General features: G+C 39.2%; 10 protein-coding genes and 1 long non-coding RNA gene across 29 annotated transcripts; 6 read left to right on the plus strand and 5 right to left on the minus strand.

Moving 5' to 3' along the window:
• The first annotated feature begins 33,276 nt into the window (after positions 1 to 33,276).
• LOC121810241 (WRKY transcription factor 23-like) lies at positions 33,277 to 34,583 on the plus strand. Its single transcript, XM_042211007.1, has 3 exons — positions 33,277 to 33,688; positions 33,789 to 33,932; positions 34,031 to 34,583. The coding sequence occupies exons 1-3, from the start codon at positions 33,366 to 33,368 to the stop codon at positions 34,392 to 34,394; spliced, it is 831 nt and encodes a 276-aa protein (XP_042066941.1). The 5' UTR covers positions 33,277 to 33,365; the 3' UTR covers positions 34,395 to 34,583.
• Positions 34,584 to 35,450: 867 nt separating this feature from the next.
• Positions 35,451 to 39,232, minus strand: LOC121740944. Of its 9 annotated transcripts, none has more exons than XR_006037719.1 (6): positions 38,025 to 39,229; positions 37,653 to 37,717; positions 37,485 to 37,566; positions 36,339 to 36,508; positions 36,052 to 36,241; positions 35,451 to 35,824 (listed from the first exon to the last, which is right to left on the minus strand). It is a non-coding gene; the product is annotated as an uncharacterized LOC121740944 (long non-coding RNA). The 9 variants fall into 9 exon arrangements; XR_006037714.1 differs by having other exon boundaries at positions 37,485 to 37,582; XR_006037716.1 differs by having other exon boundaries at positions 37,485 to 38,325; positions 38,505 to 39,231.
• Positions 39,233 to 40,453: 1,221 nt separating this feature from the next.
• Positions 40,454 to 42,724, plus strand: LOC121740943. Of its 2 annotated transcripts, XM_042133606.1 has the most exons (4): positions 40,457 to 40,754; positions 40,836 to 41,631; positions 42,194 to 42,341; positions 42,449 to 42,724. In XM_042133606.1, exons 2-4 carry the CDS (start codon positions 41,031 to 41,033, stop codon positions 42,456 to 42,458), a joined length of 759 nt encoding a protein of 252 aa, XP_041989540.1. In that variant the 5' UTR covers positions 40,457 to 40,754; positions 40,836 to 41,030; the 3' UTR covers positions 42,459 to 42,724. The 2 variants fall into 2 exon arrangements, with proteins under 2 accessions (XP_041989539.1, XP_041989540.1); XM_042133605.1 differs by having other exon boundaries at positions 40,454 to 40,754; positions 42,194 to 42,724.
• Positions 42,725 to 46,936: 4,212 nt separating this feature from the next.
• Positions 46,937 to 48,179, minus strand: LOC121810323. The gene is made up of 3 exons (XM_042211119.1): positions 47,860 to 48,179; positions 47,564 to 47,741; positions 46,937 to 47,506 (listed from the first exon to the last, which is right to left on the minus strand). The coding sequence occupies exons 1-3, from the start codon at positions 48,177 to 48,179 to the stop codon at positions 46,937 to 46,939; spliced, it is 1,068 nt and encodes a 355-aa protein (XP_042067053.1).
• Positions 48,180 to 49,263: 1,084 nt separating this feature from the next.
• Positions 49,264 to 53,508, plus strand: LOC121740940 (probable pre-mRNA-splicing factor ATP-dependent RNA helicase DEAH2). Its single transcript, XM_042133600.1, has 7 exons — positions 49,264 to 49,657; positions 49,940 to 50,142; positions 50,232 to 51,316; positions 51,720 to 51,845; positions 51,935 to 52,173; positions 52,258 to 52,376; positions 53,170 to 53,508. The coding sequence occupies exons 1-7, from the start codon at positions 49,370 to 49,372 to the stop codon at positions 53,294 to 53,296; spliced, it is 2,187 nt and encodes a 728-aa protein (XP_041989534.1). The 5' UTR covers positions 49,264 to 49,369; the 3' UTR covers positions 53,297 to 53,508.
• Positions 53,509 to 55,183: 1,675 nt separating this feature from the next.
• On the plus strand, positions 55,184 to 58,681 carry LOC121740941 (argininosuccinate synthase, chloroplastic-like). Of its 3 annotated transcripts, none has more exons than XM_042133601.1 (11): positions 55,184 to 55,240; positions 55,546 to 55,652; positions 55,742 to 55,800; positions 55,881 to 55,962; positions 56,064 to 56,202; positions 56,351 to 56,399; positions 56,538 to 56,720; positions 57,035 to 57,109; positions 57,223 to 57,408; positions 57,795 to 57,883; positions 57,985 to 58,681. In XM_042133601.1, exons 2-11 carry the CDS (start codon positions 55,589 to 55,591, stop codon positions 58,535 to 58,537), a joined length of 1,479 nt encoding a protein of 492 aa, XP_041989535.1. In that variant the 5' UTR covers positions 55,184 to 55,240; positions 55,546 to 55,588; the 3' UTR covers positions 58,538 to 58,681. The 3 variants fall into 3 exon arrangements, with proteins under 3 accessions (XP_041989535.1, XP_041989537.1, XP_041989538.1); XM_042133603.1 differs by having other exon boundaries at positions 55,219 to 55,240; positions 55,457 to 55,652; XM_042133604.1 differs by lacking the exon at positions 55,184 to 55,240 and adding an exon at positions 55,305 to 55,334.
• Positions 58,682 to 58,877: 196 nt separating this feature from the next.
• On the minus strand, positions 58,878 to 60,835 carry LOC121811305 (pentatricopeptide repeat-containing protein At1g09410, mitochondrial-like). Its single transcript, XM_042212136.1, has one exon. The coding sequence runs from the start codon at positions 60,623 to 60,625 to the stop codon at positions 59,015 to 59,017; it is 1,611 nt and encodes a 536-aa protein (XP_042068070.1). The 5' UTR covers positions 60,626 to 60,835; the 3' UTR covers positions 58,878 to 59,014.
• A 761-nt stretch (positions 60,836 to 61,596) lies between these two features.
• On the minus strand, positions 61,597 to 65,852 carry LOC121742041 (long chain acyl-CoA synthetase 1). 2 transcript variants are annotated; one of them, XM_042135061.1, is made up of 20 exons: positions 65,524 to 65,852; positions 65,289 to 65,402; positions 65,040 to 65,194; positions 64,878 to 64,941; positions 64,715 to 64,804; positions 64,587 to 64,643; positions 64,451 to 64,499; positions 64,299 to 64,375; positions 64,170 to 64,209; positions 64,003 to 64,097; positions 63,743 to 63,910; positions 63,563 to 63,673; positions 63,406 to 63,493; positions 63,260 to 63,326; positions 62,990 to 63,183; positions 62,684 to 62,929; positions 62,462 to 62,601; positions 62,155 to 62,337; positions 61,881 to 62,003; positions 61,597 to 61,790 (listed from the first exon to the last, which is right to left on the minus strand). In XM_042135061.1, exons 2-20 carry the CDS (start codon positions 65,295 to 65,297, stop codon positions 61,743 to 61,745), a joined length of 2,004 nt encoding a protein of 667 aa, XP_041990995.1. In that variant the 5' UTR covers positions 65,298 to 65,402; positions 65,524 to 65,852; the 3' UTR covers positions 61,597 to 61,742. The 2 variants fall into 2 exon arrangements, with proteins under 2 accessions (XP_041990995.1, XP_041990996.1); XM_042135062.1 differs by lacking the exon at positions 65,289 to 65,402 and having other exon boundaries at positions 65,524 to 65,851.
• A 15,759-nt stretch (positions 65,853 to 81,611) lies between these two features.
• On the minus strand, positions 81,612 to 88,954 carry LOC121741428 (DUF724 domain-containing protein 3-like). 5 transcript variants are annotated; one of them, XM_042134164.1, is made up of 9 exons: positions 88,295 to 88,954; positions 87,183 to 87,596; positions 85,991 to 86,365; positions 85,086 to 85,209; positions 84,775 to 85,001; positions 83,822 to 83,918; positions 83,381 to 83,701; positions 83,046 to 83,201; positions 81,612 to 82,975 (listed from the first exon to the last, which is right to left on the minus strand). In XM_042134164.1, the coding sequence occupies exons 1-9, from the start codon at positions 88,814 to 88,816 to the stop codon at positions 81,846 to 81,848; spliced, it is 3,366 nt and encodes a 1,121-aa protein (XP_041990098.1). In that variant the 5' UTR covers positions 88,817 to 88,954; the 3' UTR covers positions 81,612 to 81,845. The 5 variants fall into 5 exon arrangements, with proteins under 5 accessions (XP_041990098.1, XP_041990097.1, XP_041990101.1 ...); XM_042134163.1 differs by having other exon boundaries at positions 85,086 to 85,212; XM_042134167.1 differs by having other exon boundaries at positions 85,086 to 85,212; positions 87,183 to 87,586; positions 88,295 to 88,426.
• A 13,892-nt stretch (positions 88,955 to 102,846) lies between these two features.
• Positions 102,847 to 105,734, plus strand: LOC121742325 (nitrogen regulatory protein P-II homolog). 2 transcript variants are annotated; one of them, XM_042135436.1, is made up of 8 exons: positions 102,847 to 103,148; positions 103,282 to 103,327; positions 103,438 to 103,465; positions 104,273 to 104,360; positions 104,616 to 104,683; positions 104,777 to 104,846; positions 105,360 to 105,395; positions 105,475 to 105,734. In XM_042135436.1, exons 1-8 carry the CDS (start codon positions 102,950 to 102,952, stop codon positions 105,549 to 105,551), a joined length of 612 nt encoding a protein of 203 aa, XP_041991370.1. In that variant the 5' UTR covers positions 102,847 to 102,949; the 3' UTR covers positions 105,552 to 105,734. The 2 variants fall into 2 exon arrangements, with proteins under 2 accessions (XP_041991370.1, XP_041991369.1); XM_042135435.1 differs by having other exon boundaries at positions 102,851 to 103,148; positions 103,276 to 103,327.
• An 8,039-nt stretch (positions 105,735 to 113,773) lies between these two features.
• LOC121811020 (ADP-ribosylation factor 1) lies at positions 113,774 to 116,417 on the plus strand. 2 transcript variants are annotated; one of them, XM_042211769.1, is made up of 7 exons: positions 113,774 to 113,864; positions 114,506 to 114,660; positions 114,954 to 115,024; positions 115,512 to 115,631; positions 115,730 to 115,848; positions 115,946 to 116,027; positions 116,123 to 116,417. In XM_042211769.1, the coding sequence occupies exons 2-7, from the start codon at positions 114,513 to 114,515 to the stop codon at positions 116,126 to 116,128; spliced, it is 546 nt and encodes a 181-aa protein (XP_042067703.1). In that variant the 5' UTR covers positions 113,774 to 113,864; positions 114,506 to 114,512; the 3' UTR covers positions 116,129 to 116,417. The 2 variants fall into 2 exon arrangements, with proteins under 2 accessions (XP_042067703.1, XP_042067704.1); XM_042211770.1 differs by having other exon boundaries at positions 113,780 to 113,864; positions 114,499 to 114,660.
• The last annotated feature ends 5,050 nt before the right edge of the window (positions 116,418 to 121,467 follow it).

Here is a 121,467-nt window from a genome sequence, read left to right on the forward strand (position 1 = left end):
AAAAAATATCAAATATTTCACAGTTCTCTAACAAAATAGTTTCAGTAGTAATTCAGTAGCAACATTTCAAGATCCAGAAACTAATTCAGATGTGCACAAAACCTCCCAAAGAAAGATAAGACAACCTCATAATGAAAGTACACATGAAAGCAAACATAAGGAAACTCGTATGGTGAACATTCGCGCGGATTAGAGATTCTATTTAGGGAATTTAGATTTTCTGTTAAACCAATAGGATAAGTCAGATTTTTTTTGAGATTCTCGGATTTCTTATTCGTACGAACTGAACATAAGGGTTTTGTACATAGCGAACCTAACATTAATGCCCTAGTCCAACTCAAGGAAATCATTCACGAAGTAGAAACTGTATATGTAGCAAAATCCACAGAAACAAAGAGAGTATATAATTCACTTAACCGCGTTCTAACTTCTATCTAAACAAGGATATTGAATATCTGATTCAATCGATTGCATTCTATCTAAACAACAACATTGAATATGTGATTCAATCAACTGCATTCTATCCAAACATGAACATTAATATCCGATTCAATCAATTGCAGTCTATCTAAACAAGAAAATCGAATACCGGATGCTGTCAACTTGGGTTGCAATGAACATGACATTCAGCAGCAATAAAACAGAGCAGCAGCAGCTTTGTGTACAATAAATATACCATTCAAAACCTCATTCCAAAGGTTCAAATTTCAGAACAGATGAAGCTGTTTTCTACTTAGCTACCTAATCTAACATCAAAATTCTTCATTTTTAGCATTAAAATGATAGTGAATCAACAGATCTAACAACATATAATCAAAAGCAGACCATATTCATGAATCATACCCCAAACAGAAATTAACCAATCGAAAAATTCCTTGCGCAAACGAAAGAGCGATTCAAGTTAACAAATCAGATCAACAAATAAGATCACAGTTATTTTAAAAACAAATCCAATAACCAAACATAAAATAACAGATCCATTGGCCTGCAATTGAATCTGATAACGATTCACTCCATAAGATGAATCTCCTAATGAATCGGAGGATAGATCAATTAAAACTGAAAAGACATATCACGAGTTTGTGCGTGAATCTAACGTTGATCGAGGCCATTGAAATTCCAAATCTGGAGGGAATTCGACAACATTGAAATCGAAATCACTCCATAGATGGTGTGTGCCGTGAACGTTAGACTCACGAACAAACATGAAATATGCCTTCTCTCTCTCGAGGGCTACGCGAGCTGCCGGCTGCAATTTTTTGTGCAAACAAGAAACCTAATTTGGATATATTCCTGTTTATACCAAATGGGGAAGTTCTCAATTTATATTTTTGTCCTCGGAGTAATCAGTATTTGCAAACTTGTCACCATTTGTAATATCATAATTAGTTTGCTTCCTCATTATTTTTCGTTTAATGGGGTTCAAAATTTCATCCATATGCTATGAGAGTTGATAACCTTTCTGTGTAATTGTTTTAATAAGAAAATTGTAAGTACATCTCGTATTAATATAACTCTCCGTCAATCATTATAACATACAATTCCTTTACAAAAACTCCACATTATTTTGTTAAGATCAATCCACATTATTTTGTTAAGATAATTGATCTGTTGAGCGCTCTTAATGAGCGACAATTCCACATCAGACGCACTGAGGGAAGAGAAATTCATAGAAGTTAAATAAAAAGATCAAGTGTGGTGATGTGGAATTGTCGTTCTTTTAAGGATAATTTACATATCGAGCCCTGGTGGCGCTGAGCTTGGCGTTTAACAACTTGGTAAGGTGGTGATTGCTACTAGGCGGGCGGAGGGGTAGGGTTCTACGCGTGGGATTTTCCCGTCGGACATATTTGGATAATTAGGGTTTGTAGAACACGATACATTGGTAGGAAACTTCTCATTAATTAATTGATTGGGAATTAACAATAAGTGTCCTATCTATAATATCTAGGACCCTAGGGTTGGTTCAACTTCCTAGTCATCTCGGAAAAGAATCAACAAAAAAATTACGAAACAGAATTATAATTACGGTCAACTCATTAATTATTGTTTTTGCAAAATAAAATTACTAAAAGGAAATAAACAAGTTAAATAATAAAAACTAAACTAAACGAGTAGGAACTCGCGGCCGCGCCACATAGTTCTGGGTGACCTGCCTGCGAGGACGTGAGTTTCCCTCAGTCCGCCCGACGTCCGGTGCTTGCACCTCCTACTCCTCTTCGATCGCTGACTGCACCTCTTCGTCGATCGTTGGCTGCTCCTACACCTCCAGCTCGTGGCGCGAGCCCGCGATCTCTCTTCCAGGTTTGGCGATGATATCGTATTACGCTCGTTAAAAACGCTTGGCATATCAATTCTCATTTTGTTAAATTGTTAACCAAGTCAATTACGGCAGAGAGAATTGATTGCTGAAATTATGTTTCATTTGTTTCCCGAAAATAATAGTGGAGTATACACTTTCTCGTTTTGGAGTATTTCCTAAATGCGTGCACATTAATTTTAGTACACTCCATATGACCATTTCTCCATTCGTAATATGCTCAATTTATTGAAGTATTTTGACTTCCACACCACCAAATTCATCCATCAAGTATCAACATATAAACATTCTATTCTAAATACCATCAAAACACTTCTAGAGTTACAATTAAAATTCAAATACTCCCTCCATCTCTTCCCATGCTACTTATACTTTTAAATATAAGTAATAAAATTAAGCATAACAAACTAGTGTAATAAAATTGAAGTATAATAAGAGAACTAAATAAAGGAACACATAACTAACTCTAATATCTTAATATAATATCTTAATTTTAGTGCAAATAGTTTGGAAAGGTCCGAAAATGAAAAGTGCAACTAGCATGGAACGGAGGGAATATATGTTTTTGAAAGAGAAAAAAATCAAGAAATATCTAATAGTGGCGAAAAATATTACTGCAATTTATTAGTGGTGAAAATATTACTGGTATTTCATCTTCACATTTTTTTGGTGAAATTTTTAACCGATCTGCCAGTAAAAATTAAATGCGCAAAATAATACTTGCGGGAAAAATTTGCCGCAATTTCATTCTGCCAGTAAGACATTTTATTGTTCGAATTTACTAGTGGAATATTTCATTGCAATTCAGCATTTTTTCTGTACCTGTGAATTTGGATCCTCAATCGGTGTCGAATTTTTTCCAGAACACTCTTAGATGGGGTCGAGATCGAGATCGGCGAGTGTCTCCTTACGGGTATGTTCTTCTCTTCATGACTCATGAGAATGTGCGAGACTAGGGTGTTTTCTTTATTTTGACTTTTTTGTCTCTGCTGCCGTTTGGGTGTTTTGTTTCTGTTCCTCCTCTCCCTCTATGCTTTTGGTTTGTCGGGGTGCCCTTGGGCTCAAAAGCTACTGGGAGATTGTGAGGTGTTTTATCTTTGGCTCATGTGCGTGTGTTTGTTTTCCTGCAGAGCTTTGTTTGTTGTTCTGTTGAACTTTTGCTCACTACCCTCGGTAGTTTGAGCATTTTATTTCTATATCAAAACTACTCCATTCGTCCCATAAAAGAGTCTCACTTTCCTTTTTATTTTGTCTCATTAAAGATGTCACATTTCCATTTTTAGAAAAGTTCGTTCTCACAATAATATAAATACGGAGTATTATATTTTCTCTTTTCACCTAACACACAAAATAAAACCTCTAAATTTCCGTGTCATCCCACAAGTGTGACATCTTTTGTGAAATGGAGGGATTACTATATATTATAGGGAATAATGTCATTTTATTGACATCAGTTAGATATAAAATATGGATTTAATCTCTAATCATAATGAACCATAATATTAGGAGTGACAATTTTTGACACATCGTGAAAGTCTAGACGAACTTAATGGGTTTGGGTCAAGCTTTTAAAGATTCATTTTATTAAGAGTGAACTGCACCAAAAGGCCCTAACTTTTCGTTGTGTAACAGCAGAGGCCCCTAACTTTTAAAAATCCCACCAGAGGGATCTAAAAAATATGTAATCACAAAACGTGTATATTTTGCCATTTTTTGGACGAAAATGTCCAAATGGGCTGAAGGGCGGTTTAGACCTTTTACGTACTACACATGTTCCCTATGCCTGCACATAGTCTGCATGTGCAGGGGATGTCTATTTTATTTAGTAATATTAAGTATGATCTTCTTCATTCTCACGATAATTTGAAGATAATAAGTTAAATATAGTAGAAATATATAATATAATATTGTAAAGTTCGCGTATATAAATAAATAGTAGTAGTACTCATTTTGGGGAGTTCTACGTCATTATTGAAATTAATGCATGACAATGTGATTTGTGAATATATGGTTACATTAGATTTTAATGAAAATGTAACCTTAAACGAATTAGGAAAAGTAAATTAACTTTAAATTGAGTGGCGTTCCTATCCGTTTGAAATAGAGTGGATAAAGATATTTATTAGTTGTATTGTGGAATGTGAATGTCTCCCATTTTCCACTTCCAATTATGCCACTTGACCTTATACCTGCCTCACCCTCCTTCATTGTCATGTTTATTTGATTACATTGCAAAAAACAATGCAAGTGAGTTTCTAATTTAAAAAACTTTTTAGTATTTTGAAAAATCAAGATAAATACTCCTATAAGCTTATTAGGAACTTTATTGTAAAAAAAATTATTTCCTAATAATCTTTATACAAACTAATTAACCTATTTAACTGATACATAGGAGTAATATTTTGCTAGTCTATACATAAGAAAAAGAAATTAACTAACAATCTTTTAGTATTAGCAAGTAAAAGGCTCGTCTAAGAATAGGGGACAAGAACCATGCTTTGCTGTCACATCAATTACTTTCGCAGGTCCCATCAACAGTGCATGCAGCAGTGTCGGTCATACAAAAGGGCGGTTTTGCCCTTCCAAGCCCTGAGGGTGTTATGGTCCGAAAAAACACTATTTGTGATTACATATTTTGTTAGATCCCTCTGGTGGGATTTTTAAAAGTTATGGGCCTCTGTTGTTATACAGCGAAAAGTTAGGGCATTTTGGTGCAGTTCACTCTTTTATTAATCGTGTTGACCGTTAGAAATCTGATAATTTCGAATTGGATTCAGTTGATTTAAGGTAATCTGCTATAAAATATTATTGTTATCAAATTCTTTTTATTAGTTTGATAATAATCTAGCCTATTTTATGGAGTATAGTTTTGGATATATATTTCCTCTTATAATATCTTTTTATAGGATGATGACACATTTCTATATGGAATAGATCGTTTTAAAGTTAACAGAGACTTATAGCGAAGATGGTTTTATAGTTACACAGACTTATGTATTCCTTATGTCCCATAAAAATAAAGACATTTTCATTTTCATTCGTCCAATAAAAATATCACATTTTTATTTATGAAAAGTTCTCCCAAACTCATTACCGACGTTATTACTCATATACATCAATTTATTTCCAACTTATATCACTGGAGTCCACCATTAAATACTAATAATAATGTGAGTCTCATTCTCTACTAACACTATTTTAACTATTCTTCTCCTTTTCTCTTTTACTCTACCAATTATGTGTTAATCCTCGTGCCGTTCCAAATGTCTTTTTTTTTGGACGGAGGGAATAAAATCGTAAAGCTAACTGTGATAATAGATGTACTTTGAGTATTTCAAGAGTATATGTAAATTGGAAAGATGGTTTTAGATAGATAATGATGAAAATTAATACTATGAAGTAGATATTATATAATGATTTAATATAATGTAGAGTATTTTATACTATTTGGCAAGAAATTTTATATAATATGGAGTATTATTTTATTTTATGACTCAAATGAAAATTGAATAAAATAGAAATAATGGAGTAATAAAATAGAAGAATGCTAGTAGTATATTTGTTCAAGGAATTGTATCGCTTTTAAATGGGATGTCCTAATAAGAAATGAGTCAATTTATTTATATCAAAATAAATTACTGCGTCTGTCCCCCAAATATTGTCCCACTTTGATCCGGCAGGGGTTTAAAGAAATGTAATGGAAAATGAGTTGAAAAAGTTAGTGGATTGTGGATCCTACTTTTATATATTAGTTTTATAATAAAATGTGAGTATGAATGAGTTAGTGGAATAAGGGGTCCACTAGCAAAAATGGTAAAAAGTGAAATGGGACAAACTTTGGGCGACAGACGGAAATGAAAAAATGGGACAAACTTTCAGAGAAAGAGCATCCGCAGTGGGCACCCTAAAGCCCGCCCGATGCATCGGGCGCGCCTTAGGGCGCCCACTGCAGCTCCACGCCCTATGCTATTTCCTTCCTCCGCCCCTATGCATAGTCCGCAGACGATGAACCATTTTTTGCATCCTCTGGCCATCCTCCGCCCCATTGCGGGGGGTAAGGAGGATAGTCCGGACGATGCACACATTTTCACTTTTTTTTATTTTTTTTATATTTTCTTCTATATATATCACCATTTTTTTTACTTCATTTCATACCTTTCACTCCACTCTCTTCCCCATCTCAATTTCTCTCTAAATTCAATAATGAATTCCGACGATTTTCCATATTTGCAAGCATAAAATATAAAAAATAAAAAGTAAATACTGACAATAGGATTTGCCTTTATTTGTGGTGTTTTTATATTTATTCTTGCTAAACATAAAAAATAAAAAACAAATACAAAATAATAGTTAAAACTATAAAGGGACTTTAGAGCGTCTCACTGCAGGTGAAATGATAGGAGGATAAAATAATGATATGGCGGAGTATAAGGCACCCTATAGGGTGGACTATAGGGTGCCCATCGTAGATGCTCTAATAAACTTTGAAGAGTGGTCGAATACAAAAAACAATACGCAACGAGACAGCTGTCAGGCAAAACATGAAACGAAACGTCTCACAAAATTGCAAGAATAATTCATATTATAATACTCCCCATGTATATACTATATACTCTACTAAGGAGAGTATATACGAAAAATAGAGAGTCGAAAATGTGCCACGACATCATATATAGGTAGCCATTCATTTGCACTTGGTAGAGCTACAGCTGACCACCACCTTTAACCTTCGTTTTTTGTGTTAGTAATTTATTGAGTGGTCTGCCTCATTGCATGCATGATTAAATTGCACGCTAATTCCACTACATGTGCTCGCATGTGGTTTTTTTCAATTCATCATTTTAATATTACCCATTTTACCTTTTTCACTTTTTTAAATTACTAGTATATTCTTGCATTATGTGTTTATTTTATTATATTGTGATACATGCATAGTCTGGAAAATAATGACTTAGCTAGGTGTCGAAAATCGGAAAGTTTCTAATTAATACTATTACGGAAGCATCCATAAAAATAATTATTTAATTAATTTATGGAGGTGGTACATGTATTTTGTATGTACGGTGATACATGCATATATATGTGATTTTCATGTGTGTGTCAGTGTATGGGTATTTATTGGCAACACGAATTTTAAGAAATGTTAAGAAAAGTGAGTGGAAAAAAGTTTGTGAAATAGGAATATCACTTGTATATATTAGTTTTAAATAAAATGTAAGTGGAATGAGTTAGTAGTACCCTATTACCATTTATGGTAAAAGGGAACCATAACTCCTATTTGCGGACGGACTAAAATGAAAAAACGGGACTCATATTCGCGAGGGATTAGTTATTAGTAGATCCTTAATTTCAATGCTAGTGTTAAGTAATGCTCATTAATTAATCATTACTAACGCCTGTGTTATTTTCTTTGTAGACTAGATTATCATTTTGAATAATTATTTTTTCTGATAAAACCAGTAAGAGAATGCCGAATGATATTATAAAGAATATGCGCGCGCGTTAAGATTCAGTAACAGGATAATAACCACGTAACCAATGATTAATCTTAAACAGAAATAAATGGGGATTTCTAAGAAGTTTCATGCTTCATAATTGGTCTAAATTCAGAGGTACTATCAATTAAGGAATCACCAAGTAAATAAAGAATTTGAATCTCATCAACATTTTTTAAAATTAAACTTATTAGAAGACTTACACTTTGTAATTAACGTGCTTTCTTATATGATTTGTGATTTATTAAAAACAGAAATCGCGTAATTAACGGACCGATAGTTAGCAAACAAACGGAATTGAAATTTAGAACAATGAGAAAAAAACAAAATCAATGATATCCCAACACGAAAATCTATTCACCCCTTTTTGTTGAGGCAAACACTGACATAAAAATCCATGGACGACATAAATTAATGAAAATGTAATGATAATATGGGATTCATGTTCCTAAACATGGGAGCCCTAACCACTGCCGCCCGCCGCCTTTAAATTAGGGTGACTCACCGTTGCTTTGCCACCCCTTTTGAGCTGGAAATTTCAAATAATCAACCACTTTATGTAACTTCATTCATAAATTGATTATCTAACTTCTATTAAAATGTAAAAGTATATGTGGAATTTATTTGATCTTGTGAAAATGGCAATCTAGACAAAAAAAAGGTTACTGTCACGATCATGTTCAATTTTATTCAAATTACCTTTTACTTACTGAGAAATTTCGGAATAAAGGTTTAAATTGGCTGACCTTTCGTAATTAGGGATTCAATTCGCTCACCTTTCATAATTTGGGATCGAGGCATGTGTATTCTTCGTAATAAGGGATTTATGATATTTTAACTTATTTATGTGCTTTTTTAATATTATTTCCGTCTAACTATTTATCAATTGTCTAAATTATCTCCTTTAAATTTTTACATAAAAATGAAGATTTTGAATCAGATTTGGAGGATGCTCTCGAAGCTGATGATGAAATTGAAGATCTATGCAGTGCCAGGGATTATGTGATGGAGAAAAGGTCGTCTGATCCATTTTTCAACATGACTGACCAGAAATGGAACGAGATGATTAAGGAGGCTACTAAGCGTGGTCATCTTCAGGATACGAAGGAATGTGAAGACTTACTAGAGGATATGCTTAATCTCTTTCTCATTAGTATAAAAAAATTTCTGCCAAGTAAATTGCAGCATAGAGGTATAGGAAAGCATAAACCTAGAAGAAATACAGTAAAAATATGTGCGAAAATTTAAGAAGCTGACTCCAAGAAAGCCAATTTAGTGATAATTGTTCACGTAAATATATGGAAAGAAGAAAAAAAGGTTGGACAAATCCTATTTAGAAACGGTTGGATCTATATTTTTTTATAGAATTTTGATAAAAAAAATTTGAATGAGGTAATTTAAACAATTGATAAATGGTTAGAGGGAAATGATATTTAAAAAGCACATAAATAAGCTAAAATATCAAAAATCCCTTATTACGAAGAATACGCATGCCTCGATCCCAAATTACGAAAGGTCAGTGAATTGAATCCCTAATTACGAAAGGTCGGCGAATTTAAACCCTTATTCCGAAATTTCTCTTACTTATATTTCTACATATTGTTTGTACAATGAAATGCAAACAAACTTTCAGTTATCAATATTCAAATCAAGTACTCCTATTAAATTAAATATTATTCTTTTAATAATTTCCAGCCTCAGAATCCGTTTCCAGCCACTCGTGGCTTCACGCCCACCAATTATGTGTAGAGAAATGAGTTTGAAGGTGTGCATTGAATTTGGAAAGTTGGAAAAGGAATAATCCAGGGTGTTTTAGAGAGAGGTGTGGAGGAGGTGTGATGAAAGCTAACAAGAAGATGGTGGTTTGATGAAGGCAGTGAAGAGAATCATGTGGTTGCATGTGTATTTTTGGGTTGGAGAACATGCCCACAACCCCATCAAATCATATCACCCCACTCCTTTGGAACCATCATCTCCATCCTATTATTCAGACCCATCCTCAAAAAAGCAATTTCAATGGAGTGTTCGATTCGCTAGACAAGATAATCGTAAGATACAATATGAGATAAGTCAAGATAGGGTTTGTATAGGGTTAAATTGTTCATCGGGGTAAAGGTGAGATTATTAATTAGTAGGAGTATAAGATACAATGTAATCTTGCCATTGGGGAGACGAGCGAAGATACAGTGCCACGTGTTGAACTTTTTTTAAAAAATGCAACCAAATAAGAGATAAAATTAGATATGACATTTGGTCACAAATAAACATGGCAACTGAACCATGAAACCATATATGCATGTACCTATAATAAGTGAAACTTTTAAATATTACTATTACATGACAAAATTATTAAATTGAAAAAGCCCTAAATGATGAGATTAGGGTTATCTAAATAGCAAGGATTTGGGAGGTGGGATAATACTATTGGTCAATAAATTTTCAACTAAAAATAATAGGTGTAAAAGGGGCCCACTCCAATTTGGTCACCCTTCAAAATTCTATGATATGTTATCCTCAATGTCTAGTATTAAAGGCTCACAATCTCGACACCTGAATAACAATTTGACAACTGAGTTTCCTGTGTTTACCTCTTTGCTGACATATCTCTCTCTCGCATTTTCACAAACTTTTTCCGCGCATTTTCGTTTGACCCCATGGCCACCGCGAACTCCCTCCTCTCGCTCCTCGACGACAGCGTACTCGCAGCCCCGTCGTGGCGGATCCGCTCCTCGCAGCGAAAGAGAGGCGGCAGCGCGGTGGTGGTGATGATGCGGAGGGCGGAACGGCGCCGTCGCGGATCGCAGCGAAGCGACGTGAGGAGGAAAGTGAGGACGCTGAAGAAACTGATTCCGAACTGCGAATCGATGGGAGTGGAGGGGCTGTTCAAGGAGACGGCGGAGTATATAGCGGCGCTGCAGAGGAGAGTGAAAGTGATGCAGACGGTGGTGGATGCGTTGGCGACGGGTTCAGATGATGAATAATTAATGAGGTTTTACAATTGTAAAAAAAAAAGAGGATGATTATAATACTACCAACTATTCTTTTTTATATTTACTTCTTTGTGTGTTAGTGTATGGATTTATATTCATTTTTCTTTTCGGGGTTAGGAGAGGTGTTTGATTAAAGACATGAGTTCATGTTGCCTGGATTGTTAAGTGGCAACTTAGGTTGTTGTCTATTTGGAAAAAAAAAAGATTTAAGGGTATCTGTGTGCTTCGCGACTGAGTTAAGTACGCCGTTGTAGCGCATTAAACAAAAATAGTCAATGATTTTTATTAAATTTTTTAGTTTATGTAATCTTTTACTTATACACACACACACATTTCCAATACTCCCTAACTCAAGTTGTGACGAGCTTACGCCGTTCATCGTGAGTTGACACGTGATAGAAGCCAACACGACAAACTCTAAAATGTTAATAGTTGAAGATATTTGAACACACTTAGTCCAGCTCGAGGATACGTAAAATTTTAATTGGATTATGCAATGTTTTTCATTTTATGTTATTTTATTTTAATTTAACTTATCTACTTTTAATTTTTTGAATGAAATTATTAATTTCAATTTACCTCACCAATGTTAACTGAATATAGTATAACCAAGGAAAACAATAAATGTGTAAGGGCTTGAGATTTAAGTGCTTTTTTATGTACGTACATGAGCGGGTAGTGAAAATAAGCATGTGAATAATGTAAGGACTTCAAGTTTAAATACTTGCCCCCATATCACCTATGATATTTTTACTATTAATTGCTCTTCCGATTTTGTGATAACCCTGATTGTATTGCATTTGTGGTTGCTCTCTTGGCATGCATGGATATGGAACTTAATCAAGATTTGAAACTGGCTAATCTCATCAATTTCTGGTTAATATAATAGAACTATATTAATATGCATATGAGGTGCACTAATTACAACACGTTTTAAATACGGACAGCAGATAATCAAGCAATAATCGAGAAAAGTGAAGAAGGTTAAAACCAAGTACACACCCTAAAAACACATCTTTGAAACTTTTCTAATGAAAAAATTCAATGAAACTAGAATATGAAAAAAAATAGTTGTCTAGTAACACATCCAAAATTACGCCATTGGAGTGTTTTTTGTTGTTGTTCTTAAAAATTCTCAGTACTTGATTTGTGGCATTTAAATTTACTTCAAAAATACTTCATGAATGCATTTGATAACACTGAAATTAGCCAATAACTCATTGTGTTTCATTTGCACAATTCCCTAAGAAAATTTATTATTGGCCCAGAATAGGCGCAGAATTTTTCAGAAAAAAATATTCATGTTAAAGTATGAAAATAAGGCCAGGCCCAAATAAGAATATTTTTCCCCAAATAAAGCCCAATACGGCAATAAGTTAGATGGAGAGATTCGGCAGATATCGACAGTAATGTAATAAAACCAGTCTTTGTTTGCTGAAAAAAAATGAAAAGTAATACTGTTATTAATTATTTCATTTGTTTTGTGATGATAGTGGAGTAAGAAGGTAGAAAATAATATTGGTATGGTTTCTTTTTCTAATATTGGGTTCGTTTCAGTTGTACACAAGACAATATAGTTTGTCTATAGTAATTGATGAGATCGTAGGTTCTACATTTAAATTTCCTAAATTTCATATTCGAAATGTTTAAAAGAAAATTATTCTATAATTTATTGTGAGGATAGGAGTTTTTGTACAATATTTTATGTAAAATATCAAATATTCGTTAGTACGACAATAATTCCATAAAAAAAATTATAGTTTGATAGAGGCTTTCCACTCGCGGACATCCTAGCTATTAGGAGTTATTAGGACCCGTGCCCTATAAAGCATAACTCATTTTCAAATTAGTGTAAATTGTAGCACTTCATCCGTCCCCAAAGAGTATGAACTTTCTAATTTTGAAAAATTCAAACAACATACTACCTCTACACATCATTTTATTTACGACTTACCATTATCATTAACACTTATACCATTATAATAATATGAACCACACTCTCCATTAATATTATTTCCACTACATTTTATCTCTCTTACTTTTCCCCTTATTTATTAAAACTGGTGCCGAATACAAAGTTCATATTATTTGGAAATGGAGGGAGTAGTATTTTACAGCAGCAAATAATGGTAGTTATAATACAGATTTACGTTTACCCCAAGATAATTTAATAATTATTAAAGCAAAAGTTAATGAGGTCATGAAGTTAGAATAAGCTAATAGGAGTACTATGGTAGTGAAAGATGCTAGTGTATCTCCTAGGTAAACAGTCAACAATAGCAGCCTCTTAGATTACACATATACTGATAGTCTGATACTATGAATCTGATGAATCGCCCACTTGTTAGATCTTCGTTTAGGATATTTTGCTACCAAAAAAAGGTGAAAGTTGAATAAGGATAGCTAATTGAATTCCTGAGTTTCAGCAAATAGTCTACTCCTTCCACGTGCATTGACACAAGAAAAATGAAAAGATTTTATCATGCGATTTTATATGTTATACTTTCTCCATCTAATTAAATACTATAAAATGTTTCATTTTCAAAACTAGAGTTTATGTAATGTTGTTTTTTGAGTTAAAGAAAGGGAAAAAAACAAGAGAGATTGAAAAAGTAAAGATGATGGTATTTCCATTTTATGATACATTTTTTAATTGGACAACCCAATAAAAAAAACGTTTCATATCTACCGATGGAGTATGTTAGAGCATTTACCGTGGAAAGGCCTATCTTCATTTCCTCCTACCACGTAGCATTTTACCTCAAGGTCTATCCCACAATACATCTCATTTCCACGTCAGCATTTCTATATTTCGAGAGAGATAAAAAGAGGTATAGAGTGAGAATGAAGGGTGAATGTAAATAATGGGGTATGGACGTATATATAAAGGGTATAATTTTTTTAAAAAAATATTTCGATATGGCCCATGATCGACCCATCGCCGTAATGATGGGTCAATCATGGCCCGTGGAGATCGGCTATGGCCGTTGGAATGACCCTTTGGGGTGAGGTGAAATGGGCTGATGATAGGCCCCTTTTCCACAATTGGGGCTGATCTCGGGGCTGATCATGGCATCGGGAGATCGGGATTCGGGCCCCATTGTCAATGCTCAGATTTTAGGAAAAACTTAATCTTGGGTCCTTATACTTTTATCATAATTTTTATTTGGTTTTTATACAATTTTTTTGTTTTAGTAGGTTTTTATATTTTTACTATAAATTTCATTATATCCTCGTTTAATATTTTTCATTTTATTAGTGCTTTTTACTTTTATTATATTTTTCATTAGATCCTCGTACAATTTTTTCGTTTCAACAAGTCCTTTTATGTTTATCTTCAATAGCATAAAATCTCTATTGAAACTGAATGAACTTTTTAATTTTTATTATTTAAATTAGCCTATGATTATAAATATTCTACAAAACTTATACATTCTTCAATATTAATTAATGCTATTTAAAATATAAATCTTTGATTGGAAATTCGCATAGTTTTTTAAAAAGCTTCGATTTTAATACCGAAAGCTTTAATATTTTCTCCAACTTAGAGATTATTGGGTGGCAAAGATTAGTTAAATAATAAAAAATTAAAAATTCCTTAAGTTTTAATTATAGGGATTATATGTTATCCAAGATAAAAGTAAAAGAACCAAGATAAAGACCTACTAAAATGGAAAAAAAATTGTACAGAGGACCTAACGAAAATTATGATAAAAGTATAAGGACCTAAAAATGTGTTTTGCCTCGATATAATTGGGTCCTACTATTAAATTAGTATCACCGCTATTTTAGCGGATAACAACTACCTAATATAGATGATTGGATTTAGAGAATGGACCACTAAGATTAAAACATACATTGTCAATCAGGCTTATATGAGACATTATGTTGATATTATCTATCTCACATTAGATTTGAAAATCTAATAAATTAAAAATAATATCAAAATATAATTATTATTTGATTACTATCTCAAATTTTATATACTCCGTATTTAGGCTATTTAAGTGTGCATAATATGAGTATTGATGATGCGAAGTCTTCGCAATACTCAATTAAATTACTCATCTTTATAACCAATTTCGTAAACACCGTTGAATAACAAACTACTACTACTCACTAGTATCATCCGAATTGCATATATGAACATTATCGGCCGCTATCAATTTAGTCACAATAGCATTATTCTTTATTTTATTCATTTAATTTGATTATAATATCTAAAAAATTTATTTATATTTTTGCATTTGTAAATTATATAAAAAAATAATATTCAGTCCATTTTATATTCATTTTAAATTTATAAAGAAAATAAATTAATTAAACTTTGATTTTAATATTTACAAATTAATAAATTCAATTATATTTTTTAATACTCCTATATTAGAATCAAATTAATGTTAATGATTTAACAAAGCATAACTCTATCTGATATATTCGTCGATTCAAATTGCATTATTCAAACGACATCTGATATACTTATATATGGATTGAATTGCCCTTTGATATGAATAGTCGATCCTTGTCATTATTGGTGTCCAACAAGAAATATGACAAACCAAAGTAGTATAAATGTATAATTCGTGAAGCTTTCTTGTAGGATGAGAATGCTTCAAACATTAATAAATATAAAGTGAGAAAAAAAAAACTTGAATGGTGTTGAACAAGATAAGCCTCAAAACCTTGGGGTTGGTGAAAGCAATTTAATAAGCAAAAGACTATTATAATTATTTTTAGGTGAGAATTAGATAGAGACGCATTTAATAATTGTCGCCAAGATTCTCAATCTTGCAATCCCCTTAATTGAAGGATTTGGCTGGCTTCATTCACGCTATAATTTAATCTTTAAATAAATCCAAATTTGTACGAGACACTTCCCTAAACCAAATTTCGATTTCCAACTGTATTATATAGAAATAGTTTATTGAGCAGTCTGTGGGCGTTTTAAAATTGGTAAATCTTTTTTGATCACAATATAAAATATTGTAATGATTATTTTGATCCTATAATTGATATCATAGCAAAAATTATTTTGTCACGATTCATTTAAATGTATAGTGATTTTGTGAGTAATAGTCATATTGTTGAGGCGTGAGTCATCATGAGGCTTGACTCAGATGGTGACTCGCCACAATAAGACAGACTCCATTTAATTTTCATGTGCATATTAATTATTTAATTTATTTAGGAACGTATCTCCCTCCAAAACGTATCCAAGAAGCAACATGTAATTTTAAAATATGAAATTCGGATTTATTAATATTCAAATTTGAGGTAACTAATTCGTAATTTGTACATGTACCCACCGAAGCTTCATGGCAGCAGCGTGGTTTAACCCTAAGCCGGTAGTTAAGAGATTTTATTTATAAAATTAAAATTTCAAATCCGCCTATCCATGTATACAGATATAGTAAAAAATATTTTATATATACGTACATAGCACAATAATTTGAATTTGATATAGCATACTAAATTAAAAGGTCTAAAACATATTTAAATTTTTGAATTTATATATAACTCATTAATTTTTCACAAAATATATATAAATCAATATTAAAAACCTTATGAGAATGCTAAGGAAATTCCAATTGTATATGTGTTTAAGTAAAGATTTTTGCATGGTTATAACGCAATATGCTACAACTATGTGCAAAATATGCTACTCCTTGTTTCACATGCATCGGAAGAACAATGTGTTTATATAGAGTTTGATTTCAAAGATTAAACTATGTAGTCCAAATTTTTGCGAAAGACTGGTGATTGGTAAATGTGAGTTCTTTCTGTTAAGAATGGCTTATCCGCACGTCCTCAAAAAAGGGCATCGAGAGAGAGAGTCGAGTGTCGTTGGAAGACTAGCCGTTAGGTTGTTGAGAGAATCGGTTATTCCTTTCATTGAGCTCAAGTGAGTTGTATAAGTTATACAGTCTGTAGCAGTTACAATTGATTATGTTTTTTCTCTCAATTCATCAAAAAAAAGGAAATACAATTTTGCATTTTCTCATTCCAGATCTCGAGTTCTTCGATTAATTGCTATTGTGTGTTCTTTGATTCTCAATCGATAGATTCTTCAATTGGCGCCGTATGTGGGAAGGGCATCCGTCGATTGAGATCGTTTCAGAAATCTTGAAGGCATGGCATCGAAGTTTGAGGCAGAGAAGTTCACTGGCACTTACGGGCTTTGGAAGATGAAGGTTCGCGCTGTCTTGATTCAACAAGGATTGGGCGCTGCTTTGAAGGCAGCGGATCCTTTGGAGAAGGGGAAGGAAGTTGTCCTCTATGAAAAGGCACATGCAAAGCTCGATTAGATTATTCAAAAGGCTCATAGCGTTGTGATTCTTTGCCTCGACGATAAAATCTTGAGAGAAGTACAGAAAGAGGAAACTGTTGTCGGTGTTCTTGCTAAGCTCGATGAGCTATATATGGCTAAATCCCTAGCCAATCGACTCTACATGAAGCAAAGGTTGTATTCGTATAGGTTTGTGGAAGAAAAACCTATAAGCGAGCAAATTGAAGAATTCAATAAGGCTTGCGATGATCTGGAGGGGATCGATGCTCCTCTTGCAGATGAGGACAAGGCGATTATGTTATTAAATGCATTGCCCAAGAGTTTCGACCACATGAGAGATGCGATTATGTTTAGTAGGGATAGGAAGATTACCTTGTCAGAGGTTCAAGCAGCCTTGAGGTCAAAAGAGTTGCAGCAAGGTAGTTCATAATTAAATGAAGGCCATCCTGAAAGTTTGAGTATCAAGAAATTCAAGAATAAGAAAATTCAAGAAGAAGTTCTCTGATATCAAATATGAGGGTAAAGAAGCAAAGGAATCACGTTCTTGCCATTGGTGCAAGAAGCCAGGGCACCTTAAAAGAGATTGCTATGCCTGGAAAAGAAAGCAACTAAGTGAGGCGTGCCATCAGCAATGAGGATGAAGAAATTCAGAAAGTTTGAATGTGATGGATAAAGATGGTCAGGATATGTGGATCATGGATTCTGGATGTTCTTTCCACGTGTGTCCCCATACAGAGTGGTTTGAGGAACTAAGGGAGACTACAGGATCAGTTTTGTTAGGCAATGATCAAACTTGCAAGATTGGAGGAATTGGGAGTGTGAGACTCAAGATGCATGATGGCACTCTGAAATTGCTTACTGATGTGAGATGGATTCCTGATGTGAAGAGGAATCTGGTATCCCTTGGTACTCTCTTAAGCTGAAGGGATTATCTTTTTCTTCGCAAGATGGGAGAATAGAGGTCCGTAAAGAAGGCCAAGTAAAAATGGTAGCTGAAAGAAGACATAGTCTCTATTATCTAAAGGCAAAGGTCTTGGTGGGGAAGGCTAATCTTGTAGCAGCACCGGGTCTCAATCTCTGGCATTTGAGGTTGGGACATCCAACAATGGGGAGCATCAAAGAATTGGTCAAAAATGGCAGGATTCAACGTGATGATGTTCAAAACATGCAACCTTGTGAAAATTGTCTGCTAGGAAAAGCTAAGAAGCTGCCATTCCCAACAGGTAAGCATAACTCTGAATCATCTTTAGATTATGCACACTCTGATCTCTGAGGGCCTGCTTCATTAAAAAGCCTAGGTGGAGGCAGGTATTTCATGTCCATTGTAGACGATTATTCTAGGAAGTCATTGATCTACATTTTGAAAGAAAAATCTGATGCATTAAAATGGTTCAAGATATGGTGTAGTGAAGTAGAACTTGAGAAAGGGTGTTCTCTCAAGGTTCTAAGAACTGATAATGGATTAGAGTTTGTTTCAAGGGAGTTTGATGAATTTTGTAGTTCAAAGGGGATAAAAAGACACAAGACTGTCCCAGCCAACCCCCAACAAATGGGGTGGCTGAGAGGTTAAATAGGACTCTGATGGAAAGAGTCAGATGTAAGTTGTTGCATTCTGGAGTTGGTAAGATTTTTTGGGGAGAAGCTGTGGCTACAACAGCTTATTTACTCAATAAATGTCCTTTTTCAGCCATCAAAGGAGATGTACCAGATGAGAGATGGTATGGGGGCAAGTCTGATTACACTAGGCTAGGTCTTTTGGTTGTAAAGCTTTTGCACACTTGAAGCAAGGAAAACTGAATCCAAGAGCAATGAAATGTATCATGATTGGGTGTCCAAGAGGTGTAAAGGACTATAGGCTTTGGTGTACAGAAGCTGAAAATATGAAGGTGATAATCAGTAGAGATGTTGTCTTCATGGAGAACTGATAGAGGGAAAAGATGAGACTATGACTCTGTGTGTGCGTGTCAACTGGCCAGGAGGGTACCTAGACCTAGCTGTGTCGTTGGGTCTGTGTCTATCTTCCCTATCAACAAAAAAATACCTCAACCCACTTCTACTAGCTAGTATAGTGGAGTAAGGGTCGAATCCCACAGAGATGGATGTAGGCGAGATACACTTGCGATGACATTCTGGGAGCGGTTGGTTAGCTACCACGCTTTTTTGGGGGTTGAGTTTTACCTAGTCGGAAAATGAAATGGAACCTATACCCCTCCTGACCAGTAGGTCAGGGTGGGCTCTAAATGCTGCATGCTAAAAGAAATTAAAATGCGTGTGTAAACTAGGGTGCGAGTGTGCATGTGAGAAGCTACTAGACGAAACTTACTAAAAATGGCTAGACAAAAGGTAAAGGGAATCAAAGGACATGCTAACAGACTGTCTGCTGGGTGTGAAGAAAAGCAGAAAAAGTGCAAGTACAAAAGCATAAAGCAACAAAAGCAATACAAGTGGTCCCATTCTTTGATTGTGACATTTTCTTCTTCACCAAGCTAAACTAACAAGATCTAACAAACTCCATTGATGAATGATCAAGCTTGAAAATTCGTAAATGCAATATTTAACTTGAAATCGAGAACGAAAGCTAAGAAAACTGAGATCTACGCAAACTGGTCAGCGGGACAAGGTAACAGAAGCAAGCAAAAACGATTCCCATGTATTTTTGAGAAACTTAACCTGATTAAAACTTGTAAACACTCCAAGAAAACCTAGATCTGACTAAGTAAAGCAGATTCAAGCACTTAAACAACAGAAATCAACTTAAAACTACCAGATCTAGATACTAGGCAGAAAGAAATAGTAAGCAAGCTGAAACACAAAATAAAACCACAATAAACTTCATTGCATTCAAGATTATCACCCAAAAGATGTTCCAACTAAGTAGCTACTGGAATCCAAGTCAAAGGCAAGCAAAAACAAGTACTTAAACTAAGAAATCTTAAAAACAAAGCAAGTAAAAGATTGTTTGGCTCATCGGAAACTGAAACTGGAGGAATTTCTGGAACTACGGCGGCTGGAATGAATCAGGCATGATGCTCCTGGCCGGCAGGTGGCCGGAATCTTCAAGTCAGGCTGCTGGATTTAGATGGAACTAAGAGCTAATGGAGCTATTCTCCTCAAAAGTGATGTAGTAGTGATGATAAGTTCTAAGCGAAGTGGTGTAAAAAATTCTCCCCTTTTCTTTATGTTCAGCTCCTATTTATAGGGTGGCTTGCCCTAATTTCTAGGGCTTTCTCTTCATGTGGAATGACAATTTTGCCCTTCTTTAGATAGGTGATTTTTCCAAGCAAGTCCTTCCTTCTCGTGTCCAGTTCTGTAGCATTCATCCTAGCCAGTTTGCGTATTTTCTGCTCATACTAACCAGTTTGCACACTTTTCACAGCTTTTTCACTCGAATTCCTTCTGAATCTTTTCTCCTGATTTAGTACTTCAACCTGCACACTTTAACAACTATTTTGCAGATATTATCCAATAAAGCACCTTATACTGACCAGTAACCAAGGCCGAGAACGAGACTCATCAAACTGCTCACACTTAACACATACTTGTCCTCAAGTATGAAGAAACAAGCTAAATAAAAATAATGAGTTGAGTTCGCAAAAGCCTGGTTACCTCCCCTCACCGACCTAAGACTCTAAAACTTAAAAGACTCTTCAACACAAAGATGACTCACAGAAAACCAAAAACAAGAAAACGGACAAAAGAAAAAAAAACTCATAAACACATTACACAGGCTATATTTTCAATCAATCCTCCCCCTCTGGTTGAATTAATCCGGCTGTAAACAACTTCGAAATTCTGCCTCCCCCCTTTTCCTTCCCAGTCAGTATATCTGCTCGTCAAGATCACCCACACTCTCGGCCAAACACCAGATTTATTGTCGCTCATTCCTCACTAGGGATGTTAGGACTGTTTTCTCTCAAAATGCTGAACCACAGATGCTTCGGACTCAGATCTCACATGCGGCTCCTGAAGGGTTTTAAGGCTTGTAACGTGGCTATTGGTTTGTAGTGTATGGGGTAGATGTTCCTAAGGCTCTAAGGTTCAAAAACTACTACTTTATTTCGATATGGGGGAACTGTGTGCATTTGGGCTCTTGGCTGTTGCTTCTCTTCGGCTGGACGTTTTCTGATATTGGACTCCAACTGGTCAGTGGCTTCTTTGTGGCTTCGCCACCCTTATTCCTTCTTCTTTCTTTTTGTGGTCAAGTGTTTTCGACCATTTTCTTCAACATTTCTTTATGTGGCTTCCCCACCCTTATTCCTTCTTATTTTTTTGGACCTGAGATTTTTCCTGGTCGATTTTCTCCTTTCCTCTCGATTTCTTTCTCCAGTTGGTTTTTCTTGTATGTCCTCCTGGCCAGTCGCCTTCTTGCCTTATGCCTCGCACTCACACAGTTCCTGTGGTTATTGGGTTATATATGGGTATAGATTTGGCTAGAAAAAGGGGTTCTAAGGGATAGTTTTTTTTAGGGGGGTTTCCTACTGCCTTCAGGACTTGCTACACGCGGTCACTTTACCCTAGGCATCATGTGACAGCCACTCTTTTCTTTTCTAAATTGGTGGAAAGTGGTTCCACTTAGGCTTGTAACTCACCATTTAAGAGGGCTTTTGTATCTGGCTCTAAGGATGAGTTTTTCTCTCATACTTGCATCATCCATACTGACTAGGAGATACTAAGAAAGGTGGTTTCTACTCTTGGTGTGTTTTATTTCCATCGATCATCTCGCCTTAAGATTGGATCAGTTGAGTTTTAAGCCTGTGTTTTAACACATGTCCTAAAAAAAACCAAAACTTAACCTAAACTGACTTACTGACTCGACACATGACAACACATATATACAATTATACTGGCCATTATCTCGTCCTTCCACTTCATCCTGGTTTGCCTTCACGCAAGTTTAGTGAAGTGGAAAATAGGATGACCAGTATCCAACACATAGAAGCACAAAAGACCAGAAAACACATAACACATGGAAAACATATTATGTATGAAACTTCTCACACTTAGACTATGCAATAGGCTAAGTGGGAGAAGAATAACGAACATAGAGAACACATAAACAATGTGGAAAAAGAACTAATATGCAAAACATACCATGTCAACAAAAACTTCTCACACTTAGACTATGCAATAGGCTAAGTGGGAGAAGGTATAGGACCCACATAAAAAAACACAAAACAATGACAACTTCTAAACATCCTTAACACATATAACGTTGTAAACCCTCGTCTTCTCACACTTAGACTATGGAATAGGCTAAGTGTTATGAATGAGGGTATACGCATGCTAAAACATGTACAAAAAATAGAAACCACACAACTAGAAAAAAAGTTTAATGAAAATAAAAAGAAAGCTAACTGGTCAGTTGGTAGGGTCGGTCATCTTCTCCTCTGGATCCTCTTTGGTCAGGAGCCTTGTGCAGTTTCCTTCTCGGGTTCCTTTGTTGGTACACATCAGGGGTGTCACTCTTTTTCTTATGATTCTTGAAAGTCCCCTTGATTTTCCTCTTTTCCATGGGCCGCAGATGATGGTTGCTGGGGACCTTGCTCCCGATCAGTTTGGGCACTTGTCCCAGCTTCTTGATGACAATGGCTGATAGGACCACCCTGGGCTTCTTGGTCTCCTTCTTTTGCTTTGCTGCCCCATTACTTTTCCTCTTTCTTTCTTGGTTGCATTTTCCTTCTTTGTCTTGATTTTTCTGTAAGTCAGTTTCTGGTACTGGTGTCTCTTTCTGGGCAGCAGGGATGGCAAGTGGATTGTCGATGTTGGCCTCCTGTACTGGCTGGGCGAAAGTTGCAGTCGGGTTCTCCCCGGGTTTTGTAGGAGAACCCCCTTCCTGGATAGTAAGGGTCGATGACGGATGTCCAGCAACAACAGGGGTCTCTGACTTGGTTGTAGCATGTTTTGGGTCCTCCCCAGGTTTTGTAGGAGGTCCACTATCTTCCTGGCCATGTCCTTGCTCTTCTTTTTGTTGCAAGGAGTCTTGTCCTCTTCGCTTGAGATCTCTACAAGATCATGAACCTTGCTGGGCCACTTCTTTTTCTCAATCCTATGCTCGATGATTCGCCTCGATGTGCGCTTCAGCCCTTGTTTTCTCTCTGCCTTCTTCTCGGCCAGTTGGTGAGCCATAGTGGCTCTAGCGAATCTTGACTTCTGACAAATAGTCTCTTCAATATCCTCTTCATCAGGTTCTTTAGTGGTTTCCCTTGAACTCTCTTCTAGACCTTGATTGATTTGAGGTTCAGCAACTGGCTCAGTTTCATCAGGACCACTCTTCTTGGTCAGTATGTCCCCCTTATCCTTCGTCTTGCTTGATTCCCCAAATGACTCCTTCCGTTCAGGCTCCTTGTAGGATGTTCCTGACCACAATGTCACCTTGCTCACATTAGCCTTGTCAGGTATGTGCACCGTAACTGGGAGCCTTTTCGCATTCCCACAAATCTCATTCATCGAACTGGCCAGGTAGGACAGTTGCTTATTCAGCATGTCCATATTTTCCTTATGCTCTTTCTGGGCATTTTGCATGCCTTGCACCACTTCATTATTTGACTGAAATTCACTCCTCATGGTTTGCTGGTAAGCAAGCATCTCTCCCATCATCTCTTCCATAGATCTTCCTGTCTTGTTTTGGTGTAGGAAATGGTTAGGGTTTTGCTAATGGTGGGGATTATACTGGGTGTTAGGGTATGGGTGGTAGGTATAGTTTGGCTGATTTTGATGAGAGGGGTACTGGCCGAATTGGTTAGAGTTGTGGGGTTGACTGTGATTGGGATTCAGGTGGTGTAGGTAGGGATTTTGCTGGTTATACTGGCCATTGGGATGCGACTGGTAGATGGGATGGTTTTGATTGTAAGGGTAGTTTGGCTGATTTTGGTGTGAAGGGTACTGACTGAACTGGTTGGGGTGGTGATGCTGGTTAGGGTTAGGGCATGGGTGATTTTGGTAATGTTGGGGTGAGTGAGAAGGGTAATTCTGGTTTCCCATTTGATATTGTGGCACATAGGTGGTATTTTGATATGTATTTAGTGGGTGCAGATTATGCTGGTTTCTTCCTGACCAGTTCGGTTGTGAATCTTGGGCTGGGGGTCCATCGTATACATTCTGAGGTGGGTTGGGCTGGTTAGAGTTCCCCTCTCCCCATCTAAAGTCCAGGTGTTCTCTCCAAGGCGTGTCCTCCCGCCTTTCAGGATTCCAGTTTCTATTTGAATTCCAAAGCCCAGTCGTATTTGGATAGTGATCCTCTTGAGCAGTTACCATGGTGGCATTAACTGGAGGAACTTGCGGCTTACTCTTCTCAATTGCTGACAAAAGTGCCCTCTCGAGCTTGTCAATCCGACTCTCTAATTGATCATTATTTCCTACTGCTGCAGCATTCGCCATGCCTCTTCTGGACGGGAGAGTACGTGGATTGTCATAGCCTCTTTTCGCGTATAGAAGTCTTTCCATGATTCTCTTGGCCTCACTAACTCGTAGTTTAGAAAAACTTCCTCCACTTGATGAGTTCACTAAGTCCTTGCTCTCTGCATTCATCCTCTCATTGAAAATTGAGTAAATTTCTACTTCCAACATGTGGTGGTTTGGGCATGCGTCCAACAGACCCATGTATCTTGACCAGTACTGACTCAGGGTCTCATCATAACCTTGTGTAACTCCTCGGATTTTATCTCTTAGTGCACTTTTCCTGGCCGCTGGGAAGAACTGATCCAAGAACATCATTTTGAAGTCAAACCAGGTTCTGATACAATTTGGTGGCAGTCTCTTGAACCAAGTATTCGCCTCCCCTTTAAGGGAAAAGGGAAGGGCCTTCAGTCTGTAGTCGTCTTCGCTCGACCCCGCTGGCCGCTTTAGAGCCTTGCAGATTTTGCAAAATTCATGCAAGAACTCGTATGGGCTGTCACAACTCCTTCCCAAGAACACAGGCAAGATGACCATAATGTGGGGCTCCACGTAGATTGCTTCTTGTCCTAGGGTCGTGACGATTGCTTGCAGTGGTTCGCCATCCAAGTGAGCGTACAACGAGCTTATCTCGGGATCATTTTCCTGGTCAGCCATGTTGGCTTTCTCCTCTTTAGTTGCGGATATTGATTCCGGTTCACTCTTGATAGCTGTGCTGCGATCCTCCTCACCGCTCGCATCCAAGTCAACAGGCAAGGCAGTGGTTAATTCTGAATGAGTGGTGACTGGATTTACCCCTTCTTCCCTTGGCCAGTTGGACTCAGTTTCATTTAACTGCGGAACACAAAAAATAAAGAAAAGTTTATCTATAATATTCACACCAAAATTCTTAACAAAACTCCTCATAAACTAAGAAACAAAAGAAAAGAAAAACAATTATCTATATGTACACCAAAGTGTCATGCAACAAATGTATGCAAAAACGCCATCCATCCCCGGCAACGGCGCCATTTGATAGAGGGAAAAGATGAGACTATGACTCTGTGTGCGTGTCAACTGGCCAGGAGGGTACCTAGACCTAGCTGTGCCGTTGGGTCTGTGTCTATCTTCCCTATCAACAAAAAAATACCTCAACCCACTTCTACTGGCTAGTATAGTGGAGTAAGGGTCGAATCCCACAGAGATGGATGTAGGCGAGATACACTTGCGATGACATTCTGGGAGCGGTTGGTTAGCTACCACGCTTTTTTGGGGGTTGAGTTTTACCTAGTCGGAAAATGAAATGGAACCTATACCCCTCCTGACCAGTAGGTCAGGGTGGGCTCTAAATGCTGTATGCTAAAAGAAATTAAAATGCGTGTGTAAACTAGGGTGCGAGTGTGCATGTGAGAAGCTACTAGACGAAACTTACTAAAAATGGCTAGACAAAAGGTAAAGGGAATCAAAGGACATGCTGGCAGACTGTCTGCCGGGTGTGAAGAAAAGCAGAAAAAGTGCAAGTACAAAAGCATAAAGCAACAAAAGCAATACAAGTGGTCCCATTCTTTGATTGTGACATTTTCTTCTTCACCAAGCTAAACTAACAAGATCTAACAAACTCCATTGATGAATGATCAAGCTTGAAAATTCGTAAATGCAATATTTAACTTGAAATCGAGAACGAAAGCTAAGAAAACTGAGATCTACGCAAACTGGTCAGCGGGACAAGGTAACAGAAGCAAGCAGAAACGATTCTCATGTATTTTTGAGGAACTTAACCTGATTAAAACTTGTAAACACTCCAAGAAAACCTAGATCTGACTAAGTAAAGCAGATTCAAGCACTTAAACAACAGAAATCAACTTAAAACTACCAGATCTAGCTACTAGGCAGAAAGAAATAGTAAGCAAGCTGAAACACAAAATAAAACCACAATAAACTTCATTGCATTCAAGATTATCACCCAAAAGATGTTCCAACTAAGTAGCTACTGGAATCCAAGTCAAAGGCAAGCAAAAACAAGTACTTAAACTAAGAAATCTTAAAAACAAAGCAAGTAAAAGATTGTTTGGCTCATCGGAAACTGAAACTGGAGGAATTTCTGGAACTACGGCGGCTGGAATGAATCAGGCATGATGCTCCTGGCCGGCAGGTGGCCGGAATCTTCAAGTCAAGCTGCTGGATTTAGATGGAACTAAGAGCTAATGGAGCTATTCTCCTCAAAAGTGATGTAGTAGTGATGATAAGTTCTAAGCGAAGTGGTGTAAAAAATTCTCCCCTTTTCTTTATGTTCAGCTCCTATTTATAGGGTGGCTTGCCCTAATTTCTAGGGCTTTCTCTTCATGTGGAATGACAATTTTGCCCTTCTTTAGATAGGTGATTATTCCAAGCAAGTCCTTCATTCTAGTGTCCAGTTCTGTAGCATCCATCCTGACCAGTTTGCGTATTTTCTGCTCATACTAACCAGTTTGCACACTTTTCACAGCTTTTTCACTCGAATTCCTTCTGAATCTTTTCTCCTGATTTAGTACTTCAACCTGCACACTTTAACAACTATTTTGCAGATATTATCCAGTAAAGCACCTTATACTGACCAGTAACCAAGGCCGAGAACGAGACTCATTAAGAACCAAATGCCTTTCCTGAGTCAGGAATCTAGCAGCTCTACGAATGATCAGAATGGCAATACTCAATTTGAGGTGGAGCTTGGGTCTGAGCATGAAAAGGATGATGTAGAGATCCAAGATGTTGCTCAAGAAAATACTCAGGCAGAGACAAAGGTTGATGTTGATCAGCATGATGAGCTTGTTGACTATCAGTTAGCAAGGGATGGGAAGAGAAGAACAAACATAAAGCCTCCATCTAAGTTCAATGACTGTGAAATGTTATTCTATGCATTGAGTATAGCAGAGCAGTTGGAATATTCTGAACCAAGCACATATGCTGAAGCAGTGAATGGCCCTGAGAGCAAGCAATGGATCTTGGCTATGAAGAAGGAAATAGAAAGTCTGACCAGGAATAAAACATGGATTTTGGTTGATAAAGTGGAGTTCAGGAGAGTTATTTCTTGTAAATGGGTTTTCAAGAAAAAGATAGAATCAACAGAGCCAGGTGGAGCGAGATTCAAGGCAAGATTGGTGGCTCGTGGATTCAATCAAGAGGAAGGCATAGACTTTAATGAGGTCTTCTCTCCGGTGGTAAAGCACACTTCTATTAGAGTATTTCTTGTAGTTGTAGCACGGAGGAACTGGGATCTGCAGCAGCTCGATGTAAAAATAGCCTTCCTAAATGGAGACTTAGAAGAGACCATCTTCATGTCTCAGCCACAAGGTTTTGAAGTTCCTGGATTAGAACAGAAGGTAAGCTTGTTAAGAAAAAGCATATATGGCATAAAGCAGAGTAGTAGGCAATGGTACAGAAAATTTGGGGAAAGTATGGCCAAACATGGCTTCATTAGATCAAAATTTGACAGATGTGTATTCATCAGAGGGAAAGAGACTGATTTAGCTGTGTATCTCCTTCTTTATGTGGACGATATGTTATTAGCTGGTCCGAATTCAGAGGAAATCAGAAAGGTGAAAGAGCTACTGAAGTCAGATTTTGAAATGAAGGATCTTGGGGCTGCTAGGAGGATTTTAGGAATGCATATAGTGAGGGATAGATCACATAAGAAGCTGTGGCTATTCCAGACTGATTATGTGAAAAGAGTGTTGAAAAGATTCATTATGTTCAACATGAGACCAGCTGCAACACCTTTGGCTAAGCATTTCCAGCTGAGCAATGATCAAAAGCCAAAATCAGAAGATGAGAAGACAGAAATGAGTATGATCCCTTATTCAAATGTGGTTGGAAGTATTATGTATCTGATGATATGCACGAGGCCTGACATAGCTCATGCCATCAGTACAACGAGCAGATATATGGTTGATTTCGGAAGAGAACATTGGAGTGCTTTGAAATGGATTGTGAGGTATTTGGGTGGAGCCAGCAGCCTGGGTATTTTGTTCACAGATGCAGATGAACAAGAGGGAAGTCCTATAGTAGGTTATTGTGATTCGGACTATGCAACAAGCATAGATACTAGGAGGTCACAAACAGGTTACATTTTTACCTTGTTTGGATCTGCAGTAGCTTTGTCTACGACTGAAGCGGAATACAAGGCTCTCACTTCCGTAGTTAAAGAGAGTTCATGGTTGCGTGGAATAGCTTATGACTTTGATGTGAAGAAGAGTTATGTCACTGTGTTTTGTGACGATAATGGTGCAATTTTCCTTGCGAAGCATGAAATGTTTCACGAGAGGACGAAGCACATTGATGTGCGACTGCATTTCATACGGGAGAAGATCGAAGAAGGACGTGTGAAGGTGGAGAAGATAGACACGGCACACAATCCAGCGAACATGCTGACAAAGGCGCTAGACAGAGAAATTTTTTTTACTGTCTTGAGTTGGTAAACATGTGTGTTGTAAATGATGATGGAACTCGATCATCCAAGATGGATATTGTTAAGAATTGCTGATCCGTACGTCCTCAAGAAAGGGGCTTCGAGAGAGAGAGTCGATGTCGTTGGAAGACTAGCTGTTAGGTTGTTGAGAGAATCGGTTATTCCGTTCATTGAGCTCAAGTGAGATGTATAAGTGATACAGTTTGTAGCAGTTACAATTAATTTTGTTTTCTCTTTCAGTTCACCAAAAAAAAGGAATACAATTTTACATTTTGTCATTCTAGATCTTGAGTTCTTCGATTAATTGCTATTGTGTGTTCTTTGATTCTCAATCGAAAAATTCTTCACTTTCAATTATATAATTTTTCAATGGAAGTAATTATGTCTTTTTATATGTGTAAGTTTTTTGTAGTGTAATAAAATATGACCACTTATCCAATAACTAGTATGATTGTGAATATTCATTTCATTTTTATTTTATGATCAATCACGTACCAGATAAGTTGAAGTAAGTATAGAGTAATTAATTATCCAATTAAACTCAATTTGATTTCAAAACTTATGAGTGTCCAACGTGCATCATTTATACACTGGAACTATAATTGGCCTTCTTTGGGCACAAAAAATTTAAAATACTAGTAGTATAATTTTTAGTGAACCACTTAAATTTTTTGAATCACTGAACTTCTGTGCCAAATAGAATATATTATAAAGTACTTACTCCATTTCTTAAGACCATCCACAATAGGAATAGCCCAGCAATAACCCAGCCATAGCCTAGCCACTGCCACATCATCAGCGCTAAAAATCCTCCTGCCACATCATCAAAACAAGCAAATAGCCCAGCAATAGCCCAGCCATAGTCTAGCCACATAATATCCACATCACTATTAACAAATATATACAAAATGAAATAATTAACAATCACACAATATACGAAATTTAATTTACGAGACATATACGAGAAAAGTTTAATAATAATATTAAAATTTAAAAAAGTACAATAATTTAAAAAATACATTAATTTAAAAAAAATACAATAATAAAAAGGAGTGCCAATTCACTCCTCGTCTCCGTCGTCGCCACCATCGCCGCCGCCACCACCGCCGCCGCCGGTCTCCCTCCGTGCCGCCTCCAACTCGTCCTGCAGGCTCATGAGCAAGGTTTGAAGCACGCTCTTCTCCACGGGATCCGTCGCCACCCGCCATTCGGCCATTCGGCCAACCCGCCATTTGGGCGCGAGCGAAGAATTTGAGATCCTCGGTGGATTGGCCAAGGGGGGATGCCGACTAGACCTCCTGGGAAGCCCCGGCGTTCCCCCTCGCCTCCCGCTGAGCGCGCTTGCGCCCCATCGGGCGAGGTCGGCCACCGACCGAACGCGGCGTGGGGAACTTCTGCGTCATCTCGGGGAGGTCGTGGGAACCACCGCTGCTGCCGCTGAAATCGCCGGTGTAGTTCAGTCGTTGCTTCTTCGGCCAGCCAGAGTCGACACCTACTTGGAACTTCTCGGACTCGTTCAGCACAAGATAGCAGTTCCAGTAGGTGAAGTCCTTGTATACCCCCTTCAGTGGGAAGGCTTTCTCAGCTATTCTCCTGCAGTCCTCCTCCGTTTGGTCACTGCTCATCATGCGGAGTGCGTTGGTGTACAAACCCGAAAATCGGGAGACCGCACCCCTGATTCGGTTCCAGGCCTTCCGGGCGAACCTCCCCGTTGCGTGGCCTCCCCTCCGGGCAAAATCTCTTGTAGGCTGCTGCTATCTTGCCCCACATGTTGACGATCCTCTGCTCGTTCGAAACGAGAGGATCGTCGCAAACAAGTGGTGCGAATGAAAATGACGAGCAAAGCGCGTATATATAGTGTTTCAGAAAAAAAAAATTTTAATTTCGCGCTAGGCGGTGCGCTGGGCGATCCGGGCGCTGCAATAGCGCCGAGCGGACCGCCCAGCGCCACGCGACCGCCCAGCGCTGCGCGGTTTCTCTCTCCATTCGCCCGCTGGGCGACTGCAATAGACCGCCCAGTGCCGGTGTTCGGCTGGGCGGTCGGCTGGACGGCATTGTGGATGGTCTAAGAATCACAATTCCTTTTCATATCACTATTTCATTTTCTATGGCAATATTCATTCCTTCCATTTAGACAAGGAATAATCGTTTCATTCCATTTTTCTTTCTTACTCCGTACTAATGTATTTGTAATTGTAGACATTTTTATTACTGTATTTGAATATAAGAATAAAAGTAAAAATAAAATAAAATAAAAACCGATAATGGAAGAACAGTCTAATCTAAAAAAAGGAAGTAGAAGGGAGCGTATGGTACAAGCAAATGGCCCACCACGGAATATTCCAGAAAACGCGTAAATACAGTCACGTGCTGCTGAACAGAACCTTCCACCGTCAGATTCGACACGTGTTCGCCGACGTTTAAATGGGCTATGGGCCACGTGATGCGACAAATATGGGTTAGGCCCAACGGCCTTCATAGATCAACGAGCTGATGGCGACGTCGAGATTGAGAGCTAAACATAGCCCACTTCCCTTAATCTATTACAGCTAATTAACAGCATAACTGTACTTAACAATTAAATAATCATGACTCCATTTTACAATTATTCTCTCCTATTTGGTCAAATCATCTTCTTTTATCATCGATCATGTCATGAACTATTGGATCAAAGTGCTACTCCTGTCCTGTCCATCATTAATTGTTACATTTTTACTCAATAAGATTATAAGAAATACTACTATTCCATAAAAATAAAAATAAAATTTGTTAATAAAATTAGTAAAAAAATTGTTAATAAAATTAGTGAAATATGAGTTATACTTTTATATAATTAATTGTATACTAAAATATAAGTGAAAATGTATTAGTAAAATACAAGGTTTATTATCAAAAATAGTACGACGTAGTTTGACTAGTATTGGCGTAATTAAGATACAATAGATTATAGTACAGTTGACAGTGTGGAGCAGCTATGCTGACTTTGCCAAACAAACTTTTCATCACTCGAATGGTGAATAGAATAAAAGAAACTTTAACATTAAACGGTGGTAAATTTCACTTTTCCCCTATTAAAAAAATTTCCGTAATAGGCTCGTATATTTATAAAGAAACGTGGTTAAACATTTGTACATGCTAAGAAAAAGATTATACGCGAGTTTTAAGCAAGGTAAAGAAAAGTTAGTGGAATGTGAGTTCCACATTTATATAACTACTTATTAGTTTTATAATAAAATCTGAGTGTAATGAGTTAGTGGAAAGTAAACTCTAATTATCAAATATGGAAAAAAGCAAAGTTAACAATATTTCACATACGGACTGAAATGACAAAAGTGTGGACAACATTTCATGGACGAAGGGAGTAATTTTCTTAGTAGGTACTCTCTCTGTGACACATTTTGCATTTTGTGATGTCTTATTCTAAATAATACTTCATCCGTTCCCAAAGAATATGCACTTTGGATTTGACACTAGTTTTAATATAAAATTGGTAAAGTAATAAAGAGGTAGGGAGAAAAAGTAATTAAAATATTGTTAGTGGAGAATGAGTCTCACCTCATTAGAGAGAAAAAACTTTTCAAAATTAGAAAGTGCATATTTTTATGGGACGAACTAAAAATGAAATAGTACATATTCTTGTGGGACGGATGAAGTACTTTTCTAAAAACGAAAACATCACTCTCTACTTTTTCCCTGTAATCCTCTTTCTCTTACATTATTCTCTTAACTTAATTGCAAAAATAACTCTATATAAAATCTTTTGTGTTAAGATAAAAAATAATCCTATTTAGAGCAAACATAAGCAAGGAGTGCTATGTTTCTATTTTCAGACGGAAGCATGTATCTAGATGTTTTAGTTCAGTGGAGTATCTGAGTTCTCCTTCTACATATGTAGTCAATACTGTGTAAATCTAGTCATCTTATTAAATCAAATTTTGATTTGCCACTTATTCTTTCTCACAATTAAAGGTGCCCACTGCCACTAAAACTTCCCTTTCTATTATAGTAGTATTTGTGAAAGTTATGTATAGTCGTATAGATAATCCGACATGCAGGCGTTATATGAATGCAAAAAGGACTTATTTTAAAGTAATTAATTTAAGAAATAAAAATGATATAATGAGATAAATAAAATTGGACACTGAAACTTGTTCGCTACACAATATGGTGGGAAAAGGGAAAGTTTTTTTTTTTTCTTTTTGCCGTAATCAAGTCATGTGTCAGTCGATCGCGTTCACACGATAACCGGCTTACCGGTCAAAACTGCAGTTTGAATGTCCCCATTTATTGCAGCTGCTGCCATCTCTGCAACCGGCTACTCCCGGTCAACCTTTCTCTCCAAGCCTCCCCTCACATATATCCCTCCTTTCTCTCTCTCCAAAACTAAACCAAACCAAAACAAAAAAAAATCCTCTCTCTCTCTCTAAGGTGTTGCAGGAGAAGACAGGCATAGAAGAAGATGGAAGATCCGTTCCCGTCGTTCTGGGATCACTACTCATCGAGCGGTTGTACGTTGGCGGAGATGCTGGACTACGCCGATGAGAAGAGCAACTCATTAGGCTTCATGGAGCTGCTGAATATGCACGATTCCGCTGCTTTTCAAGAGGAGGAGGAGCATCCCAATCAGAATTCCAAGCTGCAGGAGTCGTTGAATGCGCCGCAAACACCGAATTGCTCCTCCATTTCGTCGGAATCTAGCGACCGCGGGCTGATTAACAAGGAGGAGGAAGATGGAGACGAAGAAGAAGATGACAATGACCAGAAAAAGAAGACCAGCAAACAGTGAGTAGTCTCTCTCTATATGGAGTATATATCTATATTTCTCTCACTAGAAGTGTAGTGTGTTTTATTAGTGACTTTGTTTTTTGATTTGTGGAATTAGGTTGAAGGCGAAGAAGACGAACCAGAAGAAGAAGAGAGAGCAGAGATTTGCTTTCATGACTAAAAGCGAGGTCGATCACTTGGAAGATGGATACAGATGGCGAAAGTACGGCCAAAAAGCTGTCAAAAACAGCCCTTTTCCTAGGTACTAGTAGTAGTAGTAGTATAATTATTTGCTTTCCTTAAACCTTCAATTGCAGCTTTTTTGATCAAACGATGTGGTTCTTGTTGTCGTCTTTGCAGGAGCTACTACAGATGCACGAACCCGACGTGCAATGTGAAGAAGAGGGTGGAGAGATCCTGCACCGACCCCACCATTGTCGTGACCACATACGAGGGCCAGCACACGCATCCAATCCCCCAGTCGCAGCGCCATCACGCTCCGCCTCCCCATCCGGGATTCTCCACCACCCAGCCAAACATCCACCACCAACTGATAAACTACTCGCTTCTTGCCAACGGCTACATGGGCGGTGGCGGAGGAGCAGCGAAGCAGCTGAGCTTCTGCTCACAGCCGCCGGCTTTAATGGCGAACAATGGTCTTCTTCAAGACATTGTGCCATGGCCCGCGGCTAAGAGAGAAGAAGAAGAAGAAGAAGAACAATGATCTAACAAAAAAAAGGTTGTCTCCTTTTGTTGTAGTATTGGTAGATCAAAGTGACATTTTGATGATCCATTGTTTACAGTATGTGATTTCAGAAAACCCTAATGGTGGAGTCCATTTTCTTATCATCACGATAATGTAGATTATTGTAGCTTATAATTAAGGTATAGTATATACATCTATTTTCTTTCATTTTTACATTGGAATAACATCATATTATTGTGAAAAGAATACGGTGAGGATTTGGTAAAGTGGAGAATATTGGGGGAGGGGGTGGTGGGAATGGCACAAAAAAGGGAATTGACTAGTTAATTGACGGCCGACTTAGGTGTTGTGGGTGATTAATGCTTTTGAGATTTTATGGTTGAATTCAATGAATGTAGGGAATTATTGAGGTGTGGTAACTTGTAGTGATGAAACACGTTATAACATAAAACCCAAGTGAGAAACGGATTTTGGAACAAGACAGCGGTCGGTGTTCGATGCCTCCTTAAATCCCATCCCCATGTGGCTATGACTGTGAGTGGGAGAGGCATTCTTTCCCCACAAAGAACACTAATGTCGATGCTACATATATATGTGTAAATTATTAGAAATTTTTTGGCGGGGACACAACTGCGCCCATTAATGGCAAAAACTACGCCCATTTTAAAGTCAGCAACACTCATTTTGACTGATCAAACATGCCTAAATGTATACATGAGAGAAGATTAGGTCATTGCACCAATAATAGCCATAAATCAAGTCTCTCTCTCTCTCTCTCTCTCTCTCTCTCTCTCTCTCTCTCTCTCTCTCTCTCTCTCTCTCTCTCTCACACACACACACACACACACACACACACACACACACGGATCCAATGAGAATTACTACATTTTAAAGGAAAATGAGAACGACGAACAAACACGGAAAATCGATGAACAAGCATACAAAATCAACGAACAAAAAATAAAACAAATAAATATTAAATTTGTGCCTCAAATGGAATTCGAAGGCATTTTCATCCGATAAGAAGATGCATCCACCATTTTGTGTACAAAGATTTAAAAATTATTCTCTACATTTTGTCATTTTCACCAGATCCACTTCTTTTAAGAATTTCACTTTCCATTACCAAATTTCAAAGAACAAGGTAACATGGGTGAAAGAGGCAGGATTCACCATTAGAGTGAATATATTCACTTCAACAAGGAAGTTTCATAACCCAGTCAATGCAACATAATTCTCGAAGCTCACGCACTCTACCAACCAAACAAAAACCCAGATAAATGCATCTTGAAGATGGCTGTGCATGGGCAAACAATGCCAGCATCATTCTAACAGGCATCAAGAATCAAAGTTGTGCTTTTTCCATCCATCCACTGACTTGGGATTTTTGGGTAACTAACAGAAGATGAGTTGAAGTGGTAGACACAACATAAATATACACATTGTACCTGACATTGGCGCTACGAATTAGCACTTAGCATGTGCAGATTGACAAAATGGTGAAACTAATTCCCTCGGGATTATGAATTTTTTGCAGCATTAACATATAAATTCCAGAATACCACTTAAATGAAAATGTGTTACAGACAAGTTATACACTCTAACTCACATAAGACACAGTTGTAACATACTTGAATAACTCAACTGAAATACAAGGCAGTCAGCTGAAACTAACCATATGTGATTCCAGCAGCTATGCTTCCTTTGTATTAGCTCTTGGAGGCATGTGAGAGCAGGTACCTTTTGGGCTTCAAACACCTCCTGGGACAAAAGTGTGTAAATTTGATTCATGCAGGTGTTGTTGCTGTCCTTCTAGGCCATCAAGTTCTTGTTCATAACATACTGAGCCCCACAGGGTTCTCCCACTAATATCATGCTTGAAACAGTTGCCCATCAAAATCCAAGGATATGTCGAGATCTATGGGAAAGGGGAAAAAATGCAAAAATGGAAGAACCTCTTACCCTGCTTTCACATGTCACACACTTATAATAGTACAAATCTCCATCAGGAAAAACATGCTTGCTCCAGTCACATTCTACAGACTCTACCTCAGCACTGGAATCAAATGCTCTGGTTACAGGTGCAGAATCCTTGTTTGCCATGTTACTATCTTGCATTCTGAGTGAGAAGACTGCAGATTCAAAATTGGTATCATTGCAGAAGTGAAATACCACACACTTTTTGTCAACAAATTTGCTTCCATGTCATATTACCCTTTATCATCATGGCAAAACAAGATAGAAGATGATATATATCAAGCAAGCATCAGGAGGAGGGAAGAAGCAATGATAAAAATGGGCTCCCAACTAATGAGGTGAAATTCAAGCACTCAGGATTAGAAGAAATCAAACATCATGAATGTAACGCTGGCATAGCAATGCTGCTATGCTGCAATAGGAAGCTTACGTTGTTGTTAAGAGGTGCTTTTCCAAAATCAAGCAAAAGATGGAAGAGAATTTGTACCCAACATTTGTATTTTATTTTGGTGTAGCAATTAAAACAAGTTTTGGCTTGTTAAAATAAAACTCTTTCCAGAATATTCCACTTAGATTTTGGGCTCTTGCCACAAATCAAAAGATCCAGGTTGAACATATGAAGCCACTTGAACTCCAAACACACAACCCAACAAGATATGGAAAGGTTAGAGTAAATAAGAATTATATGATGTCCAGTGGTTATGGATGACCAGAAAGAATATGCACCATATGCGCCCTAGCTAGATTATTGGAATATGAAGCAGGCATGAAGCAAACCAAAGTATTAAGCTGATAGTAACAAAGATTTCAATAAACGAGATCAGCGCAGACAATATATATCCGCGTATGTGAGCACACATTTGCCATCACTAAGCTATCAACATCAAGAAGAACCTATGAGTTTTTTTCAATAGTCATAAAATATATGATTATCGAAGAACTGAAGCGCGAGGGGATTGTTCAAGAAAGATCTCTTGTAGCTAACTTCACTTCCACTCATTAAATTTCAACTTTTGTTTCTTGTGACATCTGTTTAAGTTTGTCCATGTACTTATCAACTTTTTCTTTGCCAATCTACTCATTTTTTGGAGGAACGTTTTATATCTATATGCATAATCGGCTGAAATTGACCTGGCAATCTGGCATAGATTCTCCATCTCTCCAGAAAAATGGTCGTCCAGCTATATCATAGAACTGAGAAACGGAAGGCACACTGCACATCTCTCCATCTACGAGATAGAGCACACATCTATTATCAGAAAACTATAAATGTAGATAACTAACAGAACGGGTGATAACCTTGAATCCCATATTTGGGGCTACTTTGGATCTGCAAACCGCACAATCAATGGTTGATCACAAACCTATGAAAAAATATTTTAGCATTCACTTCTAAAATGGAAAGGAATGAGAAACACTGACATGTAAGCATAAAGTTTTACAATCACATCTATTCCATTTAATGCGTTAGTTGCGGCAAATGCAACATCTCTAAAAATATATAGGACAAAACGACATCCTTAAAGCCAGAAATGGTGCATATGAGGAAAAACGGTTGAAGTTACAATAATCAACAAGCAAGGAGTTACTTAGTATTTAAGAGATGCAAAGGGAAACAGATCAAGGTGCAAGTGCAACAGAGAGAGCCTTAAAGATATTTTCCTTAATCACCTATTTAAGTTGTTGTTTCAAGGGTGCACAAACTTGGCAATCCTTCAGCAGCAATAGTTTCTCAGGCTCATGCGATTTAAGTGAACTTAGACAAGGGTGAGCTCAAAGACTCAGAAGATGCATACCGTGATTTTGCTTGAATTCATCCTTAACAATAAAAATCTCTGTTAATATATAAAGGAAAAATAAACAGATGATCAGGAATTTGAAGGTCAAAGGTACATGTTTTCAAGGACTTGGCACTAGCTCAACTGATTGACGAGCCTACTCGCAGTTCTTTTTATGCATCTCTTACAGTTAACTACAAAAGCAAAGGTTCATGCAATTCAAGTCAGGCTCTAGTACAAGAAAATTTAACAACAAACAAGGTCTAGTGCAGACATCAGTGAACTCAGGCATAGTTCATATGAAACCTCTTTTACAATGGAACAAGGTTATTGTAGGTCTGGGAAGTGTCAAATGCAATTAAAAGGTACTCACTTCTTTAATATCCCTTCTCAAAGCATGCCTATTACTCAAGACAGAGTACTTCATCAAATAGTGATTCCCGATCAAATTTCAACTATAATGATACCCCTGCGTCTATTAAACCATCCACACATTACGATTGAACATAATAAACAAGAAAGTTAAAGCAGAAACCACCGATTCATTGAATCATGCCCTGCTGTAATCCAGTCCGCTTATCCTTAGGAAGAACAACCTCAATAGTATCTCCCACAAAACAGCGGTAAACTTAATCGAAGACGGAGATCACATTATTCGAACTCATAAACACGAAGCAACTACTATCTTAGCATGAAATCAAAATTTGGAGGCAAAATGATGCTTCAAAATTTAAGCAGCACAGCCCCGAACATTAAGTTATCTACGTTGGCGTATGCGCACAACAATTTGACGTATAGCTTCAAATTTAGAAGCCACAAAATTACTAGAGTAGTGAATCGGTCTCTTGTCACCCGAGAGAGGCAGCGAATGATTGGAGTCGATGTTGAGGTGGAAGCCGGTGGACTCGTTCGGCTGGCCGTTGAAATTTCGGTAGTGGCAAGGTGACCGCCGTGAAATTGGTCATGCTATTGAATAGCCTCCTCTTGCGGGAAGCGGCACCGGAGCGCAGTGATCGACGCGACTCTCTCCGCCGTGTTTATCCATAGAGTGAATCTGATTAATGCTGTAATTACTATTCCAGCCCTAAAATGACTTTTGGCATTGACTTGTGGTAATTAAGGGAAATTGATTTTATGGAAAAATAATTATGATCATAATCCACCTCGAGTAATTATCTTAATTTTTAAACAATTCGCGAAAATATATACATATAGATTTAGGATTTTGATCTGCACAAAACTAATCTTAATACAAAAACGCATAATAAAATCATATGGAATGCATGTTTATTAAGAGGGTTAGTAATTGTATTAGGTAAATAATTACTTAAGTAACTCTCATTTTGTGATGTCCACAAAATATAATTCCATTTCTTAAAATAGAAAGTTTTATGTCATACTTTTCTCACTTTTTCTCTTCTCTCATGTTTGTATCTATTTCTTCTCTCTGTCTTTCTTACTTTATCAATATTTCATTAAAATTCATGTCGTCCACGAGTGGAATTATTTTTTTTGGACAAATGAAATATATAGGACTATAGAGAAGCCACATAGATTAGGGAGAGATGTTGATCCACTAATCATATTAGGATCTTATATAAATAAGCTCAACCCATAGGAAAGTAATAAAATGCAAATTCTAAATATTGTAAAACTTCAAACTATGATATGGACCGTTAGAAAATGTCAATAGATGAAAAAATAACAACAGAAAATGTAACACAATTTTAACATAATATCAACACAACATCAACCGTTGACATTGTATTAACACTTTTGTTATTGTTACTTTGTCAGACATTTTCTAACCGTACATATATTCCAAATTAATACTGAAGTGAATGTGTCTTGTAATCAGTTCGTTGGTATATTCGAATATTTTTCACCAATTAAAAATAAACGATTGAATAAAATATATGACAAATTACATAACGATAGAATAAAACTCTAGAAATCCAAAAGTAGAAAAAGTAATCAATTTTTTATACAGTCGACATGCCATTTGGGCCGAAACGCGTGAGGAGAATGGGCCGCGTTTGACAGCTGTAGGCTTGACTTTATCTGGACTATTCTGCCGTTTCACAACCTAATCCATCTGTAGATTTTATGACTTTATTTGTTCTTTTCTCCTATAGATTTTGCTCACAGTCAAGGCATAATTCTTTTGTGGAAAAAGTAAAGTAACATTCCACGAAGAATTATACTACTACAAAATTACGCTAATCTTTGATTTAGATATTTTACTTTAATTTTCAAAGAAATTCTGATACATAAAAAAAAAGTACTAATAAAATCATCAGCGTTATCCAAAAACATCATCGTACAATTCGGTGCGGCCGGTCATAATCCAACAAAAAATTGTCCAACAATTATTGCATTCTCTCTCTATGCTAGCTTCTTCAGACATGGATTCGCCCCTAATTTATTTCAGCTATGCTGCGGCCCACATGAATTTCTATATATATTTATAATAATGGGAGGAAGGACGAAATGCGGAAAGCTTAATATGGGGGGTGGATAGAAATCTTTCTCGAATCTTCACACCCCCCTTTTTTATTTCCCATTTGTTTTTTTGTTCATCATTTTTTCGAATTCAAGGTTTCTGCGCATTGTTTTCTGACTGGTACGCTTTTGATCTCATGTTACATATTGCATTATTGTTCGATGAAATGTTTGTTGATTTTTTTGTTTATGATTTGATCAGGAGAGATTATATTGATTGATTCGTTTATTCTGAGATTTTTGGGAAAATTTATTCCCAAAATTTCAGAGCCCTAGCTGCACAATTCTGTGTGGTGTGATAATTGGTTTGTTATTTTCATTCTCGATGCGTTTGAGGGTTTGGTTAGAAAGAGAGAATTTGTGATTGATATCATTTTAGTGAGAGGATCGATCATAAATGGAGCACAAAGAGAAAGAATTTGTGATTGATATTGAAAATGGTGATGCTAATGGGAGTAAGGATTCATCCTCTGATTCCACATGGGGGAAGAAGATTTTGAAAAGGATTGGCAGTGGGATTTTGAATTTAAATGGATCTGTTGATGATGAAGCCGGGGTGAAATCGGATGTTGGTACAGAAGAAGAGCTTGATAAAGAGACGACGAAATTGTTGAGTGATAAGGCTCGGGGAGGGGAGGAGGGTGAGGGGGTAGTGCCCCCTGTCGAGAGGGACAATGAGAGGGGAGGAGAGGGGCGGGCTCCCCCTGTTGAGAAGGAGAGACGGAAGGGTGGGAAGGCGAAGAAGGCTGCAAAGCCTCCTCGGCCTCCAAAGGGTCCGACCTTGGATGCTGCGGACATGAGGTTGCTCAAGGAGATATCTAGGCTTGCTATTAAGAAGCGTGAGAGGATGGAACATTTGAAGGCATTGAAGAAGAATAAATCGCCCAAATTGTCATCCCCATCATCTTCTTCGTCGTCGTCATCAGCATGTTCATCTGCTGCAACCATCTCAGCCATGTTCGTCACTATTTTCTTTTTTCTCGTGTTAATCTTACGAGGTATAATCACCATTTTCTCCACACTATCATATTTTACTGACAACTGTTTCTATTGTTTCATTTTTGTTAGGAATTGCATCAAATATATGCGTAGATAATGAAGTCATTCGCATATTGGTGTTTAATAAGTACTAGTATGTGTCAAGAATTGCAAGGAAAATGCAGATTTTGTTAGGATTTTCATTTATGCTTTTGAAGTTTACTTAATTTGTTAAAGTTTGATATGTCATGTGAGGAGAGATGTGTCCTATGATTTCACTCAATCAAACTTCCAATGTGGATTGCTTTCATAGTCTTTCCCTTTTTGTTAGGAACCGAATTCATAGCTAGTTTTTTTCTTAACGAAGTAGTATTACTACAATAAAGTGTTCACTGGAACCGAGTAAATGAAATTTATGCACTAAATCGATTAGAGACTATGTTACTGTCTAAAACAAAGATAATCCATATCCATGTTAAAGTGATCCTTCCTTCGAGTTTGCTCTTCATGAAACACAATTCTTCACTACATATCAAGATTAGAACAATGTCGTTAACCTCAGTATTTTTTTTTTGTCTGCAGGTCTAAACGCGAGCACCAGTTCGACTTTGATAATCACAGGAGCTCCTCAACCTCAGCCACCACCACAAATGAGAGGCTTGTTGCCTGTTCAGTTCTATAAAACTTTTAAATCTAATGGTGGTGGTACACTGAGTTTCTTACCTCCCAAGTGCGTTTTCTCTTAATATCATGCTTCTTGTCTGCACCCTCGTCCACGCATAGACATTGTTTTTGCTCCTTGTAATTCTCCCTCGATTGCTAACTTCATCGATGCAGGTCTACATAATTTCTGTGTGGTACGAGTCTTAGTCTCAGCTGGCTGGAACAGAACAAAGACGAAGATGAAAATGAGGACAAGCGAGCGTCTCCTGAGAAAATGTAGTTTGGGTTCTTGAAATGGTGGAGATCAGATTCTAACCGAGTGCGCATATTTTCTCTCTAACTCTTTGTAAATGAGAAAGTTGTTTGATTCTCTTGCACTAGTTCAAAGTGTTCTTTGTATCTATATAAGCCAAATACTAATAAATATAACTTCACTTTTCTTTGTTTAAATTTTATGACAACTATATGTGTATAGCTCGAGCCTTGCTTGGCTCACAGTTTGGTTTATGACCAATTTTAATTTTATTTCAAAATATAATTTATTATAACTGGTTTTATAAGAATAATTTAATTATGAAAATAGAATATATTTGAAACACCTAAAATTACTAAAGAGAACAAAGATTAGTTTCGCGGGGGCATATAATATTTCGTTGGCTAATTTAATCATTACTCTTCCCTGATTTTATAGCTCAAATTCTAACAGGAACTAGGACAACTGAAACAACAATTTCGTCATCTGATAAATAAGTTTTAAATTGGCGCGCGATTTTGTTTTAATTTTTTGGTACAAATTTTATAATGGCCGTCAAGATTAAGTTCGTGTGTACTAATAGTTTTAAGCAATGTTTTACAAACCCGGACCGGCAAACGAACCGCCAAAGCTACTGGTTCATGGTTCAACCGATCGGACCGGTTAAACCATTTTACTGCTGCAAATATATATAATAAACAAATATATATTAAATTTAGTAAATGATAAAATACAATTAATAATATATCACAAAACATTAAACCTTATAGATAATTAGTTCTATATAAATATAAATTCAGTAAATATAATCAAACAGTATATAAATTGTTGGTTAGTGTATATAAAAAATCTAATATTTCATGTATTAAGTTAATACTAATTCAAAAACGTTTATGTGGTAAAATAATATTATAATTAAATACGAATCATTACTTAGTTTAGATAAGAATATTCATTAATATCAATAGTTAGGATATATAAATTAAACATATACTATAAAAATATTTATTTTTAGTAAATAATGAACCTTATATGAAAAAATAATATTAATGACAAGTAAAGTATCACTAAAATTTAGAGAAGGATAATTATATATATTATAATTAACAATTATATTAAAGAATATAAAATTAAAAAGAATTATTAGTTTACGTAGATAAAAAAATATTTAATGTTTAATGTATAAGAATATTTAATGTTCAAATTATTCAATGAGGCCATTGTGTCGGCTTGTGGTGGAGTGGTAGAAATCTTGTTAATTAGAGGAGAGGTCAAGTGCGGTCCGGTTTTAAAAAATTGATTTTAAGCATGTTGAGAAGTGTTAAGTTCATACATGTATCACCAGTCACTACTAATAGAAACATGACTAAAGTCTAATTTTGGTCCTTTGCATTTGCCCTAAAATTCTTTTTGGTCTCGTACATTAAGTTTGTAACCTTTTGGTCCCTATCATATTGTTTTGGTACATTTTGGTCCCAAACAAGATCACAAACTTAATGTATGGAACCCAAAAAGAATTTTATGAAAAATGTACGGGACCAAAATTGGACTTTAGTCCTAGATTTAAGTAAGTTATTAGATTGATCAAACATTTTTACTGTTAATTTTAACAAAAACTGGTTATTTGGACCAAAAGAATATGTTTGAGACCAAAAGGTACCAATACAATATGTTAGGGACTAAAAGGTCAAAAATTTAATGTATGAGACCAAAAAGAATTTTAGGGCAAATGTAAGGGACCAAAATTAGACTTTAGTCTAAAAACATAAAAAAAAAGTTTTTTTCAACATTTTTGCATGTATAACATATTTGTTCTTTAGTGGGAAATTGCAAAATAGAATAAGAATATTTATAATAGCTGTCATGATATTATATCTTTTTTTGGCGATTTTCCATCTGGCTATCAATTGTACATCAACGGTGAGATAAAAAATGGATCACAGAAGGGAGTAAATTAGTTGCCTTTTAAGGCTAGCATTTTTTTGAAATAATATGAAATGATCTTAACATTGATCACGCCAATATTCAATTACTCTTTGAAATATTCAAATATTAACAAAAGAAATCAATCACAATACCATCCATACAAGAATGTTTAATGTGAATTACTATATGCATTTTTAAGTGCGTATGTCATAAGTATTATATTTATCCGTAATTAATTATCACAAATTTGAATAAATGTAAAGAAAAGTAGATGAATGTAATTAGCAAACCGTGAATTTTATTTTTGTAAGTATATTAACCCATTCATTCATGATTAATTATTATGAGTTGACTCAACTCAAATTTTAAGAAATGTGATAAAAAGTAGATAGAAAAAGTTAGTAAAATGCAATTCTAACTTTTGCTATATATGAATAATATTAATTTTATAATAAAATGTGAGTATAATGGTTAGCAGAATTTGAGATCTATTATCAAAATAGTAAAAAGTAAATGAGACCACTAATTGTGTACTAAAGAAAAAGGAAATTCATGTCAATTAATTAAAGTTAACCAATCATTAGCTAATGGAGTAGTGATAAAATATAAGTTGAATGAGTTAGTAAAATGCGTGATACATTACAAAAATAGTATTCCCCTCATCCCAACTAAGCTAAGTCGTAATTTATTTTCATAATATTCCAACTAAGGTGACTCATTTTTTTAACAAAAAATAAAAATATCAAATTACTCTTACTTTATCTCATTTCATACTTACACTTTCATTTCTCTCGTGGACTACTTTACTTTCTATTTTATTTTGACTTTTTTTAACTCATTTAACACAATTTCTTAATATCAAAAAAATGTCTAAATTTAATTGGGACATGGAAATAAAAAGTAATTGTAAACGAATAAAAACTTTTTTTAACTCCTTTAACATAATTTCTTAATATAAAAAAATGTCTGAATTTAATTGGGACATGGGAAATAAAAAGTACTCCCTCCATCCCAGTTTAAGAGTCACTTTGTACCATAAAAGTCCGTCCCAGTTTAAGAGTCACTTTTAGAATTTTCCATATTTGGACATACAATTTTACCCCATTCATCATCAAAATTACATCAAAATGCCATTATCAATATTAAAATAAACCAAAATAAAAACCCCACATTTAATTAACCCCAAGCCCTCCTTGTTATAGGAGTTGATTTGTAATTTCCTCCTTCATATATATGATATAAATATATGAAGTTAATTTAAAATTTTTTTTTTTTTTAAAAAAACCCACCCAACCCTTACATTATTCGACTTTCCCCACTCTCTCTCCACTCTCCCGATTGTCTTCTTCGAATTCGGGCGAACCCTAATCGGCGCTTCTGATTTTTCGCCTCTCTAAACCCGCCGTTACTCCATCACCGTTGCCTTATCATGGCTGATGATTGGGTTGCAACGCCGGAGGCGCAGCCAGAAACCCTAATCGTCCCTGACACTCCACCGGAAGTCCTTGACCGGTGGGAAAGCGAACGGATATTCGCCTGAGGTCGTCCCTGGCGTTGATGGGTCTGAAACACCTCCATCATCTGAGGTCGTCCGAGAATCTGAATTTCCTCCATCGATTGGGGTATTCGACGGATATGAAACCCAACCACCGTCCCACCCCTTTGCGGACTCCGAAGCTCAACCACCGTCTTCATCAAAGGTGGAGTACACCGAGAATGAGAAAGCTATGTTGTTGATCTTGTTGCCTAGCATGAAAGATTTCCTCTAATCTGTGCGTTTTTACTCTGAGGTAAGCCACCCCCTGTATAGGGTTTGGAGGCTGTTTGTATGGAATTGATTGAGGAATGTTGCTGCATTGGCTATGTTGGAGGTTCTGACTTTATGTGATGGTTTGGAGGCTTTGATTCTATGTGATTGGTCATTTATGATGAAATTTTCTAAGATATGCATGCTATTATGTGTATACATTGTCTTGGTTGGATGATTAAGCTTAGAGCCACCCCTTTATGGTTTGGAGGCTCTGATTGTGTGTGACTTGACCTCTGTGATGAAAATTTTCTGAGAGATGCATGCTATGCTGTCTATACACTGCCTTGGTTGGATAATTTTGCTTATAGCCACCCCTTTATGGTTTGGAGGCTCTGATTTTGTGTCATTTGGCCTCTGTGATGAAAATTCTCTGAGATATGCATGCTATTATGTGTATACATTGTCTTGGTTGGATGATTATGCTTAGAGCCACCCCTTTATGGTTTAGAGGCTCTGATTTTGTGTCATTTGTCCCTTGTGCTGGTTTTTGAACAAAAAACACACACTTACACCAATTACACCTGCAATTCATACATACTACAGCTTATAATGCAGCCTATATACCCTTAACACAAAAATAAAGGCTACAAAACCAAAAAAGAAGTTTACGTCCTAAACACCAACCTAGTTTGATGCTTATACTGTAAACCCCCATGACCAATTGCCCTAGCTACTACCCCAACACATTGCTTAGATGTCCTATTTCATATGATCCACCCACATCATTATGAGGTAGTAGAAGATACTCCAAGCTGTCCCTAATCAGATTCTCTTCAACCTCAAGTGAGGTAGGCAGCCCTACTGTCCTACTCAACCTATCTTTGTTCAAGTGGGGTATTTTGTAGTTGTTGCCCCCATGGACTTCTAGGATCTTGGTTAAACAGCTTTGCAATGTTAGGAAAACCTTGTTCAGAGTTTGTGGTGTGAGTTCCTCAAAAGATCTCCAAACATTTGCCAACAATTCATCTATATTGGTGGCTAGTTTGTCATCTTGCAGAGACTGAATGGCCCTAAAAAAGCCAAGGTCTAGTACATTTGTATCTGGGGAGTTGGCTGGTTGGCTAACTAGATGGAATTCAAAACCATCTGTACTTGCAATAGCCTCAAATTGTAAGTCAGAGGATTTCAAGTGGGGTTTGACATTATCTTGTTGGATGTATATCTCCTTGTTTGCGTTGGCTGGCCACTTTGCCTTGATTGTTGGTATAATCTGAGCATGAATTGTGATTGAATGCTTAGTTGCCTAAGTGATGACATTAATAATGTCTGATAGTAATGTGAAACATATAAATGTACATACCTGATTAAGAAGGCATTCTCTCATGGCTTCTTTGTTAACTGATGGGATAGGCTTTGTCTCTAGTGTCCCTCTTGGCCTATTCTTTGACTTCCTTTTGGCTGGCACTTGTTGTGTGAATGGAAATATGCCTATTTTACCATCAAAGATAGGTTGCCCATCACTGGCAAACATTGGCCTACTGACAGCACACATGAACATCACTTTAGTGATGAATCTTTTTGACTTACAAGACCTGTAAGGCTCATCCTCCTCCAGCAACAAGTAGTATCTGTCTGAAGTCTTTTGTCATGTAGAACCATTTCTCATCAATGTGAACAATGTTGTGCATTGCATGATAGAGAAGCTTTCCTTCAAATATGGTTGGCAGAATATGACTAAGACTCCATCTCATTCTTGAAATTTTGTTCACATCAGTAAGTGCAGGCTTGATGGCATTTGTATGTGGTCTGATTTTGTTTCCCTTCACCCATCTGCCAGCTGTGGACTTGCTAACTTCCATTTTAATAGCAAGTTTTCTGATGGAGGATCTCTCAAGCATAGACAAGTGTCTAAACTTGTCTTCATCAAGATTTACTTTACCTTTTTTCTTAGTATAACCTGATGCTTTGCCTTTCATGACAACAGGTTGGCCTTGTTCAATTTGATGAGTGGCTATCCTCCACAAGCGGCTGGCTGTCCTTGGATTCACTCTGAATTTTGTTGCAGCTTCTATGAGTGAACCATGTGGAAGTGCTCCAGCACGACATTGCTATTGAATGAACTGCACAATAAGGTTTTTCTCTGGGCTGCTCAAACTTAGAGAGGCCCTCGGCCCTTGGCCCTTGGCCAAACTCTGCCTCTTGTGGAGGCTCTGCCTCTGGAAACTGCATAGGCTCTGGAAACTCCTCTGGCTCTTGAAACTGATCCTCTTCGAACAACTCCTGCTCCATCTCTTCATCCATCTCTTGCTCCATCTCCATTGCCCAATGATGAAAATTTTCTGAGGGTAAATTAGCTATAAATAGGTTTGCTTTCTTTTTTGGTTGGTGGAATAGAAGAGTTTGATAGTAATGGTGGAGTGAATGTATTTATAGGTTTAGCATTAGCATTTGTGGTTTCCATCCATTGTTGTACTGCATTCCCTCCAAATTTTTTGGAGCTTGAATTAATGAAATCAAAATTCATTTTGTTTGAATCGAGTGTTGGCCGGATGGCCTTTTTGGGTTTTAAGCTTTATTAATTTTGGTTGTTAGTAAATGATTAATCATAATGAACATTACTTTACCTTAAGTTTATTTAATTTAATGAATTTGTCTTACAAGTCAACAATAAACATCTTTTAAATCCAAAAAGTTAAAATGGACCCACCTTCCACCAACTCACTTCATTTATTACACATTCTACCATCTCACTTCATTTATTATATCAACCAATTCTTCCTTAAAACCCGAGCCATAACTAAAAGTGACTCCAAATGTGAGACGGAGGGAGTAATTGTAAACGAATAAAAACAAAGCAAGTGAGAGGAAATAAATCATACAAGCCCACTATGTGCGCGTGTATGTCTGTGTTCTTGGCCTGCAGATTTTTAAACATAATTCGCAGGCCTTAGAGAATTGAGCGATTGGTTAATTTTGGGCTTGGGCCCAATAATTGAAATAGTCGGTTAGTTTGTTGGCTACCCCTGTTTCAGTATAAGTTCGTATCCACAAACCCTAATTACACTCACCTTCTCTCTAGGGTTTTCCATCTTTAGGATCTGGAGATTAGCTTTCGATTTTTCTCAATTCGACCGTCAATCGTGTCGACGTCGGATTAGAGAGGTAGATGGGCACGGAGAGAAAGAGGAAGGTGAGTCTATTCGACGTTGTGGACGAGACCGCCGTGCCGGGGAAATTTCCCAGGGCCAACGGCAGCGACAGAATGGCCGCGGCGGCGCTGCCCTCCACGATAAATAAATGGAACTCGAAGCCTTATTCGCAGAGATATTATGAGATTTTGGAGAAAAGGAAGACTCTGCCCGTGTGGCACCAAAAGGATGAGTTTTTGCAGGTTCTTAGAGCTAATCAGACGCTTATCCTTGTGGGTGAAACCGGTAGTGGTAAAACGACTCAGGTTGGTGTTCATGCGCTCGACTTAATTAATTTGTTATTATGCAGTCGGCACAGCCGTTAAGAATACATTTCTGTGTTTTTATTTTTTTATATTGACTAGCTAGGCTTTGCTATTGCATTCACCTTTAATGTTGAACAAGATGATTTGCATTTCCATGTTACGAAGTTTTGAGTTTTGATTGCATTACTTATTAATTTCTCGATTTAATGCTGTCAATTGAAAGGTTATTTTATTCAATGAATATCTAGCTAGAAAGCTAAATTTTGATTTGTACTTTTACAGATTCCTCAGTTTGTGCTGGATGCCATAGAGCTAGAGTCAGCTGATAAGCGCAAAAAGTACATGGTCGGATGTACTCAGCCTCGGAGGGTGGCTGCTATGTCTGTTTCAAGGAGAGTTGCTGAAGAGATGGATGTGGCTATTGGCGAAGAAGTAGGTTATAGCATTCGTTTCGAGGATTGCAGCAGTGCTCGAACTGTTTTGAAGTATGCATACTCTTTCATCATCAGTTGGAAATTTCTGGAGTTTGTTTTCTGTGTAATAGATCCATACTTATGTTTTTCTGACACTGCAGGTACTTGACAGATGGTATGCTTTTGAGAGAAGCCATGACCGACCCACTCCTAGAGAGATACAAAGTGATAATTCTTGATGAGGCCCATGAGAGGACTTTGGCAACGGATGTTTTATTTGGGCTTCTCAAGGAGGTGTTGAAAAATAGGCCTGACCTTAAACTAGTTGTCATGAGTGCTACTCTTGAGGCGGAGAAGTTTCAAGGTTACTTCTTTGGTGCACCACTAATGAAAGTTCCTGGGAGGCTCCACCCTGTAGAGATTTTCTATACCCAGGAGCCTGAGAGAGATTACCTTGAAGCAGCTATAAAGACTGTGTGTCAGATACACTTGTGTGAACCTCCTGGTGACATTCTTGTCTTCCTTACTGGTGAAGAAGAAATTGAAGATGCTTGTAAGAAAATTGGGAAGGAAATAGCCAATAATGGGGATCAAGTTGGACCGGTGAAAATAGTCCCTTTGTACTCTACACTTCCTCCGGCAATGCAGCAGAAGATTTTTGAAGCTGCTCCACCACCGGCAAGGGAAGGTGGCCCCGCAGGAAGAAAGATTGTTATTTCTACCAATATTGCTGAAACATCTCTTACAATTGATGGCATAGTTTATGTCATAGACCCTGGGTTTGCAAAACAAAAAGTTTATAATCCTCGAATTCGTGTTGAATCTCTCTTGGTCTCTCCTATATCAAAGGCTAGTGCCCATCAACGATCTGGACGTGCTGGAAGAACACAGCCTGGCAAGTGCTTTAGACTGTACACAGAAAGGAGTTTTCATAACGACCTTGTACCGCAGACGTATCCTGAGATATTAAGGTCAAATCTTGCAAATACCGTTTTGACTTTGAAAAAGTTGGGAATAGATGATCTGGTCCATTTTGATTTTATGGACCCGCCAGCTCCTGAGACACTTATGAGAGCATTGGAGGTCTTGAATTACTTGGGAGCCCTTGATGATGATGGGAACCTGACCAAGTTGGGTGAGATAATGAGTGAGTTTCCATTGGATCCTCAGATGTCAAAGATGCTGGTTGTTAGTTCAGAATTCAATTGTTCAAATGAGATCCTTTCAGTATCTTCAATGCTTTCAGGTATGCTTCTTTACGTTTTTCTTCTTTTCGTCGTCTACGTTGTCGCATATCTACAAGAGTAGATTGTTTGTCTGGCGTACTTCACTCTGTGTGAAGTTCATGCTTAAGTGGTCTTGCGCACACAGATTGCCTTTTGTCTGTTGCAACTTCAGATATTGATTTCATACACAACTGCTGAAGCATTTGTGTATGTTATTGATATCTGGGTGTCTGTTTAGGTTGTCATCAGCATCCCTTGTCTGGGTCTCATGCCTCCTTGGCATGTACCAAGGATTTCTAAGCAAGTGCTGATGCAGATAGTTGCAGTTACTCAGTATTCTCTCATCAAGCAAATGGTGTCGTCTCGCCTGTATACATCTGACCTACCGTGGGCCTCCTCTGTGATAACCAATTTTTTCTCTAGTACCCAATTGCTTCGTCCGGCCTAGGGATGCTCAAAAAGCTGCTGATGAAGCAAAAGCTCGTTTTGGTCACATTGATGGAGATCATCTCACGCTGTTGAATGTGTATCACGCTTACAAACAAAATAGTAAGTAATATCCTCAGCATCTCTCATTTCTCCCTTTATAATTGAGTATATGGATGCTAATGTTTGCCTGTAACCTTCAACGATTTCAGAGGAAGATCCACAATGGTGCTACGAGAACTTTGTCAATCATAGGGCTCTTAAATCAGCGGACAATGTTAGACAGCAGCTGGCTAGGATCATGGCCAGATTCAATTTGAAGCTCTGTAGCACAGATTTTAACAGCCGTGACTACTATGACAATATCAGGAAGGCTATGCTTGCTGGATACTTCATGCAGGTCGCCCATTTAGAGCGCACCGGCCACTATCTTACTGTGAAAGACAACCAAGTATGTCATTGCTACGATTATGTTTCATCATATTTCCATAGTCGTATCGCTTTATCAATGTTAATGAATTGTTTGTCTTGGCAGGTTGTTCACTTGCACCCTTCAAATTGCCTGGATCATAAACCTGAGTGGGTTATATATAATGAATATGTTCTCACAAGCAGGAATTTCATTCGTACCGTGACAGATATTCGTGGTGAATGGTTAGTTTTGGGTCCCTCATGACATGAAACTTGTCTGTTGTAGTGTTGTGTAATGCTTCAATATCTCCATGTCTCTTTGTTCTACACCGACTCATGCTGTTGAATCTGTAGATAGTTTACTGTGCGCAAATATATGCTGTCATTGTCTCTTTTGGTTGCATAGTACTATCATAGTATTTGCTATAAGTTGCTTGCATGTCACTGTCTCAAACTAGATTTGCTATATGGAAAATACATGGTTAATTTCATGCTTCCTTTTCCTTGACATATTTTTGTGGTTGGGTTGTATTTTTCATGTTTGCTTATCTAACTGGATGCATAGCTTACCTGTTTTCCATTTCTATATGCACGAATCCCCTGATCGGACATGTTCCTGTTGGTGGTTGATTTACAACTTGTACTACTATCATCATATGCTCCCTTCGTCTCATAGAAATAGGCCGAATTTCCTTTTTCGCCCGTCCCATACAAATAGTCCATATTCATTTAAGACAACTTTTTCTCCATTGCTTTTACCTTATCATTTATGGGTCCCACTATCTACTACATTATTTCAACTACTTTTTCTCATTCTCTCTTACTTTACCAATTACGCATTGAAACCCGTACCATCCCCAATTAGCCTATTTCTATAGGACTGAGGGAGTAAGATTTGTCGTGGGTGTTAACTGTTCCAATTGTTGTTGCGAACTGCAGATAATTCCCTCCTGCTGTTGTCATGAATTATGCTTCAGTTTTTAGTCTCTTGCTGGATTATCTTGATTTAATTTTAAACCTCTGTCAAATGTTGCAGGTTGGTTGACATTGCACCGCATTACTATGATCTCTCAAACTTCCCCAACTGCGAGGCAAAGCGGCAGCTGGAAAAACTGTATAAGAAGAGGGAGAATGCAAAGGATGAAAGTCGAAGTAAGAAATGAAGAGAAGTCCCACTTAGCTCTGATGAGAGCGAATGGAGGAGAGCATTATAGATGTGAGCTTCAATTGTATTTTAAGATTGAAGAAACCTTAAAATATATCTTGTTTGTATGGATATGCTGGAATTTATACCTCCTTGTGGTAAAAGAGTTGTAATGCTTTATAATTGGTGAACCTTGGAGCAGTTTAAAAGTTATGGCGACTAGTATCATTATATGCATGTCTCCTTTGGTTGCATTGTATAGGTTCATTTTTTAAAAATACTTGTAGTATGTAATAGTGAGAGTTGGAGTGATAATTTTAGATAGCTAGTTGGAAGAACTAAAATCCAAAAATCACTAAGATGACTACTTAGATGTTGGAAGAAAAAACCAAAAATGATTTCTGCATTTCATATCACACTTGTTGGAAGAGAAATGATGAGAAATCAAGAATGATAGCTACTTCATTACATATCTAAATCTATAAATGTGTGGTTGTTGAAATATATTTCATATGAACATCACAACATCTCTTCTCCCTCTCTAAGCTAGATCCCTCGTACTCTCACATAGCTACTTTAGGAGCATCATCTCCTCAATTCTTGAAACTCCGAAAATTTGCCGGTGCCTATTGGGTTTGCGGTACTTTGCCAATCCGTGTAATTTGTCTTGCAACTGCTAGATAAAATTTGGAAAATTCTCGAGTTGTTTTCGGGCGATATTCTAACTATTATAGCCGAAGAGTAAAACAAATAGAAATAGAAATTACAATGAAAACAGTAACACAACCAAACTAACTATAGGTCAAGTTGAGGAAAGTCCTATTTCTGCAAAATAAATTATTCTTTGGCTATTGCTCACAGATTGGTGTAGTGTCTTCAAAGATAAAACGACTTCGTCCTAGTGTATAAAAGCATCTCAGACGCACTAGGTACATGAGAACTTTCAAAATTTCGAGAATTGAGGAAATGATGACCTAAAATAGCTATACCAGAGTATGAGGTATCTAAGTTAAAGAGGGAGAAGGGATGTTGTGATCGGAGGTATCTAGTTAGAGCGGGAGAAGATATGTTGTGATGTTGATGTGATATCTCCACCCTCCGCACATATTTCTTCTCTATCCAAGTTGCTATCCAAATTGATCTTTTTATAATGTTTTGGATTTTACTTGTTTCAAGTAGCTATCCAAAATAACCATTCCAACATAAGTATCATGGAAAGTCTATAAATTTCACTCCACAAAAATTACATTTTTGGCATCTTTTCGAGCAAAAATATCCCTCATCCACTAAAAGGCATATTTATATATTTTCACATCTCAGACATATCATAGCATCTCAGACATATCATAACCAGGGCTTATAGTATAGAATTAAATAAATCAAATTTTAGAATGTCTGTTTTAATAATTTCACTATAATTTTTAAAAAGGAAAATAGCCATTTAAATCATCAAGTTTGGTCAAAATTCAGTCTATCCCACAAAGTTTGAAATCCGCTAATTAAATCACGAAATTTCAATATTTTTAGTTTATCCCATGAGTTGAATTTGAGGTGAAATCTTTGTTGACGTGGATTGAGATTTAAATCACGAAAAATATGCGTGTTAATCCAAAGTGTAATCACAAGGAGCTTGATCTTAAAGTTGGATTGAGATTTCAAGGTGGATTTCAATGTAGAGATGCAAATATTCCACCTAAAATTTGACCCATGAGATAAACTAAAAAAATTAAAACTTCGTGATTTAATTAACGAATTTTAAACTATGTGGGATAGACCAGATTTTGACCAAGTGATTTAAATGCCTATTTATCTTTTTTTTAAATAGAAAACTAGCTTGGGCCTAAGATTCAAATGGGCCCAGTTTGAGTAAAGGAATCTTTTAGGCCCAGTTTAAATATCAGTAAAATTTGTTTAGCTACCACGAAGCTCACTGTCTACTTCAGCCGCCGTTTCTTCAACGCCGGTAATCATCCCTTTTTGCAAATTTATTAGGGTTCATGCTTCCGGAATATCATTCATCTATTGCCTCTCAGTTGTTGACTCGGTTTAGTTTTGTGGTTTGTTCGTTTTTACTTTTTGGTATTTCTTTTTCTGGAAATGAAGTTTAGTTTACCTGTATCAATCCCTTTCTGATGAACCTTTTTATACTGGTATTTGTTTTTATGCTGATTGGATTCAGATCGTTCGAATTTAGTAGCATTTGATGCTGTATTCCTTAATGTGAGCGGCTCTCTCGCATCGTTTATTACTGAAATGCCTAATTCCCAGATTTTCAGAGACAAGATTTCGTCTTGCATTGAACCGGATAGCCATGGCTCAGATTCACGCGGTCTCTTCATGTTCTTCCACCAATCTCTTCAGTGGTTTGAAAAGAGGTGGTGTTTGATATTGATATGTCTGTGTTTAGAAAACCTGCTAAGCAATAATAGTACTAATAATTGTGGTTGAATTTTTGAAAATGTAGATTCATGTAGAACATATGACAAAGTTAATTGCAGTCGGCGAATGGCCTCACAAGAGCAGGTTCCGATTCAGTTAATCCACTTTTGTATGGCAAGATAGGTGGTTATCTAAGGATTTTTTTTCTGAATTTATGATGGCAGGTAGGAGTAAAAGCCAGCGAGTTTCACGGCCTTTCAATCTCCCAAACCCTAGCTAAATTTGGACCAGTTCGTGAAAATCATGGTACTGGCAATCCTGTTAAAGGATCTATGTGCATATGTTATTAGAAAGAAATTGCATGTGTGATTTATAAGATGTGAAACCAACTATGAATGTGGATGCAGCTATCAAAGCAGTTTTGGCTAGTGACAAGGAGGTGTCAACTTCTAGTGGTGATAGTAAGGTTTTGCGTAAAAAGTTGAACAAAGTTGTGCTGGCTTACAGTGGTGGTCTAGACACATCTGTTATTGTACCTTGGCTTAGGTATGTTATTGCTCGGTTATCTTGAGTTTGTATCATTTTTCATTTCCTGTTTGTATGTTACTATATATTTTCTTGCTATGTTTCTTCTATTTGCCATGATGGTTTAAAACTTTAATCTGGTTTGATTTCCGAAACATCCATTTTGCAGGGAGAATTATGGCTGCGAGGTTGTGTGCTTCACTGCAGATGTTGGTCAAGTATGTGAAAAACTAATCTCCGTAATCTTAAAAAGCTGGAATTCCATAAAATATATGAAGAAGAACAAAAAAGGGCTGGGATGGATGGTTTTGATCTGTGTAATAACCTTAAATTTGCTAAAATTCCATCAATGTTAGGGTCTGCAAGAATTGGATGGTTTAGAACAAAAGGCCAGGGCTAGTGGGGCATGCCAACTGATAGTGAAGGATTTAAAGGAGGAATTTGTGAAAGATTTTATCTTTCCTTGCTTACGAGCTGGTGCCATCTATGAGAGAAAGTACTTGCTTGGTACTTCAATGGCTCGTCCAGTTATTGCAAAGGTACATTTAAGAAAATAAATAAAAACAAAGTTGTAATTTCATTTGTTATTTTTTCTCTTATTACGAAGTTAACACATTCTATCTTGAAATTTAATCCAGTCTTTTGTTATAACAGAGAACTATACTCTCAGCTTCAAAAGTCCCTATTTCCCGATTTTATGTAACTATATATTTTAAAATATCGACTGTAGTTAATGGTATTTACATGTGTACTTGCATGTTGTCACGCTTAGCATCCCTAGACCCCACCTCAACTCTCTTTCTTGATGTTACTTTGCCCCATTAAGTTACTAAATCAATTGTGATAAATTCAGGCAATGGTTGATGCTGCCAAAGAGGTTGGAGCTGATGCTGTATCTCATGGATGTACAGGGAAAGGAAATGATCAAGTATGCTCTATAGCTACACTGGCTATGTTGTGATCTTTGTAGAAGCATGACTGTTGATTTTATGCATTTTCCTCAATTGTAGGAACCGTAACGAGCCTTATTCTTTATTATAGGTCCGCTTTGAGCTCACCTTCTTTGCTCTGAACCCTGAACTCAATGTTGTTGCACCTTGGAGGGAATGGGAAATAACAGGAAGAGAAGATGCAATTGAATATGCTAAAAAGCATAATGTGCCTGTTCCAGTGACAAAGAAATCGATCTACAGCAGAGACAGGAATCTGTGGCATCTCAGCCATGAGGTAATCTACTCAAGAAGCATCTGAAGCTTGTCTTTATTTCATGAGAGTATAATTTCTATACAAACAAGATCATTCTATTTTTTTCTGATCTTTAAGCCTTCCGACACTGCACCTGCATCTGATAAGCCTTTTACTAATTTGAGAGACCGAACAAACAACTATGTTGTATGCTTGCATGTGAAAAAGGAAATTCACATTTAGAAAAATTGCTTACTCGTTACAAGTATATGAGTTGTTTTGAAGATTTTATATCAGTTGCATAGATCCAGGTTCAAATCTGTATGTCTGTGATCTTGATAAGCAACTTGCTTATATTCGAATTTTTTTACTCAAAAGTTAATGGCTTACTCAAAAGTTAATGGCTCTTGCTCCTTTGGTGCATGAAGGGGGATATCTTGGAGGACCCAGCTAATGAACCGAAGGAGGACATGTATATGATGTCAGTGGACCCAACAGACGCACCTGATACACCTGAGTAAGTCACAATGGTGTTCTTTTTCATCATATTCTCTTATATCATTCTGAACTGCATATAATGCACACTTCTCTTACTCTAGCCACTGCCCCGCGCTGTAGGTACGTGAAAATTGGTATAGTTGAAGGTCTGCCAGTTTCAGTCAATGGGAAGGAACTATCTCCTGCTTCTCTACTTGCAGAGCTCAATGACCTAGGTGGGAAGCATGGAGTCGGACGCATAGACATGGTTGAAAATCGACTTGTTGGCATGAAAAGCCGCGGGGTTTACGAAACCCCTGGCGGGACCATCCTCTTCTCTGCAGTGCGTGAGCTTGAGTCCCTAACACTAGATCGTGAGACCATCCAAATCAAGGACTCTCTTGCCCTCAAGTATGCCGAGTTAGTGTACGCTGGTCGGTGGTTCGATCCTCTTCGCGAATCCATGGATGCTTTCATGAAGGAAATTACTAAGACTACATCTGGTTCAGTGACACTCAAACTTTACAAAGGATCTGTGAGTGTAGCTGGCAGGGAAAGTCCTAACAGTCTCTACAGGCAAGACATTTCTTCGTTCGAGAGCGGTGATATCTACAATCAAGCCGATGCTGCTGGATTTATCCGCCTCTATGGATTGCCAATGAGGGTCCGAGCTATGCTCGAGAAAGGGTTGTGATGTGTTTAGAAGTGTGGCATCTCCGTTTTGCTGGGTTACTAACTATTGCGTAGTTAGTAGGGTCGTTTGTTACTTTGTTAGTCTTCACAAGCTTGAATTTGAATTACTTGAATTATTTTATAAAACAGAGCTTTTATTTATTGACTTTTGCTCGTGTTAATTGGTTTGATCATACCTAGCTTTTGTATCCAATTTGCAATTTCAACAATACATTTGCAAAGTCCAGTAATAACCTGATCAAGAATGTCAGCAAGGTGTATATATCATATCCAAACTAATTAGTAGTAATTCCTTTGTCTAGTTGAGTAGTTTCTTTTTTAGCAAAATAATTTTATTCTCAATCACATTTTATTTCCTATATTTAACCTTAAATATCATTTTTAAATGTAGTGCCCAAAAAAAAAAAACGTTTCAACTATCTTAACGAAGAGACTAACTAAAGACCTATATTAAAGCGATCAAAAGCACTCTACCAATTCAGGTAACTAGTCCAAGATTGGATTGTATCCAACTACCAGCCTTCTGTTTCTTTCCTTGCCATTTTCTGATCATCTTCTTCAGCTGAAACACACCGCTTCGAGTGCCATTCGCACCATATATCTTCGACAGGATCGAGTAAACTGCCGGATGATCTTTTTCCACATTAGATATTCCCATTGCTGCAAACTCACCAACTTCCAGACAAGAATGCACCCCACAAGCCCCGAGCAGAGCGCCCCACACAACCACATCCGGCTCAAACGGCATCCTCTTTACCAACTCTTCAGCCTTCTCTAGCTCGCCCGCCCTACCATACAAGTCCACCATACACGAATAATGCTCCATCTCTGCCTCCAACCCATACTTCGCCTGTATTGAGTAGAAAATCTCTTCAGCTTCTCTCACCTTCCCCCCATGCACACATGCCGATAGAACATTGATAAACGAGATCTGATCAGGGAGCACGCCACTCAAGGTCATCCTCTCAAACTCCTCCAACGCCCTATCTGCAAGTCCGTGCCTTCCACAGCCTCCAATGATCGAGTTCCATGACACCAGATTCTTCGTTGGCATGGACTCGAACACAGAGAATGCAGCGACTATGTCGCCACATTTCGCATACATGTCGAGAAGGGATGATCCCAAGACCACATCAACAGGGATACCGAGCTTCAATAGACACGCGTGAGCCTGGCTCCCCATCACAAGAGACGAGCTGCCCGCACAGGCATCAAAGACACTCGAAAAGGTATAATGATTCGGGCGAACTCCTGAGCTCATCATTGCAGGAAACATGTCTAGAGCCTCTGTAAACTTCTCACACTGTGCACACCCCCTTATCATTGCAGTCCAAGAAACTACATCTTTTTCAAGTAGACTGTCAAAAACTTCCTTTGCTTCATCAACCATCTTGTTCTTCATCAATCCATTAATGATGATGCTCCAAGAAAAAGCATTTCTCTTAGGCATTAAATCAAATGCCGTCTTAGCTTCACTCATCATCCCAAATTCAATATAACCTAGGATTAACACATTGCAGGGCACCACGTCTACCACTTCGATCTCATCGAACACCCTGCGAAAACCATCGCGATCAGCTAAGCCAACATATCCCCTCATCAAAGCAGATCCCAGATAGATATTCAGATCAAGCCCTAGACGGATAACGAGCCCGTGCAGCTGCGGAACCAGAACATCGAACTCCGAATTCAAAAACGCGCTCATGAGCACTGCAAACGTGAGCTCATCCGGCCTCCGATCGCTGGCCATCATTCGTAGAAAGTGGTGGAGAGCCTTGTCTGGGCTCTGGGCGTCGCGGAAGCCGGAAAGCAGGGTGTTCCAAGAAACGACGTCTCTGCGAGGCATTTCGTCGAACAGCTTCTGGGCTTCTTCGAAATGGCGGGATTTGATATAGCCATTGATCAAGGTGTTCCAGGAGACGGTGTTTCTCGAGTGGGGATAATCGTCGAACAGTTTGCGTGCGTCGCTGACCTTTCCGCTGCGCACGCAATCGTTGATCTTGTGATTCAGAGTAACAGTCGAAAATGTGTAGGTGTGGAATCGAGCAGCGCTGAAGAAGAGAGGGGCTAATGATTTTTGTGTGCGCATTGAAATCAGGGAGGAAGCTCTGATTTGGAGCCAAAGTTTTATGAATTTGAATGTATATATATAATGATTTTTAAGAAAAAAAAACAAGAGCTATGGGAATAATTGAAAAATGATTTTCATTCAACTTTTAAGGAATAGGATCCTAAATTTCATGTATATTATTATTAATTGGATCCTACGTTTTCACTTGAGTACTCTTAATTTCATGTTTATTGTTATTCACTCTCTTGAGATTCCTTTTAAATTTTTTATTTATTAAGATTTTTATCCGACTTATCAAACGACATTGTACAATTATGTATCTATATTCTTTGTAGAATCATATGGAGTATCATTAAATACAAATGATATACTTATTGTAAAATGATTCATATTGGTATGAAGTCGTGGATACACATCTTTGGTACTCCCTCGGTGCGCGAACAAGAGTCTCATTTTTCTATTTTAATCCGTCCGCAAATAGAAGTCCCGGTTCATAATTACTATAAATGGTAAAAATTCCTAACATTCCACTCACATACTCATTTAAAAATAATATAACTTTCTCTCATCCACTTTTCTTAACATTTCTTAAAACTCGTGCTGAAAAAAATGAGACTCATATTCGCGGACGAAGGGAGTATTTGCAAATAGTTGTGGATGTAGTGTACATCTTCGATTTTTGTGAAACTAACTAGAAAGTAGAAACAATAATATTCAACCTATAGAGGTGCGTTATATTGCTAACTTTCTTAAATTGTTAACTCTGCTAACTCATCAACGCAGTGTATTAAAAATATCAATGCGATGACATTAATATATCAACACATAATGTAAAATAGTATATTGAAATGTTAACAAAATTATGTGTTGACATTTTTAATAAATTGCGTTAAGGAGTTAGTAGAGTTAACAACTTAAGAAAATTAACAATTGATCACATCTCCCGGGGGAATATCAAATTAAGCGAGTTTAAATATTTTATGCCGTAATTTAACAAAGGGAACGCTGAAAGCTGGCCTCTTTCAAAAATCACAATGTTTACGATCTTGAAATTCAAATCGATGAGAAATTTAGCGAAGCACACAATATTTATATAAATAGAAGAGGCTGCATAATGCTGCTGCTTAGTCCAAATTTATGACTTGGGTCCACTTAATTTTTTATAAAGAGCGTCAATCTCCACCTGCAAATTACAATATTGTATAATAAGATTTCGTTTAGTACTTAAAATTCACAAACTTAGTTCATTTTTATATGAATGCAGCATTTTTACCTTGTATAGCTTGAGCAATCTGTCTCTCCTTTTCTTCAATGTTGCAGTCACCAATTCCTTTTCAGACAATTCGAATAGCTGAGGCTCTATAATTACACCTTTGATATACTCAAATCCTCTCAACTGTTTTCATCCAACAAAGCCAAACCATATTGTATTAGTAAAACATCGATAAATAATTATAGCGGCTTTGAAGAGATCTCAATACATAATTGGGCTTTTGTTCCTATGTGGATACGCCACTACTAATAAAGTTCCAAAAATCGAGACTAACCTTGTTTCTCTCGGCCGTAGCCTTGAGCTCAAGAAGAATATAGTCATTGAGTTGATCAAGGATGCATAGGTCTAAAAACGACCCTTTGTACCCATTCTTTTGTGCCCATTTCGTCATGTTTTCTTCGTTTGGAACCACCACGGCCACCAGCATCGACTTGAAGCTATCTCCGAACACCCATATCTGGAGGGAATAACCATTCCACATTTAGATAATCACATATTTAACACAAGATAAGATTGAACCCGAGACCTCTCATTTTCACAAAGAAGAGGTCTCGGGTTCGAGACGTTGTAGGAAGGCTTACATCTTCAGCAATAGGTGTAATGCCATAAACTTTTTCAAGATGTTCAAGAGCAACATACTCTCCTTGAGAGAGCTTGATCAGATTCTTCTTCCTATCAATGATTTTTACTACTCCATTAGGCATCATCTCTCCTATGTCACCTGAATCATCAACAAAGTGTGATATCAGATAACTTTTATAACCATATAATTAACCATTACTTATATGTATGCAACAAAAAACCTGTGTGGAACCATCCATCTATCACTGCTTCTTGTGTCAATTCCGGGTTCTTGTAGTAACCGACAAACGGAGACTTGGGCTTAAGGCATATTTCTCCACGAGAAGGCTCCCCGAGAGGATCATACCCCATCTCGGGGACCTCCTCCAGTCGCAGCTCAGTGTAAACGAATGTTGACCCGACTGCTCCCACCATTGACATCTCATCCGGGTAGCCAAGGGTCGACAGCCCACAACTCTCCGTTAAACCTGCACGTTACTCGTTGTTATACTCATTGAAAACTACGAAAAAAAATACAAAGTTCCTACCATATCCTTGTGTGACAAAAGCACAGGAGGTGACCCTAAGGAACTCCTCCACCTCACTGCTCAACGGGGCGCCCCCTGAGACTATGAGACGCAGCCTCCCGCCTAGCCTGCTCTTGACCTTCCTGAAAGCTAGGAAATCGGCCAAGGGCGATGCGTCCTTCTGTTTGTACCCTTTGTTCATCCAGTGAAGCTTGCTGCACCACAACATGAAAACATATTACTACTGCCATAAATTCAACAAGATTAATATATAATAGTTGAAGTCATTACTATCTGTAAAGCAAGTGGAAAATTCCCCTCCTCCTCCAGTTGAGATCTTCAAGTGCTTTCAACACTCCTGAAGAGAGAGAGGGACAGAGGTTGCTAAGCACCACAGCTGAGTAAAATGCATAAAAGTAAAAGTAAACATCTCTTGCCTTCATGAATTCGTTCGAAAACTCTTGGAACGCCTGCCAGAAACGTCGGCTTCAGCTCTATCAGATCATCCCTAATCTCATTGATTTCCTTCATTTGAAAAACATCAGATATCAGATCATGCCATGAGAGATAGAGAGATGGAGGGAGCTAACTAACCCCATGATAGTAGCCAACAGAAGCACCCTTGTGGAAGAAATACTCTTCGATCATTCGATCAAGGATGTGCGCTAGAGGCAGGAACGATATATACACATCGTCCGTGGTCATCTATACATCAAGAATCATCAAAATTTGAAACTCAGCAGCAAGAAAAGAAATGATGAAAACAGAACTCACTTTGTCTTCAAATTGCTCCATGAAGAGATCGACTCCTTTTATGTTGGTCACCACGTTTTCGTGTGTCAGAACAACTCCTTTCGGATCACCACTCGTGCCACTCGTGTACATGATCGTGCATATGGTATCCGGCTCGGGTGGTGATACCTTGCACGGATTGTCTTTCCCCTGAAGCAATCAGAATTCAGTCGAAAAAATGCCCAAAACACAAAGCAGTTTCAACAACAAGAATCATCAATGGATCATACCAACAAACTTACTTTATTAAGAAAATCATTCCATGAATATGTTTGAATACCAATTGCAGCAGTCTTCTCCTTCTGTTCCTCTGTGAATGATGTGAAGCAAACCATCACTGCAATCCGAGATATGAAAAACGATCAATATAATACTTAAGCAATTAGGCAAACTGGAGATTCACACTCACATTTTAGTCTCTGAGCATGAACACATTCCGGATTTAGGAGCTGCGACAAACACATGTTATATTACATCCAGTGGTAATAAGGCGAAATACGAATCTAAAGCAATGAGTGTATGTTGTCGTGGTGCTTACTTGTTTAACTTTCTTGTCTTGAACGAAAACAACATCGATCTCAGAATGATCTAGTATATAGTTGACAGCTCCCGGCCCTGCTCCACCCCAAAAATCTCAAGTAAATTAACTACAAGAACTCATAAAACAGAAATCCATGAAGTTTAAGTTACCGAGTGTGTCATAAAGAGGAACGCAGATTAAGCTATGCGCGCTACAAGCCTGAAACAAAAGAAGTAAATCGGAGAAAATGTGACGAAGAGTGAAGAAGTAAGTCGGAGAAAAAGAAGAACATGAGTTGATCTCAACCTCCATCGCCACAACCCATTGAGGGCAGTTCATTCCATATATTCCAACTCGAGCACCCTAAAATGTCAACACATTTTAATCAAATATTTTGCTAGAAGTAGTATGTGTGTGTGTGTGGATTTTCTTACAGGTTCATAGCCATGAGCCCTCAAAGCAGAACCAGCTTGTAAAACCTCTTCATACACTTGCTTGTAAGTCTTCCATTTATATGGCCCCCACTGCAAACCAAAGAGTTAAAAAAAGATCAAGAATAAATTCAAGAAAATATAAGTTTCTCTTCCAAAAATGTACCTTATCATTCAGCAACTCACGCCATCCTAGCATTCTATTACCGGAATGCTTTTCGACCGATGATCTGCATGTTTAGACTCAATCCATAACTACATAAACAACATTATAAAAGAGCTAGCCATGTAGTAGTAAAAATTTATGAGAATCATAAATAAGTTTTACACGAAAATCTTCCAAATAGTGGAGGACTCCAGCTCAATGGGAGGATATCCGTGCTGGGAGAGAGGATTCCGGTACACGGGCCCCACGGAGAGCTCCCCATCTCGGCCCTTCTTGCCTTCTTCCACTATGACTGTGAATTTCTTCTTCATCATCTTCTGCAAGAAATAAAAGCAGAGGATAAAAAATTATCCAAAGTGTGATTTTGGGAGAAAGTGTTTGTGCAAGAGTTAAGAACTCGTGATGCCCCACCACCATCATAAATGCAAGAAAGGACCATATATGCTTTTGTTTGATACAACATAAATACTCTCAGCTGATTTCACATTGTTAGTTGGAGCAATGAATTAACTTTTCATGTATAATCTGCAAGAATGAGTCTTGGGATATGATGGTTGACTAGAAACAAGGCAAGAACTCTCTCACAACAAAATCAATAGAGAAAAAAAGGAAAACTGAGCTACAATAAACAATACTACGAACTTACACCAGCAGCCGAAAACCACGATTCTTTCTTTGTTCCTTTGTTGGCAAGGGTGGTGGAGTTCCTTAAACATATAGTATTTATATAAAGTGAAGCACTGAAATACTAGCAAGTTTGGCGACAGCACAACTATATTGAATGCAATAACTGCCATTTTTCTAAGGCCATGTGTTTAAAACTAAGTACTACTACTGACTAACTAACTAATTAATTAGCACTGGAACAAATCTATGAGCAGTCAATTATTTTGGCGTACAGGCATGAAAACTTGGTGTGTGGGAGTAATTTGTGTGTTTGATTAGATTGCATCGCAGAAAATAGAATTGTTTGTGTTAAGGGAAATGAGAAGATATTTCTGGAATGTAGTGTTCAGTGCTAGTTTTGATAAAGACGCACACTATGTGGGCTCCGTATCTATCTATCCATCCATCCGTCCATCTAGTGTGTTTGGAATGTAGGAGTAATTTTTATTTATTTATTCTGACTTCGGCTCTGATAAATTATTTATTTCCCTATATTTAAAAAATGTAGTAGTAATTCATTTGTTTCTTATCCTAAGAGTATACGCTTTTCCCTTTTTAGTTTGTCTAGAGGAATGGGACGAGACAGGCCGAACCAAGCGAGAGGAAGGTAATGAGACGGGCCAAACCAAACGATCCTCGATTCTTCCACAGCTATTTTATTTCAAATGTTGTATGTCGCTACAACGACCGACACTTCCTGGAAGAGTGATTTTTTATTTCTATAACTATTATTTTAAATTATGTGCTAGTTTTTAATACTCCCTCCGTCTCATCTAAGTTAAGTCGTATTCCTTCTTGAGATGTCCCAACTAAGTTGAGTCATTTCCTTTTTTTATACTAAAAAACAAAACATCCAATCACTCTTGCTTTATTCCATCACTTGCTTCACTCTCTCTTTATCTTTCATACTTTATCCTTCTCTCTTATTTTTCAGCACAATTTCTTAATCTTCGTGCCCATAAGTTTTGACTCAAATTAGTTCCAACATAAGGAATATGATTTTTAATTTTTAGGATTTAACTTATGTACTCTTAAATTTTTAGAATTTAAATTATGTACGTTGTAATTTTTTTGGAATTTGTAATGTCATTTTCGGGTTTTTTTAATGAATTGAAGTTTTATTATTAATGAAATATTTTTAGTAATTGTAGTTTTTAAATTGAATAATAAAATAGTGTGATCCATGAATAGCGAAGAACATGTTGTTAGGAAAGAATATGATTGTGGGTGTCGTTCCTTAATTAAGAGATGAGAATAAAATATAAATAAAATTCGGGCTAGGCCCATAAATAGTGAAGAGCATGCACAATTATGCATGCTCTTAGTTTGTAGCTTACACGAAAAATATAGTTTGCATTTTGCAATATAGTATGAACCACCAAATATATGTATACTTCAGCTATAAAGTTTTAGTTTCTGTAATAATATTAATTACATTAAAATTTGAAAGTTTTCATTCTCTTACGGTAGGAAACACATTTATCATAAATCTTTGCCATCGAGAACAAAATGTTTATTTGTTCACACTAATATGATCAATTGTTAATTATGATACAAAACAAACAAAGTAGTTATATCTAGACCGCATAGCGCAGTGGATTAGCGCGTTTGACTTTGGATAAAAAATATTTAGCTATTTTTTTTATTATGCTTTTAATATTTACTAGTACATTTTTATTAGTATATTATACTGTATACTAGTAGTAGAGTACATGTTTTTAATGTGTGTCATTGTCAAGCAGATGAACATAATCGGAAACCATTGATGGACCAGCCTAAATGTAATTAGACATATTTGGGGTCACAATTAATTAGTATCACTATCAATTACACAGACTCAAAGAGCCCCTACCCTCTTATACTATAATGATGGTTCAACTGTTTCTATTGAAAACTAGGTACACTAAAATACGCGACATTTTACATAGAGGAGGGTCAAGACGACAGTTCACACTGAAAGATCATTTAGTTTTTACTAAAGAATAGTAGTACGTACTATTAATATTTAATTATACCACAAAATTTTGAGAATAATTTGTTCATTTACAAGCAATTGAACTTATTTTATTTAAAAAAAATATTTAGATTCTCAATTACAAGTAATTCAATAATAATATTATTCGATATAAAAATGATTGAAATTATGTCAGCGGTTTTCTTTTATTTCGCGCCCATAGCATTAATAACCAAAGCTTCAAGTTAATTCCTTTTTTTTGGTTACACAAACACCATCATTATACAAGTGAAATCAATTACTCTCTATCAATATTTCTACAAAAAAAATAATTGACAAGATTAAATTTTAGTAAAACCAATACACATTAAATGTGGACCTAATTTTACGGCCGTACGGCTATTTATGAGGCTAGTGTAAATAGAATTCAATTCAATTTTCCTTTATATTTTCATGCTCTTTTCAACAATCCATGTTCATGATGTACTTATATATATAGCTATCCAATAAAATAGTGTTATAATGTACATAATGTGAATTGATGATAATGAAATACGAGGCATCATCACATGCACTCATTTCTCATAACAACTTTTTTACTGCTTTTGGTGTTGCGTCTCATCATAATCACAAGTGAAAATATTAGGCCATTCTATCTATTAAACACACATGTGGTGAGTGAAACGAGAGAGACAACCCAATATAAAAATCCGAAACCAATAATATGTTATTATATCGATACATTATCATAATTAATTTTCAACTGCATCATCCTAAAATTTCCAATGACTACATAGGATTTTAAACACAAAAAAGGACACCTCGATCCAGGGACGCAGCCAGGAAATTATAATAGGAGGGGCAAAAATATTAACATACAAATAAATAAATATAAAAATAATATATATATTAAAATAATATACTTATATTACGAGTGGGGCAAGTGAAAAAATATTTTTTCTAAATGACATAGTAAGAACAATAAGGGGGCAAATTAATTGAATATGTATATATTTAAGTATTATAATATATATATATATATATATATACATGCTATAAGAACAATGAGGTGGGGCTTCACACAATACTATAGATCCGTCCGTGCCTCAACCACCCAAAGACATAGGATGTCTAACAAGAAAATCGAGGAACGTACACCACACATATTGAGCTATTAAATGTCAATGAATTAACAAGACGAGACGATGATAAGTGGAACATTAAATGCAGTGGTGTCCCAAGTTAGGTGTAGAATTGAATGACCAATTCATCTATATTTAATATGCTTCACAAAAGTAAGATGTATGCCAGAAAGTCTACCTATTTTGAGCTACACAAAATATAGATGGACACCCTTCCCACCACTGGTGGTAACACTCACACAACAAAGGTGAATCACATTATCAGCAGTCATACATTAATCCATGCAAGCATTTAAGGTAGTAGCTGCAAAGCTGTTTGCATTTAACAAATTGTGCAAGGTCACTCGCCGGTTGCAATAGCGCCAATACGAGCCGTCCCGCTCGAACGGCTCTCTATTGTCAATGCTCTAACACTCATCAAATCAAAGCTTAATAAAAAATACTAGCACTGAGAAAAAGGTTGATTGTATTCAGCTATAAACTACCATGCCCTTCTAGTTATTTATTTTAAGGGGATAGTACTAGTAGATAAGAAAGATAAACCTTGTGACCTCCATCTCCATGTTGGAATCAAATTAATGATTCACGTGAAAGATAAACCCTGTGACCTCCATCTCCATGTTGGAATCAAATTAATGATTCACGTAAATTATACATGTCGAATACGATTGATAAACATAGAATAAAAATGTACATGAATTTGGATTCATGATCTTCAATGTTTTTGATGAATTCTAAAGTGGAAATTACACTTCCAAGTGTCAATGCTTTCAAAGAGAATTTGTATTTTGTTTTTTTTATAACATTGATAGGAGTGAGATTCTATCTATGTATATTTATAGGAGGCACTTGGAGACCACAACCCCATATTTAGAGGACGAGTGCCTAACTTTATTATAACTCTAATATTACCAATAACAAAACTAAAGCTATACAAGGTAGTATTTGCACAATAGTCGTCAGATTGTTATAGATGATCATTGGACCTGATAAATTAGACTCAACTTAGTAGATGATGTAATCAAGATATTCAATAATTAGTCATAAATATGCACTACAATCTTTAGACGATTATGTTGGACAATATTAAAATGTTCTAACAATCCATAACACAATAACTACGGAAATACTCCTACAAAAACACTTGCAAAATTGTTGCTTTTAATTCGGATTATAAGCGAGTTAGACTATTCCAGAATACATAGCTCTCTTTTTTTCCCCCAGAATACATAGCTCAACTGAATGAAAGTTGATTTGAGGTGATTCAAGAATATCTGATTGATGATTCCGCGAATTATTGATGATGATAAATGCTCGTAAAAATAAATCACGACACAGAGAATTTAACGTGGTTCGATTTACTGAGGTAAATCTACGTCCACGGGGAGAAATGGGGGCAGGTTTGTATTGCTTGATCTGCCAAATACAGCTTACAACACAGACTTGCTATATGATTGTTTCTCTAGAGAGATTCTCACCTCTTCTATCAGATCTAAGTTCTATTTATATAATGAACTCAGATCATGGCTTGCGTCACCACCCTAAGTCGTGGATGTCGTGTAGGTTATGGCCTAAGATCGTGGGTGAAGCGTAGGTCATGGCCTACGATCGTGGCCTGAACTGACATCACGTGGTAGTGGGTGTGTTGGACATCCGGTATGGGTCCACTAACTCCTTGTTCGGTCGAATACCGAGACCGAACTGCTTTGGTTGCCGATCTGAGAGTAGAGCTTGATGCCGACCTGAGAGCAGAGCTTGATTGGTTGGCTTTTACCGAGCTGTAGGCTGAGGCCGAACTCTTTGGTAATGCCGAACTGAACTCTTGGGCTTTGGGCTGGCCGAGCTGTCACTGCTATTGGGCTTGTTTAGTACGTACCCCATCACTACCCCCCCCGAAAAGCGAAGTGATTCATTTCGGCGAAGCGAGTCACTTCGGCATTCTGGAAAAGGGTACGGGGGAGGCTGAAGTCAGGGGACGTGCCCTGCGCGTGACTGCATTAAATGCGGCATTAAATGCGACAGTAAAATCCGGCCGTTGAATCCTGAAAAGGTGGGATATGAAACGGTGCGATGATTTGAAATCTTTTCCAAATCTGATAAATACCGTCTTTCTTCATCATTTGAACACCTTTGCTATTGGCTTCTTCTGCACTCTCTATCTTCTGCGTGAAAAATTTCCTTCCGCTTTCAAAAATTTCTTCAGACTACCTTCACCTTCAAAAAGTAAGAAAAATGTCTTCTTCTTCTTCTTCGGAGTCGGGTAGCGTTAGGAAAGGGGGTAAGGGGTCTTCTAGCCGGAAAGAATCCGGGGAGAAGACCGTAGAGTATTTTCACAGTATCTTGAGTAAGGATACTGTGATATCCCTTTACGAAAAATACTCTTTTCCTGGGGGGAAGGCGGTGGTACCTGACGGTGATCACAGGGCTGACTCCCCGCCGGAGGGTTACGTCACCGTGTACGAGGCCTGCTTAGAATGCGGGCTTCGTTTCCCCCTCCCTTCTGCCTTTATAGATTTACTAGATTTTTTTCAGCTTCCTTTAGGCCAGGTGACTCCGAACTCTTGGAGGCACTTGTCGGCCTTCGCTGCCGAACTCCGTAGGTTAGGAAGGGATTTGTCTTTGAAGGCGATCCTTAAATTCTTTCAATTTAAGAGGAAGGGGTCTTGGTTTTACTTGATCCCTTTACAGCCCTTTAGGGCCTTTTGTAAAACGAAGTGGCCGAAGTGGCAAAATCGCTTCTTCTACTATGATAGGACCGCGGCTCCTAGTTTTCCCTGGAGAGGGCCGGAGTCCGTTATCCGTCACCCTCGGCCTGAACCGTTGGACGAGCTCGATGGCGAGCTCAACAAGATTCCCATAGTTAGGAAACAATACACGGAGTCTGAGCTCGTCAAGGGCGACGTCGTGTTCGACATCTCGTCTTCGGACGAAGAGGCCGAGGGTGAGGATTTCTCTTTATCTTTATGCTCTACTGCTTTAACGAAGAAAATCTGACTTTGCTTTCTTGCTTTTTGGCAGTGTTCATGTTGAATAAGGCTATCAGAAAGTCCTCCGAGCTTGTGGAGCCGGAGAGAGAGAAGGCTACCAGCTCGGCGCCTGATGCCGAGAAGAATCCGAAGAGGCAAAAGACCTCTTCGGGTCCAAAGAAGCCGGAGTCGACTTCGGCAAGCAAGAAGGGGAAGACCCAGAAGCCCCCAAGGGCGCCAGAGAAAGACGTGGTCTTGGCGCCTCCTTCGGAGCATATCTGTGAGCCATTTTTATGGCCCACGGACTTCGCCGAGGTGAATTGTCTTCTTGATTCCTTGGCTTGGCTTGTCTTGTATTTTTGGTGCCCTCTGTTAACTTTTTTCCTTATCCATTTTCAGAGGAATGATATGCTCTCCAAGCTCGTCGCCGTCGAACTCTCCAAAGCGTCCAACGACTATGCCGAGATGCAGAGGAAATTGGCGGCTGCTTGTCACCGGGCCGAGCAGGCTGAGGCAAACTTTGAGAAAGCCAGGGCTGCTAGGATTTCGGCCCAGGATGAAGCTCAGTTTGCCAAAAACCAGCTCGTCATCCAGCGAGAGCAGACGAAACGGAGGGATGCTGCCGCCGTGGTTGCCCAAGGAGAGGGTCTCCGTGCCTACACGGAGAGACTCTTTTTGAGCAGCCAGTTCTCGGCCTTTGTCGGTAGTCTGGTAAGGCTAATTGCCGATAAGGGCGAGCAGGGGCCCGACGTCGTGCTGCCTCTGTACAGCCGAGAGATAGCTGCTCGGCTTCAGAATCTGCCGCTCCTTGAGGAGCTCGCTTCATCCTCGGTCCTGCTTTCTGCAGACCGAGTCCGGAGTTGTCGAGCTGATCGGGACGAGAACCTGGAGGCTATCTTTGCCTCCGTGGGACCCGTTTCACCCGCTTCGACTTACAACGGAGAGGGTGAGGCCGAGCCGCTGGAGCCGGAGGCCGAAGTCGAGCGGGCCGGGCATCCGGAGGAGGAAGCCGATCAGGAGGCGGAGGCGAGGCCGGCAGGAAGCGAGGCCGAGGCTGAGGTAGCCCAAGAGAAAGAAGCTGTACCAGACCGAGGAGCCGGAGACGAAGCTGGCGGAGTATGATTTCGTCTCCCTTCTCTTAGTCTAGTTTCTTCCTTGTAAAATGGCCTTGAAGCCCTAGTGTAAAAAATTTTCCTTGTGAATGAAAAATTCTCTACACTTGTCTTCGTATAGCTTTGCGTACTCGCCTTTACTCCTGTTGTATTTTACTATCTGCTCGGTACAGCTGCCGAACTAATATAGCTGCTTTGTACTCAAGGAGATGGAGATACTTCACTGGAAACGGCTGTACTCTTCGGCTTTAGACGAAGCTGAGAGAAGAGCTATAGCCGATCAGACGAAGAATGACGAGCTTCTGGCTCGTTTAGTGAAGCTGGAGGCCGATAATAAGGACTTAGAGTCCGATAAGAAGGATCTGGAGGCCGAGCTGAATACGACCATTGCTGAGAGGACTGCGTACGAGGATTACATCCGTGTGCGCGGGGGATTGACCATCTCAGATGTTCAGAGTCGAGTTGACGAACTGTGGGAGGAATATCTTGTACTCCGGAGGAACAATGCGCTGGAGAGCTCGGCTTGCCAACAAGTTGTGAAATCATTACGGCGCTGGGCTTCTCGGTACGACATTGTTCTTTCTCGGCGCCCCTCCATAGAAAGATTCCTTCGGCATATCGTGCCAACAGATGCTCGCACTCCAGATCAAACCTCTGGTTCCCTTGTTCAAAATCCTACTCCCAGCCAACAACGAACTCCGGAACAGCCGGAAACGTCAAGACGAGAACGGGCTCAGGAGCAACCGGAATCGTCAAGACGGGGACGGACTGAAATTCGCCGAGGAGTTGTGACTATGAGCGAGCAAGATCAGCAGATGCTTATTGCAGAGACTCTTCATCGCCGAGGTGTTAGGACTTCTCGGGCTCGGGGAAGAGGCGTTGGGTCGAGGATAGCATCTCGTCGACCTGCTTATTCTTCATCTGCTCGGAACAACCGAACTCGGCTTCCAGAGGATTTTGCAGATAGGTGGCTTAACTTCAGCAACCCTGGACGGTAGAATAGTCCTTTGTAATAGCGTAACGCCATTTTGTAGGGTAGCGGAGTTGTATGCCGAACAAGATTTGATAAATGAAATTTTGTTTTCGCTTCTAACACTGTATTTACAGCTTAGCGAAAAAATTTCATCGTACTTGTCCCCGGTCTTATGAAGTAAACTTCTTTGACCGGACTTGGTCCTTGGTCTGATGAAATAAACATCTTTGACCGGACTCGTCTTTGGTCTGATGAAATAAACACCTTTGACCGAACTCGTCTTTGGTCTGATGAAATAAACATCTTCGACCGGACTCGTCTTTGGTCTGATGAAATAAACATCTTCGACCGGACTCGTCTTTGGTCTGATGAAATAAACATCTTTGACCGGACTTGGTTTGTGTTCTAATTTTGCGATTTTTGTCGCCGGGATCGAACTTTCCCTTGTCCTAATTCGGCGAGTTTTATCGCGTGGATCGGACTTTCCCAGTTAACCGAAGTGGTCTTATGCAGTAAACCTCTTTGACTAGACATGGTCGTCCTCGGTCTTATGAGGTAAACTGCTTTGACCGAACTTGGTCGTCCTAATTCGGCGAGTTTTATCGCGTGGATTGGACTTTCCCTTGTCCTAATTCAGGCAAGTTTTATCGCGAGAATCGGACTTTTGTTGCAGTTCGTTTCAGACGAAGTGCTTGATTCTTAAGCAGAATTGTGGTCTTGTATCCTCTTTAGAAGCTTTGACACACAATCGTGGGCTTGTTGCAGCTCGTTTCAGACGAACTGCTTGTTTAAGCTGAATTGTGGTCTTGTATCCTCTTTAGAAGCTTTGACGCGCAATCGTGGGCTTGTTGCAGCTCGTTTCAGACGAACTGCTTGTTTAAGCTGAATTGTGGTCTTATATCCTCCTTGGAAGCTTGGACTCACAATCGTTGGCTTATTGCAGTTCGTTTCAGACGGACTGCTTGTTAAGCTGAATTGTGGTCTTATATCCTCCTTAGAAGCTTGGACTCACAATAGTCTTTAATAATCGATCTAAAAAGGGGATCAGTCTTTAAAGAACGATATACCTTGGTACCATTTGTAAGAGACGACAAGCACATAGGGACAAAACACATAGAGAAAAAATGAAAAAGACGAAAGAAAAAAACTTTAAACTTTTTATAAAACGACAAGTAAAAGGTGCAAGTAAAAAACAAACAAATAAAAACACATACCCCTATGACCGAACTAGACACGAGACGGACTGACCGGACTTGTCTCTTACAAGTGGAACTTCTTGAGGTTGGAGACGTGCCATGTTCGGGGTACTTGTTCTCCTGACATGTGAGTCAATTTATAAGACCCTTTGCCGAGGACTTCTGACACCCGATATGGACCCTCCCATGTGGGTTCGAGTTTGCCCAGCTTTTCTGCTCGGCTTACTTCGTTGTTTCTCAAGACGAGATCTCCCACTTGAAATTGAAGCTTTTTCACCCTTTGGTTATAATACCGGGCTACTTGCTCCTTATACTTGGCTGCTTTTATGCACGCCAATTCTCTTCTTTCTTCGGCGAGATCTAGTTCTGCTCTCAGTCCGTCGTCATTCATTTCTGAGGAGAAATTTAGAGTTCGGGGACTGGGTACGCCGATCTCCACCGGAATTACGGCTTCAGTGCCGTACACCAGACTATACGGAGTTTCACCGTTGGAGGTTTTGGGTGTAGTTCGGTAGGACCATAGGACTTGAGGGAGATTTTCTACCCATTGTCCTTTGGCTTGTTCTAACCGAGCTTTCAACCCTTTCACCAGAATCCGGTTCGTTACTTCCGTTTGTCCGTTTGCTTGGGGATGGGAGACCGAAGTGAACCGCTGTTGTATGTTCAGCTCTTGGCACCAATTCTTGAACGTCTTGTCGGTGAACTGAGTCCCATTATCCGAGATGAGGATGTGGGGTATGCCAAATCGGCACACTATGTTCTTCCAGACGAAGTCCAATGCCTTTGAGCTCGTTATCGTAGCTAATGGTTCAGCCTCCACCCACTTCGTGAAGTAGTCCACGGCAACGATAAGGAATTTCATTTGCCGAGGAGCTTGAGGAAGTGGTCCCACTATGTCTATGCCCCATTGCATGAAAGGCCAAGGGCTTTGCATAGTGTATAGATCGGTCTGCGGCATCCTTGGGACATTTGCATGAATTTGGCACTTCGTACACTTCTTGACGAGCTGCACTGCCTCTTGTACCATGGTTGGCCAATAATATCCCCATCTCAGAACTTTTTTAGCTAAAGCTCTGGCTCCGATGTGGCTACCGCACGATCCTTCATGAACTTCTCTGAGGATGTAGTCCGTCTCTTCTGGTCCTACGCACCGCAATAACGGCTGGAGGTAAGACTTTCTAAAGAGGACTCCTTCATGAAGTTCGTACCGAAGAGCTCGGCACGTGATCTTCCGAGCTTCTCTCTTATCCTCGGGCAATTGTCCTTGATCCAGATACTGCAAGATCGGCGTCATCCAGTTCGGCGAGCTGGATACAGAATGTACCTCGGCTTCATCAATGCTTCGATGCATTAATTCTTCCGCCTTTGAGCTCGGATCTGAGGCCAACTTACTTAAGGTATCTGCTCGGCTATTTTCCGCTCTGGGAATGCGGATTATCCGAAAATAGGAGAAACTTCGGCTGATGCTTTGCGCTTTGTCCAAATACTTCTTCATTCTCTCGTCACGGGCTTCACTTGTACCCAACATGTGATTTACTATGACTTGTGAATCACAATGGACTTTGAGAGATTTGACGAGTAGACTTTGCGCTAACTGGAGTCCGGCCAGGAGGGCTTCGTACTCGGCTTCATTATTAGTAGTGGGGAATAGGAAACGAAGTGAGTAGGTTACCTCGTGTCCGTCGGGAGCGACAAGTAAAATACCAGCTCCACTTCCCATCTTGTTTGAAGCTCCATCTACGAATCCGCTCCAGCAGTCCGGCGGCTCTACTTCGGATTCCAAGGGTTGTGCTAGTTCGGCATTGGCAGAATTCTTCTGTTCGGCAATAATAGGAATTGCTTGATCGAACTTCGCTTCTGCAAGAAAATCTGCCAAGGCTTGTCCCTTGATGGCTTTCCGAGGTAGATATTCAATTGTGTGCTCTCCCAACTCTATAGCCCACTTGGCGATTCTGCCCGATGCTTCTGGCTTGGTCAAAACTTGCCGAAGAGGTAGATCGGTTAAGACGCATACCTTGTGAGCATAGAAGTATGGCCGCAGTCTCCTTGCTGCATTTACTAACGCCAGAGCAATTTTTTCCAGAGGTTGATACCTTGTTTCTGGACCTCTTAATGCTCGGCTTGTAAAGTAGATGGGAAACTGCTTTAGGCCTTCTTCTCGTACAAGCACCGCGCTGATGGTTTGATCCGATGCCGCTAAGTATAAGAATAGTACTTCGGCTTCGGCTGGAGCAGAGAGAATAGGAAGCTCGGCTAGATAACTTTTGAGCTCGTCAAAGGCCTTTTTCTGCTCGGCTCCCCACTCGAACTTTGGTGCCTTTTTCAACACCTTGAAGAACGGCAGTTGCTTTTCGGCTGCTTGGGAAAGGAATCGACTCAGTGCGGCTAGACATCCGGTTAGCCTTTGCACGTCATGTATGGACTTCGGCATTGCCATGTTCTGAACGACTTGAACTTTTGAGGGGTTTGCCTTGAGTCCGTCTTTTGAAACCCAACAACCCAGAAACTTTCCCGAATCTACCAAAAAGGTACACTTTTGGGGATTAAGTTTGAGGTTGGCTTTCTTGAGCACGTTGAGAGTGGACTTGAGGTTGTGCTCGTACTCCGAGGTGCTTTTGCTCTTGACGACTATATCGTCAACATATACTTCGACTTCCTTTCCAATCAGGTGCCGAAAAAGCTTGTCTACCATCCTTTGATAAGTGGCTCCGGCATTCTTTAAACCGAATGGCATCTTTTTATAAGCGAAAATGCCGAAATCAGTAATGAAGGCCGTTTTTGAAGCGTCAATCTCATCCATTAAAACCTGATGGTATCCTTTGTATAGATCAAGAAAACAAAAAATTTCAAAGCCTATCAGAGCTTCTACTTTTTTATCTATGTTCGGAAGGGGATAGCAATCTTTGGGACAGTGCTTATTTAGATCGGTGAAATCTATGCACATCCGCCATCCTCCTTCCTTTTTCTTGATCATGACAGGATTGGCCACCCACGAAGGATACTTCACTTCGAATAACACATCCGCCTTCAATAATTGACGGACTTCGTCATGGATGACTTGACTTCGTTCTGCCGCAAAGAGTCTTTGCTTCTGTTTTATCGGCCGGACCGAAGGATCAATATTTAAACGATGAGTGATTACCTCGGGGGGCACTCCGGTCATGTCCAACGGAGACCATGCAAAGACGTCTTTGTACTCCTTGAGGAGCTGGATGGTTTTTTCCCGAAGTAGAGGCGTTCCCGCGAAGCCGATCTTAACCGTTCTGGATGGATCGTCTTCGTACAGCTGAACTGTCATCGAGTTCGGCTCCGGTATGACTTCGGTCATCGCCTCTGACTCCGGCTGCTGTGATTGCTATGCTTGGTGGTGCCGATCTGACTGCTCGGCACTTCTAAGCGCAATTTGCAGGCATTCCTTTGCTCTTTTTTGGTCACCTCGGATGACCGCTATCCCTCCTTTAGTAGGGATCTTGATGGTGAGGTGATAGGTGGAGCAAACGGCCCGAACTGTGTTGAGCCAGTCTCTTCCCAGGATGACGTTGTACGGGGACCGAGCTTTTACCACGAAAAACTCAATCATCGTACTGGAGCTAGTAGGCGCTTTCCCCACCGTGATCGGAAGGCTGATAATACCTTCAGGGCGGGTGTCCTCCTGGGCGAAGCTCTTCAGGGGAAGCGGAGCCGGGCTGAGCCGAGCTGGGTCCACTTCTAGTTTGTCGAAGCACTCTTTAAAAAGAATGCTGACTGACGCTCCTGTATCCACAAACACCCTGTGGATCAGTTTGTTTGCCACTCCGGCTTGGATGACAATGGCGTCTTGGTGAGGAGAGATGGCCGGGACGGGATCAGCATCCGAGAACGTAATCACTTCGTCCTGCTTCAGCCTTTTATGCGTTGGCTCCTCTCGATTGGAGCCCCTGCGCTCTGACTTCAGGGACGACTTGGTCTTCCCGGCAGGGAGAGCGTCAATAGTCAGGATTACTCCATCATATTGCGGCTCGTCATCGTCTTCGGGATCCGGCTGCCTTTTCGGATCCTGAGGAGCGCAGTTCGCACCTCTCTGCTTCTTATTCTTCTTTGACTGCTTGCTTTGGTATTTTTTCAATGTCCCTGCCCTCACAAGAACATCGATACCTGCAGCCAAGTTTCTGCACTCCTCGGTATCGTGACCGTGGTCTTGATGGTAGGAGCAGTAGTTATCCTGGGGTCGGCGCGCGGCAGATTTCGTCATCCGCTTTGGCTTTTCGAACAGGTCGGAGTGTAGTTCGAAAATTTCCGCTCTCGGCTTGTTCAGCGGTACGAACTGAGCGGGCGGCTTCTCGGGATTGAGACGGGGTCCCAATCTGTCTTGCACCGGAGTCCTTTGAATCCTTTCAAAAGGAGTTCGGCGAGGATGTCCCGGATCGCCAAAAGGAGTTCGGCGAGGATGTCCCTGATCGCTATGATCGGGCTTCCTCCTGTCTCCTCGGGACGATGAGCTGTCTAACGACCGTTTGCGACGGTCTGCCTCATCGGCTCGGGAGTACTGGTCCGCAATGTCCCACATTTCCTGAGCTGTCTGCGGACCGCACTCAACGAGCTTCCTGTAGAGAGCTCCGGGCAGGATTCCATTTTGGAATGCCGAGATGACAAGCAGATCGTTGAGATCGTCCACTTGCAGGCATTCCTTGTGGAATCTTGTCATAAAGTCGCTGATTTTTTCGTCGCGACCTTGACGAATGGAAAGCAGCTGAGCCGAAGTGATTCGGGCTTCCGCTTTCTGAAAGAACCTCCTGTGGAAGGCATCCATTAGATCTCGGTAAGATCTGATGCTGCCCTGGGGGAGGCTATCGAACCACCTTCTCGCGTTCCCGATGAGCAGCTCGGGAAATAGCTTGCACATGTGGACCTCGTTGAGACCCTGGTTCGCCATGTTATATTGATAGCGCCCCAGGAAATCGTGAGGGTCCACGAGCCCGTCGTAAGTCATCGACGGAGTTCGGTAGTTCTGTGGTAGGGGAGTTCGGGTGATGTCGTCCGAGAACGGAGTCTTCAGTGCTCCGTACACGGCGAATCCGATATCTCGTCGGTATGGAGGAGATTGAGTTCTCCTGTGATTCCGGTACCGAGGAAGATCAGGAATATGTCGGGGTTGAGGATTCTTCTTCCTGGAAGACACGGCACTACTGCGGTAGTGACTTTCATGTCTGGATGAGGAAGGAGAATCCTCCGTTTTCGTCTTCGGCTCTTGGCTCTTTTGCAGGAAGGCTAAGAACTCATCCTGCTTCTCAGCCAAGAACAGCTTGACAGCCTCATTCAGATCAGGCTGCTGGGAAGACTCAGTGGGACGATTTTTGGAGCGGCCTGTTCCTTCGCCATGAGAACTGGTGATGGATTTATCCCTAGGCTGTTTTCCAGACCTATGGGATGGATTGGCTTCCTCCGGGTTCTCACGGGCAGGAAAGCGGGTATTCTGCGATCTGGTATGCATTTTTTGGGTGGAAAAAATGGATCAAAAATTCGCTTTATCACAAATTTTGTTCTTCGTTTCCCACAGACGGCGCCAGTGATGATTCCGCGAATTATTGATGATGATAAATGCTCGTAAAAATAAATCACGACACAGAGAATTTAACGTGGTTCGATTTACTGAGGTAAATCTACGTCCACGGGGAGAAATGGGGGCAGGTTTGTATTGCTTGATCTGCCAAATACAGCTTACAACACAGACTTGCTATATGATTGTTTCTCTAGAGAGATTCTCACCTCTTCTATCAGATCTAAGTTCTATTTATATAATGAACTCAGATCATGGCTTGCGTCACCACCCTAAGTCGTGGATGTCGTGTAGGTTATGGCCTAAGATCGTGGGTGAAGCGTAGGTCATGGCCTACGATCGTGGCCTGAACTGACATCACGTGGTAGTGGGTGTGTTGGACATCCGGTATGGGTCCACTAACTCCTTGTTCGGTCGAATACCGAGACCGAACTGCTTTGGTTGCCGATCTGAGAGTAGAGCTTGATGCCGACCTGAGAGCAGAGCTTGATTGGTTGGCTTTTACCGAGCTGTAGGCTGAGGCCGAACTCTTTGGTAATGCCGAACTGAACTCTTGGGCTTTGGGCTGGCCGAGCTGTCACTGCTATTGGGCTTGTTTAGTACGTACCCCATCACTGATCAAACAAACAAATCAAGCGAACTCGCCATGATTTAGAGGGAATTTGATTGGGCTTCTAACTCCAAAGAAGTGTTTATTAAAATAAGCTTTTAATCAATGTATAAATTCCTCTGACACCAATATATATTTTTCATGATTTTATAAACATTAATCACTGTCCAAAACAGTCCTAGTGCAATTTGTTGCTTCCAACGTACAACCTTCAATTCCATTTCTTTTCGATTTTCTCTCTTGGGATTTTGCTTGGAATATCACGTACTCCTCGGGTCCAGGCGTTTATTTTATGCACTCGTTTTGAAAAAATAACACTCCCTTCATCCACTAAAAATAGACATAATTGTGTATGACACGAGTTTTAATATGGACGAAGGAAGTATCAAAACCCCCGTGTCATTTACAACTTTACCTATTTTTTGCGGACATAAGAAGTATTAATTTTCCTAAACAAGTGCAGAAAATGAAATATCTCTATTAACATGGAACGAAGGGAGTAGTAATCAGTGTGACCAGCAACACATAATGCGATATTTGAATTAAAACTCCAAGGCAGGGCAAATTAAAACACATGAATAAGTAAGAAAGTAGTAGTGTTGTAGTAATAAAGTTTTAATCCCATCACTGTGCTACATCATTCCTTTCAGCAACAAAAGACATTTACTACTACTACTTCATTACATTTTTAACCCAAAGATGTTAGCACCTTTACAAGTGAGCAAAAATATACAAACCATCAGCTCTGCATTACTACCAATATCACCTACAACTGCCACTTTCCTCACCACCAATTTTTGTCCCTCTCAAATTTCACAAAATAGAAGAAACTTTACCTTCAAAATCACTCTTCACAGTCTTGATGCTGTCTTTGGTTTCCCTCAGCCTAACCTGCAGGAATGCAATCTCTTCATCCTCCCTTTCTTTCAAGGACTCCACTTGCAACCGCTTCCTCTGCAGCTTCTGTATATGCTCGTTGATCTCGTCAATGTCTCTTTCAAGTCTGGCTTTCGTGTCACTATGATCTGTTAGCTGCCCGTTGAGAGTTTCTGCGTCGTTTGCAAGCCTTTCTTGTTTGTCCTTCATAGCGAGCAGCTCGTGTATGCAGTCCTGAATGGGCCTGACTTCAAACCCGTGTGTTTCCAAGTCTGTAAGTGTCTCCTTTATGTCGTCCATGATGCTTACGGGATCGGTTAGCTGCAACTTGGAGGCTCTTTCTACTATGCTGGAAAATGTTACCATATAGCCTATAGCCATGCCTTCTCGTGAACTTTCTTTGAAATTCTCCAAAGGCTGGAAATGTGGATTCTGTGGCAGCCTCTGGAATACTTGCATGGATTCGATAGTTTTCCAAAGAATGGTGTTTTTCACAAAAGGCAGCTTTTCTGTCTCGTTCCGTACTAGGGCCACCACTTGATTAACCGAAGCAGCAGGTGTTGTTCTGTTTTCTGGCTGCTTTTCATTGTCCTCAAAATGCTCATGAATGATCTTTTCGACGGAACATCCTGGGCTTTTATCAACCGTGGGAATAGCTTGTGCTTCACTTTCTGGCCGCTTCTCTATATCCTCATCCAGCACAATAGCTACAGTATTTTCCACAGAACTTTGAAGGGGTTGATAAGTTATCATGGGACTTCTATTAACCGTCAAAGAAGCTTGTGCTTCGTCTTCTGACCAATGGTCACTGTTCAAATCAAGCAAAACAATAGAAGTCTCTTCCCCAGAAGGCATGCTTTGTCTTCCACTTTCGGATTGTTTTTGAGTGCCTTCATCAGTAACATTACCAGTGATGTTGCTGTCAGAAGGCAAGCCATCAACCAAACCAGAAGATTGTCTTCCACTTTCTGGCTGCATCTCACTAGCCTCATCGAACCCAACAGGGTCGACTTGAGTGGTACCATTCTCAGTGTATGGCACCATCACTGTATCCACAGGTGGTAATCCTGCAAAAATTATAGTATCACCAGTCAGAATGAGAAGGCAAGAAACACACTAGTAGACATGTAAGCTTACTTGAGCCATCAATTACAGATGACACGTGCATCTCCTCGATCCATTTTGAAAGCGGCTCATTATCGAACTCATTGCTGGGTTGAGGTTCAATGACTTTCTCTACATCCAGTGTGGGGTTAATTACCACCGATTCGCCTCCAGATGCACCAGCAGAATCTATACAAGCAAGGAACCGTTATGATCAGGCTGCTAAAGTATAACAAAGGGAAGGAAAGGAAACAATAGATATAGACATCATCCTTTTTTTCTGAATCTTGAGATAAAAACTGAAATATCATCATATTACAGTTCTAACAAAGCCAGAGGTCAAGTTTTAAATCCAAAAAAGATCTCACCTCGAACTTTGACTGCAATTCTACCACTTGAAAACTGTTTCCGTCCTCTCTTGGATGAACGATTATCTGCCAGCCTGACTGACTCTGCTACACCAGACTCCTCATGCTTACTAGCCAATATTCGTTTTGTCATTCTCACTTTTCTTTTCCCAGGACCAGACTGGCCATTCGATGTCGTTTCCTGGTTTGGCTCTGTCTCCTCCTGATCCGATTTCGAGGCCTCAATGTCAATCACCATCATGTCATGGACTCCCTGTGAACCATCATCTAGCCTGTTCAGATTGATGTCACCTGAACTCTGACCTCCATGCTCAGCACTTCCTACAACAAGAAATCATTCTTTAATGCAAATATGCAATATATGGAGGAAAAGCAAACAAAATATTTATATTTCTTCATGGAGAAAATGAAGAGCTCCACAGAGGATGACATTATTTATACCTGCAGACTTAGCACCAGTGCTTTCAACCATGTTTCTTTTTGGTCTCCCTCTCTTTCTCTTGTCACTAACGTCGTCCATTCCTAATTGCTTGCCATCCTATACATGGAATATATGTAGTAATAAGCATAATGAATGGCCTCATAACATCCTCGATGTTCTATATTTTCTCTTCTACATTCCTACATCCCCCACTCAGCGGCATGCCCAATTGCCCATAGAGGAGGGGTAGGGGGTATACTATAGGATCTGCCCATAGTATACATAAATCATCTCCACTGAGACTTTAGACCAACCCAGTTCATCATGCCACCATAAACACTGTCTAGCATATTACATTCTTCAACAGTTTCAGTGGTTGTAGAGCAATCGCTCCCAAAAGATTATTCTTTCTGAAGATAATCATATATTTCTATTGCTAAATTTCATACATGGTTGGTTGAAGTGAAAACTGGAATCACATGAGCATGTACCTTCATAGTATTAAGACAATGAACAGCTTCCTAGATTGTCAAGAACAATGGAGGGAAAGTAAACCATTACATAAAAGGAACCCGTAGGGTACAATTTGATTGTGTTTTTCACATTTACTGGGGGTTCACTTTAAACTCGTGGTTAGGATGAAATGAAGTACTTTTTACATCAAAATACTCTGACTCAACCAGATGTATGATAACATATTTACAGTTGGTGTTTGAGACCACTATTCTTATCACAACTTTGCTCATGCTCTATCCAAATCAATTTCAATAGCATTTTGTCAATACAGTTCAAGTTGCAGATAAGTTGGCTGTATGATCAAGAGCATACCAACTCACAATCATTAATCATAGAAGAAAAGCATTCATCGATACCTGACAAACGAACAAACATACTTCTTAACAAGAAAACAAAATTAAACCAACAAACCAAAATAATATGTAAAGTTACAGTATATTTCATATTTGTCACCCACCGTGATTCTCCCAGTTGTGAAATCATAGATTTGATGTCTCTGATCATCCAAGCTAATTAAAGCCTTATTGCTCGAAGGTCGACTCTTGTCACTTCCTGATTTTCCTGAGCTCCCAGCTTCAGCACATGGTAAGACTATGACTATAGGAAGCTCAGCTTCACGTCTTGCATGCTCGTATTGTGCACCTTCTTCAGTGTTTCCAGTTCGAGCTGTGTCCGGTTCCTTCTCTGCAAGGTCTTTCCCAGCTTTGGTAACTGAAGAAAAGTACTGGTGGAAACTTTTGAGAAAAATGAGCATAAAAAAATTTATACCTCCGGAACCAAGTTGTGAACTTTCAAATGGCAACATTTCTGCAGTGCTCTTCCCTAGGGTGGTGGGTGTGGATTTAATGTTTTCACTGCCATTTTGTGTTGTAAGAATGTTCCTTTGCTTTCTCTGCTGCGTGATTCAAGGGTAACAGATCAAAACTAAAGATTCAACATAACTTGCAACACATCGAAGCACAGAATCAATACGAACATAGTTATATTTTCACAATACTTTGATGATCTAGAAGTTCTACAGTTTGAACTTGGTTGAAGTTGAAGTTTCATAAAGTATTACCAACACATCGGTATTAAGCATCTGATAAGTTAAACAGAAGGAAATGCAACAAGATAAGAAACATTCAAGCTGTGCACAATATCTGTTAGTTCTAGTCTTGTCCTTCATATAGTAAGAAAGAAAATAGATGTAAATCGCCATAAAACAGTTTTGTAAATTGCATCTTGGCCCACACAGTCCAGTCACGTCGACCAATTAAGAATACATTAATGTCTATGATTACGGGTGATACACTCATAACAGAAGTCATGTTTTCGCCTATTCATCATTCATTATTATGAACTTGGTCACCATGAATAGCAACTTTATCAAAGAGAAATAATACTCCATCCGTCCCACAAGAGTATGCACTATTTCCTTTTTAGTCCGTCCCGCAAGTGTATGCACGTCCTAATTTTGGAAAAAAATTTCTCTATTGAGGTGGGACCCATTATCCACTTCTATCTCTCTTACTTTACCAATTGTGCATTCAAACTCGTGTCCAACCAAAAGTGCATACTCTTATGAGACGGAGGGAGTATGCAATATCTAAGGGCAGGCATGGCTTACAGCATTCTCTTCCTAGATGATTAGAGGAAGAACGATCCAACGTAGTTTGAGCTACAGATTTTACCATATTATTTAAAGATTTTGGGCTTTCAGGACCGCATGAAATCTCTTTATTTGATCCATCATGCACATCCTTTTTATTTGCCAGCACTAAATTTCCTTCCCTGAGCTTTTTAAAAGGCTGAGAAAGAGCACCTCCTGAACCAGATACATATCTCCTTTTTTCCAAAGTTAAAGACCCATGGGACGGTTTCTGATTATCCAGAACAAATTTCCCAAAGAAATTATTTCTTGGTATCAATGATGAGTGTGTTTTTCCACCACAAGGGTCCTCTCCATTGACTGAATTGCTCAGTGGAGTAGCTTCCACAGAGGCAGTAGAGTTATCAGGTGTGAGATGTTGACAGACGCCATCGTCTAAGGATGGGACTGACGGTTCCTGAGACAATTGCCAAGGAATTAGCCTTGGACTTCTTACTAACAAATACTACCTCCGTCCTCCACAAAAAATAGACAAAGTTGTAAATGACACGAGTTTTAATGTGCAATTGGTAAAGTAAGAGAGATGGAGGGAAAAGGTGGTGGAAGTAGTGTTAGTGGATTGTGGGGTCCACATTTAGAATGATGTGTAGGGTTAGTATTTATTTAAAACTTTTCATATTTAGAATTGGTCCAATTTTGGTAGATACCCCAAAATGGTAAAATTAGTCTATTTTTTGCGGACGGAGGTAGTATGTGCTATATACACTAAAGTGTGTAAGAGTTTCTGATACCAAAATAATGTACATAGCAATGAAAAAACAAAACCCATCTACAAAATACTCTTGATATTGTCCACACAAAAAATAAACACTTCAAAAATCAATTCACAAGATTCTAACAGTACGTAGAATCTCAATATTCATGCTTATAACATAACCTAGACTAACGTAGACTATCCAATTAGCAAATGACTATGGTACTAAAAATCATACAAGAATGTTTTATACACACAAGTACAACGAGTGAACGAGTATGGGAGCAAACAGGCAACAGAGAAAGGTAATATAATAGTCCTCTCCATCTCATCCTCCACCTCCGTTCTACGGTTCAAGGCATAAGAGTGGACTGTCAGCCAATCAGATTCAAACTAGATGCAGTAACAGTGATGAAAATAAAAGGGTGGTATAATTATATGGAATTCATTCAAAAACAACAAAAAGAAAATAAATAGTATAGCCAATGAAGGAGAGCTTTTTCAAGGGAGTAGATAAAACCTGGGCAGAAGTGAACCATTTGCCATCTTTCCAATCCATGTGAGGTCTCAATTCTGACTGATTGAATTCCTTCTCGCATTTCATTTGCTTAAAGAAAACAAGGTACCTACTTCTCTCAAGCTCCTTTGTAATTATCCCATTCCACCAGCCAAAGTCAAAGAATGCATCCACTTTTTCCAATAAAATAAATTTTTTGTCTTTGAGAACTGGAGGGCAAGGCCTGATGTGCAAAGAATCAACACTAGCTTTAGTGGAACCGTGGCTATCAGGGTTTACACTATTGTACTCTACCAAAAATGTCTGATTCCCCAGGTCTTCACGAATTGTGGTTGGGAACCAAGCATCCTGAAAATCTTCTCTGTCAAATGACACCTCCACCTTCCTTCCAACATCAAACATCAATCCTGCTATATTCTTCGCACAATTACAAGACGAAAAAGGAAACAGAACATCAGTAATGATAATGCAGCAAACATCGCCTTATACAATTTACCACTGAACTCAAGGGTTTTAACTAAAACCAATTTTCAGTTTGAAACATGGAAATTATTATCACCCAAACAAACCAAGACAGAGAGCAAACAGCCGTGCAACTTACTACTAGCGCCCATAACCAAAAGTCCAAAAGTACAATCTAAAGACAGTAAAAAGGAAGTGCATCCTATGAGACCAGCAATGTAAGGCAAGATCATAAGAAAAATACACGCCTAATCAACTACATATGTACATGCAACCGGAAAATTGCAGACTAAATTTCCACACAATTTTAAAGAAATGCACAATTAAAGAGAAACTGAAAACAATCCCAATCAACCACATATGTACATGCAACCACAAAATTGCAAACTAAATATCCACACAATTTAAAAGATGTGTACAATTACAGAGAAATTGAAAACACGCCCAATCAACCACATATGTACATGCAACCACGAAATTGCAAACTAAATATCCACACAATTTAAAAGATGTGTACAATTAAAGAGAAATTGAAAACACGCCCAATCAACCACATATGTACATGCAACCACAAAATTGCAAACCAAATTTCCACACAATTCAAAAGAAAACGAGAATTAAAGACAAAATCGAGATGAATTTTTTCACTAAACCTGTTTCTGAGGACGGATCCAATTCCCGTTCACCCAATCGCAGTGCAACCTCAGCTCTCCAATCCCAAACTCGAGCTCATCAGGGGGGTTATGAAACGTCACGGTATACCTCTCGCCGTCGGCAACCACCCGGCTGATGATGCCGGTCCACCAGCCGTCCTTGTAGAAGGCGTCGACGACGTCGTCGAGATCAAAACCCTTGACAGGGTCGTGCTGCGGCGGGGTAGGCCTGACGCAGGAGGCGTCAATGTGCTCCCTCAGCCGATCCGAGCCGTCCTCGTGCGCGAGCAGGTTGTGGTACTCGACGTAGAGCTTCCTGGACCTCTTGCGGCCGCTCTTCTTCGGGGAATTGGGCGGAGGGAGGACGATTGCGGAGAAGTAGACGCCCTTGAAATCCTCCTCGTCGGTGCGGACCTCGACGATTGAGCCGATGGGGAAGTGGTGGAGGCGGCGGCGGCCGGGGCGGCGGTGGGAGTGGGGCGTGGGAGTTAGTTCGAACAGAGCATCGGCAGCGTCGTCCATTGTTGGAGGGAGAGTTTAGATGTGTGGACACCAAAATGGAAGAAGTGGAAAGCGCTAGGGTTTTTTGAAATTCCCATTTTCCAGACTGATGACCAAACTTTCCCCCTTTCGATTAAAGCTTTAATAATCGCGTCTTGGAAATTAAATGTTGCTGATCATTTTTTGCTGAGTTTGGCATCATGTGATGCTTGGTGTTATTTATTGTAAACTACTGTAATTAGTTGATTGTTGCTAAAAAAATTACTGGATCAAACTACATACAAAAATGCCCTCTTTGTGATTTTTTACTTGTGTGGTTGAATTAATGGCAAGTTCGAAGCATTATTCTACCTATTTACTCATTTTAGGTCCATTGGAGTTTCGAGTTAGGCAAGTCCAAAACACTAGCTTGGCCAATGGGCTAGAGCGTCCATTTTTCGATGAGGAAATTAATTCTTTCTAGATAGGGATAACAGCTATAAAAGTCATTAACTTTCATCAAATTCTGGTTTTTTCCATCAACTTTAAAAGGTTCGTGTAATATCATGAACTTAATATGGCGTTGTCGTTTTCCCATGTCGGGTTCTCCGGCTGTGTAGATAGCTCACGTGGCATTTTTATCTGATGTGGCTGCTTAGTCGACGCTAAGTTGGATATTACCCCTAAAATTAAATAATCCAACACTTAAAATCCCATTTCATTTCCCCCCTCCCAAATCACTTCCCCCATTCCCCCCCCCCCCAAATCATTTCCCGTAAGGAACCCTAGCTCCCCCAAATCCCAAATCATTTCCCACACTCCCACATCCGGCAGCACGACGACGACGACCCAAGGCGACCAAGGTGGCGACGGCGAGCTGCTGACGTTTTCTCGGCAAGAACGACCACTGCGCGAGGAAAAGTTTGTTACGCGATATCAATTCCCCCGTAAGTGTGACGAACCTTCTTTATTCATCAATTTAAATTTTTTGTTCACCAAATTTGGCTCGTATTTAGGGTCTGAGTATTTTATGGTCTCGTATTTTATCCCCAATTGCATCAATTTTAATCAAATTTATTATTGAATCTACCAGGAAGCCCTTTGGAATTTTTTTCCATCATGGGGGCAGTTTATTCCAGATGGGAAGTTTGAGAGATATGTAGGTGGAGCACTTGCAGCAGTAGGTGGTGATTTTGATCCTGATAGGTTTGAGTATTTTGATTTGGTGGATGAATTGAACAAGTTAGGATTTCAGAGGTGGAAGAGGCTTACCTTTCAGACGCCATGGTCAGTAGAGCAAGTAGGCATAAAAGGTGATGCTGAGGTGATGGATATGATATCTCGTTTAAAGGAAGTCAGAACTCAGATGTGCAAAGTGTATGTTGTTGATGGGCAAAAGGGTGAGCATGAGCATATAGTGCAAGAGAAATCTGTGGGAAGTAGTGTGCTAGAGAGTATGGGTGGTGGAGGTATGAAGCAGAAAGTTATTCAGCCTATGAAGAAGTCTAAGGTTGAGACTATGGTGAAGAGTAACATTCATTCTATCACAAAGAGGAAGAGGGAAACAACTGTGAAGAATGGGAAGAATAAAGATGTTGAGGATTGAAGAATGTATGATGTGGAAGTGAAAACATTTGTATTAGTTGAAGATTGTGTATTTTGTCTGTGTTGATTCGAATTCAAACACTTTTAGATATTCTCCAGTTGAATGTTGTGTATTCAAACACTGTTGTTCTAGTTTGTACTAATGGATCTGCTTCCCTTTTGCAAATGCTTTGTTATTGATATAACTGATGATCTACTTTGCACTAATGGATGTATTAACCTTTTCTAGTGTTTTGTTAGTGATATGTGATGATCTAGATGTCACTGAATGTCATGTTACATGTTGTAGGTGATTTGCTAGCATTATCCCTCTGAAAAAGTGCTACATCATGTTGAATGTATACAATTGGTACTCATTGCATTCAGATCACAAAAATATGAGATGGAACTACACAAAAACACAATACCAAATATCAAATGACAAAGTACTTGTCATAGTCTATTACAAACTAAACACTGATAATCAAGATAACTAGCCAAATGACAACACATAAAAACACAATAGCCAATTTCAAATTCCTATTTATACGATGAAGATTGTCGACAACACATTGGAGTGCTTCAATTTCATCATTTTTTGCACAGATTTTGTTGGAATCGTGTTTGGTCAATGGACTTTGACCAATAATAAATGTGACGAGACATTTAATTTTGTAAAATTAAATACAATAGCGATGATCTACTTTCGGAGTATATGACCGTGATATATTCATTTTCTCCAAACCGATTCCCGATGAGTGAGAAATTATGGATTAAAGTTTGTCACAATTGTGAGTTATAAAGGAGCTATGAGATAAAACCAAGAGATTAATTAAAAGAGTTAATTATCACACATTGGTGGAGAGATCATTATTAAACATGTATTTAATAAGATGAATTATTAAATTATCGTGGACAAAGATGAGCGATAGAGCCCACACGCGCATGATGCCTGCGAGCCGTGAGGCACTCTCTGTGCACCATGTCTTGTGACCCGTGCTCAGTGCATCGTGTCCCATGACCCGTGCCCCGTCTGCCGGGTGCCATGTGTCAAAAGGTCCACGATGGACCCGATGCATAGCAGGTGCCAAAAGGTCCACGACAGACCCCGACATATAGCGGGTCCCAAACGGTCCACGATGGACCCCAACGCATAGCGGGTGACAAAAGGTCCACGATGGACCCCGACGCATCGTGTGCCAAAAGGTCCGCGATGAATCCCATCGTGTAGCGTGTCCAGATGCATCATGTCTCTCCAGCTCCCGTAACGGCTTATAACCCCGACCCAGATGTCAGGAGAAATTTGCACCCGTCCGACTCTTGGGAGATGCGGGAGATATTTGGTACCCGTCCAAATGTCGGGAGACAGATGATTCCAAGAATGAAGCCATCAACCAAGATGCTTGGTGGAGCCAACATCATCAAACATGCCTAATGAAACATAGCCGCCATGGTAACTAAGGAAGTCAACCACGTCGAGAACAAATGAGGTTGGTATATCGACACGGGCGTTACTGCCCACGTGTGTGTCGATAGATGTAAGTTCTAAACTTACAAGACTGTTGAGGGGATGAAGCTCAACATGGGGAACCAAGCCTCGTCCAAATGTGTCGACTTTGGAGATATGGTCATCAAAATGACGTCCGACGTGACAATCACTATGAAGGAAGTGCTACATGTCCTAGACATACACAAGAACCTAGTTTTTGGATCAATACTTGTAAATAAGGGTTTTAAACTTGTATTTGAGTCTGATATTCTCTATGTATAAGTTTGGAAAATCAGTCGGAAAATATTATGTAACCGATGGTCTTCTTAAACTATGTGAATCGGCTATTCGTCGTGTTGAAAAGTCATTGGCTAATAATAAAAATGCTACTACTTCCTCATATTTGACTGAGTATTCAAATTTGTGGTATTATAGATTGGGACATGTGAGTCATAATGTAATAAAACGATTAGTAAACTTGGATTTACTAAAGACAAATGAAGTCGATACCCAAAACAAATGTGAGATTTGTCTTGAGGCAAAAATGACTAAGTTACTGTTTCACTATGTTGAACGGAACACGAAATCCCTTGAATTAATTTACATTGATGTATGTGATTTAAAATTCGTGCAAACTAGAAGTGGTATAAAGTACTTTATCACCTTCATAGATTATTGCACTAGATATTGCTATGTCTATCTTTTAAGAAGTAAAGACGAAGCAATTGAAGCGTTCAAAAATTATAAGAACGAGTCAAGAATCAACTTGGATTGAAAATCAAAATAATTCGAAGTGATAGAGAAGACGAATGCGTAGCCCCGTTTGAGAAATTATGCATCACAAGTGGTATAATTCATCAAACGACTGCTCCATATTCACCACAATCTATTGGCGTTACAGAATGCAAAAATCAAACTCTGAAAGAGATGATAAATGCATTCCTGATTGGTTCAAGGATGCCCCAGGACATGTGGGGGAAGCTGTTTTGACAGCCAACTACATCCTAAATAAAATCTCACTCAAAAGTAAGGATGTCACTCCTTATGAGTTGTGGAAGGGAATGTGATGGTTCCTCCGCCGAAAGAAGTTACTATCGGTCCTGAAACGGTTGATTACATCTTTATTGGGTATGCACTTAAGAGTGATGCATATCGATTTGTTGTCTACAAGTCTGAAATACCGACTGTAACCATAGGAACAACAATCGTATCAAGGAATGACATATTTCTTAAAAATATATTTCCTCGCAAAGACAAGGAAAATATTGTATCTAATTCTAAGAAGAGAATTGAGAATAAAACTACTAGTTCTAAATCAGTGGATGAAGAGCCAAAATCGCTCAATCGAACAAGGCCTGATCCAAATGATACAATACTAAGACGTGGCAGTAAGGTCTAAACACCAAAGTCTTTTGGTGATGACTACATTGCTTTTGTGTTGGATGAAGAACCAATGTCAATAAAAGTAGCATTTGCTGACCCAGACAGACTGTATTGAAGAGAAACTGTTCAAAGCGAAATTGATTCAATTTTGCTAAACCACACTTGGGTGCTGGTTGATCTACCTGAAGGTGCTAAACCTTTAGGATGTCAATGAGTCCTTAAAAAGAAGTTTAAGGTCGATAGAACAGTTGATAAATATAAATTCGACTGGTAGTCAAAGGCTTTAAGCAAAAGGAACAGTACAATTGCTTTGATACATATTCACATGTAACGAGGATTACATCAAGTCGAGTGTTTCTCGCGATTGCTGTTGTGCACAATCTTGAGATTAATCAAATGAATGTTAAAACTGCGTTTATAAATGGTGACCTTGAAGATAAAATCTATGTGGAACAACCTGAAGGTTTTGTAGTGTCTAGAGCATTTGTCCTAGCGGCAAGGAGCTTAGACATTATTGCATGAGGCGCCGAGTTCGAGCCCTCTTGACATCAGTTGTAATTTCCTCCTATGTATAGTATAGGAGTTTATTTGTACTTTCCTCCCTTATATAGGAGTTAATTTTTGAAAAAAAAAACTGAAGGTTTTGTAGTACCTAGACAAGACAGAAAGGTATGCAAACTGGTTAAGTCTCTCTATGGATTGAAACAAGCGTCACTGCAATGACACTTGAAATTTGAAAATGTGATGTTATCAAATGGGTTTAAAATCAACGAATGCGACAATGTGTCTACATTAAGAACACTAATAATGGATACATTATAGTATGTCTCTACGTTGATGGTATGTTAATCATGGAGAGTTACACCCAAGTGATTAATGATACGAAAACCATGTTAAAGAGAAACTTTGACATGAAGGACATGGGTCTAGCCGATGTGATTTTTGGAATGAAAATCTAAGAAAATTCGAAGGAATCATCTTGACACAATCTCATTATGTTGAGAATGTACTAAAGAGATTCAACGCCTATGATGGCGTATCGGCTAAGACGCCTGTAGAGCTCAATGTTCACTTGAGCAAAAACAAGGGTGAGCCCGCTGCATAAGAAGATTATGCACGGGTCGTTGGGTGCATTATGAATTTGATTAATTGCACTAGATTAGACCTGCTTGTGTCGTGAACAAGTTGAGTCGTTACACGAGCAATCCAAGCAAGGAGTATTGGAAAGCTCTTGTAAGAGTTTTGAGGTGCTTGAAGTATACTCAAAATCATGGGCTACAATTTTCGAGATACCCCCCGATACTTGAAGGGTACTGTGATGCGAACTGGATATCCGATAACAAAGACTCACTTTAAACAAGTGGAAATTTCTTTACTATTGGGGGTGGTGTTGTCTCGTGGAAATCCATGAAACAGACATGTATAGCCCGTTCAACCATGGAATCATAATTCATAGCTTTAGATAAAGCTGGTGAAGAAGCCGAGTGGCTTAAGAACTTCTTTGAAGATATTCCATGTTGGTATAAGCCAGTGCCTCCAGTGTTGGATTCACTGTGATAACCACGCTGCAATGCCGTGTGATAACCACGCTGCAATGCCTCCAGTGTTGGATTCAATGTAACAAATAATGACTTGTACAATGCTAAGTCTCGACAGATTCGTCGACAACATAATACCGTGAGACATTTGATCACAACAGAAGTGATTACATTTGACTATGCGAAGTCAATAGATAATCTAGCGGATCCGCTAACCAAATGGTTAAACCGTGATCAATGAATAAACTGCTAGAAGGAATGAGTTTGAAATCCACAAACTAAAAAATTATCATAGTGGTAACCCAACCATAATGACTGTAGATCCCAAGAACTTGGTTTAATGGGAAAATTAAGCTATGAGAGTTCGTGTGAAGTCATGGGCTACAATTTTTATAGGGCATGTGTCCCATGTAAGTGTCTCGTCATGAGTCTGTCCAACGGTCCCCAATCAACGGTAGATACCATAGCTTGTTGGCTACAAGCTATGAGAATCACCTATGTAAGTGAACTGTGGCCGCTTCGTATAACACACTTATGAATCCAAAGTGATTTTCAAGGCCGCAATGGACACAAAACGTGAGAACGGATGAGGTTGAGGTGTTTAAGTGTTGACATCATTGTCTCGGTGCACGCTGTGGAGGAATAGTTCAAAGCATCGCGCTACTAGGCCGCCTGTGTATCCTATGGTGTTGACAATGGATGGTTCAAAGCCAACAACTACCTATCCTTATGCTTATATACCTCTTGAGGGTTGAGCTTGTGTCTGCATACATATGCATTTGGTAATTTTCACTCATGTGTGGGATTGTTGGAATCGTGTTTGGTCAATGGACTTTGACCAATAATAAATTACATTTTTAAAATTAAATGCAATAGCGACGATCTACTTTCGGAGTAGATGACCGTGATATATTTATTTTCTCCAAACCGATTCCCGGTGAGTGAGAAATTATGAATTAAAGTTTGTCACAATTGTGAGCTATAAAGGAGCTATGAGATAAAACCAAGAGATAAATTAAAAGAGTTAATTATCCCACATTGGTGGAGAGATCCTTATTAAACATGTATTTAATAAGATGAATTATTACTTGTAATAATTATCGTGGACTAAGATGAGCGGTAGAGCCCACACGCGCATGATGCCTAACAGCGAGCCGTGAGGCACGCTCTGTGCACCATGTCTTGTGACCCGTGCTCAGTGCACCGTGTCCCATGACCCGTGCCCCATCTGCCGGGTGCCATGTGTCAAAAGGTCCACGAAGGACCCTGACATATAGCGGGTCCCAAACGGTCCACGATGGACCCCGACGCATCGCGTGCCAAAAGGTCCACGATGAATCCCGTCATGTAGCGTGTCCAGATGCATCATGTCTCTCCAGCTCCCATAACATCTTGTAACCCCCGGCGGTTACAGTCAAGCCATCAAGACACACATAATGACCGGTGAACTTGTCCTATAAATAGGCATGCATCCATTGCATTCTCTAGATAGCAATATTACATATCATTTTGCATAGCTCTCTCCCTCTCTCTGCATAGTCTTCTGTCGAAGCTCTGCCCTCGCCATCATCCAGTTCGCCGGAGCTTGTTCCGTCTGCGGTGCTGCAACGAACAAGACGAAGAAGTTTTATCTTTGGGGACGACACGCCAATCCGAGAGCACTACCTGGGCGTATCTCATCTTGCGGAAAGAGGACTCCTCGACTCGGCTTACAACTTATTTATGGTTTACAGTTTCGATTATTGTTTGGTTATTTCAATTCAGTTTATTGTACTTTTATCTTCATTGTTCATTTGGGTTGTATTACTCCCGGTTAATGTATCTTTGTACCACAGTTAAATCAAAGAAAACCAACAGATTTCGTCTTGAAGTATATCCAGCATAGTAACTCTCCTATGTAATGACTCTTCCATTCTATCCCTCCCCATCTTCAATTTTTGAACATAGTTATCTTGATTCGGCGTCAACGACGGATCAATCCAGCGAAAAAATTTGCAATCATCATTCTTTCATACTTGGCAACGACAGAAATGTCGTCCAGGATTCACCCCCGTCTTCGATGTCACAACATCTGCTTCAAGACCGTGGTTACAAACCACTGCTTCAGGCCTTGTCCAAGTCCTCAAGCTAGAATTCGACGATGTGGACATCCTAAACCAACAAGAAGCACAACACACTCTATTATGTTGCTGCATATTCCAATAAGCACAAAACACAAGCACAACACAATCCATTATCTTGTTGCATACATCCAACAAGCACAACACAATCCATTATCTTGTTGCTTACATCCAACAAGCACAAACATCCAGCCATTATCTTGCTGCTTAAATCCAAGAAGCACAACACAAAAACACTCTATTATCTTGCTGCTAAAATCCAGTTCCAAAATCAATGAAGACACAAAATTGAAACTAAACATATTCAATCCATACAACCTTAAAAACAAAACTGTAATTGTTACTCAATTTCGCAAATCGCACACTCAATTCCGCAAATCGCACAATGAATTCATGTAGACCGAATTCAAATCGAAAAACTGAACAATGAACCGAATATTACTTGTAAATCGCTGTGAAATGCCTCAATCTATTGGTAGACATAATTCACCAAGTGAGGGATACGAATTGAGTTCATGGGTAATAAACTAGGGTTCTTTCGATTTGGGATTGAATTTGGGTATATAAATTAATTTCGTTTTGTTTATGTGAAACGACGTCGTTTTGTTTGTGTGAAACGGCGTCGTTACACATCATTCCGCCGATTGCCACATCATAATTCAGGCGCGCCCCGTCACCATTTATTTTACCGGAAAACACTCGGGTCGGGTTAGATGGGTAATAAACTAGGGTTCTTTCGATTTGGGATTGAATTTGGGTATATAAATTAATTTCGTTTTGTTTATGTGAAACGACGTCGTTTTGTTTGTGTGAAACGGCGTCGTTACACATCATTCCGCCAATTGCCACATCATAATTCAGGCGCGCCCCGTCAGCATTTATTTTACCGGAAAACACTCGGGTCGGGTTAGATGGGAAAATGGCAACGCCCGATTAAGTTCATGACATTACACGAACCTTTCAAAGTTGATGGGAAAAACGGAATTTAATGAAGTTAATGACTTTTGAAGCAGTTATGAGTTATCCCTTCTAGATATGATTTGGCCATATTTTTAGACATAATAATTGATAAATAAAGATAGAATGAGAAAATGTAGTTGAATTAGTCTTAGTAGATGGTGGAGCTTCTAGATGAAAAAGTAAGATATGAGTAGAAAATATATCCATAAATGGCTATACACTAATTTCTATGTGATGAGCGAAAAATGAAATACTATAACATATTTCTATAAGAGATAATTGATTCTATTCTTAAATTTGATAAGTATAGATGATATAGTACAAATGAAATGAAATGAAATATGCCGGAAACTAATAAAATACAGTACGCAACAAACACTACACTCACAGGTTCACATGTTATATACACATACTACATACACTATACATATCCCACTCACAATGCACACAAATTACACGTTACATTGCACGCACACACCTACGTACACTGTGTATGTCTTAATTTTATGAAAAGAAATACTATTTTCATGACATAATATTTTGTTTTTAAATTATATGTGGAACAACAAAGTCCAAATATTTTGCATCTTACATTAAATGAAGATCCTGTCGTCACTAATTGATCTATTTCCCAATTTCTGTAAAAGTAAATTAATATTAACAATCTAGATAGAAAATGGACTACCTATCAGAGCATCAGCAATGGAGGCGTCAAAACCGCGACGCCGATTTTTCGCCGACGCCGGTTCTGACGCCGAACCATTGCGACCGGCGTCAGCAAAATCGGCGTCAATTTCGGCGTACCCATGCCGATTCGTGTGGTGACGCCGGTTCTAACACCGATCCTCACGGCGCCATTGTAAGCCCCTGATCGGCGTCAGAATTTAATTTTTAATTTTTTTTTCGAAAACACTATATATACGCGCTTTGGACGTCATTTTCATTCGCACCACTTGTTTTAACGAGTACTCTCTCTATCTTTCTTTCTGTACAAGATCAATAACGAGCAATGGAGAACAACTACGCAGGAACTCCAGTGACTCCCAGGGGATGGTCTCAGACTCCCCCGACTCCCGGGGTAGGGTCTCAGACTCCCCCGACTCCCGGGGTAGGGTCCCAGACTTCCCCGGCTCCTGGGGGAGGTGGTTGGCCTCCGATGACCGGGTACTACAACATGTACCCGTGGCAGCAGATGATGCCGGGGTGGGCACCCGACATGCAGCCCCCTATGCAGATGATGCCGGGGTGGGCACCCGGGATGCAGCCACCGGCGCAGCAGATGATTCCGCCGCCGCAGGGGAAGTCCGGGGGGACAACGCCTATCGGCCGACTTTTGATTTTTCCACCGGTTCTTCGCACACATCGACCCCAACGGATGCACAGTATACGGAGACCTTCTCCTTAGCGGACTTGGGTTTTGATATTAACGAGGTTCCGGAAACTCTCATTCAAAGCCAGGGAGTAGGGCGGGGTAAGAAGAAGGGCAAGGCCAAGAAGGTCGGCGAGTCGTCGCAGCCGGAGGAGGATAGCCGGGTCCGGAGGAAGTGGACGGATGCGGAGAACGTTGCGCTTGCCAAGGCATGGGTGAGTGTCTGCGACGATCCTCTCGTTTCGAACAACCAGAGGATCATCAACTTGTGGGCCAAGATAGCCGCAGCCTACAGGGCATTTTGCCCTGAAGGGAGACCGCACACCGGGGAGGAGTACCGGAAGTACTGGGACCGAATCAGGTCTGGCGTCTCTCGATTTTCGGGTTTGTACGCCAACGCCCTCCGCATGCAGACCAGTGGCCAAACAGAGGAATACTGCAGGAGGATTGCGGAGAGAGCCTACCCCGATCCACAGAAGAAGTACTATGAGTTCACCTACTGGAACTGCTATGTTGTGCTCAACGAGTCGGAGAAATTCCGGGCAGGTGTCGACGCTGGCTGGCCGAAGAAGCAGAAACTGAACTATACCGGAGATTATAGCGGCAGCAGCGCTGGTTCGACAGACCTCCCCGAGAAGGCCCAGGAGGTCCCGACCCCTCGTTCGTTCGGTCGCCGACCTCGCCCGATTGGCCAAAGGCGGGCGCAACAGGTTGCGAGGGAGGGCACCCCGAGTTCCCAGGGGGTCCATTCGGCATCTTCCCTCGGCAGGTCTACAGAGGAGCTCAAATTCTTCGCGCGCCAACAAACGCGCGCTCAAATGGTGAAGACCTTAGCCAACTTCCAATCGGCGGTGGACCTCGAGGTGAAGGATTATCTTCGTGTATTGCTCCAGAGCCAGCGTGAATAATTGGAGGCGATGAGGAGGGAGACCGGCGGGAATAGCCGCGGCGTAGGTGGCGACAGAGGCGGCGACGACGGTGAAGAAGGGCTGGGCGACTTCCAATATCACCGCCACTTTTTTGTCCACAGTCCTAGTTTATTTGTCCGCGCCCACAAAAAAAGTGTCTGCAGCTATAAGCCGGGCACTTCCAATAACCCCGCCACATTTCACTTTATTTATTTTTGTATATTTTAATTCAGTTAGAATAAAAATTTTAATTGAATTAACCCAACTCCTTTTTTAAATCAAAATAAAAAAAAAGAAAACTAAAAAAAAAGGAAATCAAAAAATAAAATAAAATAAATCAAAAAATCCATCTTCTTCGTCTCCTTCATCAACCCATCTTCTTCTTCACTGCAATTTGCTGCATTCTCTCAAAAAATCAAAAGAAAACGAAAAAAAGGAAATCCGACGACCGCCGCGCCGGGGCGGACGCACAATAGGCAAGCGCGCCGCTCGCGCACCGGCGTGTCCTAGCCGCCTGCTCGCTGATGGAGCTTCCGCCCCTTCCAATCGTCCGCGTCGGGGCGGACGCTTTTCCTACAATAGACAGCCGGGCGGCGGCGATTCCGGGGCGGCCGGCGCGCCGCCCCTATTGTGGATGCTCTAATACACCCCCCGTCCCATAAAAATAGCTCATTTGGTATGGACACGAGTTTTAATGCATAACTGGTAAAGTAAGAGAGATTGATAAAAAATAGTAGTTGAAATTGTGTAGTGGATAGTGAGGGACCATAAATAATAAAGTAAAAGAGAAAGAGAAAAATGTTGCCATAAATGGATATAGACTATCTGTATGGGACGGACGAAAAATGAAATATGGTGTATTTCTATGAGATGGGGGAGTAATAGTAAATATTGACTATGGCTAAACATGTTAGGATTGTTATTAAATTCCTTAGGACTAGACAAAATTTGGTAAAATAAAGTTAGTTAAATTAAACTAGGAACATATTTGTTCGGATTGTCGACTACAACAGACGTGTGATATTGTTCGATTTGGGTCAAACTCGCATGAATTTATTTTTCGATCACTTTCAAAGGCCTTAAACTAATTGGGGTTGGACAAAAATTATATACACCTTCTAACTTTCCTTAGACTCTCAATGTGGGATGAATTTGTACTCAATTAATTAATTAACGATATTGAATATGTTAAACACAATAAAATATTTGATAAAGAAGGTAGTTCAAATCATTTGTAATTTAGCATTGAACTGAGAGATCAATTTTAATTTCGATAGTGACATAAGTTTTTATTTATTTGAGCTAAAATTAAATTTAAACATAATTTAATTAGTAATTAGCTTAATAAGTAAGCCCGATTATGTTATAGCTAGAGGAAAAGAGAAAATAATACTCCCTCCGTCCCTCACTACTTGCACTTATTTCCTTTCTGGGCGTCCCAAGTTATTTGCACTCTTTCTATTTTTAGTAACAATTTATACCTACAGCCGTAATTTTTGACTTTGTCTATCACTCATTCCTTAATCTCCGTGCTCAAAAGGAAAGGTGTGACTAGTGCGGGACGGAGGGAGTACTACTTATCTCCGTCCCACAGTAATTGTCACTTTTATTATGGACACGAGTTTTAAGAAATGTAAAGAAAAGTTGGTTGGAAAAGTTAGTGGAATGTGAAATCCATTTTTTTATATTGGTTTTATAATAAAATGTGAGTGGAGTGGGTTAGCGAAATGTGGGACATACTTACCATTTATGATAAAAATAAAATGTGACAAAAGTGACAATTATTGTGAGACAGACCGAAATAAAAAAGAGTGATGAAGTAATATTTTAGAAAAAAAGTACTTATAGGCAGCAATTCAAAAAATATTGATGACAAAAGTGACAAGTTTTCGACGACTACCTGTGTATCATTACCATTGAATACTTCCATGTAACATCACTACGCATTAAAAATGATGTTTGAAATCACTCTTCGCCAAGAAAGTGTACTACTTATTGTGTTTTATAGTCATGAAAGTACACTTGTTTTCAAAAAAAAATTATGCATTTCGTGTTATTCCTTTGTCATGCATTTACCGTATGGAGTATTATTTTTCATTGCCTTCTTTTCTCAGTTTTGTTTACACAATAGTCAATAATATTTTTTTTAGTATTCTCTTTGTTCCATATTAATAAAGTCATTTTTATTTTCTACAATCATTTAGAAAAAATAATATTAGTAATAAATAATTAAAATAGATAAAGAGTTAAAAGTAAGAAAAGTATAATGTAGAGAAGACCCTTATCAATATTATTATTATTATTATTATTATTATTATTATTATTATTATTATTATTATTATTATTATTATTATTATTATTATTATTATTTTAATTAATTATATTCATTTTTTCGAAACACGAGTAATTAGCAAGATATACAAGGATAGAAAAAATCCATGACTTAGTAAACATAATTATGATTCTTTTAGCCTATGTAATATGTAAAGTACAGTTGATATTTTATCATTTACTTACTTGACAAATTAATAAAACATGTTATTAGTTTGCAAGTACATAAATTTTTACTATTTTTTAACATTTTTTAGTTTAAATATATGAATTATGAGATTTTCTGATTTTTTTCCCAAAACAATTTCAATTAAAATAAAATTATTTAATATAATTCTCTAATTTAGTCATTTTTAAAATCGTACTACTCACTATTGGATTCCAGTTTAAGTGTAGAAGTCATACTTAGCTGTATATGAAAACCGACCATTAACCGCTTAATATCAATAATTTGTCTCACACTTCCTTCACCAGCTGCTTTCGAGATCCTCCCATGGCGGCGTCTACGGCGATTGCAAATTCCACCACTGCTCTCTCTTCCGTTAACTCTCGCCACCACCTCTTCCCTAAATTTGCCTCCATTTCGCTCATCCATGGCCTTCCGGAATTCCGCCCTCCTCCGCTCGGCCTCGCCCATCACTACACTGCAAATGGTTCTTCCCTACCGATTATTAGAGCTCAGAGTCCTCCAGGTATGCAGAGGGAAATAGTTTTTATCCTGCCACTTGGTTAGCTTGCGTACTTAGCAGAAGATGGAGAATATTTTCGTACATTTCGATAGCTGACTAACTGTTTGATGAATTGCCTCTGACATTGTAGCTGTAGGTTACACACCTGAGGCTAATTTCTACAAAGTTGAGGCAATTCTGAGGTTCGCTTAATGTGCTGATCTCGTTTTTACATGTCTCGATAGCTCGCTGACTTGTTTTTGTTTTTATTTTTATTTTTCCCTTTTCTCTTCTGCTAACCTTGTGGATTTAGGCCGTGGAGGATTCAACAGGTTTCTTCGGTAAGGATATGTATTTTTGGATTTTTATAATTACAGATTGTATTTGGAGTTTGTGACACATTTTTTAATCCGACTAGCATGCAAATTGTTGTGAATGTTGTTAAATTGCTTTAAATTTTTGTTTGCATGTAAAGAAATCCACATTATGTTCTAGTATTATTCATAAACAATTTCAGCGATAAACCAGGATGTTCTTTCATATGCCTAAAAATAGTCATTTCTGTTTACAATTGTGTGGATGATAGCTATTGTTCGCACAATTAACTCTTCATAAATGTTGATTGAATCAATATCATTGTACATGATTAATGATCTTGGTTTTGAGGGTTTAGTTATCGTCATTGTCTCATTACTATTTAAAATGATCATGATTTAGGGAAGGTTTTGAGCAAGTTTAGAATGACATTTGTGCATCTTATAAAGAATTCGCAATGACATTGTACACTTCTAATAATGAAATGGCAGGATCACTATCTCACTAGTCGTAGGTTCAAGATCACTAACACAACATCTTTGATATGACAACATCACATTAATCGTGATAACATGGCTTATAATGTCCCAGTGAATGCAACACTGTCTTTATCCTGGAAAGCTACTAGCACAACTCTTATTAATTTGGAACAATAATCAATAGATATCATTCAGCTAAACCACAAGATTCTACATTGAACCTTGAATTTAGAAACCTATTCCCAAACAGGATTGAGCTATTGCTTCTGGAGTTTTCAGCATATCTAACAAGTTTTCTTGTTATAATTTGAAGAAAACTGTGTTACTGAACATTTTTTTCTGGATAATACCTAGGCATTGTTGAAGATGGGAATTCGTGGAATTACAGTTTCTGATGTACGGGGCTTTGGCGCTCAAGGTGGTTCAGCAGAAAGACAGGCTGGTATATGCACGCACACAATTCTGTGGTTCAGTTTATAAGGATTGTTTTATAAATGCATTTTTTGTCCCTGCCCGGGCTGAAGATGGCGACTAATGCATTCAAAGATATGCATTGCATTCCTGCAGCATAAGAACAGTAGGGAGGTGGATAAATGCTTCCATCCCCAAACACAGTTCCAACGCCGTTCAATTTATTGTTTTTTGAACTCAAAACCATTTGCACTCTATTTCATGTAATGTTATGTGCTCTCTTCAGGCTCTGAGTTTTCTGAAGACAATTTTGTCGTGAAAGTAAAGATGGAGATTGTTGTGAGCAAAGATCAGGTATAGGAATCTAAGGACCTTTTGTTTTAGCCATTCAGTTATGTCCACCTCAAAACTCGTGTAAGGTTCTTGTCTTTACTTTTTGTTGTGTAGGTCGAAGAAGTCATTGCAAAGATAATCGACCAGGCAAGAACTGGAGAAATAGGAGATGGCAAGATTTTTGGTAAGACTACAAAAGTGATATCTCTTGTGGGCTGAGATTTCTCTTAGACCTCATTCTTCCTCCAACTTATTACTTTCTTCCTAGAATTCTAGTGATTTCCTAATTAATCTTTTATCCTGCATTTTTGTTCTGTTTAGTGTTTTATATTTCATGCAAAGGAGGTCTTAACTCTTCACTGCGACTAATATTTATGCTGCTATTTCCCTCGTGTCTATGTTGCTATTTTCCTGTTATGTTTAACCTGGGATTCTTGATTCTTGATTCTTGTCATAGTTCATAATCAAACAATGAACCTGCAGTGGGGTCACAAATAGAATAGTCTATGTTGATAAAAAATTTTTTGGCTCAGTTTAGGATTAGAGACAGAAGTTAATTTCCAAGAGAAACAAAAGTAGTAAATTGTAACTATGAAACTAGCTTGTGATATCTCAGACAGAGAGCATAAAAAAACGGAAACAATAAATTGTAACCAAGAATCTAGTCCTGATATTATTTTGTCTGTCATCTGTGCAGTGAGTCCTGTGGCGGACATAATAAGAGTTCGTACAGGTAAGCGTTCTATCTATATAACATATTTTGCTTCCTCTATCTTTTCATTTGTGTATGAAGTATTTATGCTCTAATTTAGGCGAGCGAGGAGAGAAGGCTGAAAGGATGACAGGCGGACGTTATGATATGTTCTCCGTTGGATCCTCCACTACTTAAGCCCGCCAGAACTGCACAACCTTTTTTGTTGTCTGTCACTGTTGGAAATTTTGAATCTTCAGTACTTCAGACATATTTCTCGTTGATTGGCATTATGGCTGCGTGTTTTGTGAATGAAAACAATGTAAATCAGTTAAAACCTCTTAACATTCCCAGTCACATTAGACCTCAATGTTGCATTCATTCCCATTGTTTACATAAACTGCCATTTTTAAACTTTGAAATTTTTTCGAATAGTGCTTTCTGGAATATAGTTTAATAAATGGAGAATTGGACTTGATAAATTTGTAATCTAAGCATGATCAAGCGGAGAGGAAAGAGAATTTGATCTTGTTTATTGATTTGAATGAATGAATTTTACAATGCAGGAATCACCTTATATACTTGGTGATGAGAGCAAAAATATCTAGCTAAAATATTAAGCTAACTAACTAACTAATGCCAGCTAGGATAACTAACTAGAACAAGCTAAAAAGACTAAGATGAGCTGAGCTCAGTCCTTCACTCGAATCTTCACCTCTTCACTTCAATCATTATCTCGAAGCTTCCATAGATGATCAGCTTCTCGGGGTTGCATGCTCTTGATCTCTTGATCACACTTCTTGTTGCTCATTGATATATCTAAGAGCCCCCTCAAGATGGACTATACACTGTTGTAAAATCCATCTTGGCAAGCAGATTATGAAATGGAGTTGCAGCCAAAGGCTTTGTAAATATATCAGCAAGCTGAAGATGATTATGAACATGTATAGGTTTAATGACACCTTCAAGTAGCCTTTCCCAAACAGTGTGGCAGTCAATTTCAATGTGTTTAGTACGCTCATGGAACACTGGGTTTGAGCTAATGTATACTGCTGTCTGATTATCACAGTAGAGAGGAACCGGCTGCTTCACTTGAACACCAAAATCTTTTAGTAAAGCCAAAATCCAAACTACTTCACAGCATGCTAAAGCCATTGCTCTATATTCTGCTTCTTTGATCTCCAGGAAATCAAAGAACTTCCCAGGAATAAGCAAAAACCAGATATGCTTCTTCTTGTGTCAGGACATGCAGCCCAGTCTGCATCAGAGAAGATGCTCAAGGAAAGTTCTGCTTTGGCTGAGTAGAAAAGGCCATGGCCTAGGGTACGTTTCAAATATTTAAGAACTCTTTCAGCAGCTAGCATGTGCCCTGAGCAAGGTTTGGACAAGAATTGGCTAAGTTTATTCACTGCAAAGGTGATATCAGGTCTGGTAATGCAGAGATACACCAAACGCCCAAGGTATAGGAATCTTGAACTTGATCTTATATACCCATTTGCAAGATATAGGAATCTTGCCTGGAGGCAAAACTGTGATCAACCAAGTGTCTGTCCTTATCAGAGCTTGTTACTCCTCTTGCATAGCCAAGACCCACTCAGGATGTTGTGAAGCTTGTTTGTAGGAGTTAGGCTCAGTGAGGATGGAAAGAAGGATGATAAATTTGAGATAGGGCTGAGACAGTTTGGCAAGAGAAAAATAGGAAGAGATAGGATATTTGGAAGAAGAGACAAATGAGTTACATATATAATCAGTGAGGTGTGTTGGTGTTTTGATTATTCTTCCAGAGGCAGAATGATTAGGAACTGCATTAGGCGAGGAGTAATTTGCTGTGCCAGAGGCTGAGAAGCATTTTGCTGTGGCAGAAGAGGAAGAGAAGGATCTGTATTCGTGTGAGGCTGAGTGGTTTCTGGAGCAGGAAAATGAATGTCTGGAAATGATGCAGGTTTCTGGTGTGAAAGAGGAAACTCAGTTTCATGGAATATAACATTTCTGCTAATGAAAATGTTATTGTTTTCTAAATCCATGACTTTATACCCCTTGTACCCAGAGGGATATCCAATGAATATGCACTTTATAGCCCTTGGTGAGAATTTGTTTCTGCTTTTATCCAATGTTGAAGCAAAGCAAAGACACCCAAACACTTTCAAGCTTGAATATGTTGGAAGTTTGTTAAACAATAGCTGAAATGGTGTCAGTTTATTGGGCAGTACATATGAGGGAAGTCTATTGATAAGAAAAGAAGCTGTAAGAATGCACTCTCCCCAGAATTCTATAGGAAGATGACATTGAAAAAGAAGGCTTCTTGCCACATTCAATAGATGTTGGTGTTTCCTTTCTACTTTGGCATTTTGTTGAGGTGTTTCAACACATGAGTGTTGGGAGATAGTTCCATATGTAGAGAGTAGGGAAGTGAGATTGAACTCGGGTGCATTGTCACTTCTCATCATTTTTATCTTATTTGAAAACTGAGTAAGAATGGTGGAAAAGAACCGAGACATCACAGTAGGAACCTCAGACTTTTGAGTGAGCAGAAAGGTCCAAACAAAACGGGAAAAATCGTCAACTATTGTGAGAAAGTATTTGAATCCATTGTGTGTAGGAGTATAGAATGACCCCCATACATCACAATTAATCAAATAAAAAATATCAGAGGATCTATGAGGAGAAGCAGGGTAAGACAACTTTCTTTGTTTTGCTATAGGACAAATATGGCAAGAAGATATTTGAGTGCTAGAAGGAGACAAAAATCAGACAAAAGCTTCAATTTATTGAGAAAAGGGTGGCCCAAACGTTGGTGCCAGATATCTAAACTCACAACTGAATTTACAAAAGCAGTAGACTGTGATACATCGGTAGAAGAGTGAGATGTTATCATGCTTGGGTCAATGTGTGAAGAATGTGGAAAATCCAACATGTAGAGATTTCCAACACGTTTACCCCTCCCAATCGTGGTCACCAGTAAAGCTTCCTGAATATGGAATTGGTTATGAGTGAAAGTGACAGTGCATGAAACATTTTTGGTTAAAGCACTGACATAAAGCAAATTGAAAGAGAAAGAAGGGACATGTAAGACTGAGGTGAGAGTGATTTTAGGAGTAAGAATAACAGTACCTATATGAGTTATAGGTGTTGTTTGACCATTGGGGAGATTTACAGAAGCATTGGATATAGGAGAGGCAGATGACAATAGTGAAGGATCATAGCAAACATGGTGTGTAGCACCTGTATCTAGAATCCAATTAGATAGACTAGAGATGATGAAGATAAAGTATTAACAGAGGGAGAGAAGCTGATCGTACCAGAAAAAGGATTATATGATTGTGTAGGCTGGGTGAGAGATTGTGGAGATTGAGCTGGTTCTGGAGTAGTGAGAGAGCTTTGAGTGTGGAATTGACCTTGCAAGAGATTCACAAGCGGTTGATATTGATCCATACTAGGCAGATTTGCAGCAACAAGCTGAGATCCCTTCCAATGAGAAGAATCAGAATTATCTTCAACACAATTTACAGATTTGTGCTTGTATGAGCTGGAGTGAGCAAATCCAGTAGGTTTAGGCTTGTCTCGGCCATATCCTGGGGGAAAACCATGTAGAAAGAAGCATTTGTCCACATTATAATTAGTTTTACCACAATGACTACACAGAAATTTGTTGAAGCCTCTGCCAAAGTTTGAAGCAGCATTTGCAAAAGGTTGTTCACTCATAGTTGGAGCTTGAGCAGAATAATGAGTTGAGGAAATCAGATTTCCATCAATTCGCCGTTGCCTTTCCTCTTGAACAACTAAGGAAAACACCTTAAAGAGTGAAGGCAAAGGAGTAATAGCTAGAATATTGGATCTGATCTGAGAAAAGGAAGAGTTTAAACCGATCAGAAATTAAACTATGCAATCATCTTCCTGATGCTGATGCCATCGAGCTGCACTATTGCAGGTGCAACGATTGCAGGTGCACCAAGAGAGAAGTTGAGAATTTTTTAACTCATCCCAAACCGTTCTCAGATTAGTGAAGTAGCTGCTAACATCAGAGTTTCCTTGATTGAGAGTCATCAATTGTTGCCTCAATTGATACAAGCGAGCAGAATCACCAAGTGAGAATCGATCCTTTAGATCTAACCAGATCTCATACGCATTATCCAAAAACATAATGCTCGAACAAATCTGAGATGAAACTGAGTTGCGTAACCATGCAACAACTATGCTATTGCATCTAATCCATGCTTGATATAGAAGATCATCACCATTTGGACGGAGAATAGATCCATCAACAAAAACTAATTTGTTCTTAGCAAGTAAAGCTGTGATGAATGAACGACTCCATGTTGAATAATTGGAGCCAATCAACAGTTGTGGAACGAGAACTACCCCAGGATTATCACTAGGATAAAGGAAATAAGGACTAGAAGTGTCCTCGGCAGGAGGAACCGGAGCACGATTACGTCCATTCATCATGAACAGATCGGAAAGAAAAAAATCAGAGAGAATAGCGGAAGATCTTAGTTTGCTCTGGTACCGTGATAAATTTGTAATCTAAGCATGATCAAGTTGAGAGGAAAGAGAATTTGATCTTGTTTATTGATTTGAATGAATGTATTTTACAATGCGGGAATCACCTTATATACTTGGTGATGAGAGCAAAAATACCTAGCTAAAATATCAAGCTAACTAAATAACTAACTAAGAGCATCCACTACACGTCGCACCGGCGTCCCGCGATCCGTCCCGGAGAGACGGGTCCGTCGCGCGACGCGTTGCAGCTCGCCGTCCCGTCCCGTCCCGCGTCCTGTGATGCCAAACAAGCGACGGGCCGTCTCGCCACGCGCCTAGGCGATGTGGCGCGACCCAGCGTCGTGCGTGACGCCCACTCGCCGGCCCGCGAGTGGGCGTCGTCACGCTGACGCAATCAATTTTTTTAAAAAAAATCGAATTTTAAAAAAAATACTTTTTATTTATAAAAATTGTTTTTAAATTTAAAAACAATTTTTACAAATAAATAAATACAAGAAATTCGTAATAGCCCACATATATTTGATGGGCTTGCGAATTTATGAAACTCATTCTTGGTTGCTTCTCTTTTATAGGGACAACCTTGAATGTTTTATGTTCCACTTTCGATGTGGGATAAAGTCATTCTTGGTTGCTTCTCTTTTATAGAGACAATCTTGAATGTTTTATGTTCCACTTTCGATGTGGGACAAAGTCATTCATGGTTGCTTCTCTTTTATAGAGACAACCTTGAATGTTTTACGTTATCCGTCCGGCGGCCGATCCCGAACTCGCCGCGACCGCTTCCGCCCCAGCCAAAAAGAAGCGGAACCGGCAGCGGGCGCAGTAGTTGCCGCCTCCCAGAAATTGCGATGAGTACGCCCCCGGCCGTACGAAACTACACCGACGACGAAACCTTATTTTGGCCCGGTGTTGGGTAGATATATCGGAAGACCCGATTTTCGCGAACAACCAGAGGCAGGGCGCGTACTGGGAGCGCATCGCCGGCCTCTACAATGAGGCCAAGCCGCCGACCGCGTACAAGCGCAAACGTGAGCAACTCCGCAAGCACTGGGATCAAGTGAAGAAGCAAGTGAACTTGTACGCGGCGGAGTTCGAGAAGTTCACGCGGGCACAGGGGAGCGGCGAGAGCTTGAGCGACGTGCGCGCTAAAGCGCTGTTGTCGTACCGGTGTCCTCTGGGCGTCCGCCCGGCGTCAAGGCTGCGAAGGCCAAGGGGAAGGCGGCCACGACCTCATCCTCGACCGCTGCAAACCCATCTTCGTTCCCGAAAATGCTCCCGACCCAGACGGCCACCGCGTTTGAGTCGTTGGCAACAGCGTCGATGGCGAGGACGTTATTGCAGACGCACAAGACCCTCAAGAAGTGTACCGACCCCGACGAAGCCGAATATCTCCGGGCATTAATCGATGAGCTGCGTCGGAAGTTGGGAATTGCACCGACTTAGTTGTTTTTTTTTGTAAGTTGAATGGTGTAACTTTTTTTTATTAATGCGTCGCCATTTGTTATTTAGACGTTTTTTATTTACTCGTTACTTGTTATTTGAAAACATTTAAATTAATTAAACAAAACAATAAAATGATGATGTGGCGCGCCATAGGACGCGCCTTAGGACGCCCCACTACAGGTGGGGAGGTAGGAGGATAAAACTGATGACGTGCCGCGTCATAGGGTGCGCCTTAGGGCGCCCCAGTGCTAATAGTAGTATAGAAACAAGAAATTAAAATAGCTACAGACAGTAGATAAGGCGCATAAACGAAACAGGTTAATATTCAATTTTGGAGAAAAAATATTAGTAAAAAAAAGAAAAGAAAGGGGCACCACATTAGAGCGTCCACTATGGTTAGGCGCGGCGGTAGCCGCGCGGCGCGGCGGTGGGGCGGCGGATTATAGTGGAGAAGGTAGATAGCCGCGGGCTGGACGCGGCGAGGGGTGGGAGACGCGGCGGACGCGCGATCGCCGTGTGCGGGGCGATGTCGCGCCGAGGGGTGTATAGCCGCGCCTATAGGCGCGGCGGCTATAGTGCATTGAACCGCCGCGGCGATTTCGCCGGCAACGAGAAATTTGACGTTTTTCACCATCCCCTCTATAAATACCACACCCCCTCTACTTATTTTTCACCATTTTCACAAAATCCATCCACTCACTATCCACACAACTACTCTCTAAAAAAATGAATCGAGGAAACGACGACTCACCCGACTCTGAGGAATCGGGATATGACACCAATCCATCACAGCCGTCGGGTTTTGCTGGATATGGCGGGACTCCGTCCCAGTATTGGAATTGGAATCAATCTCCCCCACCGTGGGCATCGAGTCCACCCCTTCCTCCATCTCAGCCGTGGAGGTCTTCTCCAACGCCGCCTCCTTTACAGCGGAATCTGAGTTGTTCCGCATTTGGGGATTACAGACCCAACCTAGACGCGCTTCACCAGCCGCGGCCGGGTTCCCCTTTCCAAGCCAGCCAATCTCCGATCACCGAAGCAGATCAAGACGCATTTGATACTATGATGGGTCTGCTCAGTTCTGGCGGCATCCCAGACACGCCGGCCGCGCGGGTGGAAACGCCCGTTCCGACCCGAGGAGGTAGCGGCAGTCGGGGCCCTGGTGGCGGTAGGGGCGGAGGCCCTAGGGGCGGAGGCGGCAGTCGTGGCACCGGCGGCAGTCGAGGACGCTCGGGCAGCTGGGCCGGCATTGCGAGTAGCTCGGCCAGTGACGCCGGCGTTAGCCGTGGCGAGGGGTCCAGCCGCGGCAAGCCATACACCAAAGCCGAGAGCATTGCCATGGCGAAGGCGTGGGATTCTATCACTTCGGACCCCGTGGTGGGCACCGATCAGGATTCGGGGAGCTTTTGGAGGCGCGTCAGTGGGGCATACGAGGAATTCAAGCCCGACGGCGCTGAGAAGCGCGACCCAGAACAGATCCGAAAAAAGGTCGGTAGGATTCTGCGGGCTACCAAGCTGTTCGCGTCCATCTACGAGAACAACCTTCGCCACGCCGAGAGTGGCCGAAGCGCAGCTGATGTGAAGACCCTGTCGGAGGGCCAATACCGCAAGACGGGCCAGCCGAAGTTCACCTTGTGGGAGGAGTATCTTGTCCTCGCGGATTGTCCGAAATTCAGGTCGATCGTCGCGCAAGAGGTGGGCACAGCTCCTGGCCCGAAGCGCACAAGGCACAACCTTGCCGGGCAATACAGCAGTGGGAGCGGCTCGCGCGAGTTCGAGCAGTCCGACGAGCAAGTAGAAGAGCCAGCCGCGACTCACATAAGGCGACGACGGCCCCCGGGACAACAAGCCTCTATCCGCAGCGCCAGAGGGGGTAGAAGTGCCTCCCACATATCGGCGGCCGCGTCCGGATCGCGCTTCCCCCAGTCTGCCCCAATCCCACTGCCCACGGTGCAACCCCACGAGGTATTGGCCAATACCATAGACGTGCAGTTGATGCAACAACTGCAAGACGTATGCAGCAAATACGCAGGGGAAACTGACCCGTACCTCAGGAACGTCTACAAGCGGCTCATCACTCGGATTGAGAGTCGGCTGGGGTCTGTTGATAATGCTCCTGGGGAAACCGCGGCCGGCAGCAGCGAGAGAGAAGGAGGAGAAGGAGAAGAAGACGACGACGAGGAAGCCGACTCCGACACCGAGTAGGCGGTGGCGGAATTTTTAGTTGTATTTTATTTTACATATTCGTTGTAACATTTTACCGGTTTGAAATACAACGAATATTCGGCCCTAATAATTACCTAGTTTTCTATTTATTTATAATGCGATTATTTTATTTATAAAATTTTGGGGCTATTGGAGGTGTCCACTATAGTGACGGAAATAGAATTTTGGGGCTATGGACAACAAAACTGGGGCTATAGACAAAAATTGGGGCGGGGCTATTGGGCGTGTCCACCTTATAGTGGACACCCTTAAAATATCGCCTTGCTCAGATATTACGCTCGCACACATCGTTATTTTGGAGAGATCTCTAAACGCCGATCCATCCTCGCTGCTCCTCTTGTAAGAATTAATTCTCCCTCTCTCTCGATACTGAATTGCAACGATTTGTGCTAGTCGTCTGGTATGATTTGTGCATCTGTGCCTAAAATTTCATTTTGGAACTTTAAAAAATTGGATTCAAGTTATTTTTAGATCCTGGTTATCGATCTCATGAGCTGGTTGTTTAAATTCCTAATTGCGCTTATTTGTCCTCAATTTTTGCGCTTGATGCTCGATCTGATCGTCGTGGTTGTTAGATCTCGTGTTTTTGCAATCGGCTTGTGTAGGTTAATTTGCTCCAGATATAGATTTGATAGTTTCTGCTTGAATTTTTGGACTGATGATATGTCGCCTTATAGTTGTCTGATGATCTCATTTTATTGCACGATGGCATTATTTGATGTAAAAGATGTTAAGGAATGCATATAGAACAGATTCAGTTCTGGTGATCTTGTACCATGGGTAAGAGTGGCTGGATTGAAGTTCACGTGAGCCCCTGCATAACTTTGATGTCAATTTGGTTGGAATTGTGTTGTAAGATCACATGCTCATTTTCAGATGATAATGAATATATATGCTGTGGTGTTTCTTTCGTGCCAGCTTTATAGGTTGGCTATTTGCTGGTTTTGATCTGTTGTAGCTTACGCGCTATTAGTTGGCAGTTAAAAGATGGGGCTGTCTTTCACGAAGCTTTTCAGCCGGCTGTTTGCCAAGAAAGAGATGCGTATACTCATGGTAGGTCTCGATGCTGCTGGTAAAACAACCATTCTGTACAAGCTCAAACTTGGAGAAATTGTCACCACAATTCCTACCATTGGTAAGTTCCTTTTTGATGCATTTTCCAAGTCTTAATTCCCCTCTATGTAAGAATGCTTTATTTGTTGACAAATAACACCAAAAAACTCTTAAATTTGTTGAGCCTGGTTAGACATCTATATATGTGTGTGCATTCCTTATTTCCTTTTATGATTGCCTAATCCGTGATTTTACAGGATTAAGTGTATGTTCAACTTTGTCCTGCTGCATTACTTAACTGCATGTCTGCATCAGAACTGTTTCAACTTAAATTGTCTAATCCTTAATCTCACAAGATTAAGTACTGTTTTTCAGGGTTCAATGTAGAGACTGTTGAGTATAAGAACATTAGCTTCACTGTTTGGGATGTCGGGGGTCAGGACAAGGTATGCATTTCCCTATTTTGCTCTTTTTCCCGCCTGATATGCGTAAAGTGTCTCGTGGTTATCATTCTGTTGCTAAAATCCCTTATAGTATTGAATCAAAAAGAGTCAGTGCTACGGTGCCCTATTGTTTTATTTGATCCAATATTGACCGGGGATGAGCCCGGACTTCCCATGAGTAGTTACATGTTCCCAACTGTTACTAGGTTTTGTTCCTGCATCAGACACCGATTCATTATAATTTAAGAAGTATCTTGGGTTAAGAAAGTAGTAGGGTATCTATGTGTTAAATATGTAAGTACTACTAGTACTTGTGCAATTGGGGCTTGATGACCCCACCTCTGCTCTTTCACAGAAATTTGCAGGATTTTAACCATGTTAAAGAACCCTAAATGATTGGGTGCTATAAAAAATATCTGCTCATGATAACTTCACCAGCTTCAACTTTGATCCTTTTCCCATATTTTGATGTGCTCTATCTGTTATGCAGATCCGTCCATTATGGAGGCATTATTTCCAGAACACCCAAGGCCTTATTTTTGTTGTTGACAGCAACGATCGTGATCGTGTTGTTGAAGCAAGGGATGAATTGCACAGGATGCTGAATGAGGTACACGTCACTGAACTTCTCTATTCTTGATACGGTTTCGGATGAACAAAAAAGAAACTGCCCTGCAACACCAAACTGAGTGAAACTTTTTGTTTCAGGACGAATTGAGGGATGCTGTCCTGCTTGTTTTTGCCAACAAGCAGGATCTTCCAAATGCAATGAATGCTGCAGAAATAACTGACAAGCTGGGCCTTCATTCTCTCCGCCAACGCCATTGGTACAGTCTCTTATCATAACTCATGTATACCTTCCCCTCCGACTTAGGCATCTTGAATCTTTTGTAACTCATCCATCTGTCTGCTTCTGAAATTCAGGTACATCCAGAGCACATGTGCAACTTCCGGTGAAGGTCTCTATGAGGGATTGGACTGGCTGTCGAACAACATTGCCAACAAGGTAAGATTGCATCTTACAGCTATAGCCCTGTGTAATCAAACCTATTCTTCGTGCCACCCGATTTTATAATCATCTTCTCAATGCATTTTTTTCAGAGTTAAGCTCTTCTGCCTGAGATGACCTTGCACTATGGCCTGTGGGGCTTTCATTCTTTATCACTCAGATCGTCTAGCATTATTGTGCTGACAGCCTCGGATCCAGTCGAGAACGTTGCCATCTTTCGGCCTTTCTTATGTAGTTAATTTTTAGTTTTTCTTGTCAACCATGTGTCTTTTCCTACTACTGTTTCGTGGTATACGATCGAGTTCTGTAATAGAAACTACCTACCAGTATCAATTTTCACTTTTGATGAGACAGTCATGTTAAATAAATTACATTCTCAGGGATAAATTTTGCTGCGTATATATAAGTGGTCAGATTAGTTACTAGTACCTCCCTAATTTCACTTGCACTTTCAAAAATTTTTTTCTGTAAACTTATTGTTGTTTTTAAAAAAATATATGGAGTAGGCGGCCTATACTAAGATTTTTCCGTATAAAGTACTTCCTTCATTTTAAGTTACTTCATTTATTTTAAGTTACTTGAATCGTATTTTATTTTGGGCTACTTCAAGTTATTTTCAATTTTTTATGGTTTAAAATAAAATGTCTGATCTTATTACTCCTTTACTCTCTTTACTCTTTCATATGGAGTACTGATTTTATCTTCATTTAACTAAATAAACACAACTTTCTTAAAATCTATGCTTAAAAGAAACGTCTAACATAGGAGTTTATGGAGGAAAATCTTGTCGATCATTACTTTTTCTACTTCAAGTACTACTAGCATTTTAATTTTGTGGTGGAGATTGGTGTGACTGGGATTTTCATTAAAGGAATCACGCGTAGCAATTACTCCACATTTTTGTTGTAAAGAATGATGCAACTCAAAACCTCACATAAACCACCCATTAAAGGAATTGGACTATCTACCCTCGCTTTGATATCAAAATAATTAAGGCAAAGTTTCACACTAGAAACAAAACAGTATTGAAGTTAATTATTATTATTATTATTATATCCCAATCTGGATGCCAATCTTAGTGAAATATATGAACATCTCTCTAAAAGGGCATACTAAGCTTAACACCAAACATTATTTCTCCCCTTATTGCAATCGGCTGATTTCCAACAGCAAAATCGAACACAAACTATCAACAATATATTCATCAGCCTTCCCCAAAGCCATACTTACTTTGACAGCCCTCTCTCCTCTCCTCTCCTCTCCTCAGCAAAGCTCAAGCAGCAGAAGGAGCCGCGACGTACATCACTTCGGGTGCATTAGCCTCATTCATGACCGCAGCAACGAAAGGCTGCAGATCCAGACGGCCGCCTTCAGTAGTCGGGGTGGGAGATCTCTTCAAGTCCAAAGAGTGGTCGTTGTAAATGTCCCACCATTTGTTAACCAGCATCTTGATGTCTTCTCTCTGCATGTTCTCTTCCTCCCCCGTGTACCGCCATGGCTTCGACCCTGCAGCGCAGTAGTGAACCACTTTGACTCGGTCGAGCTCCACGTTTTCTGGGTGGCGCCAAAGCATGGCTAGGACAAGGTTGTACACATTTGGTATTGCCTTGTACACATCCCTAAAAAACATGTTCAGAAAATCCTGCCATAAACCAATCAGAAAAAAACTTAGGCTCTGTTGGAGTATTCAATTCCAAATCCATTGTTTGAATTACAATTCTAATTCCCTCCTCATTCCACAATTTGAATTCCATTCCAAATCCATTGTTTGAATTACAATTCTAATTCCTCCTCATTCCACAATTTGAATTCCATTTCAAAAGTAGATAATTGAAATTTCAAATAATTATAAAATTGGACACTTTCACTTCACACACTACACATGCCGACATGCGCACACTATATAATTTATTTCAATTCAATTTGATATACATCATTTTTACCAACAAGAGATTTGGAATTAAATTATAATCCTTCAAATTCAATTCCATAGAATTCTAATTTCAATTATGTATATCGAATGGACTCTTACTATACATAGATAAAGATTAATTTTAGTAGAAAAGAAGAAAAAAATAAAATAAAATTAGTATTTATGGACGAAAGTAGTAGTAAATGATGTAGCTGCTCAGCGAAAGAAGTAGGAGGGGTGATCTTGAGGGTAGCAAGGAGGCTCTCATAGGTGGCAAGACGAACATGCCGGCATTGAAGTAGAGGGCGGGAGGCGGGCCCATCTCCGCCGGCCACGTCACCTTCTCCGGGCTCTGCTGGCAGTAGCCAATCTTGTATTGCGGCGTGTGGCTCCATGTTTTCTCGCAGAAGCAATCCATGACCGCATAAAAATAACCATCCTCCAAATCAAACAGATCATCAATGTTCTCAAACACTTGAATGTCACCATCCAAGTATATCATCTTGCTATACTCCACAAACTTCACACCCAAAAAGAAACTAAAAATTATCAGCAACACCCCACAAATCCCTAATCAATGAAATGAAAATGAAAAACATATATAATGCATGATGTTGAAACAAACTCATTCTTATCACATAAAATTGGTAATAATTCTATCTCATCTATTATAGTATATTCTTAGATAATTCTCCCCTTGAGTGACCTAATTCTATAATCTATATAGATAAGTTTCCAGAATCGGACAAGAAAACCCACGTGTTTGGCATGCAAAGATAGGTGATAGAGCAACACTACCATATCCAGAAGATGCTAAACTAGTTGGATCGATCTAGTATACACTAGAAGAAAAGAACAGTTGAGAATATTTTTTTAATGCAGTTCAAGGATACTAAAATATATTTCAAATAATACTACTATTATAAAAGGTTGGCGTTTCAATTAAAATTAGAGAACAGATCAAAATATCATAAGAAAAGCAAAAGTCTTAGCTAATTTATCACGGCTTAGTTATTTAAAAAAAATTAAATTAAACATAATATTTTGCGTAAATTTATTAAAGTGGTAGGTACCTCCCAGATACGGAGCTTGGAGTAGTTGATGACGTAATACGCCATGGCAAACAGCGTCTGGTTCTCCGGCGGGTAGACGGGCTCGATCTCCCGAACTATGCAGCCTTGCTCCTCCAGTATGCGGCGGTGCTTCGCAGGCACGTCGGGAAGCACCGCCACAACGAGAGGATACTCTGTCTTGACCTTCCGCAGGCCCTTGGCCAGCCCCACCACGCCCTTCACGTAGTCGCCATTGCCAGCCAAGAAAGTGATGTAAGCTCTCGACGGCAGCGACGTCGTTTTCACTGTAACTGCCTCCGCTGCCGTGACGTGACGAGTTCGGGAGCCATGGAAAGGGACAAGTTTTGTAAACTGATGTGAATTTGAATTTTTTATCTTAAGTTCTTTGCGACAGAGTAGAGTTTATATAGTTAAAAAAACAGGACAACTGTGTTTAATTTTATAAACAATGATAAATCGCCACAAGACACGTGTACCTTCATATGATCGGACGGCCGTGTAGGATTAGGGCGGGATGTTGAATCTTCTGGATTGTGAGATGAGAAAAATAAACTAGAACTCCACTGGAAAATGTAGGATTACTGGCCACAATTTATTAACTGTTACAAATATTAATAATTTAATATAGACCACTTATGCTTTTGGCGGCCACATAAAAAAAAATTGTGCTAGGGGCTGAACTGTATATACTTTCTTGTCCGTGAATAATTATCTTATAGTACATTGTCTGTTGTCGAAAAATAATTTTATCTATATCTTCTTATACTTCTGATAATTCGGCTCTACATTTCATTAACTTTCATTACTCAAATTTTACGTAGAATTCATTAGCTTTCATTACTCAAATTTTACGTAGAATTAATATATAAAGTAGGAGTATTACATAACTTTTTCCACTCGTATTTTTTTACGATTCTTAAAACTCAAACATAAATATAATAAAAAAAATAAAGTAATATATCACGGAGGAAGGGGAGTACTTTTATAGTAATATATACTAGCATTTATATGTGAGAAACATATATACGTATCAAACAAAATATTAAAATTTCAATTAAAACACCTCAAACTATAATTATAAAATTATAAACTCTAACCATGACATTTTAAACTTAGATCATGTAAAGATCAATTATTTTCAATTAATTACAAAATCCTATACGAAATAAACTACACATTCAATCCATGACATTTTTTTCAATTTTCATTTTTAATTTTTATACCAATAAAGTAAATGTTAGGAATTCTTATAAAATTTACATAATTGAATTGAAAAGAAGAAGAATAAAAAGTTTAATTAATCACTAAACTTAATTATAGAAGTATGAACCAATTTAAAATTGTGAGACACGCAAGGCTCTTATTTCTAAAACTAACAACACTAATTAAAAATAGAGGGAACATCATTTTTGGTCCACGAACTTTGCCAAAGTATCATTTTAGGTCCGTGAACTTTGAAAATATCATTTTAGGTCCGTGAACTTTGAGTTAGTATCATTTGAGGTACTTTTTACTATTTCCAAGTTTTTTTGGACGAAAATACCCTCAATACCTTAAAGTGTATATATTTTTAATAAATTTATCATATACTCATATTTTTTTTATAAATATCTTTACAATATATTTTTGACAAATTTTCTAAATATAATTTGACCTTAAATATTATCACATAATTTTGTGACATGCAAGTAAAATTGCTTCTTCAATTTTTGTATTAATTTTTTTTAAAAACTGAATAAAGAACTTTCTTCAATAATAAAAAATTGAATAAAGATCTTTTTATAAATATCTTTACAATATATTTTTGACAAATTTTCTAAATATAATTTGACCTTAAATATTATCACTTAATTTTGTGACATGCAAGTAAAATTGCTTCTTTAATTTTTATATTTATTTTTTTTTAAAATTGAATAAAGAACTTTCTTTAATAATAAAAAATTGAATAAAGATCTATGGGCGCTATTACGAGTGGCCTAATAAGTCTCGACTATTGTTTTTTCTCTATACTTTTTAGGTTGTAATTTTTGAATTAAAATATGTTTAGTCCACTATGTATGGAGAGTATTAGTATTTTATAAAGAAGAGAGTGATTTAAAACCCAAATTATAGTTGTTTTATTAAAATGTTCCCAAATTCGAGAATTATTTGATTATACCACGAACTATTTTCTTTGTATAAAAATGTCGCATCTATAATCTTCAAATAACTCGATGGGAACGTAGTTTATATTTCATGTCATGTCATTTATTTTTTTTAAAATATACCCAATAGGATCGAACAAATGAAAGGGGCGAAAAATAGATGCAAGATATTTTTTATACAAAGACAATCTTTTCTATATAAACAAATAATTATATGAGGAATCCGGAGTAATAGTGCAGTTGGTTATGGAGGGGCAGAGTTACAATAAGAATTGTCGGAAATAATTACTACTCCCTCTGTCCCAAAT

Source organism: Salvia splendens, chromosome 7 (genome assembly GCF_004379255.2).
Source record: "Salvia splendens isolate huo1 chromosome 7, SspV2, whole genome shotgun sequence".
In the NCBI taxonomy this organism is placed as follows: Eukaryota; Viridiplantae; Streptophyta; class Magnoliopsida; order Lamiales; family Lamiaceae; genus Salvia; species Salvia splendens.

What these genes read in the sequence shown, in the direction of transcription:
- LOC121810241 (XM_042211007.1), top strand. Translation starts at nt 33,366, where the DNA reads ATGGAAGATCCGTTCCCGTCGTTCTGGGATCACTACTCATCGAGCGGT. An exon ending in AAAAAGAAGACCAGCAAACA is followed by an intron (nt 33,689 to 33,788) that starts GTGAGTAGTCTC and finishes TTGTGGAATTAG; the next exon opens with GTTGAAGGCGAAGAAGACGA. An exon ending in AAAAACAGCCCTTTTCCTAG is followed by an intron (nt 33,933 to 34,030) that starts GTACTAGTAGTA and finishes TCGTCTTTGCAG; the next exon opens with GAGCTACTACAGATGCACGA.
- LOC121740943 (XM_042133605.1), top strand. Translation starts at nt 41,031, where the DNA reads ATGGAGCACAAAGAGAAAGAATTTGTGATTGATATTGAAAATGGTGAT. An exon ending in TCTCGTGTTAATCTTACGAG is followed by an intron (nt 41,632 to 42,193) that starts GTATAATCACCA and finishes TTTTGTCTGCAG; the next exon opens with GTCTAAACGCGAGCACCAGT.
- LOC121811020 (XM_042211769.1), top strand. Translation starts at nt 114,513, where the DNA reads ATGGGGCTGTCTTTCACGAAGCTTTTCAGCCGGCTGTTTGCCAAGAAA. An exon ending in ATGTCGGGGGTCAGGACAAG is followed by an intron (nt 115,025 to 115,511) that starts GTATGCATTTCC and finishes TCTGTTATGCAG; the next exon opens with ATCCGTCCATTATGGAGGCA. An exon ending in TCTCTCCGCCAACGCCATTG is followed by an intron (nt 115,849 to 115,945) that starts GTACAGTCTCTT and finishes TCTGAAATTCAG; the next exon opens with GTACATCCAGAGCACATGTG.
- LOC121740940 (XM_042133600.1), top strand. Translation starts at nt 49,370, where the DNA reads ATGGGCACGGAGAGAAAGAGGAAGGTGAGTCTATTCGACGTTGTGGAC. An exon ending in AGTATCTTCAATGCTTTCAG is followed by an intron (nt 51,317 to 51,719) that starts GTATGCTTCTTT and finishes TTTTTTCTCTAG; the next exon opens with TACCCAATTGCTTCGTCCGG. An exon ending in TTACTGTGAAAGACAACCAA is followed by an intron (nt 52,174 to 52,257) that starts GTATGTCATTGC and finishes TTGTCTTGGCAG; the next exon opens with GTTGTTCACTTGCACCCTTC.
- LOC121810323 (XM_042211119.1), bottom strand. Translation starts at nt 48,179, where the DNA reads ATGAAAGGCAAAGCATCAGGTTATACTAAGAAAAAAGGTAAAGTAAAT. An exon ending in GTTCACATTGATGAGAAATG is followed by an intron (nt 47,742 to 47,859) that starts GTTCTACATGAC and finishes GTGTGCTGTCAG; the next exon opens with TAGGCCAATGTTTGCCAGTG. An exon ending in GAGAATGCCTTCTTAATCAG is followed by an intron (nt 47,507 to 47,563) that starts GTATGTACATTT and finishes GTCATCACTTAG; the next exon opens with GCAACTAAGCATTCAATCAC.
- LOC121742325 (XM_042135435.1), top strand. Translation starts at nt 102,950, where the DNA reads ATGGCGGCGTCTACGGCGATTGCAAATTCCACCACTGCTCTCTCTTCC. An exon ending in TTCAGCAGAAAGACAGGCTG is followed by an intron (nt 104,361 to 104,615) that starts GTATATGCACGC and finishes TGCTCTCTTCAG; the next exon opens with GCTCTGAGTTTTCTGAAGAC. An exon ending in TTGTTGTGAGCAAAGATCAG is followed by an intron (nt 104,684 to 104,776) that starts GTATAGGAATCT and finishes TTTGTTGTGTAG; the next exon opens with GTCGAAGAAGTCATTGCAAA.
- LOC121742041 (XM_042135061.1), bottom strand. An exon ending in AATGGGTTGTGGCGATGGAG is followed by an intron (nt 64,500 to 64,586) that starts GTTGAGATCAAC and finishes CTTTTGTTTCAG; the next exon opens with GCTTGTAGCGCGCATAGCTT. An exon ending in TCATGCTCAGAGACTAAAAT is followed by an intron (nt 64,098 to 64,169) that starts GTGAGTGTGAAT and finishes CTCGGATTGCAG; the next exon opens with TGATGGTTTGCTTCACATCA.
- LOC121811305 (XM_042212136.1), bottom strand. Translation starts at nt 60,625, where the DNA reads ATGCGCACACAAAAATCATTAGCCCCTCTCTTCTTCAGCGCTGCTCGA.
- LOC121741428 (XM_042134163.1), bottom strand. Translation starts at nt 88,816, where the DNA reads ATGGACGACGCTGCCGATGCTCTGTTCGAACTAACTCCCACGCCCCAC. An exon ending in GGATCCGTCCTCAGAAACAG is followed by an intron (nt 87,597 to 88,294) that starts GTTTAGTGAAAA and finishes AATTGTGCGAAG; the next exon opens with AATATAGCAGGATTGATGTT. An exon ending in AATGGTTCACTTCTGCCCAG is followed by an intron (nt 86,366 to 87,182) that starts GTTTTATCTACT and finishes CAATTGTCTCAG; the next exon opens with GAACCGTCAGTCCCATCCTT.
- LOC121740941 (XM_042133601.1), top strand. Translation starts at nt 55,589, where the DNA reads ATGGCTCAGATTCACGCGGTCTCTTCATGTTCTTCCACCAATCTCTTC. An exon ending in GAATGGCCTCACAAGAGCAG is followed by an intron (nt 55,801 to 55,880) that starts GTTCCGATTCAG and finishes TTATGATGGCAG; the next exon opens with GTAGGAGTAAAAGCCAGCGA. An exon ending in TCACTGCAGATGTTGGTCAA is followed by an intron (nt 56,400 to 56,537) that starts GTATGTGAAAAA and finishes CATCAATGTTAG; the next exon opens with GGTCTGCAAGAATTGGATGG.